The sequence below is a fragment of the Ovis canadensis genome, chromosome 2, assembly GCF_042477335.2.
Source record: "Ovis canadensis isolate MfBH-ARS-UI-01 breed Bighorn chromosome 2, ARS-UI_OviCan_v2, whole genome shotgun sequence".
In the NCBI taxonomy this organism is placed as follows: domain Eukaryota; kingdom Metazoa; phylum Chordata; class Mammalia; order Artiodactyla; family Bovidae; genus Ovis; species Ovis canadensis.
Window position 1 is genome coordinate 240306327 of NC_091246.1, and position 141478 is coordinate 240447804.

Here is a 141478-nt window from a genome sequence, read left to right on the forward strand (position 1 = left end):
TGCCTGCACAATAATCCCTCTGCTGGTGTAAGCACCTCTTAGCTGGAAGGGCTTCCGACTGTGCCAAGGAGGGACGGTGCCTTACCCGAAGTCACCTTGCCAGGCGCATCCTTTTGTCCCTTCCCCAAGGAACCCCTTCTGCAACAGCTTTCCTGACAGATAAGCACTCAGATCTTTCTCAGGCATTTTCATTTCTGGCAGATTTGCCCCTCCCGGTCCATCTCTGACTATCTGAAAATTGTCCCTGGGTTCACAGCAAATGGAATGGTCACTCTTGAAAGTGGAACGAAGGGCAGGAGGCTGAGTGTCCACTTGTGACTTCAGAAGCAATTCTGCCTGGATGTATTAAAACCTGCAGGTAGAACACTTGAGATTTGAGTCAAAATTAGAGTCAAGATTTAAAAAAGATGGTTCTTCCACTGGGACCTGCCTTACAGAAGCCTTCTGGCAGCCCAGCTCTGCCCCAGGGGGTTGCCCAAGCTGAAAGCTGCACGCAGTACTCATGGCCAGTGTGACTCTCCTTCTGGGGGACATGGGGACAGCAGACCTGACCCCACCAGTGGCCAGCGGTGTCTTCCTGGAGCCCCAGTTCCACTTCTGGGAACAGCTTCCATCCCAGAGTTGCTGGGAGGAGCCCATGAGACCCTGGGAGGGTCATGTACATGAAGGAGGCTGCTCTGCGGCATCCAGGGCTCTGCGGTGTACACTCATACAGCTTTAAAGCCCAGGGCCCCCAGCAAGAGAAAAGGTAACATCCCAGCTCGAGGCTTCTGCTGGCACGTGTGATTATTCCTATTTTATGGAATAGGAAACAAAGAGACCACATTCCCTGCCTGAGCCTGGGCACAGGGGTAGAGCCACATCCAAGAAGGGACTCAGCTGTTTCCTGAGCTCTTTCCAGAAGGCTGGGATGCTGTGGAGGACTGGAATGCTGTGGAGAAGTGAGAGCTTCTAGAGGGTTCAAAAGAATGCAGAGTCCCAGAAGCCAACCAACACCCGGAGGCTGAGGTTGCCAAATCCCGAGGGCATCCTGCTCTGGCTCTGTCTTTCTGGGAAGACAGGGTCAGCTCTCATTTCTGGTATCTTAGGCTCTTCCCGAGGCTGGGGATTGCCTCTTTGTTTCCATGGTAACAGCTCACAGAGGGGCCTCCCGAATCAGTGCAGGGGTACTGCACGGGTACACGCAGGTACGCATGTGCCCTGGGAACCCCTGGGATGGAGAGCCTGATGTACACGCACGCATACCCATGCACATCCTTGCATATGCACGCACGCCCAGTGCACGTATGTGCAGGCCCACACCCCCTGCCCATTAAGTTACACGTACAATGTGCCCGCTAGCCAAGAAGTGGGTTAGGACACCACCCTGCCAGACATGATGCCACCCTGATCCACTCAGGCTCAGGGAGGGACTTGGAGAAATGAAGGATTTCCACTTTGTAATGATATTTTGGGAAGATCCCTTGGATCAGGAAATGGCCACCCACTCCAGTAATCTTGCCTGGAGAATTCCATGGACAGCGGAGCCTGGCAGGCTACAGTCCACGGGGCTGCAAAGAGTCAGGCATGACTGAGCGACTTTCACTCACTTACACTGTTTACTATGCGCCCAGTACTGCGTTTTCCTTTTCACATGTAACATCTCCTATGCTCCCCACACCACCACTCTGAGAGATGCCTGGTAAGAAAACAGGCTCAGAGCAATAGAACAATTTGCCTGCGGTCACACAGTAGCCAGGATTTAGCCCAGGACTATGTGGCTCCTGCTCTCACCACCAGATCCCTTGGTGCCAGACCCAAGAGCACTCACACTGGGACCCACAAACACAGATGGGGTGCCTGGCAGGGGTGGGACCGGAGCTGAGGCCTCCCACCTGGGATGCCAGGCTTCCTGAATTTACAGCTCTAAATCCCCATTCCAGCCTCCAGCCATGGAGTGAAGGGAGGCCCAAAGGACTGCAAGGACTTGCCTTCTACTGATTTCTCCCAGTCAGCAGAAAAGGAACCCTGAACAGCCAGAGCAAGACCCACTGGGAATCTCCTGCTGGCAAAGCCACCTGGGTTCACTTGTCAGCTCCCTGCCCTTCCTGAGGAGGCAAGAATCCAGCGGCCAGCTGCCTGGTTCCCCAACCTCTTGGGCCTCTCAGGCAGAACTTGAGGAAACAAGGGGGCTTGAGGCCAGAGGCTAAGCCAGCTGGGTCATCCTGACAGGGAGCTGGGAGGTGGGCTGTCTTCCAGGAGGCAGCTTTCAGCCAAACGATGATGTGACCGTGAGAACGGACTGCTGGGGAGGGAGTGAGCTGCCCGTCACTGGAGGCATCCCAGGTTGATAGGCACCGGATGCTCCCTGGTTAGGAAATTCAGGGACAGCATCATTCTCATTGTCACTGTCGTCATAGCACCAATGACTGGATACCCTTTGTGTCAGTCACTTTAAGATACAATAAGACTGCCACCACTGTTAATAAAAATAGCAGCTCCTGTGTATTCAGCCCGTATGTGGTTGATCATCACTGAATCCTGTGAGGCAGGCACTATTATTAGGCCCATTTACAGAGGAGGAAACTGAGGTTCCTCAGAGAGGTACAACAGCAAGATTCAGGTTCTGCTTGGCTGGAGTCTGTGAGCTGGCCTCTTGGCACCCGGACAGAGGCGCAAAGCAGGAGGCAGGGCGGCCTTCCCAGCTGGGGCTCTGGGTCCCCAGAGCTATTCCTGTTCTGGGCCAACACTGGCTTCACTGAGGCCCTGGCTGGCACCCTCTGCTGGCCATGCCCTACTTCTGCAGAATCGCTTTTTTTTTTTCTTCCCAGGCTGAGGGAGACTCTGAGATGTGGGAGATGAGTGGCCCTTGAACCTAGATCCTCACTTTAGATGGTGATGCCTAAGGTCACCCAGCCAGTCAGGGGGCTGAGCTAAGGTTCGAGCCTAAGAGCTGTCTTATTCTTGGGCTCTCGTCCTCCCACCCCTCCCTAATGGGGAAGGAGGTTTCCTCCCGCAGCCTTTGCTTCCCACCCCCTGCCACATCTAGAACCCCTAAAATGGAGCCTCCAGCCCCACTAGTCCTCAGGGATCTCAGTGACTGTGGCTTGTAAGCTGAGAATCTGTCTCCGGAGGCAAATCTGGGATCCAGAATTTGAGGTAATTTGAGGCACAAAGATGATACTGACTAGCTGTGTGTCTCTGGGCAAGATTCTCAACCTCTCTGAGCACTGTCAGATGGGAGTTGGTTCCTTTGTGGACTCTGAAGAACTGAAGAAATCTTTTTAAAAGAGGAGGTCTCTTTTACCCAATTCGAGGGCCTTCACTCAGACTTCTCCAACTCCTCCCTTTCCCCCCTTGTCCCTCCTCCTCCCCCGTCTCCCCTCTTCTTTATCTCTTTCTCCTCTTCTCCCCGCCGCCCACTATCTCTTCCACCATTCTGTGGGGTGGATATTACCTTTCTTTTCAAGAGAAGGCATTTGAGACTCAGAGAGGCAGAGTAACTGGCCCAGCAACAGCCAGCCAGATGTTTCGGCTTAGAATCCAGACTTTGACAAGCTGCCCCCTGCCCGTTCCCTCTCCATCTCCTCCTCACTCATCAGATCTCATCCATCAGCTTCTCCTACAAGGAGTGTCCCCAAATCCTCCATCAGCTCCTCTCCTTGTCCCTCGCCAAGACCCATCCAAGACCCATCAGGATGGCTTGGCGACTGCAACAGCTTCCCTGCTCCCTCACAGGTCAGTGACTGACTGTATGATGGTGGACTTCAGGATCATTTCCTACGTGGGTGAGCTGGTCACACAACTTTAAAAGCAGTAAGTGGGGCTTATGAAGAACTCCCAGGAGTGGGTGATTGGTGGAAGCCCCGGGACCTACCTCTCCGGAGCCAAGAGCAAGACCCACAGCTGGACCAGCAATGGTAATTAAGGTAATGCTCCCGGGGGCCCCCAAGGAAGATGGTTTCAGACGCAAACAATGAACTTCTGCTCCGTCCCAGCGTGACCGTGAGGAACACAGTCTTGGTCCCGCCTTCTAGGATTTACAACCCAACCAGAGACAAGCTCTGCTATGCCTGCTGTCGACATGCCTCATGCCTTCTTCATGCAGGGACCCAGAGGGAAGCACCGCTCTCCCATTTTAAAGGACAGGCTCAGGTTAAATACCCCCTCAAAGCTACAGAGTTAGCCAGGGGCCCAGCCAGGATAAAGACTCAGAGCTCCAACATCAAAGCTTGCTGCTGTATCCACTAATGTGTGTGTGTGTGTGTGTGTGTGTGCACGCGCGCTTAGTCACTCAGTTATGTCTGACTCTTTACGAACTTTTGGACTGTTGTCTGCCAGGCTCCTCTATCCGTGGGATTTCCCAGGCAGTCATGCTGGAGTGGATTGCCATGCCCTCCTCCAGGGGCTCTTCCTGACTCAGGGATCAAACTTGCGTCTCCTGTGTCTCCTACATTGCAGGGGGATTCTGTACCCGCTGAGCCGTCGGGGAAGTCCAACCACTACATGGCCTCATCCAAATCTAAGGCAAAGTGCTACCAGACGATTTAAAAATCACCGTCCCACGGTGGTTTGGCCCTCACACTGTCTGTCAAGCAGAGACCTGAATGTTCAGCAGGGCGAGGACCCGTCTGTCACACGAGAAAGTAACACTTTAAAAATGTCAGTCAGATCACATCACACTTCTTTTAGAAGCTTTCCACTGCAGGCAGGATAAATCTAAGCTCTATTCCATACCCCTGGTCCCTGTGCTACTGGTTCTAGCCACCTTCATCTCTTCCTTCCTCCTCATGAAGCCCCAGTCTCACTGGCTTCTGTAAGTTTTCTGATGGTGCCAAACCTGTAATGTCTGTTGTGCCTGCCTGCTTTTTCCTTCTTAGTTCAGATGTCACAGTCTCAGACCACACTCTGTAACCTTCCCCCACCCACTTTTGCACCCTAAATCATGCGCCCCCATTTTTGCTACAGCTGTGTGAGTCTCTGAAGGCGTTTCACTTAGTCACTGGTATTGTTGTTCAGTCGCCAAGTCGTGTCCGACTCTTTGCGACCCCATGGACTGCAGCACGCCAGGCTTCCCTGTCCATCATCAACTCCTGGAGCTTGCTCACACTCATGACCATCGAGTTGGTGATGTCATTCAACCATCTCATCCTCTGTCATCCCCTTCTCCTCCTGCCCTCAATCTTTCCCAGCATCAGGGTCTTTTCCATTGAGTCAGTTCTTCACATCAGGTGGTCAAAGTATTAGAGCTTCAGCTTCAGTATCAGTCCTTCCAGTGAATATTCAGGGTTGATTTTCTTAAGGATTGACTGGTTTGATCTCCTTGCTGAGAGTCTAAGGGAATCTCAAGTCATTATCTCACTTGTTTATTGCCTGTCTCTCCCATTGGAACAAGAGGTTCATGGGGGCAGGGACATTGTCATCCCCTTCACAGCTGTGTCTTTAGGACCTAGCAAGGGACCTGGCACTTAATAGGTGCACAATATATGTTTGTTGAATGCAGAAAGCCCTCCCCAGCCCCGACTTCTCTTGCAAGCTCAGAGCAGTCTTTCACACCAATCCCATTTTCCCTGCTTCCTCTGTCACAGCCCAGAGCTTATAGCGACCCCTCCCTGCCACCCGACTCTGCCTCCGTATTTCCCCCCCACATAGACGCTCTGTCTCCCAGGCCTCAGGGCGGTGCTTCCTTTTTCCCCTCTGCCTCTTTCCCCTCATTTGACTAATTCCCACCTGACTGTCAGTACTAATTAAAACGCCCTCCCTGCTTTCCTTTTAAGTTTTGTTTGTTTTTGGCTTTGCTGTGAGGCTTGTGGGATCTTAGTTTCCCAACCGAGGATCGAACCCATATCTCTTGTGATGGAAGCACTGAATCCTAACCACTGGACCACCGGGGAATCCCATCCTTTTACGTTAATACTCTCTCCTGGCTCCTATATATCTATGGTTCCTCTTGGTCCAGAAGGCAGTCCGCTCTTTGTCTTTTAAGAGTGTCTGTCTCTTTAATGAGTTCCTCAAGAACTTGGACCAATCTGGTTCATTGTGATGTCTTTGGCACCCAGCCCCAGGCTGGCCTGGTACACAGACATTCAAGAAACATTAAGCTGGGTTGGCCTCGTCATTGCTGCGATGGGCACTTTGGGTGATTAGACAGGCCAGGCCATTGTCTCCCAGCTGTATGACCCGTGGCAAGCTACCTCCTCTCTTTAAGACTCAGTTTCTATATCCGTAGATGAGTATAACATTCCCAGTGTCTCAGGGTGGTGAGGACTCAGGAGAAGCTTCTAGAGTGTATGTAATGCACCGGCACATAGAAACTGTTGGGTCAGTGGTGGGCCCCTTTCCCGGTATGGTCTTGGGCCTTGGGCTTAGCAACTGCCTCTGTGAGCAACCAGCCTCCTCAAGCCCTCTGGGGAATGAAAATGTATATTCACTGGTGGGACCTGGGCCCAGGACCCTTGAGGAGCACCCAGAGCTGAAGGAAGGATATAGGCAGACCAGATCAAGCTCTGAACTGGAAGCCACATCACTGAATGTGAGCCATGGCTCCATAATTTACTGGCTGTGCAACCCAGAGTGAGTCCTCACACCTCTCTGAGCCTCAGTTTCCTGATCTGGAATAGCAGCTAATAACACTCATCAGTCTAAGACTCAAAATAACATGGACAGCCTTTCTGCCTCTGCAGCCACCATGGTGCCTGTGAAAAAGCTTGTGGTGAAGGTGGGCAAGAAAGAAAGAAGCAGGTCCTGAAGTTTCCTCTTGACTGTACCCATCCTGAGAAGATGGACTCATGGATGCTGCCAGTTTTGAGCAGTTTCTTCAAGAGACAAAGTGAGTGGAAAAGCTGGGAACCTTGGGGAAGTGGCAGTGACAATCGAAAGAAGCGAAAGCACGATTACTGCAACTTCCGTGGTGCCTTTTTCTAAAAGGTATTCGAAATATCTCACCAAAAAATATTTGAAGAAGAATAATCTGCGTGATTGGTTGCGTGGAGTTGCTAACAGCAAAGAAAGTTACTAATTGCACTACTTCCAGATTAATCAAGATGAAGAAGAGGAAGAGGAGGATGGAAACTCAGTTATCTTGGGGGGAGGGGCTTTCTTGGTGGCTCAGTGGTAAAGAATCCACCTTCCGATGCAGGGGGTATGAGTTCAACCCCTGGTCCCAGAAGGTCTCACATGCCTCGGAGCAACTACTGAAGCCCATGCACCGGGAGCCCGTGCTCCAAAAGCAGCTCATGCAACAATGAGAAGTCCACGCGGCAACTGGAGAGTCGCCCCCACGCACCACAACTAGAGAAAAGCCGGCGTGGCCACAAAGACCCAGCACAGCCGTAAATAGACACAATTTTAAAACCCTCCAAACTCAGTTATCTGGAATATTTTGCATAGGTTCTTGAATAAAACTCAGGAACCAAAATAAATAAATAACATGGACAAAAAGCCAAGTTCTTGGGTAAGTGCTTGATTACCCTCAAAGCAATCTCCTGTCCTTCTCCTAATTCTTCCTGTGATTTGGACGGTGTGTATTCATGAGGCACCTTAGACAGGGCTATAACCATTCTAGGTGGCAAAGAGGAGACTTCCCATCCTAAACACTTACCTGCAGCCTGGGTTAGGCACTGGGACACTGGAGAACTCTGGACACTCAGGAAGATCCAAGCGCTTATGACCTCACCAGGTGCACCAATGTGTAAGTGATGTCAGCTCCCCAGGAGGTTTCTGTAGAGTCCTCCTCCAAATGGAGATCTGTGCAGTTTTGGGGGACAGAGGTACACCCCTCTCCCCCTCCCACCCACATCCCCATTCATGCATTCATTCTTCCACTGTTGTATTTCCAGAATGTTGCACAGAGCCTGGGACATAAGTCTCAATAAATAAATATTAGAAGAACAAGTTTTTACGTGCAACACACCCTTATTGATTGTCTACTGCTCTTAGCCCTGTGCTAAGAGATCGTGTATAGATGGTGCACATAAAGGTACTGGCCCTGACAGCTCTCTCCCAAGATCACCCAGGGGGCCTCTAAATGCTCCCAGCTCTTCCCACCCCAGACCCAGCTTCCACTGGTTGCCATGCTTCAGGCATCAGGACTTTCCCCAGAACTGAAGTAATGCCCCAGCACCCCACGCATCATGGAACCCTCGAAGGCAGCATGCCCGCAGCCACAATTCTTCAAATCCTGTCTTTCGTGCCCGGTCCATCCTCCAGCCACGCTTCCCCGTCGTCTCAAACCCTCAAACACAGCCATCTCCCCACTCCCAATGCCCTACATCTACCTGGGGTTATACCCGACGAGGGCAGCAGGTGGCGCTGAGGCTCCCTTTTCCCCTTCGCTGGACTGGACTCCGGACCGAACAGGACCCTGTCCCTCCCTCCTCTTGTCCCCAGCAGGGACAGGTGTGGACTCTGTGACCTCTAACTGACCCCTCTCCTTCCTGCTGGCTCCTGCGATGAGGCCTGAGGAGACTCCAGTTGCTCCTGCAGGCCCCGGGTTGTCTTTTCCTGCCTGGTGGGTGAGGAGGGTCCCTAAGGGGCCAAGCTGCAGCTGGTGGGGCGGGGCTGGGCGGGGTTGGGCTGAAAGCAGCTGCCAGGGAGAAAGAAAGAGAAAGAAGAAAGGAGAGAGAGGGGAAAAAGAGAGAGAAGAGGGAAAGGAGAGGAAGGGCGAAGCGCTCTGGTTCCTGGCTCCTATCCCAAACAGGTGGAGATCTCAGCTGAGGCTCACCCCAGGATAAGGTACGTGGTTGAGGAAACAGAGGGGCGGGGGTGTCAGCCAGCCAAGCAGAGCAGGCCTGGGGGTACTGAGGGGGCTAGTGCTCAGCCAGAACCCTTGAGCTCCCTCCCATCTTAGCCCTTCCAAGGTGACCAAATAGAGACTTGGGGCCAGTACAGGGAGTTGTGGGGTGGGCATTAGGAGATGCGGGCTCTATTGCTGCTCTGACTTGCTCTGTGAATCTGCACCCAGCTCTTCTCCTCTCTGAACCTCAGGTTCAGAGAGACACAGGCAGGGGGGATCCTGAATGTGTTGTGGGATAACTTTGCAAGGTGTCCCCTTTGCAAAAAGAATTAGGTCTACCAGGGGCTTCAGAGACCAGAAGGCTTTTAAGACCCAAATGGATGCCCCCTCATGGTGGGATTTCAAACAATGGAGGAGGGGGCTTATTGAGAGAGAAGGGTGGTCCCTCCCTGTCAGGGGCCCTAAGGCCCTGGTCTGTTCGCTGCTCAACCTTGTTTCTCTGACTGGCACTCAGCGTGAAGAGTGACACAGGGTGGGGGTTGGGGGGCTTCCGCAGGAGTCTGGCGCTCCAGAAATGCTCTCGTTATTAGGGAGAGGGTGGTGGGTGCAGCGTGAGGGCGTTTCTCTGCCACTCCAAGATCAGAAGAGTGGATGAGACCAAGGATGTGTGGGCCGAGGCAGGGACAGTGGTAGGCATATGGATGTCCCCAGGGTGATGATGGAGGGGTACTCAAGTCCTTTCTGAACTGTGGCTGCACTTTATAGAGTCATTAGCTCCTTCACTAGATTCAACAGGGGCCTGAAGGGCAGGGGTAGGGGGGCTGCTGGAACAACTCCTCCCTCATCCCTGCTCTTGAGAAGAGATTGTTCCAGATTGTTCTCTCACTGGGAAGAAGCTGGCACAGGCAAGTTCTAGGATCTCAGGGATCCCAAGCAGGGAGACAGTCCAGTCAGGCACAGGATGGGGAGTCAGATGGGCCTGTGTTCCCATCCTGCCTCTGCTGTGGATCCTTGGGCAAGTCCAAGCTGCTGGCTCCTCCTGTGCAAAATGGGGATAGCAGAGCAGGCCCTGACGGGGTGGCAGGCCCCGCGTGCATCTGGCACCTCGGGGATGATCACTGTGGAGAGAAAAACGGAGGCGCAAGAAGGGGAAGGACTGGCCTGGGGTCTCAGGCCCTGGCCCTCACCCTCTCTCTTCCCAGCCCCAGGGTAAACACTGAGCATCCTAGCGCCTACTGAGCACACTATGGAGTCACCCCCATCCCTACTGGGATTGCTCTCCGCTGCTCTCTCCTGCCCCAGTCTGCAAAGCCTGCTTGTTCTGGGGCAGGGGCAGAGTGAGGGTGGGGACCCCCAGGCGAGGGGGCACAGAGGAGAGTCTCGGGGCACTCGCCCTTCCTTTCTCCCCCCTCCCCCGCCCCCGACAAAGGGCAGCGGTGGCGGCCGGGTCAGGGCACAAGCGCTGCGAGGCCAGGGCTCACTCAGCACGGCGGGGCGCCGAGAGCCCGGCTCGGGCACAGGCGAGAGGCTGGGAGCTCCAGCGGGCGCAGCCTGCAGGCCGGGTCGCGGGCCCTCGGGGTGGGGGCGGCTGGGGGGCGCCCTCCGGCCCTCACCCCGCCCCCGCGCCTCTCCCCGCAGCGGGGGCGCCCCGCCCCCCCGGGCGCCCGACGTGGACGCGGTCGCCGCCGCCGCCGCCGTGCGGTAGTCGCTGTCCGAGGAGCCGACATGCAGGCGGCGTGGGGCGGCGCGGGGCGGCCGGGCCGGGCGGGCCGCGGGCCGGAGCGCCAGCGCGAGCGGCCGCCGGGCGCCGGAGTCGCGTCCCCCTGCGCCGCCCCGGGCAGGCCGGCCGGAGCCGCCGCCATGCACCCCGGGCCGCCCCGCGCCCCGCTCCGCCTGTGGCTGGGCTGCGTCTGCCTCGCGCTGGTGCAGGCGGGTAAGGGGGCCCCGGGCGGGGGCACGGGTGGGCGTCCTCCGGTCCCTTACGGGCTCCCTGGGGACCCCGTCTCTGGCCCGCTCACTGATGCCCCTTTGCCACACCTCCAGCCCCTTTCCTGCCTACTTGACCCCCGACCCCACCCCCAGCTCTCAAACCCCCTCCCGCCCCCCCTGGCCCTGGGATCTAGGGTCTTGGGATCCCCAGCCCCCTCCTCTGTTGCCCTGACCCTAGGCCTTTCCTTCAGGAGCCCTGGCTCCTTTCTCTGGCCCAGGGAGCAGCTGAGGACACAGTCCCCGCACCTCAGGCCTCTCTCCCTGTCCCCAAAGCCTTGCAGGCCAACTCTGCAGGTCGGGGTGGCCTGGGTCCTGTGGGGGAGAGGATTGGCACCCGAGGGCACCGCATGGGGGTGTGTGTGGTGGACCCCGAGCCTGGAGGCCGGCTGCCCCCTGGGGCCTGGCCTCCCTGGCACTCTGCCTCTCCTGATGCCCTGTGCCAGTCCCTTCTGGCTGCTGCCGCCTTGCTAGTCTCCGTTCCTGGCCCCTCTCCCTGGCCCAGTGCTGTCTTCCTGCTTCTGTCCTGCGTCTGCCCCTCGTCCCCCCTTGCCTCTTCTCGGGTGCAGTGGCTGCTGCCCCTGTCTGTGTATCTCTGTCTCTCTTGGACTCCACATCTGGCTTTGTGTCCCCAGGCCCCAGGCCTATGAGGCGAGGGGGGCGGCTCTAGGCTTAGGTCTTCTTCCCCTTTCAGTGCCTGCCCCTGGGGGACACAGAAGCTTCAGTGACTCTGCTGCCCCTCTCTTGGGAGGTCCTTGCTTCTCTAACCCTCACCATCCCCCTCACTCTCGTCTCCTCTGATCCCCTTTGTTCTGTCCCCACTTCCAGAAGGCCCTACCCTGTTCCCTTGACTCTGCTGTAGGGGCCCTGCTCTCAGTGACCCCATCTTCCTCTGCTGCCTCCCCACCTGCCTCCTGGGGTTGGCAGGGTCTGGAGAAGGCCCTTCCCCAGGCTTCTCCTGCCTGGCCCTCCACAATCCTGGGGCTTCCTCTCTCAAGCCTCAGTCCCATCCCAGGACTCGCCCAGCTAGACTCTTCTCGACCTCTGGGTCTTTCTCCTTCCCTCAAGGTCACTCACTTGACAGTGCCATTTTGTAGCAAGAACCCTGGACTGGGAGGCCTTCTGACCACTTTCACCAGACTCACCTTCAGCTCCTGCAACCCCGGCCACCTATGTCTCCTCCGTGCCTGTCCTCCACCCCACTCCCTACCTCCCACTGACCCTCCATGAGCCCTGGCCCTGGCCCAGGCTCATCAATTTTAGTTGAACTCTAGTGGGGCCAGTTGTGGTCAGCACGGGCCCCTGCCCTGGATCCAAGGAGCCTGGGGCTTCTCAGGCTTGGCTCTTCAACCCCTAAGAAACTGAGACCACCCCTGGGAGCCAGTCCCACCGGAGGCCTGGATTTCTTCCTGTCACTGCATAGCCACCTCAGGTTCCCCTTTCATGCTTATGAGACAGTGGATCTGCGCCTCACAGCAGAGGTGCTCAGACTCAGGTGCCTCCCCACCCCCAGACAGCCCCTCGGCCCCAGTGAACGTCACCGTCAGGCACCTCAAGGCCAACTCTGCGGTGGTAAGCTGGGACGTCTTGGAGGACGAGGTTGTCATCGGATTTGCCATCTCTCAGCAGGTAACCCTCAAGGGTCCCTGGGAGGGAAGAACACATCCAGGTACAAGTGATGGGTGGGAGGGGAGGGAAGCAGAAAGACAGAGGAACAAGGAGCAAGAGAGACGGGCAGAAAGCTGCACAGGGGGCTGGGAAAGGAGGCCCCAGAAGGGAAACCTATGGTTGGAACCTGGGAATTAGGGGCAGGATTTTGATCATAAACAGACGTCAGTTTAGGACCTGGTTCCAGTCCATGGGGTCGCAAAGGTCGGACACGACTGAGCAACTAACACACCAGTTCTCTTGGGTTTCCCTCGTGGCTAAGTGGTAAACAATCCGCCTGCCAGTGCAGGCAACTCGGGTTGCATCCCTGGGTCGGGAGAACCCCTGGAGAAGGAAATGGCAACCCACTCCAGTATTCTTATCTGGGAAATCCCATGGACAGAGGAGCCTGGCGGGCTACAGTCCATGGGGTCACAAAGAGCCGGGCATGGTTTAGTGACTAAACAAAATGACCACCACCACCAGTTCTCTCAAGATATATGTCCTTGGGCAGCTTCTGAAACCTCTCTGAGCCTATCTTCTGCCTGGTAAAATGGAGAGGTGGATACCTACCTGCAGAGGTGATGGGATGCTTGAGTCAGATTGTGGCTGTGGGGGCTTTAGCCCGGTAGCCAGGGTGAGGCCTCATCACTGCTGGAGAGGTGGGCAGATGTGGCATGGGGGCCTGGGCACTGAAACCTGGGCCCCGGCTTTGGTCTTGGCAGAAGAAGGATGTGCGGATGCTGCGCTTCATCCAGGAGGTGAACACCACCACCCGCTCGTGCGCGCTCTGGGACCTGGAGGAGGACACGGAGTACATCGTGCACGTGCAGGCCATATCCATCCAGGGTCAGAGTCCAGCCAGCGAGCCCGTGCTCTTCAAGACACCACGCGAGGCTGAGAAGATGGCCTCGAAGAACAAAGGCAGGCCTGGGCCACCGTCAGCACGGGACGGGGTGTGGGGAGGGGTGGTCTGGGCTGGGGCGGAGCATGGCTGACAGACAGCACGAAACCCGCCCCCCATCCCTCCCCAGGGCCCTGCCACCTAGTCAGGCAGCCCCCTGAGAGAGGGAGGTCCTCTCTGGTCCCCCAAACAATGGGACACAAACTTGCAGCTTTAAGTCCAGTTACTGCCCCCTAAGGAGCCATCAGTATGTTCTCAAATCTCTTTGGGGGCACAAGTAGAAATAAACCCTGATGTTGGGAGAGCTTGAAGGCAGGAGGAGAGGGGACAACAGAGGATGAGGTGGTTGGATGGCATCACCGACTCAATGGCATGAGTTTGAGTAAACTCCGGGGAGTTGGTGATGGACAGGGAGGCCTGGCGTGCTGCAGTCCATGGGGTCACAAAGAGTCGGACACGACCGAGCAACTGAACTGAGAAATAGCACTTGATATTGGGGCTTGGCCCTAGACGGGTGGCTGTTGGAGGGGCAGGGAGCCCCAGACCTAGCGTCTCTCTCCATACAGATGAGGTGACCATGAAGGAGATGGGGAGGAGCCAACAGCTGCGGACGGGCGAGGTGCTGATCATCGTCGTGGTCCTGTTCATGTGGGCCGGTGAGTCGGCCTGAGCTCCGCTTCACTTCACCTGGTGGGGGGGGGGTGGGAAATGGGGAACCCTGACCAGATCCTTTTCTCATGAAAATGAAGGATGAGGGGCTTAGAGACAGTGAGAGAGGAGGATTTAGGAACCCAAGTTCTGCTCTGGTGGGCCAGATCTGATCCTTTCTGTAACTCACCCCTCACCAAAAAAAAAAAAAAAAAAAAAAGCAATTCAGTAGCTGCCTGGGTGGGGTTGGCCAAAAGGTTCATTTGGTTTTTTTCCATGACGTCGTATAAAAAACCCCAAACGAACATTTTGACCAACCCAATAGGATTCTGTGAGTGCTTGGCCTGCCCCCCCTCAAAGCAGCCATGGCTGCAGCAGACTCTGTCCAAGCAGCTCAGGGTTGGGCCACCCTCTTATCCCACTCATCTGTCTAGACACAGCTCTGAGACCGCCTGCATGAAGCCTCCCAATCCGTGCATTAGAATGTTTCTCCTACCTCCGTGCTCCCAGGGCACACTGTGTGCTCCTCTCTGAATGTAGCTCTTCCTAGCTAAGTTAGTTGGGATCCTCCCTCCCTCTTTTCCCACTTGTCTGTGAGCTCCCTGAGGATAGAGACTATGGTCTCTGTCCTCAACCCAACCAGAATTTACTGAACAGCCACTCCATTCCAGAGAGAAGTGCTACAGCTGGGATTAAGAAGATTCAGGTGCTTGTAAGGATCTCAGCCTGGGAGATGCCAGGCCCGTATTTAACTATAATTCGACGTGATGAGTGCTGTCAGAGCACCATGCATGGGAGCAGAAGACAGGGGCTTCATTCTGGGGCTTGGAGTAGAAATCAAGAAAAACCCAGAGAGGGGGTAAATGGGGATTGTGTTTTGAAGGATGAGTAGGAGTTCCCCAAGCAGCCAAAAAAGGAAGGGTGTTCTGGGCATAGTGTGTGTAAGAAACGAATTAGGCTCAGTCTGGCTCAGTGCAGCTGTGACCCTAGAGAGAAGGTAGAGAGTGAGGAGGGAAGGATGATGAGGCTGACAAGTGGACTGAAGTCTTTTTGAAGGAATTAAACACCATGTCAAAGTTATATTAACATCCATGGTTGAGAGGGTATCCATGGTTGTTGAGGCATATGGAAAAATATGTTCTATAGACGCAAAGGAAAGCGGACGCTTGGAAGAGAAAGGAAAAACAAAGGACTGTACAAAAGGGGAGCTTTGCTTATGTGGCATGCTATTAGACTTGGCATAGATAGTATTCACATAATTGAAACAATATAAAATAGTGAATTAACCCCAAATTGTGGTGTAATTCTGCTAGAATGATGGGGAAGGAAGTTGAGGGGCTTGTTGGGCTTTGTCTCACATGGAGGGGACATCAACAGATAATCTATAAAACAGATCAAAAAGTAGCTCTGTATTAAAGAGTTCCCTGGTGGCCTAATGGTTAGGATTCTGGGCTTTCACTGCTGTGACCTGGGTTCAGTCCCTGGTCAGGGAACTAAGATCCCGCAAGCCATGCAGCATAGCCAAAGAGAAAAAGCAAAAGCACTGTCAGTCAAGTACAGAGGTGAAAACGGGGAAGGCCTCTATGGGAGTTGGAGGTGGTTGCCTTAATATTACACTAATGGCCTTTCAAAAAAAAAAAAAAATTAGTTTAACAGTGTTAAACATTTAGGAGAGTGCAGGCCCTGGAGTGCACACCCCAGCTGCACCCTGTGATGGTGAGTGAGTTATCTGAGCTCTGCCTCAGTTCCTCCTTGGTAACCTGGGGAGGCTAATAACTGGTGCCCCCCGAGAGCTGTGAGGGTTCAGCGAGGTGGACTGTCAGGCCCTGGCACATGCTAGATGGATGTTCTCGTTGCTCTTTGCTCTAAAGGATAAGGAAGCCCTCTGAGGTCTAGAAAAGGGAAGGGAGGAGACAGGGTCAGAAGGGTGTTGTGGAAAGGCCGGTGAGGTGAAGGGGTTTCAGGGGTACAGACAGGTGGACATGGGAGCCAGAGGCAGCCTCCTGCATCAGAGCGGGTAAGAGGCCACCTGGAGCCTAGACCCGCAGGAGCTCAGCCAGGTCTAGCGGGAATGAAGCAGAGGGGTGGGGACCGGGCTCTGGGCTCTGACTCCTCCCTCTTGTCCCTGCAGGCGTCATCGCCCTCTTCTGCCGCCAGTATGACATCATCAAGGACAACGAACCTAACAACAACAAGGAAAAAACCAAGAGTGCGTCAGAAACCAGCACACCAGAGCACCAAGGCGGGGGGCTTCTCCGTAGCAAGGTGAGGGCGAGATCGGAACCCTGGGGCTGGCTCCCTGGTAGTCCCTGGGCTACCGAGGGGTCAGCTCGGGGCCTGGCGTGGCTGCCGTGGGACAGAGCCAAGCTTGGCCGCTGCCTGTGTGACACAGGGCATGCTGCAGATTGATTTTGGACCCTCTCCTTTTGCAGGGTGCCAGGGGCCAGGAGGGGTTTAACCAGAGTGCAGCAAATGGGTGGGGGGCAGAGTTCCTGGTTGACGTGGGATGACAAGAGTCGGGGTTCTGGGCTCCTTCCGCTCCTGCTCTGCTGTGTGACCTTGGGCAGGTGCTTCATGAACTCTTTGTACCTTCATTTCCTCTCCTGTAAAACAGATATGAAAACAAAACCTTTCAGTGCTTGCTCTGGGCAGCTCAGAAGGAAGACGTAGAGAATGGGAGAGAATCTCATGGTTCTGACGATGGTTGTCCAACAAACATCTGGTCCTCTCCACATTTCCTCCCCTCTCCGTCTCCTTACACCCTCTGGCTTCCTGTCCTCTCTCGGCTTCTATCTGGCGCTTTCCTGAAGCCTCTTATTAACCCCCATCTCCAGAAGCACCTCAGCAATGTCAGTGGCTGAGGCTGTGCTCAAGAGGCAGATCTGCAGGAGGCGAGAGGACCGGCCAGCGGGGCGGCTCTGCTGGGGCCCAGGACCCCGTCCTGGCCATTCAGCTCAGCGAGGCCGGAGGCTGGGCGTGAGAAGGCAGAGAGACCAGGCACCCAGGCGGGGCTCCTGCTGCCTTCCACCTGAGACAAGAGCCTGGCTTTTAGGCTGCAGCCCTGCTGCTCCCTTCCTGCTGGCGTCTTCTCCCTGTTTCCAAACCTTGCAAGAACTCTATTCAATTCAGCCCTGGCCGCTTCTCTCATTTCTTCCCTCCCAGTTTCCAAACAAGCCCTCAGTGAACATCATCGAAGTGTGACTGGCTGTCTGCAGGAAGAAGGATTTGATTTTTCTTCTCTGCTGGTCCCTGGGTCCGTGGGCTCAGGGAGAGAGGGGACTGCCGAGGCTGGAGACGGGGAGGCCCCGCTAGTTGCAGTCTCCCTCTGTACTCCCATCCTGGTCTTGTGACGAAGGCTAAACTACAGACCCCAACTCTGCAAAAAATAAAACAAGCCACCAAACTAAAAGGCCTGGCCCCATTCTGGAAAAGGCAAAGCTGCATGAGACACAGCCTTCTTTCTGCCTCTTCACCTCTCCTGGACTGGCCTCCTCTCTGAGAAAATGCACAAAGCTCCTGGGAGCTGACACGCACCTGGACTGACAGAAGCTGTGTCTTTCAGGGAAGCTGTGGGGCTGCCTGCCGGGCAGAGTCCTGGCTGCCATCAAGCCTTCGCTGGATCCAGCCATCAAGGACTTGTTTGTGGTGCGATGCACAACCTTGTGAGTGTGTAAGATGTTTTCTGTTCTGTCTCTTTTGGAAAACACAATTGAAGGGCTTTACTCCAGAGGGCAGAGGGATTCCCCAACTTGTGGCCTGTATCCTCTACCTTCTTTGACCCTTGTTTTTGACTGTAAGATCATCAGTCTGGGGTCTGAAGAAGACAGAATGGGAAAGAAACCTTTGAAGGTACGGGCTCCGTTTCTTTAGAAAAAAAATCTCTTGGAGTTGCAACAGTGCTGGCTTGCACAACTGAAAAGATACATCCACATGGAATACCCTGGGGGCTGCTCATCACCCCCTCTGGGTTGGACTCTGCTGGAAGGCAGGCCCAAGCCATTCACCATGGACAGTCAGCAGTCCCAGCCTCTGGGGTCTCCATATCTTGCCATCTCATCCAGGGTTCTGCGAAAGCTCCCCGGAGTCCTCATGTCCTTCCCTAGAGCCTGAGTGGTGTGAGGTGACGGGTCCCTCCCTCCACTGCCTCTTTCTGGTTTAAAACACAAATGGTGCTTGCTAAGGGAGGGCAGAGCCTTCCCTGGGACAGACAAGTTACGGCTGCGGAGTGCCTGCTTGGGAAGAGACGGACCTCTGCGTCTTCCATCGGTGACTGAGGATGAGCGTATGGGAGACCGCGCCTGACACAAGCCTGGCACACCATAGGCGCCCAGTGCATACCTGTTGAACTGAACGATAAGAGCGATGGCCCCCAAGCCAGAGAGCTGAAAGCCATTACCCCTGACCGCCCCTTCCTTCCGGTCTACAAGAGCTCTCATGGCTGGGGCAGCCGCCACTCTGCTTTGCCCGAGTGTGGAGCACAGGGAGGGAGGAGACACGGGGTAAAAGGCAGATGTCGGCAACACTAAGGGCTTCCTCATGGGAGGGCATGAGGCTCCACTCATTGTCTTGTGACTTCCATCCCTGCTGAATGGGGCTGCAAGGCCAAGGCTCCTTAGGGCAGAGGTCCTTACCTCTGATCCAGTTAGAGCAATAACCACTTTTTAAATGTAAAATAAAAAGACAAATGAAAAGGCACATCCTTGTCTTCTGGTAAATGCCCAAATGTTGCCCTCTTTTTCTGGCAGTTGGCAGCAAGTCAGGATGTGTGGAGGAGGGAGGCAGTTCTCTCTCCGTTTTGGCCTGCAGCTTCTTTAGGGACAAGCCTGCCAGCCAAGCTGGAGTTGGAAGGGAAATCTCGAACAGATGGGGGTGCACGTGTAGGAGGAGAAAATAGCTGCTCTATCCTATGACTGAGCCCCTCCTCCCCCCTCCACCCCAACCGAGGTTGGGCTGCCTCATCACATAGGTATGCAGGCTGGAGCTCAGTTTTTAAAACAAAGGGTTTTCCCCCCTGGATGGGGTTGGTGCTTTCCCTGGCCAAAGGAATGCACACAGCCCTGCTTCTCCCAGCATGAGGGGGAAGTCAGGAAGAACTGCAGGAGCTGCTGGCTGCTGCAGCTCAGAATTCACAGCATGCTGTTAAGGCTGTTAAAGGAACATCATTCTGATTCCACAGCAGGCTGGAAGGTAGAGTAATGATGCCATTAGCCAATGAGCAGACCAGTAAATGGGGGCACCTTGAACATTTCTGTCTAGAGCGGGGAGGAGCTTAGAAAACATCAGGTGAGTGGGACTTAGAGTAGGCTACTCTGGAAGGTTTTGAGAGCAGAGGGAAGCAGGTCTTGGGAGTCTGGGTAAGAAACTGGAAAATTGATTAGCACACAGAACTCCAAGCCAGACCTCAGAGAGGTACTTCCCAGGCCCCTGAGCCTGTCCAGCACCAGAGGATGGAGAATCTCCAGGTTGGCATCCGGTATAGACAGCTATCCGTGGCGTCCCGGGAGTGCCGCTTGCAGTCTTCACCTTGTCAGTGCCAGCACATCATCTTAGGGCTTGAGGGGAGTGGCTCAAACCACACTCCTTACTAAATTCCATTCCCTGTAATCATCTCCCTAAACTCCCAAGTTCCCCAACAATTGAGCTGGTCTCCAGTTAACTGGAGTTGCGCGGTGGACCCGACTGCTGTGACCTTTCTTTCTTCAGCTGTCCCCTTTCTTCAGCCCTCACTTGGCTCTACAGATTCCCCACAGCTTGGGAAGGGCCCAGGCAAGTTGCCTGAGACCGGGACCCCTGCCCTGCAAGACCAGAGGCCTGTGGGAGGACCGCTGGACTGAGTCCGAGACCTTCAGGCCAGTTACTTCTCTGAGGGGGTCCTGGTCTCCTCTGTCAGAAACAGAAGGGTAAGAACAGAGGATTCCCAGACCTCACCCCCGCTTGAGTCGGAGCCAAAGCGCTTCCCTCTGAGAACAGGGAGGGGACCCCAGGTCTGAGGAGAGGAAGGAGGACTGGTGAATTTCCATGGGGCAGGAGTCTTTCCTTTCTCCAGTCCAGTCCCCTCAACCCCAGCGTTTCAGTGTGGGCCTCCTCTGGAAAAGACCCTGATGCTGGGAAAGATTTAACGCAAAAGGAGAAGGGGGCAGCAAAGGATTAGATGGTTGGATAGCATCACCAACTCAAAGGACATGAATTTGAGCTAACTCTAGGGATAGTGGAGGACAGAGGAACCTGGCGTGCTGCAGTCTGTGGGGTTGCAAAAAGTCGGACGTGACTTAGCAACTGAGCAACAGCTCCACTCAAATCCACTTTAAAGATGTCTAGTTCAGTCCTTTACAGAAATATGTAGTATCTCACCTCTCCAGTCATGTGATGTTTCAGACTTTCTTATCCTCTTTAAATCTATTTGACAGATTTTGGATTTTGCTTTTAAAAAGTGGCCTCCAAGAACAAAATGCTTCTGTAAGCAGGACAACCCTTGCCCCCAAGCTCCATGGGTACAATATGCCCAAAACCTTGTTATTTGAAGATCTTTGTATACCAGTAATTCCTTAATGATTCAGCATTTCAGGACTAGATGGCTTTAAAGATTGTCCAAAAGATGACATTCCACTGCTTCCCAACAGGTGCTTGGAGGGTCAGATTTTCCATCTGTGGCATGTTCCAGTTGTCAAAGGGTGAGGACAGGTGGGGAGGATTGACAAGGCGGGAGCTTTTAGTTAAGGAATTCCACTGTTAGCCAGCTGATACTTCCTGTGACAAGTGGACATTTTTTTCCTGACAGGTGTTCTGGCCTACAAAGCAGGCATACCCTAGAATCAGCTTAGGAATAATTGCCTTCTCTTAGAAAAGCAGGACAGTACTAAGAAAAGCAGGGAACTCTGCTTTCTAGTTTTAGATGGTTGGGATTTTTTCTTCCTGTACAACCTCACAAGAGGCTCGTTAGAAAATGAGCTTTTAGACAAGGTCCACTTCTCCTCCTCCTCACTTCTCCACAACATAAAGCAAACTGAGGGTAAGGGACATCACCAGCTCGGAGAACCCCGCCTGGTCTCTGAAACCTTTGATGCCTACAGTAACACACTGTTAAAAAGGAAATAAGCGGTTACTGGACAAAGGAACACCTATGCCTGCAAGGACAAAATAGGTATGTGTATACAAGCGAGTCAAGAGACCCTTGGGTTCAGACAAGACTATCAAATAGCTGAGTATTTAGCAAATTAATATTGAGCCTTTTGCCTGCACTACAGAATACATATCAGACAAAACTTACATCATGGCAGGACAGAGACCCTGTCCAAACATGTTGCTCCTTATTTCCTCAGCACAAACTGAGACAGTGAAAGCACTGGTAAATGCAGGCGACAGGCTCTCACCGCCTTCCCTTTCATCCTTGCTCCTGAGGACAGTCTAAGAAGCTCAGGTTCACAAAAGGGACCTAAGCAAGAAATGCTGTATCTCCCACATCCACCCCACTTATCTGACCTTCGCTTCAGGTTCACAAAAGGGACCTAAGCAAGAAACGCTATGTCTCCCACATCTACTGACCTTCGCCTCAGGTTCACAAAAAGGATCTAAGCAAGAAACGCTGAGTCTCCCACATCTACCCACAGTTATCTGATCTTCACCTCAGGTTCTAGGAGCGATTTCTGGAGAGGCTGGGTTAAGAACAACTATCAGTTCTGGTTTCTCACATCCCTTTCAAAGGAAGACTGCCCCAGATAGCTCGGCTTCTTCCTCAGTCAGCGCTGGCACTGAGGGCAGAGAGCCACAGTGGGCAGCTGTCCAGCCACAGGAAGGGATCCACGGCAACGGCTGTGTGATGGGGCCGAGCCCTCCCCCCACTCGGCAAAAACAGCAGCACAGGGATATTTCAGGCTCTCTCTGTGTCAGGCTCCTGACGTGCACTATATGTAGCTGCAAATCCCAATCAATCTCAACATTTCTTAACTGCTGGAACGCCTTTCTCAACACTGTAATTTACCTTCAGAAGAACTGGGAGCACACACCCTCGCCTCCCCAATGCCACGTTCTACTAACTGCCACCCCCTCCCACACCCCACCAACCTACCTACATAGAGAAGGAAGGAAGCCTCCTCTAGAGGCCGCAACAGAAGGCCATAGTACATAAGCCACTGACAAGAACTTTTATTTCTTTTTAATGACATTAAACACAACTGCTACAAGAGGAAAAACATGATACACAGGAGGCACCAAACTTCAGTTTCATAATTGATCTGACAACAACCAAAGTAAATTGGGGTCGAATTAGATGCAAAACTACAGGTTATTTCAGGCTCCTTTAGTTACAAATAAACTATGTAAACAGCACAAGTCTACTCTGCATTGTTAAGACCCCTGTGGTGAGAATGTCAGCACAGATGAAGAAAGCTTGGTAGGCAGTTCAATGCACAGAGCCCTTACTCAAATAAAACAATATGGCAAGAATTCTACACAAAAATTAGACTTAAAAGGCCAATACCAAATATGAGATACATAGGGTTTAAATACAAATTTAAACTCCAGATTCTACCCACTACCATCTTTAAGGCGAACATGCCTGATAATGAGTTTTCTTTGGCTTTGTTTTTCTTCTTAAAGAATACCATGTTAACCGCTAGGGAACAGTTCTCTCCTCCCCCAGTCCAATAGATTTAATTAAGCTGCTAAAGCTTTGGAAAAACAGAATTATTTGAGCAAAGAGGAAATGTGATTGTCACATTTTCAAGATAACCCGTCACTCATTAGATTTGGCAAAGGCGATGCTCCCGTGACATGTCAGTCTTAAACCTTCCTGCACCAGGGAGGCAAGCGCATGCGACTCCAGACTTCTGCCCAAGCGAACGGCCATCCCTTCACTCCTTGGTGATCGGCGGGGAACGAGACAGCTAGATATTCCAGCAATACTTAGTTCTAACTATGCTATAGTTTCAGAGTCGGATGTTTGTCTGTCCCACTCCATCAAGCTAATTTACGCAAACTTGGAGAAGTGACTGACGCTGTAAATGCCAACTGAAGTAACAGATTTTGACTCTTGCCTTTGAACAGAACTTCTCCTTTGCATTTTGGCCCCCGATAACCAATTTTCCAAGGAAAAGAGGCTCCTTGACTGGATAGAAATGGTAAACACTCAGGGACATCCATCTCAATTTACTGGTAGCAATGACCAAGTTTCTCCCAAGTCAGTTTCTAAAGCAGAGTAGGATATTTATGTTAGGTTACTTGCAGACAAAGATGGGGCTGATGGAGCAACAAAACCTGACAGGCAGCGAGCCCAGTATCACAGGCTGTGCTACAGCAACTAGGTACAACCTTCATAGAGAGTGAACAAAAGCACAAACGCCAGACTGCAAAATCTCCCAAGAGATGTCTAGAGCTGTCTGTAAAGAGAATAACAAACTCCAAAGACATCCATTAAGGTAGCTGCACAAAGCTCATCAACTTGGCTTAGAGTACTAATCCTTAAGATCAGGTAATGCTTTGTGCACCAGCTTCATCAAAACTATTTTAAATCCACTTTAGTAGTTTTGTAAAACTGTACATCCTCTGACCAAGTGAGGAGGTGGTAACATCTGGATCAAAAGGCACCTCTTATTAACTAATAATGGAGACAAAGAACAGCTTCTCCAAAGTCTCTTCCATAGGATGGAGGCTCACTAACTAACTTGCCAACTCATACTCAAAGCTGGGTTCAGCAGATGAGACTGAAGACCAACTGACACCTCTCAACAGCACTGCCTTCTGGCCTGTCCTAGAGTCAAGACTCTGGGTGGGCAGCTCTTCAGTAAAGAATGCAATGAGGCTGCTCTTAAGAGGCATCTCTATGTCCAACAGGATACAGGAATATACGAGTAGAGCCCTAAGATCATTGGGGAAACAAGGAAGGAAGGAAAATCCTTGAAGAAAGACAGAGAAGGCAATCAGTCACAAGACCACAAATCAACAGAGGTTGTTAGTCACCAGTCTTCTGTTAAGTTAAGCTATGTAAGACTTAGAAACACTACTGTGTAAAATAAATTTAATGAAGAATGGGAAAAAAAAAGCCAAAAAAATAAAGGCAGCTAGTAGGTACAAAAAGAAAAGAAGATTTACATTTTTAATTTGTCCTTTCAACTACTTCAGATGTCCTGGATTACCAACGTTAAAATACTGACAAGTATTCAGAGATTCAAATAAAAAAGTAAGAAGGGTTGTTAAAAGTGACTTGTATCCATTTATAAGTCATCAGCAATAATTAAAACTGGTTTGCAGCCTGATAAAGAATCTCTTCCTTCAAGAGATTAAAGAATGATTTCTTTTGGGCACCAGAAGTAGACTTTACCTCTGCAGAGAGGTGGCTCTTTGCTTGAGCTGGGATGTTCTGACTTAATGCTGGCTTTCAGGAGGCAGCCATCTTTAATTTAAATTAAAAAATTAAAACTATGTCAACTCAACACTGCTTAAATGCATACACACACAAAAATGAAGGACCTTATACAAAAAATTTCAAGTCAGCAATATGCATTTCCAAAAGGTGACAAGTTCTTTAAATAAAAATATTGTGAAAAATAAAATTCTAAATCTACAAAGCATGGAACAGCAGAAGAAGAGATGCTGCTCTGGACAGGACCCTGGATAGGGCCCTTCACTGCTGATGGGAGGAGACAAATGGACCGTATGGGAAATCTGGTAGACGCTGGAACCGATGGTGGCTTCGCTTATTCCGGTCAACCCACTGGGTCAGACTGTATCTTTGCAGAGATTTCTGTCGGAACCGGGCGTAGTTTCTATCAGGAGAGGGGAAAATAAAAAGAGGACAGATGAGGGTTTCAGCTGGAATGGCTATTTATACACAAAAAAAGGCCAAGATAACTATTTAAAGAATATTGTTATTTTAGAAAATTGGACATTCATTTTATATTTTGATTCTCACAATTTTAGAAATTTTGTATTATTTTCCTGATATGAAAGTCATTCTGTAAGCATTTCCCTCCAATTTCCAAAGCCACCTAATTCCCATGTAAGTATTATGGTAATATGGTCCACATACATGAATGTTCTAAGAAAAACCAGTGTGTAGCGTATAGTAATGTTTAAGTGGGAAAAAACCATTTCCTTCCTCTGCAAACATTCAAGACAGGATTTATATTTCATTGCTTGCATCAGATCTGTACCTCCAACAGGACCTCACTGTCTGACAGAGCTCAAGGTTGCTCAGGACACAGCAGTTAAAATTAGAATAAAATTCCCAGAGAAGGTAAAGCATCACATGAGTATCACAGTGTAAGTTAAGAGACTGAACAGACTCGAAGACTGAGAGCCTCCTTTAGTCTTGTACTGGGCTGGGGATTGGAGCAGGACCCTCTGAGTTAATTTCATCCCATTCTCAACTCAGCTGTTCCTAATAAACACCTGGGAAGCTTTTTATTTTTTTCTTTTTCAAGATACAGATTCTTGGCCCCTCGCTCCACCTTTAGACTTAATAACTTAGAGTCCCTTGAGTCAAGCCCTAGACATCTGTATTTTTAGGTATCTCCATAGGTAATTATGTGGAAGAGCCAAAGTTGAAAGTAATTTTAGCAGCAGTTGGCATTTATCTAGCCCTATATGCAAATAAATACTTGCCGAATTCTTTAAACATGTCACCTCATTTAATCCTAATGACAATCCTACCAGCAAAGTTACTCTAATTTAAACTCCTTGTACAAGTTTAGGAAACTGAGCCTCAGATAAAATAACTTCCCCAAGGCCATATAGTAGAGTAAGGAGAAGAGCCTAGATTTGAATTCACATCTGACTGCAGAATTTAATAACTATTACACAACACTGCTGTTCAAGAACTGCTATCATTTTGGTTACTATAGAGGAAATGCTGAGTGTAAAGGCCCTGATGTGGGAGCACATCTGATATACTTGAAAAATAGCAGGGAAGCCAGTGTGACCAGAGCAGAGTTGAGCAAGGTGAACAGTAGAGGAGAGGACACTGATGAGCTCACCAAGCCAGGTTAGACCATGCATACAGGCACTTGCAGGGGAGCATGGAGACGGGAAGCCACTGGAAAATTCTGAGCAAAGAGAATCTGACTTATGCTTATGGCTGACAATCTCTTAGGCTGCTCCAGTTGAGAACAGTACACAGGCAAGGGCAGAAGTAGGAAGATCATTTAGGGGACTTGCAACAATCAAAGTGAAAATGACTGAGAAATGGTCAAGTTCTGGATAATATTATACATAAGAGCTTATAGGATCTGCTGATGCACTGACTATGGAGTAAGGACTTACAGGTGACTCCAAGGTTTCTGAGTAATTGGATCAAGTAACTGAACAGAATTATAAAACAACAATGCATCAAGAAATCAGAAGATTTCAAGACTAGAAAGGCCCTTTGAGGTCAATTAGTCCAATATCCTATTTTACTGTTGAGAGGACCAGAGAAATGAAGTAATTTGATCATAATCATGTAGCTAAAGTGCAAAGCTAGGATTAAAACCCGTTTCCCGAATTGTAGTCCAATTCTTTTTCCATTATTCTCTATCACTTCTTTTCTACCTCTGTAGTTAAACAATTATAGCCCCAAAGCCCTACCACAATTCTCCTGCAGCAAAATTCTACCCTTTTCTTGCTTCTTCTAAATACCCACTTACCGCCTGGTGAGGTCTGAAGGATGCTGCCATTTCTGGTTGTGCATGTGATGAACTTGATCCATCAAGGCACACAGCTCCCCCAAGGTACCTGTGACACAGAGAGATGAGTGGTTAGGAAGCAGCTCAGTGAACTACCATGTCAGCCTAAGTCAAAATATGTGCTTTCAGGAAAAGAAAAAATAGGCACTGGTTCTAAAACTATTTATGATTATCACAAGCACAAAAACAAGCCAGAAAGGAACCTTGCTCTTGGATGATATGAAGATGAAGCAGCAGCAATAATGACAGCCACCATTCATTCATTTGACATTTATTAGCTCCTATCATGTGTGAGAATCTTTACTGGGCCCTAGAATATGGAATAGACGAGACACTGGACCTACCCAATGATGTTTATACAGGAGACAGGCAATTCCAAAGCTGTGGCAAGTGTAGTGTCAGGAGGAATACGTGACGCTATATGAACACAAAGAGTGGAGAATGGGGGTTTGAAAAAGTCCCGTCCAGGGGAAGTAAATTATAAGCAGGGATCTAAAGGATGTATAGAGGTTAATGAGGTAAAGGGGTGGGAGGTAGGAGTAGCCAATAGAAATAGCTAATATAAAGGCCCAGAGACACAGACAGTGAAACATTCAAGAAACAAGAGAAGTTGAGAATAGAAGGTGGGTGGGGGCTTTCTGCTTAACAAGAAAAATCACTGGAGGCAATTTCTCAAATACCTAGGATCCAGGCAATGTCCTAGGCACTTTATATATTATCCTGCTAATTCTGAAAAAATACCTTGAATGGAGATAGATTTTATTAACATCATTTTAAAGATGGGAAACTGTGGCTCAGGGAGGTGAACCTCCCTTAAATGATTATTAAACTGGACTCAAAACTGGCTCCTGTTAGGTTCTATGCTTTTGTCACTTTGATAATACTTATTTTGCACTTAAGGGCTGAGACTTAGGCTGAAGCTCACAAAAGCAAAATTTATGGTTAGAGAATAAAATAATTCCCCTAGACCAGTGGCTCTCAAATTTTAACATGCATCAAAATCAGCTGCAAATATAACGCAGGTTGTTGGGCCTAGCTTCTGTAGGTTTGGAGTGTGACAGGAGAATTTGCTTTTCTAACAAAGGCCCAAGTGATGTGCTGTTGCTGGTCTGGATACCACACTTTGAGAACCACTGTCCTAGACAGTGGAGACCTTTCTTCCAGCTGGTTTACGTATTTCTCATTACCTTTCCTACTCTGCTCTCAGAAACCAAGAGCTGTCCAACTAGGCTACAGATCATCTTTTCAAGTTCTGATGAAAGATATTTACTCAACTTTTACAACCAATTTAATTTATTTGAAGCCTCAAAAAGCCCAATTCTGTAGAAAAAGTATATACTCTGGAGATACGCATACTTGAGTTAAAATTCCAATCCAGCCACTAACTAGCTCGGTGACCCTGGGCAAATCATTTCACTTACCTATGAAATGTGGAGAGTAGTAATGTTTTGCTTGAAACTGAATATTAGAGATATAGTACATAAAAGATCTAGCATACTTCCTGGCACACAGGCAGTGTGCAGTAAGTGGTAGCTATTATTATTACGTTACAGCCTCAGGACTGTTAGTTTGCAAAGACTCTTCCAAAGATAGTCAATCACCTATTTACATGGAAAAATGCCTATTATATGCATCAGTCTACATATAAACTATGACTTGTTTGATAATACTCAGTCTCATTCTCTAACCATAAAGAGATGATACTTTTCAGGAAAAATTTCAGATTCATTACATTAAAAATTTCTATGCAGTTTAAAAAAGCACAACCAAGGGGAAAAGGTAACTGACAAGATAAAAAGTATATCTGAAATGTATTTCCAAGGGTTTACTGTCCTTATTCTATAAAGATCAGTCTCCTCATGAAACAAACAAAAGAGATCAAGGATATGAGTAGGTAATTCACAAATGTAATACAGTAATCAAGGTTGTTGTTCAGTTGCTAAATCATGTCCAATGCTTTGTGACCCCGTGAACTGCAGCACACCAGGCTTCCCTGTCCTTCACTAACCCAGAGCTTGCTCAAACTCATCCATGAGTAGATGATGCCATCCAACCATCTCCTTCTCCTCATGCCCTCAGTCTCTCCCAACATCAGGGTCTCCCAACATAACAAAAAGATGTTCAATCTCATTAATATGGAAATAAAACATATTAATAAATAAAACATATTCTTGAGAAGGAAATACAAATCAGAAATGAGTTGCCCTTTAAGAGAGAGGTAGCTTTCGATTAGAAAATCCTTGGCCAATTTGATTTGTTAAGCTAAAATCAAAGTTCTCTATTCAAATTGCCTTTCCTTTATCATACTTTCACATCATTAGCAGCCCCCTTCTTCTACCCCCCACAAAAAGAACATTTCAATGTTCTTTGGCGAGGAAATCAGGTTTGTAAGAATTTCAAGATACCTTTTTTTCTGACAAAGCATCACCAAGCACTCGGCTAACTGCTTTGTATTGTTGCTGTTGTTCAGTTACTCAGTCATGTCCGACTCTTCGCAACCGCATGGACTACAGCATGCCAAGATTCCCTGTCCTTCATGATCTATCGTAGCTTGCTCAAACTCATGACCATCGAGTTGGTGATATCATCCAACCATCTTATCCTCTGTCATCCTCTTCTCCTTCCTTCAATCTTTCCCAGCATCAGGGCCTTTCCTAATGAGTCAGTTCTTCAAATCAGGTGGCCAAATTATTGGAGCTTCAGCATCAGTCCTTCCAATGAATATTCAGGACTGATTTCCTTTAGGATTGACTGCTTTCATCTCCTCACAGTCCAAAGGACTCTCAAGAGTCTTCTCCAACACCACGGTTCAAAAGCATCAATTCTTCAGCACTCAGCCTTCTTTATGGTGAAACTCTCACATCCATATGTGGAAAAACCACAGCTTTGACTATACAGACCTCCGTTGGCAAAGTAATGTCTATGCTTTTTAATATACTGTCTTGGTTTGTCATAGCTTTTCTTCCAAGGAGCAATCATCTTTTAATTTCATGGCTTTACATATATTCTATCATTTAATCCCAATACCTACATGAGGCAAATTACATAATCTCCATTTTGTTCATAAATAAACTGAAACTTAGAAAAGATACTCATCTGTGTGTGCATGCTAAGTCGCTTCATTTGTGCCTGACTCTTTGCAACACTATAGACTGTAGCCTGCCAGGCTCCTCTGTCCATGGGATTCTCCAGGCAAGAATACTGGAGTGTGTTGCCATTTCCTACTCCAGGAGATCTTCCCAACCCAGGGATTGAACCTACATCTCCTCCAGCTCCTGTGTTGCAGGTGGATTCTTTCCTGCTGAGCCAGTGGGGAAGCCTGATACTCAACTATCATCGAGTAAATGGGAAAGCCAGGATTCAAATCCATATGGAGCTATTAATCCAAAAATCTTATTTCAGCTCATAGCTTCAGTCTCTTCTTCCTACAAATTTAGAGATGCTAACAAGAATGGAAACACTTTACTTTTCTCTTCTCTTCATAGTTTTTAACAGATGGGCCCTCCTGGACCAACAATCAGGACCACGGTTTTATTTTAAGTTGTGGCTAAAAGGTGGTGAAGACTGTCCTTTGTTTTGTGGCTAAGAATGAAATTCATCTAAGAATGAAATTAGGAGGAAAAAACCTCAACATTTCAAACATGGGATGAACAGTTCACTGAAACCTTAATTTATAAATATGCAGCTGACTGATTTTGGGGAAAATCCAGTCTAGTAACTATCCTTAATAGGTTAAAAGTAAATCAATTGTTATAAGGGGAGGAATGATAATGTTGAATGCTTGCTATGCCAATGGCCCTTCTGACAGGTCTTACGTATCACCATACTTTATACCATGGGACCAAGAACAAAGACTCTCTCTGCTGGCTAATGATCTAAGAGCTGGCCTAGCACCAGCAGATCATTAAGTGAATCAATCAGATACTCTCCTTTGGAATGTGAACAAGAGCTTAAATAATAATAAGAGAGAGAACAGCACACACAGGCAGGGCTCTATGACAGGATGGACACTTGAGATAGCTAGTAAAGAGCAGCAGAAGCACTAGTTATGGAGACAGATTAGAAGGATCAGAATCAGTAACTCAGCAGGGAAAACCTATTATATAGGAAACAAAAGGCACCTGTTTTTGAAGGGGCCTGGCTCTATGGCTGATTCTTTTTTAGTATGAGACAGAGCTACATTGTTGAGCCTCTAATCTTCATCCTTTCCTATAAATCCTTAAATTCAGTTACTTAAAGGCAATCACAATGTCTCTATTTAATGTAATAAAAAAACACCTAGTACAGGGGAGGGAATGAAAAAGAAAGGAAAGAAAAAAAACTGTGTTACACGGTTATAGGCTACTGCTTTTCAGTTCATTTGCTCAGTCGTGTCTGACTCTTTGTGACCCCATGGCCTGCAATATGCCAGGCTTCCCTGTCCATCACCAACTCCCAGAGCTTGTTCAAATTCATGTCCATTGAGTTGGTGATACCATCCAACCATCTCATCCTCTGTCATCCCTTTCCCCTCCCGCCTTCAATTTTTCCCAGCATCAGGATCTTTTCCAATGAATCAGTTCTTCGCATCATGTGGCCAAAGTATTGCAGCTTCAGCTTCAGCATCCTTCTAATGAATATTCAGCATTGATTTCATTTAGGATTGACTGGTTGATCTTCTTGCTGTCCAACGGACTCTTTTACAAAGAGATTAATTAAATAGGAGTAGGGAATTCCCTGGCAGTCCAATGGTTAGGACTCTGAGCTCTCACTGCTGAGGGCCCTGGGTTCAATCCCTGGTAGGTTAAGTAAGATTCCACATCCCACAAGTCATGTGGTACAATCAAAACAGAAAAAAGAAAAAAAAAGATTAACCAGAAAGCAAGAATGCAAACGTGTCACCTCCAGGTCAACGGAACTATGATAACGGATTTCGCTTGCAGTCCAGTGGTTAAGACTCCATGCTCCCAATGCAGGAGACACTGGTTCAGTCCCTGCTCTCAGAACTAAGATCCCACATGCTGTGAAGTATGGTCAAAAAAACAGCAAACAAACAAAACAAACCCCTGTGATGATTTAGTACAAATCTTGACTGGTTTTACATGCACACAAGGCAAAAAACGAAAGAAATAGGAATTATATAATTCACTTCTGCAGTGTTGGATTATATAGGGGATACTGAATGATGTATGAACGTCCTCAACAGTACTGGCAAATACAGAAACAGAATTTACATAACCACTGCCGCTTATGGTTTCAGCAAAAATCAAAGCAGAGACTTCTAATCATAACGAATGGGCATATCTCTACTGCAAGCAACTAGAGACTAGGCAAAATGTATGAAACAACTGTTTTCAGACTGCTCAGAACTGTGATCTGTTCGGGAAGATCACAGATTCCTTTAGTCTTAAAGGAAATCAGTCCTGAATATTCATTGGAAGGACTGATGCTGAAGCGCCAATACTTTGGCCACCTGATGCGAAGAACTGACTCATTGGAAAAGACCTGGATGCTGGGAAAGATTGAAGGCAGGAGAAGGGGACGACAAAGGATGAGATGGTTGGATGGCATCACCGATTCGATGGACCTGAGTTTGAGCAAGCTCCAGGAGTTGGTGATGGACAGGGAAGCCTAGCGTGCTTCGGTCCATGGGGTTGCAAAGAGTGGGACACAAATGAGCGACTGAACTGAACTGAAAGGAAGGGAAACAACTGAGATGAGCCTTGAAATTTCCTATGAGTCTAGGAGCTTATAATTTTTCAAAATTAAAATACTGTTGTTTAAATGAAGGCCCAACAAACATAAAATAAGTAAACAAAAGCAAAGAGACTTCATCACCAGCAGATCTGCACCATGAGAAACTAAAAGGAGTTCACCAGGAAAAGAGAAAATGTGAGATGGAAACAAATCGAGAGCACTGGAAATGGAAATATGTGAGTAAATATAAAAATCCTTTTCTCATTTAAAAAACATTTTTAAAAGATAACTGTCTTGGGACTTTCCTGGAGGTCCAACGGTTAAGACTTCTCGCTTCCCCTGCAGAAGGTGTGGGTTTGATCCCTGGTTAGGGAACAAAGATTCTGTATGTCATGCAGCATGGCCAAGAAATTAAAAAAAAAGATAGTAAAAGCAATAATATATTAAAGAGTTTATAATATATGTATATATGAAATCAATAGCAAAGAAAGTGGAGATTTGGAAGGGTACTATTATTAGGGCCTTACAGTATATGTTAAAGTGTTAGTCATTCAGTCTTGTCCAGCTCTTTGAGACCCATTGACTGTAGGCTGCCAGGCTCCTCTGTTCATGGAATTCTCCAGGCAAGAATACTCTAGTAAGTTGCCATTTCCTTCTCCAGGGGATTTTCCCGACCCAGGGATGGAACTCAGGTCTCCTGCATGGCAGGCAGATTCTTAACCATCTGAGCCACTAGGGAAGCTTAACAGTATAAGTGGTAAACTATTTGTATGTAGAGTGATTAAAGATCTGTACTGTAATCTACAGAGCAACAGTTCTCAAATTATGTCCCATGGTCCGCAGGAGTTCTCAGTACTCTTCAAAGCCTTCACAAGATCAAAACTATTTTCGTAACAGCACTAAGATGCAATTTGCTTTTACTACTTGTTACTTGCCAGTGTACTGGGGAGTTTTCAAGAGGCTACATGACCTGATACGGAACCCAGAACCACATATGAGAATCTGGTAGTTTTCTATTAAGCCAGACTTAAAATTCTTTTTATTTATTTAACGAATTTATTTGGCTGTACCAGGTCTTAGTTGTGGCATATGGGATCTTAGTTCCCTGACCAGGGACTAAACCCAGGCCCTCTGCATTGGGAGCATGGAGTCTTCTTAGTCACTGGACCACCAGGAAAGTCCCAAAATTTTGGCATTGTTTTGAAAATTACAGTTATTTCTAATAAAAACACTATGTTAATTTGTTACCTTAAAATATATGAATAAATATTGTTATATGGTTGCGTAAAGATAGATATAATGCACACACACACACACTTTGGGACCCTCAATTTTTAAGAGTATGAATAATCTGTAAAACTGCAAATGAGTCCTAAGACCAAAACCTTTGAAAACTGCTATCCTAGAACCACCACTGAAAATAAAGAGGTATAGGTAGTAAGTCAAGCATGGAGATAAGAGAAAATACTTAAAAATACTCAAAAAAAGCAGGAAAAGATGAAAGAAGAAACAACTGATAGACAAACAGAAAACAAGTGATAAATTTTAGATTTAAATCCAACCATGCTGATAATTATTAAATATAACTGAAATAACACCTGAATTAAAAGACAGATTGTGAGACTAGGGGAAAAAAGCAAGACCCAACTATAGGTTGTCTATAAGACATACATTTTAAACACAAAGATATAGCTAGGTTAAAAGTAAAAGGATGAAAAAAACATACCATGCAAACACTAGTCAAAAGAAAGCTCAAATGGCAATATTAATATTACACAAATAAGCTCCAAAACAAAAAATATTACTAAGAGTATAGACAGTTCATAATGATAAAGGAGTCAATTTATCACAAGGACATAATATTCCTAAACATATTATGCATCAAGTTGCAGAGTTTCAAAATACATGAGGCAAAAATGACAGAACTGAAAAGAGGAATAAAAACATCTTCAACTAGGGTTAGAGATATGAACACTTCTTTTTAAATAAAAAAAATCTGTAAGGATATAGAATTGAACACCACTATCAACCACCAAAACCTCATTGAAATTTATAGAACACTTTACCAAAATCAGAATATACATTTTCAAGTACACATGGAACATTCACCAAGATAGACCATATGCTGGCCTATAAAGTAAGCCACAGTTTATTTAAAAGGACTGAAATCACACCAAGTATATTCTCTATCTGTAAGATAATTAAACTAGAAATAATAGGAAGACAGCTGAAAATTCCTAAATATTTGGAAATAAAGCAACACACTTCAAGAAATCACAAGGGAAATTATAAACTGCCTTGAATGAAATGAACACACATCAAATTTGTGAGATGCACCTAAGTAGCACTTAAGAGGGAAATCTGAGACTTTAAATGCTTACAGGAGTTAGAAAGGTCTCAAATCAGTGCTCTAAGTTTCCACAATAAAAGCTACAGAACAAGAGCAAATTAAACCCAAAGTAAATGGAAAAGAAATAATAAAGTGAAGAAAAGAAAACAGCCAAAAATAATATAGAAATATGAAACTAAAGACTTACTTTTTGGGAAAAAATAAAATTAATAAAGCTTTAACTAGATTTAAGAAAAAAAAATGACAAATTACCAATATTAGAAATGAAACAGTGAACATCACTACAGATCCTACAGTAAAACAATGATAAGGAAATATTAAGAATAATTTTATGCCAATAAAGTAATCAATTTAGATAAAATGGACAAATTCCTTGTAAGAGACAAATTACTAAAATGGACTCAAGATGATAAACAAATTCTGAAAAGCCCTGTATCTACTATTAATACATCTGTAGTTAGAAACACTGCCAAAAGAAAAACTCCAGGCTTTATGAGTAAATTCTACCAAACATGAAAAGGAAGAAACAATACCAATTTGCAACAAACTGAGAAGAGAACAATTCCCAGCTAATTTTATGAAGCCAGCATCATCATGATACTTGAACCAGAAGAGGACAATACATTCAAGAAAAATTAAAGACCAATATTCCTCATGAACAAGACAAAAAAACCCACAAAAACACCTAGAAAGAATAGCATATTGACTAAAGATAATTCATCAAGACCTAGTGAGATTATCCCAGGAATGCAAGTTGGTCTAACAGACAAAAAAAGGTCAATAAATGTAATACACCACATTACAGAAAAAAAGAAGAAACACCATGACTCAAATAAAAATTCATTCAACAAAGTTCACTTATTCATGATAAAAATTTGCACCAAACTACTAATAAAAAGGGAACCCCCTTACCTGATAAAGAGCATCTATGATAAAGCTGTATCTATGTATCATACCTAATGTACTAGAGGTCCTAAAGGTCCTAATAATGTTCTAATGTATGATAAATGTGCTATCAAGCAAGAAATAAAAAGCTTACAGATCAGAAAGGAAGGAGTAAACTGTCCTTATTTGCAGATAAGGTCATGTTAGCATAGTCTAAGGAGTCTATTAAAAAGTTACCAGAAGTTACCAGAAAAATTTAGCATGGTTGTAGGATGTTAAGTTCAACATAAAAAATCAATTATAAAAAAACCAACACAACCATCTCATCCTCTGTCATCCCCTTCTCCCAGAAAAGCCAAATAAAGTAAATAAATACTAATATATATATATATATATATATAATCTGTATATGCTAGCAATGACCAGCTAGAAATTAAAATTTTATTGCTTACAATATCATAAAAAGCATAAATGCTTATGAATTAATTTAACAAAGTATGTACAAGACCTGCAGAAAAAACTGCTAAGAAATTAAACACAGAAATAAATGGAGATATATCCTCATCCATGATCCTCATCATGAATTGCAAGCCTCAAAATCATTATAATATTAACTTTCGCCAAACTGCTCTACAGATGCAACATAATTCCAATGAAATACCCAAACGGTATTTTTTTTTTAACAAATTGATATGCTAAAACTGATTTTTTTAAATTATGGAAATCCAAAGGACAAAACAATTTTAAGCCTTACTGTAAAGTTATAGTAATACTGACATAAGAAAAGACTCATGTACGAATGGAACAGAACAGACAATTCAGAAATAAACCCATGGAAAATATAATCTTTTTAATATTAGAACTAGATACTCGTATTTAAAAACAAAACAATCACAACAAAAAGCCTAAGACTTTGCCTTACAAAAGCATTAAAATAGTATAATCACTTTGGAAAACAGTTTGGAAGTTTCTTATAGAGTTAAAAAAAGACAGATATTAAATGACTCTAATTCCACTAATTATTTACCTTAGAGAAATGAACACGTTAACACAAAAATCCCATATATGTATGTTCATAGATGCTTTATTCATAATAACAAAAAACTAGAAACAGAAATGTCTACCAACAAATGACTAAACTGTTGTTTATTTATACAAGGAAAAATTCAGTGAAAAAGCAGAAAACTATTGATATAGACAACAATATGGAGTCATCTGTTGTTGCTTTAAAAAAACTAATTCAAGTAAAAAACCAAACATAAAAGCACATATTGCATGATTCCATTTATATGAAATCCTAGAAAAGACAAATCCAATCTACAGTGACCAAAAACAAATCAGTGCTTTCCCAAAGCTGGAGCTGGGATAGGGACAGACTGACTGGGATGGAGCACAAGGGAAATTTTTAGGGTGATGGGAATGTTTTATCAATTGTGATTGCTATGATGATCTCATAAGTACATAAACTGTCAAAACTCACCAAAGTGTACACTTAAAATGGGTGCATTTTATTGCATTAAAACATACTACAATGAAGTTGATTTAAAAAAAGAAAAAGGTAAGGTTTATTTCCAGATAAACATACCAGGTTGGCTTGAGTTTATCTCCTCTTGCCCCTAACATCTTTCACTAAACTAGAAATGAAAGGTCTGAAATCAATGATCTTAGCAACCATCTAAAGAAAACTAGAAAAAGAAAAGCAAACAAAACTCAAAGTAATCAGAAAAAAGGAAGCAATAAATATCTATCAGAATTAGTAAAACAAAAAAATAGAAAAAAATCAATAAAAGGCTGTTTTTAAAAAAGAAAAAAAAAGAGAATAATACTGTTTATAAAGTTTTAAACCAGACTGATTAGAAGACAGAAAACACAAATGATCAATATTAAAAATGGGGAAGATATCACTAGATAATATATAAAAGGCTTATAAGGGAATATTATTAACTGTGAGCCAATGAATTTAACAACTTAAATGAAATAAATTCCTTGAAAGTTACCCAAGTTCACCCCAAAAGGGATACCAGTTTTTCTATACAAATTCTTCCAGAGAATTCTCAATTCATTCTGTTACGCCAACATTACTCTGCTACTAAGACCACACAAAGAGATTACAAGGAAAGTGAAGACCACATCCCTTGTGAAGATAAACTCATAACAAAATTCATGACAAAATTTTAGCAAATCAACCCAATGCTATTATTAGAAAGATAATACTTTAAGACCAAGTACAGAATGCATAAGACCAGGAATGCATGATTGGTTTAATAATGGAAAATCAAAGAATATAATTCTCTAACACTGTATGATTATCTCAATAGATGCAGAGAAAGTATTTAATAAAACCCAATGCCCATTTCTAATAAGAGCTCTCAACAGATCTTAAATATGAGGGAACATTCTCAAGTTGATAAAGGGTATTCAAAAAGAAACATAAAGCTAACGTAATAGTTAATGGTGAAATACTAAACGTTTTCCTCTTAAGAGCAGCAGCAAATTACTTGTATTACTTGTATTCAGCACTGTACTGGAGGTTCTAGCCAGCATAATAAGTCCAAGAAAAATAAATAAAACGGCATCCAAATTGGAAATGAACAAGTAAAAATGTATTTATTTGCTAATGACATGATTGCATATGTAGAAGCTGATAGAATCTACAAAATAGGTACCAAAACTAATAAATCAATTTAGCAAGGTTGTAGAATATAAGATCAATGTACAAAAATCAATTGAATTTCCATATACTAGCAATGAATAAATCTTGGTAAAGATGGTAGCAACTGGAATTCACACAGTGGGTATATGAAGTGGTACAACTGCTCTGGAAAATAGTTTGGTAGGTTCTCAACAAGTTAAACATATCTACCATATGACCCTGTCATTGACAGCATATCCATACAAAGATCTGTACATGAAAGTTCATAACAGCTTTATTAAACAGCCAAAAACTGGAAACAATCCAAATGCCCATCAACAGATGAATGGATGGGTACACAAACTGTGGTAGAGCTATTCAGAGAATACTACTCAGCAATAAAAAGGAGTAAACTACCAAGAATATGATGAATTTCAAAATAATTACATTTTAAGAAAGAAGCCATGCTCAAAGAAGTGCATAAAATGACAGCAAACCAGTGATGGCCTGGGGAGTGGAGGGAACAAGAAAAGACAGAAAGGGAAGAATTACAAAGGGGCACAAAGAAATTTTGGGGTATTACAGTAGTTTTATTTTGGTTGCAGTTAAGTTTCAGGGTGTTTACATATGTCAAAATTTAATGAATTGTATTTAAATTTGTACAGTTTATTGTATTTCATCCATTATAACTCAAAAGAGAATGGAGATAAATAAGAAATTAATTCATAAAATAAGAATATTCTAAGGAAAAAGGCTCAAACAGGAAAGAATTCTTGGAAATCACAAATGTGAATGTAAAAATAAAGAAGTCAATACAAGAAGAGAAAATATCCCAGAAAATATTAATGGAAAAAGAGACACGTAGAAAAAGGAAAGAAAAGATAAGAGACACAGAAGATCAGTTCCTGGAAGTTCAATATCTAACTATTAGAAATTTCTTAGAGGACAGATTATACAGAGAAGAAACAATCAGAAAGATGAAAAATAGCTACAGGGACTTCCCTGGTGGTCCAGTGGACTAAGACTCCATGCTCCCAATTCAGGAGGCCTGGGGTTCGATCCTGGTCAGGGAACCAGATCCCACATGCTACAACTAAGAATTCCCATGCCCCAACTAAAGAATCCTACATGCTGCAACTACAAAGGTCCCACAAGCCACAACAAAGATCTTGCATGTCACAACTAAGACCTGACATAGCCAAATAAATAAATAAATACTTAAAAAAAAATAAAATGTTCAAAAAAAAAAAACTGCACCAAGATATCTCAATAATGAGTATAAATTATCAGATACAGTGGATAGAAGAGACTCTAAAAATTTTCAGAGAGAAAAAACAGGTCACATACAAAGAAAAAAAAATTAAACTGAGGGACTTCCCTGGTGGTCCAGTGGTTGGAAATGCAGGGGATGAGGGTTCGATCCCTGGTTCAGGAACTAAGATCCCACATGCCCAGGGTACTGAGCCCCCAAGCTCTAGAGCCTGCAGGCCACAACTAGAGAGAAGCCCACGGCCACAACGAAAGATCCTGCAAGGTAAAACTAAGACCTAGTGTAGACAAAAACAAATAAATGAATATTTTTTAAAAATTAAACAGAAACCAGATTTCTTAACAGCAACACTGGATGTATGCCTTCAAATTTCTAAGCAAAAATGACTTTTCAATTTAGAATTCTCTATCAAACTATCAATCAAATATGAGGACAAAGACATTTTCAGATATGAAGGAGCCCCACAAATTTATTTCCTATATGCCCTTACTTAGAAATTCTCAAAAAAGAAAAAAGAAATTCTCAGAAGATGTGCTTCACTAAGACAAAGATCAAGAAAGAGAAAGAAATGGAATTTAGAAAATAGGATTTAACCCAAAAAGGCAGTAAAGGAAAATACTAAGATGACAGCTCTGCAGCAGGCCTAGAGAACAAGCAGTACAGATCAGAGCAGAAGAACAGAAGGCTCAAGGAAGAAAGTCTCCAGAAAATAATTAAAAAGGAATGGATAATTATTGGGCATATCTGAGCATTTGCAGGGGAAGAAGTGAGTAAGTGTGAATGACAGTCGCTCAGTTGTGTCTAACTCTTTGCGACCCCATGCACTGTAGTCTTCCAGGCTCCTCTGTCCATGGAATTCTCCAGACAAGAGTACTGGAGTAGATTGCCATTTCCTTCTCTAAGGGGAGGAAGGGGGAATACTAATAAGAATATCAGTTGCACTTGTAAAAAAACTAAAGATAAATTCATTTGTAATTTTTAAATAGGTAATTAACAACTCCAGAAAAATAAATAAATTCAAGAAAGAAAAATGAAACCATAGTACTATACCACTTGGCTTTGCAGTATACAGTATTTACTTAGTTGTAATACAAATAATGAATACTGATTTAGGAATCATTAGGAAAGCTACCACCAGAAAACAGAAAATAGCAAGCATTGGTTGTTGTTCAGTCACTAAGTCATGTCCTACTCTTATGTTACTTTTTTAAAATCACAATTAAAAAAAAAGACTTACGGGGTCATGTCAGAAGACGTAGGAGCCCACTTAAAGGATTTCTCATTAGTCAAAACCGGAACAAATTAAGCAACAAAAAGGGTCATGACTATAACTGATTAGAAGATATTGATTTTTTTAAAAAACCATAATAGTGATATCAAAAAAACATTAAATTCTTCATACAAGAATTAACAACTAGTAATTCTAGAAAAAATGATATATTTAGAAAGCAAACATTTCCTACACAACTCTGTGTAGTAGTTAGTTCAGACAGAGATCACCAATGAATGTTCAAACCATTAGATGAACAACAGTTGTGCAAGGATTTTCAAATGGTACCAAAGCATCACCCCCAAGATAATTTACTAATTATAAAGGGGGAAATGTACCTTCAAATGGAAAGATGTAGCAGTGAACATTTAACAAAGTGATCAAACTTAGCATCTCTATTAGTGGACCAATCTGTCATTAGATGGTGCCTCCTTACTTGATACAGGATGTATACACAATGGTATCTATGAATTATTCCAGCTTATCTTAAATGCTTAATCTGAATCTAATCCCTCCTCTAGGCCCAACTTCCAGTTTACAGGAAATACAGCGGATAGAGGAACAAGTTAAACACCACCACAAGGAAACAATCAGACACAATTCAGAAGGAGGGACAATCTACAAAACAAGTGACCTAGATCATGAGAGACTACGGAGACCATAACCAAACACATGATCCTTGATTAGATCCTGCTTGAACACTTTATAAGACATTTTTGGGAAAACTGGATGGAATACAGATTAGATATTAGATAATTTTAAGGAATTATGATTAAATATAAATTACCAAAAAACATGTGAAAATGTTTAACCTCACTAATTATTAAAACAAAATGTTAAAATTTACTTATTAAATTGGTGGCAAAAATTAATACTAGTTTTTGGGGCAGGACAATTTGGTAACATTTAACAAAAGTTTTAAAAATGTTTATATACTTTACCCAGCAATTCCACTTCTAGGCATTCATCCTATAGAAATAAGAGTTGTACATAAACATTTATGAACCAGAATGTTCACTGCAGCATTACTAATGAAAATGGACATAACCTAATTTATCAAGATGGAATAATAAATTAGATGGTTCTTTTAATCATTAAAAACCCTTTGAGATATTTAATATGGAAAGGTCCTTAAATACATTAAGTAAACGGAAGAGAGTAGTTATTTTTTGTGATCCTAGAGGGCAGAACGAGGAACTACCACTGGAAATTATAAGGAAGCACAAGTTGGTCAATGTAAGGACTAAGTTTCTAACAATTAAAATTTTCTGAAAAGAATCTGAAAAAGAATGAATATATGCACATATATAACTAAATCACTTTGCTATACACCTGAAACTAACACAACATTGTATATCACATTAAATAAAAAAGAATTTTCCAAGCAATAAACAGCCTGCTTCATGAGGTGACAAGTTCTACACTATTAGATGCTAAGCAAAGGCTTAATAATCTTTTGGCAAAGATATATGGCATAGATTTACATGGTAGGAGATTAAGGAGATCTTAATGGTACTTTCCAACTCTAAGAATTTATAATCCAATATAAAGTTATCTGTTAGTAGGGATGACAGAAAGGAAGTGGTAGGTATTTCTTTGTAAATGCTATTAACAACCCACGTGGCACTAAACTAAAAAGAGATATATTATATTATAATAATGGAGTTGAAGGATGATTTAATTATTATATTCTGTATCAGTAATATACAAATTACTGACAAACTGAAAAAGATGATTTAACCTAATGCAGAGGGTTCAAATTGAACTGATAAGAACTAATTCTGAATCTGCCCCCTATTATTTCTCTGTGTCTAATAAGGAGGCTGCAGAGTTAAACTCTTCCAAGGTAAGCAGCACTAAACATTTCAAAAAGGACAGGAGGTGCTCTGCTCCTTCTCTTTGCTTCCGGCTGCTCAGAAATTCATATATAAAGAAACGAGAGAAAGAATATGCCCATATCCCCCCTGCAATATGATATATAAAATCTTTAAATTTTTGAGATGTCGAAAGTGACACAGAATTTAGTATCACACTGGGTTTCTAGAAGGCAGAAGAAAACACTGGAGGCCTATGAAGGTTTTAGAGTAGCTGGTAATATTGGCAATTCTTAGATGTCAAAAAAGAAATTCCCTAAAAGATGCACTTAAGAAAAAAACAAACCTTTTATTATGGAAAATTTCAAATATACACAAAAGTAGAGAACAGCATATAATAAGCACCCTCACCTTCAATCACTCAGTCACTGAGCTTCATTTATCAACATTTTTGTAAAGCTGTTTTCTCTAATTTTTCAGATTGAGTTTTTTATATTGTTTTGTTTTTAAATTTATAAACAAGTACCTGACATTACATTATTTTACCTATAAAAACTTCAGTATGAAAAGACACAATTTCTTGCTAATAATACTATTCAATAAACTTGCTATGGCAATGAACTGTTCTATGTATTATAATACTTACACATATAATTTTCATGTCAATTAAGCTTCACTGTTATCTTCATCTTATAAATGAGAAACCTGAGTTTTTACTGGCTCAAGGTCACAAAGTCAGTAAGCAGCGGTGCTAGGGTATGAACCCAGATGTTAACTCTAGACCAGACTTTGTTCTCCCAACCATTAAAGCAACTGACGTTTCTCTTAGTTATTCTAGTTGTTCCTTATGGGATATAGATTGTTGCCAGGAGCCAGCACGGGAGATCCCACTCATGACAAGGTCATGTGGAAGAGACCTGATGAGCAAGGCAGACCAGGACTCAAGGGACCCCCTGGACCTGCTCGAGCATCTACCCCAAAGCCAGAATCTGTCTGTCTTACTATTTTGTGCCTTTCACCAACTCTTCTGACATTAACAGGGGGCTATCCCCAACCACCTTTCTCTGGGAAAAAATCAACTTAGCGCTCTAGTTGATAAGTCTCTTGGGCATGAAAGGAATATTTCAATTCAAACCCCCTCTGTTGGCATTCTAGCTTGCTTGGCAGGTTTATCCAGGCTCTTGCAGCTACACTTGTGACTGTTCACAGCCTCCCAACTGTGAGAGGCACGGGAAGCCTAAAACATTCTAAAAATACAGAGCCTTTCGAAGAGTTAAAAACTATTAGAGTAGTGCTGGTGTAGGATTTCATTGTTGAGCCAATGCTTGCTGCCAAGTTCCCATATCCCTTATCCATTGTGCACCTGGGAATGCATTAGTTAACATAGTTGGAATGTAAGAAAAACAAGCAGTAGCCTTGGAATTAACCACATCAGACCTTTGAGCTAAGTGGTTCCTTCTTTGTTGTAACTCACTGCACCTTTGCTCCGTGAAAATGTAACTCTGTTTAATACTTTCTGAGGCTGACACAGATTAAAAATAAAAGAAAAAACATTTCAAGGGAAAATAAGTTTTCTGGTTGAGCAGCCTTTATCAAAAGAGGGTCATAAAATGTCCACAGGCCTCCAAGACCAGAAGATAATGTACACAACATTGTTTATGGGAAAGGTATGCAAAAAAAATCCCGATTTCGATAAAGACAAAACAGATGTAATGTTTGGGCTGACTCTGCATGACTGCATCTTTCATTTCCCTCTATGTACAAGTCAAGGTATAAAAGTTCCTTTTGAAAATACAGTTATAGGCCTCACTCACCGAAGCTTGGTCACCCCGTGCCATTCTTTCTTTCTCTCTCTCCCTTTATTTTTCAGGCTGATCCCTTGGAGTGCAGAGACTCTCTGAGTTCACTTTCCTGCCCAGGGTTCTAAGACCCTCTCGAGAAGGTGCTCTGCACGTAAGCGCCTGTGGCCTACTCGAACAGAGTAAGTCCCGTGCTGGGGTTTTATTGGCTTTCTGCGTAAACCAAAGAATATCAACCTCTTTCTCTCCTCTATTTTCTTATCTGCAACATTATTTCTTTATCTCTCTCTAAATCTCTCTCGCTGATGCGGTCTCCCCTGAGGGTACCCCTGGATCCTGCTGGGGCTAGACTCCAGCAGATTGTTGTGATAAAATGGAAGAGGGATTGTTGAATGAGGAAGAGATTGGAAAAGATACAGTAATATGAGCAGCTACTCACTGCTCTTCCCATGAAATTTTCTTTTTAAATGCCCCAAATGAGAAAGGAAAATGTGACTGGATATGATCATTGTCAACTACCTAAGATATAAAAGAAAGTAAGTCACCTTAGAGAGGGGAGCAACGATCAAGTCTCTTCCACAGAGGTTGAATATAGATGAACTACTTTTAATCTGCCCCTTTAATGACAGCAGGGGTGGGGGTGATGGGGGTGGGGGTGGGGATGTCTCTAGTTTCACACATCCTTTTAGTTCAAGCAAAGGGATCTCACAAGTAGAGGGCCAAGCAATCAGTACACATGTATTTAATTGCTTAATGAAATCTGAGGAAAAACATAAAAGAACCTGGAGTAAAAATTCTTCTGGCTGGTATCTCAGAGTTCTCAACCTTTAGCTCATAGCCTTATAAAACAAAAAAGAAAAAACTACCAAGTAATTCAAGATTTGTCAAAGAAAGGAGAGTTCTCCTTGGATCTTTGGCCAAAAATCCTTCTAAAATCCTCCCTACTGATTTACAATAGATCTTAGAGTAACTGAACTAAATTATCTTCTGTGTGGAGGCTGCTTAGGACATCCTTCTCTCCCAAACACAAACTCCTTCACTGTTCCTACTCCACTTCATTCATAGTTATATTAGAACACTAACCAATATTGCAGGATAATTATGTTTTCTTTCTCTGGACTATCAATTTCCAGAGTCCAAGACCCACCTTACTTTTTACATTTTCAATCCCTTACCTTCAAACTGAGCACTACTGAAAGTACCTGAGAAAACTGTGCTGAATGAATAGAGAAAGAAACTAAGATGACAGAATATGAACTGATCTTTCTGAGAAGCATTTCTTTCATCAGTATTTTCTAACCTCCATAACTGCAGTATAATTTACAAGCTTCCCTTTAGGAGTCTTCCCAACAAGTAATAGTTTAGGATGAACAAAAACATGAACCATAGTTTCCTGAGGTCTAGAGAAAGAACCTAGCCATTTTGGTTTGCAACAGCTTTTAACCAACTAGGAAAAACTCAGACTGAAGATTCTGAATGGTAGTCAACCCTTCCAAGAGCTTTTATTCAGATGCCAAGATGCAAGATGGTATCCAAAATACCTACTTTTTACTTTTAAAGGCTGAAGGCAACAGGGATAAAAATTTTAAAAAAACAAAAAAACAATGATTACTAAGCAGTGCCTGGTTGTCATTTCTACTATTTTTCAGACCAAAAAAATCCGAAGCAAAAAAAATCCCAGACAAAAAATGTCTGGTTATAGACCTCAACCATGGGGGAGACTCTTTTCATGTACTGGTATGAGTCGTCTTGGATGCCTCTCTAATACTAGTTAGCCAAACAAGTTTGAGGATTATCTGGTTAGGCAATCCCTTAAAGTGAAAACCTTTAAGGAAATTACCTTTCTCACCAACTTACAAAAATTCAGGACCATCTCCCAGTTTAAGCTATATCACACTGGAATAAAAAAGTCTCATATTTTTTATAGGCTGTTCTTTGGTTACCATGTTACCTTGGTTTGAATCCACTGGGTCTTCTATATGAGCAATGACATTCCTGAGATAACTTTGCTTCTGCTTTTCTAGGTCTGACGGTGAAAATGTTGGAACATTAGTCCTTTAACAAAGCAAACCAGAAGGAAAAACAATCGGTTAGAACCGTGAGTATAGTGCTTTGTACAGAGAAGTCATATACTGTTGATGGATTGTGTGCGCTTAGTTGCTTGGTTGCGTCCGACTCTTTGCAACGCCATGGACTGTAGCCCAGGCTCCTTTGTCCATGGGGATTCTTGAGGCAAGAATACTGGAGTGGGTTGCCATGCCCGCCTCCAAGGGATCTTCCCAAACCAGGGATCAAACCCAGGCCTCTGCATTGCATGTTAATTCTTTACCATCTGAGCCACCAAGGAAGCGATGGATTAGAACAACTAACTCTCAAAACACTAAGATGCAATGAGAAAAGACAGTGTTACTCACATAATGCAAAGCTGCAATCAAATACAGAGCTGAGGAAAAAAGATACAACCTCCTGTTAACAAAGTATAGCAAAGTGAAGACTACCTACTCCACAGAGAGAGAAAGCATTTTGAGAAATTCAAGGTTAGTAAGGAAATAACTAACTTCATAGAGCCACACAAAAATTGAGTAAGATAAAGACCAAAAAGAATTAGCTAGATCTGGCAATCTTTGCTCATGCTGATTACACTGTACTGAGTGTCTGTGGATAAGATCGTGAATTTATTACTGCCCCAAGTAGCCTGACTTATGTACCTCGGTATAATTTTCATTGTATGCAATTCACAAAGCTCCTTGAAGTAACCCAAACAAAACAAAGAGAAAAAAACAGAAAACTGGGATTAGGAGGTTATAGTCAAAGGACTTTAGCCTTATTGTACTACTGAAAAAATTTAATATCTGTAATCAAATTTTTAAAAAATCTCACTGTAAGGAAGCACATATGACACAACCTAAAAAAACAGCTTTGCTAATTGCAAAGGCCCATGTAGAGATACTGCCATCTCCTGGCAACAAGAGAATAGACTGAAAAGGTAACCCAAATCTGCAACCTTTGTAAAACTTTTTCACCAAGGACAGATATATGCAAGTTGAGAGAAATGTTTAAATGACTTTCTACATAGAAATATCTTAACATTTTTGTTAAAATTATTCTAACTTCCTATGCCTGTGACCAGGCTTCCCTACACATAGGAAAAGAAATCTTACATTTAAACAGTGCTTTCACTAGTGTTTCTTCTTCTTAAAAATAACCCTATGAGGCAGCAGAGAAGGCATCATTAGCCTCATTTTATTGACAAAGAAACTGAGGTCATTTGACTTGCCCAAGATCACACAGTTATTGGTAGTCCCAGAACTTCAAGTATGCTTACTCGTGGCACAGGGCTCTTTTCCCACACTAAGGAGAAACTCAGGAGAGGAAGAAAGCAATTGAATAGAACCAAGAGAAACCAGACTATTTCACTATATCCTTACCTCGTTTTGGCTTGCAGAACAGGAATGACTTTGCCTAGTCTTTTTTCATGGACCTTTAGCTTCCCAGAATCCTTGTCAAGACCATCCTGCTTTTTTCAGAGCAGAAGGAATGAAGAAGGAAAGATGGCCTTAGTTATAAGAAAATAACTGAAAATATTACTTATGGAAATATTCTTGAACTAAAGGTTATACAAGCATACTTGTGAACTTTACTGTACTAGGTAGTAACACAGGTGCTTTAAATGAGATAATGATAGTAATCCCAACAAAAAAAGTAAAATAGTAAAATCATCATCTTATTCAATAAATGGTTAATTTTATATGTTACTATGAATATACTAATTAATTTTCAATATATTATAAAGTACTACTTACTCCAATTTATAGATAAGAAATTGTGAGGAAACAGAGAAGCTAAATAATTTGCCCAGGGACACAGTGCTAGTTAGGCTTCAAACCCCAATTTATCTGAATACAAAGCTCTGTTATATAGTTTCATTCCTCTTTTCACCTTGAAAAACATACTTACCTTGCTTGATGAACTGGAAACTGGTAACTTCATTTCAAAACTTGATTTATATGATCCATTTCTCTGGGATGACCCTGTATTAGGAGTCTCTGAATGGTCCAAGATCTGAGAGAATACAGGCGTAGGTTTCTTACTGTCGGACATATTTTTATCAGAGACAGTATGTTGAAAATTATTGTTTGAAGAAGGGAGTGGGGGCCCATCATAGGCAGAGTTATTGGGGCTGATCCCTTCAGATTCTGTGCAAAGTGTGCTCTCATTTGGGCTAAGATCATCTTCTCTCATCTCTTCCCCAAGGGAGGAGGGTTTTTCAGTAATTCTGGATGTAACTTTGGACACATAAGTCTTGTCCTTATCAAGTACATCACAAACTGTTGGATCAAATGGTGCAACTGTAACTTTTATAAGATTCTTTTCTAGTGCAAAGCGTCTGTTCAATGGTTTCGTAGGAGTTGGTCCATGACCAACTGATATAGTTAGTTGAGGTAGTTTGAATGTGTCAGGGGTCTCAGCTTCTGGTCCCATGTTGTGCGGTGAATCTTTCTCTTGGGGAATGTCAAGTGGAATTTGACTCCCTTTCTCTCCCTTCTCAACATTCCTGCTGTCATCACTAGGCAACCCTCCTCCCCAAGGAAAGTGCTCATTTGATAGGTCATCATCCTTCAAGAGTTCCTGAATCTGTTCCTCTGTGAAACTGAAATGGCCATCATCTTCTCCATCAGATAGCTCCAGCAAGGAGTCATCCAATTCATCCTCATCCAAGGAACTCCAAGAAAAAGGAGCATTGTCTTTAGGCAAGAGAGAGGTACCAGAAGACTGTTCAGAGGGCACTAGTGAGCACATCATATCTGGAGAAATAAGAGGCAGTTTCACTGAGAACAGGAAATATCCTTTTATCAACTCCAATCTGCTTTAGAGAGTTATGGTGTCTTAGTATTTCAAATTCTTTGCACTATGATTTGTAACACGAGAAAGTTTTAAGATATTTAACTTTACCAGAATCATGGAAATAGGTATCAAAACAATGAGGTTTTTTTTTTTTTTCTATCAAAGTGGCAAAAATTAAAATGACACAATAATCTATTTTGGTGAGAATGTGAGAAACAAGGATTCTCACATACTATCAGTGAGAGTGTAAGTCAGTACAATATTTTGTGGAGAGTAATTTGGCCACAGCATCTGACTCAGCAATTTCACTTCTGGAAATTTACCTTGCAGAGATACCTGTACAAAGGCACACAGATACAGTTACAAAGGTGTTCAAAGCAACATTATTCAGAACATCCAAATATTGGAAACAACTAGATGTCCATCACCAGAACTGTTCACTAAAATCATGGTGCACTCATCTTATGGAATACTTTACAATTATTTAAAACCAATGAAGTGGATCTGTATGTACTATCACTGGAATAATATCTAAAACATACAACAAAACAAATACACATATATAAAATGTTTGAATTTTCACAGTGTATACTTTTTAGAAAATATACACATATTACTTTTGAAATTTAAAAAGAAACAACTTGATGCATACAAGAAGAAAAAAAATTGTCTTTCATACTGTGTGGAGCTGTTGGTGTGATCCCTGCCTTTGCCACGAGACCAAATGGAAAAAGGGTTCAGCTCCTGCTAGCTGTTCCTTTCGGGAGACTTGTCAAAATGATTGACTCCCACCTTCCTGCAGGCACAAAGAAAATTAGAGGATCTTCTCATCACTTTCAACTCTGCTAATTACAAAGTCAACTGCATTATGCTTTAAGGCACTCCATCTATTAATTTCGATCTTGATATTTTTTAAAATACCACAAAGTTGGATTCTGAGTCAAGAACATCAAAGAAAAATCTTTAGAGGAAAAATTATGCAACTTAAGGAACTAGTTTTCTTCCTCCCAACAATTTATACTTTCTTAAGAATATCATTTGTTCTAGTAGGGTGAACATGGTCTTGAGAGTCTAAAGACCTAGGCTACAGTCCTGGTTCTGTCACTAACTAGTTGTGACAATTTGGGCAAACCATTTAACCAGGGACTTGTTTCAACTTGTTTCCTCATTTAAAAAATATGGAAGGGATACAGAACTGATGTCTAAGATTTCACCAAGATCCAAAAGTTGTAGTCATGACCATACATACAAAAACCTCATTTTCAATACATACATAAACACAAAGAACAGGTCTAGAAAAACACAACACAAAATTGATGATTAATAACCTGCAGGGGCATCGAGAGAGGGACAAGGGGAGACTTCACTATTTTACTTAATATTTATATATACTTGTGTAATTAAAAATTAGGTCTTAAGTAGCTAACGATGGACCTGATTTCTCATTATTTTCTAGATGGCAAAAGTGATAGAAAATTTGGAAAATCCTTATAGCTTTTTAACTGTAAATCCTTCCCCACCCCACTTCCCTCTCTAAATTTTAGTTCAGGTTCATGCATTCTTTCAGAAAACATTTTCTGAACTACTATCAACACACATGACTGAGCTAGATAGTATGTCTCTATATGATTTCTTAGAAATAAAGATATGGATTCCACCCTCAAGGAATGTATAATCTTCCAATAGAGACAACAGTCAAGTTACGCATCAATGTGAGAAAACACAAAATGGTATGGGCAATAAAGCACTACAGAACCACCTGAAGTAATGTATGTTAACTAAACTCACTGTTGCAATCATCTTGCATTATAGGCATATGTCAAGCCATGTTGTAAACCTTAAAACCAATACAATGTTAGTCACTCAGTCGTGTCCGACTCTTTGCAACCCCATGGATTGTAGCCCACCAGGCTCCTCTGTCCATGGGATTCTCCAGGCAAGAATACTGGGGTGGGTTGCCATCTCCTTCTCCAGGGGATCTTCCCAACCCAGGGATCGAACCTGGGTCTCCTGCATTACAGTCAGATTATTTACCGACTGATCCACCAGGGAAGCCCCAAACTAATACAGTGTTATATGGGAATTATATCTCAATAAAACAGGGAAAATTAAAAAAAAAAAAAGCCTTGCTCATCTTAGAAATGAGATAAATGGGACAAAAAGGGAAAAACTGTTAAGCACCTATACTATAAACTACACTCTGTGAGACACATTTTACAACTCTAACTCATGTAACTGTATAACACAGGTCTTATCAAAGAAACTAAACTGTTATAGTCAAATAGTCAAACTTAAGAATTGCTATAACTTTTTATCTTATTTTACCAATTTTTTAGCAATCATGGAAGAGTTCTAGGCACCAGGCTTCCCAGGTGGCGCTAGGGGTAAAGAATCTGCCTGCCTATGCAGGAGATGCAAGAGAGAGATGCTGGTTGGAGGTCCCTGAGTCAGGAAAATCCCTTGGAGTAGGAAATGGCAACCCACTCCAGTATTCTTGACTGGCAAATCTCATGAAAAGAGGAGCCTGGTGGGCTACAGGCCATGGGGCCACAAACAGTTGGACACAACTGAGTGACTGAACACAAACTCTAAGCACTGAAGCAGGTGTCTCTACGAAGGAAAAAGTAATTTCTCTGCCCCGTGACTGGGTTATAGAGTAAAGTTATTTCTTTAGGCAGCAACAGAAAAAAGGTTTACTTTAGAAAAATGTTTCCTTTACTTAATAAAGTTTGTGCTTGTCAAGCCCAAGTATGACAGACACTGGGGTTAAGTAGCCATTTTCTGAGAAGTTCTGAGTCACCACCACCACTCTCCTACTCCTTCCAAAAGTCTAGTCATGGGAATTCCCAGGTAGTCCAGTTAGGTTAAGGATTCTGCGCTTCCACTGCAGGGAGCATGGGATCCTACATATTGTGCGATACAGCCAAAAAAAACACAAAAAACAAAGGGTCTAGTCCAAGCACTTGCTTAACCAAATGAAGAAGTCAATACATTTTCACTCTTGGGAAACTAAAGTTCAGAGGCATTTAATGTACCAAGCATACAGAGCTGATATGCTAGAACAAGGATCCAAACCCAAGTCTAATTTCAAAGGCAATGTTTTTTCTTGCCTTTTCTACTATCCTTGTGATAGACTTGCCCAGAGCCAGTCAGCAAACAGCAATCTTCTACATTCGGTACACTCTCTAATGTACTATGAAGGATGCAGACATCAAAGAGGGCTTTTGGTCCCTTGGCAAAAATAATTTAAGCCACTGTATTATGCACAGGCTCCGCTTGATTTCCCAAGTGGAATAGAAGAATGTAGAAATGACCTGTGAATGTGGTCAAACCTCAATGGAAAAAAAAAAAATCATTACTTGCTAACTTTACTATGCACACACAGGACCAACAGTCCCCATAGCCACTGAAAGCATCAATTCCTTTGCCACATGACATCCAGAGGCACAGAGCCAGCTCTTCTGAGCTTTCCTCACAGGATGCTCCAATTGGTCTAACTTTGCTCTAAATTTGCATGTTCTTAGCATGCAAAACAATACCATAAACATATATTTAACTTGCACAAATCATTCTCTTTACAATTTTATTACCTCATTAAATTTTTTTATAATAATTGAAAATATATGCAAAAACAACGTAATAATGAATACCCACATACCCATCGCCCAGCCCCAACGACTATTAACCCATTGCTAATCCTGCCCCATCCACTTTCCCCTCTACCAGATTATTTTGAAGCAAATCCCAGGCATCACATGATTTCATCTGTAAATAACAAAAATTCCTTATCATAAAATATCCAGTTCATATTTCCAGCTATTTTTAAAATGTCATATTAAAAAAAAAAAACCAGTATCCAAGTAAGGTCCATACATTAAAGCTGGCTGATAAATCTTGTATTTTAATCTACAGATTCCCATCTTTTTTTTTCTTGCAGTTTGCTAAAGAAACAATAAACTGTGTATGGATACAAACATGGATATATTATAAAATCATAAAAGCATGCCATTTCAAGAGAGTGATTACCTCTGGTGGTAAGGAGGGAAGAGGAATGGTAAAGGGCCATGAGTAGCTTCAATTTTTTTTGTAATGTTTTATTTCTTTAAAAATCACTAACAGGAAAAGACCTAAAACAATAAAGCTGAGTGGGGGTTTAATAGTATTCATTATTATGTCATATGGTGTAACTGTAACTTTTATATGCTTGAAATACTTAATAATAAAACCATTTCAAAATTAAGAAGCCAGTGGGGAAACAATGATTACATTTTCAAGTTTCAAATGTCCCCTCAAGTAAAATAGGGACCATCATAGTACCTATCTCATAAGGTCGTTCTAAGAATTATAAATGAGATTATGACTACAAAAGCACTTAGCATACTACAGGCACAATGTAAAAGATAATAAAGTGAAGTTCCACAAAGACAGCCTTAGTATTTGCCTGTCTGCCATTCTACCATCACCTGTCTTTCCTGGCACTTGCTTTGTCATAATCTTAAATATGAAGATCCTGGGACTTCCTCAGCAATCCAGTGGTTAAGTCTCCATGCTGCCAAAGCAGGGGGCTCGGGGTTCAAACCCAGGTTAGGAAACTTAAGATCCCACATGCTACCACCAAAAAAAAATGTTTTAATAAAATATGAAAATCGTATTTTTAAAAGAAAAATATATTTCCCATCTTCCATTTATCTCTTAATTCTCTGTGACCCTATTCTGTCCTTCCATGTCTCTCTCATCTGTCCACCCCCTTCTTCACACTTCAGCTTACCACCCCCTCGCTCTGTTCTTTAACCTGGTTGCAACCTCAGAAACCAGCTCCCTTTCTATTTTTATCGTACCTAAGAAAACCCATTGCCTTAAAACACAAAGCCTTATTCAGCCCACTAAAACTGCAACACCAAACACAACCTCATACCCCTCTTTCAAGGTTCTAAAACCAATACCATTACCAAGCTGGATCTGACAGCTTGGCCAAGGGCAAGGATTATTTCCAAAAGACCCATTGATCTTTGATTTCCAACCTTTCCTATGTGCAATACGTGTAAGACATACAGCATTAAAGACACTCGGTAGCCTTTATCACTCCATGAAACGGGCATAAAGTTTAAGCCAAATTAAACTGAACTGCAATTATCTGTAAGAATTCTTCAACTCCCTTTGAGGTAACTGTAGACACTGCAGGAAAGAAAAACAACTCGGGCTGCAAATCTCTGCTTTAGGTAACGGCTCACTTAGATAAGGGTGCCAGGACTTTCCTCCCACAGAAACCAAATACTACTCAGCCGAGGCAACAGGTTTCTTTTTAAAAAGAAAATGTTTTTTAAATGATTTAGACAGGATGCTAAAGCTTGAAGCCTCTAACAAACCCATCAAACTGGAAATCAGGTTGGGGCAGCAGATGGGCAATTCAATCACTTCCTCTCCCGGGCCCACCCGGCGGTGCCAGGTGCCCGCTCTCCTGCCCTGGAAGGAAGTGGTGGCACCTCCGATCCTTGAGTGCTTGATCGCAGTTCGCCCAATGTAGGATAGGGCTTGGCCGCCCCCAGCTCTCCCTCAGAAGCTCTATAGCCGCCGTACTGCACTGCCCTGCGGGCAGGGCCTTCGCACTTCCCTCCTCCCGAAAGACCAAGAGTTCCCGCCTCTCCGCGGAAGGCGGGAGCAGCTCCGGGCTTGCTCCCCATTCTTCCCCCAGCAGAGCGGCGCGGTACGCCCTCACCCTGCGGATGGCTGCCCGTCCCACACCTCCGCTCTCCCCTGGGGCGAGCCAGCCTCTCACCGCTGCCTACCAGCCTGCAAGGCGCGGCCGGAAAGACAGCGATTTTTTGCCTAGCAACACCCTCCCCGCCTTCGGGCAGGGGGCAGAGGCAACCCCCACCGCCACCTCCAGTCCCCACCCCCACCGGGAACAGAAAACGGACGTCGTTCGCCCCTCTCGGGTAACCAGACGGCACCCTATGCCTGGGCAGGGTGAGGGGCATCTATCGCCCGCCGACGTGAATGGGGGGAGGGGGCACAGACACTACCCCCTCCCGCCGCCATCACCTCAGAAACGAAAACGAGCCCTTCTCCCAGCAGGGTGAGGGCCTCAACCCCTCAACGGGGCGGACGGCGTGCGCGGCCCTCTTGAGAAGCAACAGGCGCCCCCCTCCCCGTCCCAGCCGAGGCTCGCCGACCTCCGCTCCTCCCTCAGCTGTTCACCTCCGGAAGCCGGGCCAAAGCCTAGGCGAACGACTGCGCCTCACTCCGCCCCCTGCGCCATCTTATCGCCCCCTCCCCGACCTCCCCCACCCCGAGGCTGCCGGACCAGCGCCAGGGGGAGGGCAAACAGGCAATGATTGGCAGGAAACCGCCCCGCCTCTCAGAGGGTTGCGCCCGGCGCAGGCGCCGAAACCCCGCCCCCACACCGCCTACCCCCACCTACGGGCTCCACCCCTTTTCGTCTCATCGACCCGCTCGACACTTGGCTGTTCCTGGCTGCTGGTAGGAGGAGAAGGGTGCAGGCGGATCAAGCCGAGCGACGAGTTCAGCTGATGCAACCTAACCTGGACCCGCGTGACAGTTTCCGGCACGCGGCGGCGGCGGCGGCAGCGACCGAGAAAGGGGCCCGGGTGCCGGGCTAACCGCTGGAGACAGCAGCGACAGAACCATGGGGGATTCTCTGAGCCCTGAAGAGAAGCTAAACCTTATCACCCGGAACCTGCAGGTCGGGCCTCGGGATTGAAAGTGAGCGGTTGGGAACTGGGGGCTGGAGGTCCAAGTGATCCTTAGCACCTCTTACGGGGTCATAAGTGTATGGGACCCGGGATTCCGCGCCGAGGCAGCTCTGAGAGAGATTGCAGTCCTTGCTGCCGGTCGGTCAGTCAATCCATTACTACAGAAATCACAGTAATCTCACCTCCTGTGTGCCATTACTTGTGTTGAGCCAGGCTTTGAATCCACCCCACCCATCCTATTATGTGCCGGTCGCGGTGCTAAGGTGCTGTGGGGTACGTCAGGATCCTACCCTTCCAGAGCATGTCTGGAGGAAATCAGACGTTTGCAAGGACCCAGGATCCTGACATTTAATTAAGTCGAAACTAGTACTGAAAGGTGCTTTACGCGGAGATCTTTATTGAAAGGAAGTTAGGAGGAAGGCTGCGGAGAGTGTTCAGGGAAGGCTGAGAAATAACCTCTAAACTGCCCTTAGGGATACGGATCACCTCTTCACTTCAGCTACGTTTTGCTGGTTCCAGAAACTGCAGTAGTAAAAGTTAACCAGGATAATGGGAGTTAAAAATGCATCAGGTAGAGGGAACCCAGGTCAAGAGCCAGAGGGGAGAAAGAACTCTGTGGTTCTGAGAGAAGGCTAAATTGGCTGGAGTAGAGGAAGCAAACTGCAGATCAAGCACTTAGAAAATATTTACATTGCTCATTCTCTCAACTCTCTCAGGCCTCTGTTGTCACATCATCTGTGGCCTTTATTTAAATAACAAACCCCTGCCACCAAAACTGCCTCATCCCTTACTCAGCCTCTTATTTTTTCTCCATAGACCTGATCATGATCTGACATATGGTACATCTTACTAGTTTATTTAGGAGGAGCAGGCAAGGACCAGGTCATGAGGGTGTTGTTGGCAATGTTTGACAGTGAGGTTTATTCTGAAGGAAGTAGCTTGCCTTTCTCTTTTTATAAGATACAATTCATGTACCATAAAATCCACCCTTTTAAAGTGTGTGGGTCAGTGGGTTTTGATGTAGTCACATGGTGTTCAGTTACCATCATTATTTAATTCCAGAGCATTTTCTTCATCAAAAATAGCCTGTTCTCATTACTAATCACTGTTCATTCTTCACTTCTCCCCAGACCTAGGGAACCACTAATCTCCTTTCTGTCTTTAATTTGCCTATTCTAGGCATTTCATATAAATGGAATCACAATGTGTGGACTTTTATGTCTAACTTCTTTCACTAAGCTTAATGTTTTCATGTTTCATCCATGTTGTTACACTTACCGGAACTCTGTTCCTTATTACAGCTGAATAATATCCCATTATATGTTGGATTCTTGGATCGGAAAGATCCCCTGGAGAAAGGAATGGCAACCTACTCCAGTATTCTTGCCTGAAGAATTCCATGGACAGAGGTGCCTGGCAAGCTACAGTCCATGGGGTCACAAAGAGTTGGACACAATTGAGCGACTAATACTACTTTTATATGAATATACTACATTTTATTTCTCTGTTTGTCAGCTAATGGACCTTTGAATTATTTTCACTCATAACTTGATCTTTTCTTTTGTCCACACCACACAGCATATGGGATTTTTTCCAACCAGATATTTGAACCCGCGTCCCTTGCAGTGGAAGCACGGAGTCTTAACCACTGAACCAGAGAAGTCCCATTCTCATAACTTCATCTTAACCAGAGATTCTTGCATGCTTCGCCTTAGCCAGATTCGTTGTTTCCCAGCCTCTCTCCATAAGGAGAAGTTAGGGAGAAATAACACACAAAGCTAGTAGCATTGATTTACTCAGGTTTTAAAGATTAAGTGATATGACCTTTCCTTGAGTAGTAAAAACTCCAAGTGTCCACATAGTCAGGGGCTTGAAGGATGCAGGATCAGCCTCCAGCTATCTTGGAACATACGATTTTAACAAGTCCTGCTAACAGAAATTCAAACCAGCAAAACAATTTTTGTCTTTCATGGCTTCCAATAGTTTTCCCAAACCATCACCTGAAGAAACACTAAAATCTCTTGTCACAGTATACTAGCCTATTGGGCTTCCCTTGTGGCTCAGCAGGTGAAGAATCTGCCTGCAGTGTGGGAGACCTGGGTTCAATCCCTGGGTTGGGAATATCCCCTGGAGAAGGGAAAGGCTAACCACTCCAGTATTCTGGCCTGGAGAATACAGTCCATGGAGTCGCAAAGAGTCGGACACGACTGAGCAACTTTCACTAGCCTATTAGGATTTTTCTAATATTGTCTTAGGGCAAAGGAAATTATTAAATAAACTATTTAAATGGCTAATGAGTTAATCGAATTTTGTTCTGAAGACCTCTCTGGCTTCCTTTTGCAGTGTGGATTAAAGAAAATGGGTAGATTTGGGAGACCTGTTAAGCTATTACAGTTATCTTGGTGTGATCTAATGATGGCCAAGACTTTGTTGGTTGTGTAAAGGTGGAAAGAAGTAGGAGGACTTAAGAGCTGTTTCAGAGTAACTTTTGCAACTCAGTACCGTTTACTGCACCAGGGGTGAAACTGTAAATGAAAAAGATGCCTGGGAAGTGAAGGAGAAAGGTGAAAGCATGAGTTTAATTTTGAACACGTGATTGAATTAACTGGGTTGATAACAAGTACATGTTCTATATAGGTGTGAGCAGGAGATTTGGTAGTTACTAGGGAGACCTGGGAGGAGGCAATGGCAACCCACTCCAGTACTCTTGCCTGGAGAATCCCAGGAACGGGGGAGCCTGGTGGGCTGCCGTCTGTGGGGTCGCACAGAGTCGGACATGACTGAAGTGACTTAGCAGCAGCAGGGAGACCTGAGTTGGGACGATTCCCCTGGAGGAGGGCATGGCAATCCACTCCAGTATTCTTGCCTGGAGAATCCCAATGAACAGAGGAGCTTGGTGGGCTACAGTCCATGGGGTCACAAAGAGTCGGACACTGAGCGACTAAGCACAGCACACAGCACAGCTCATAGGTAGTAATTGAAGCAGCTGAAGAGGATCAGTTACGGAGAATGTGAAGTAGAAAGAGATAGGCCCCGAGGATTGCTAATATTTAAATAATTAGGAAGACAAATAGCTGCAAAGAAATCTGAAGGACAGAAGCCAGAGAAGTAGGAGGAAAACTAAGAGTGAAATAGAGGAAACCCAAAGAGATTTCCATGAAGTGAGGACTAAAAAGTATTCATTCAATTCAGCAACTTGGAGGCCATCTATGATCTTAGCAAGAGCATTTTCAGTTGTGTGATGCTGTGTGGAATTCAGACTGGAATGGGAGGTAAGGAATGGAAAGCAGAAGAGACACCTTTCAAGAAACTGGCTGTGAAAGGAAGGAGCATGAGCTGAAGGTAATTGGAGGGAAGATAGGGTTAGGGACAGTCTCCATTTCCCTAAAGTCACTGTCATTACACCAGAGTGGTACTAGTAAGAGCACCAGCTTCCTTTGGTTCTCACTCAACACTGAGAGCCTGGCTAGACCTCCCTGCTGGCTCTGAGTCTGGACTCTCAGTGAAATATACCTTTGTTTTCCTTGTCACAGGATAAAGGATGAGCAGGTGGTGGTGGTCAGTTACTCAGTTGTGTCTGACTCTTTGGGACCCCATAGACTGCAGCATGCCAGGCTTCCCTGTCTTCACTATCTCCCAGAGTTTGCTCAAAGTTGTGTCCTTTGAGTCAGTGATGCCATCCAGCTATCTCCTCTTCTGTCGCCCTCTTCTCCTCCTGCCCTCAGTCTTTCCCAGCATCAGGGTCTTTTCCAGGAATTGGCTCTTCGAATCAGGTGGCAAAGGATTGGAGTTTCGGTATCAGTCCTTCCAATGAATACTCAGGATTGATTTCCTTTAGGATTGACTGGATCTCATTGCTGTATAAGGGACTCTGAAGAGTCTTTAGCACCACAGTTTGAAAGCCTCAATTCTTCGGTACTCAGCCTTCCTTACGGTCTGACTCTCATGTTTGTATATGACTGCTGGAAAAGCCATAGCTTTGACTATGTCAGCGAAGTGATGTCTCTGCTTTTTAATACGCAGTCTAGGTTTGTCATAGCTTTTCTTCCAAGGAACATCTTTTAATTTCATGGCTGCAGTCACTGCAGTGATTTTGGAGCCCAATCAAACAAAGTCTGTCACTTTTTCCATTTTTTCCCCATCTATTCGCCATGAAGTAGTGGGACCAGACGACTGAAGCGACTTAGCCCCAGCAGCAGCAGTGGGCCTGGATGCCATGATCTTCGTTTTTTGAATGTTGAGTTTTAAGCCAGCGTTTTCGCTCTTCTTTCACCTTCATCAAGAGGTTCTTTAGTTCCTCTTTGCCTTCTGCTGTTAGGGGGTTATAATCTGCAAACCTGAGGTTATTGGTTGAGTGAGGTGGGACACTGCCATTAAAGCAGCCCTTCTGCTTCCACTACAGGAGGTTCTCGGGGAAGAGAAGCTGAAGGAGATACTGAAGGAACGGGAACTTAAAGTTTACTGGGGGACAGCAACTACAGGCAAGCCACATGTGGCTTACTTTGTGCCCATGTCTAAGATCGCAGACTTCCTGAAAGCAGGATGTGAGGTAAGAACTAATATTATAAACCGAGCAGTTGCCCTTGAGCAATGGCCAAAAGAAAGACTTACTTGCTTGTTTGGAGGTACTTGAACAAATTCACATTTTGGTGACCCCTTTATCTTTTCTGTCCAGGTAACAATTCTGTTTGCGGACCTGCACGCATACCTGGATAACATGAAGGCTCCGTGGGAACTTCTAGAACTTCGAACCAGCTATTATGAGAATGTGATCAAGGCAATGCTGGAGAGCATTGGGGTGCCCTTGGAGAAGCTCAGGTTCATCAAAGGCACTGATTACCAGCTCAGCAAGTAAGTGCTCCACCCTCCTCATGGGTCTGGTGCTTCTAGCTAGTTACAGGCCTGGGGAGTCAGGGCACTCTAAATTTGGATTCGAAGATATTGGGCTCTCCTTGTTAAGAACTATTAAAAATTGTATATACTTTGTCCTTTTAATTCATCTATCAAAAATCTACTGGCTAGTAAATGCCTAGGTACCATACTATTTGCTGGGAATATAAAAGTCACCACAACAAAGTCCTTGGCCTAGGAGACCTCACAGCATATGGAAAAGTGGCAGCCTCCCTTTCTCCTTCCAGATTCAGCAAATAGTAATAAAAGAAATGTAAAGAAAATATCATATTTGTAACATCAGCATTCATATAATTTTTTGCTCTAATTTTTAAAAAATTGTTTATTAGGCTTTGCCAGGTCTTAGTTGCAGCATGCAGGATCTTTAGTTGTGGCATGCCGGATTCAGTTCCCCGATCAGGAATTGAACCCAGGTCCCTCTATTGGGATTACGGAGTCTCAGCCACTGAACCACCAGGAAACTCCCTGTGCCCTAATTTTTTAGCTTCCAGTTTCCTAAGTAATCCTCCCTGCCCACTGCCTCTTTCAAATAAGCCATGTATCTCTATAAAGGTCACTTTTACATTTAAACCCTTAGACCAACTTTTTAAAAGGTAAGCATTGTTCTATCCTATTTCATAGATAAGGAAATGGATTCAGATTTGACTTTACCAAGTTCATGCAAGCTAGTAAGTGTAAGGGCCATGATGTGAACTCAGATCTATTGCTTAAGAGTTTTAAATAAAGCGTATACCTCAGAGATATTGCAGGTTTGGTTCTAGACCACCTCAATAAAGGGAATGTCACAGTAAAGTGAGTCGCATGAATATTTTGATTTCCTAGTGCATATAAAAATAAGTGAAAATATGTGTTGGACTTCCCTGGTGGTCCAGCGGTTAATACTCCCTGCTTCCACTACAGGGGGCTTGGGTTTGATCCCTGGTCAGGGAAGTTCTGAATGCTGCAACTAAGTGTGGACAAAAATAATAAGTAAGTAAAAGTTGTGTTAAGTGTGCAATAGCATTATGTCTAAAAAAGCAGTGTGTGTGCCTTAATTTAAAAATACTGTGTTGTTAAAAAATGCTAACCATCATCTGAGCCCTTGGTGAGTCATAATCTTTTTGCTGGTAGAGGGTCTCTCCTCAGTGTTGATGACTGGCAACCGATCAGGGTGGTGGTTGCCAAAGGTTGGGATGACTGCGGCAATTTCTTAAGACAGCAGTGGAGTTTGTCACATCAATTAACTCTTTCACAAACAATTTCTCTGTGATTTGTGATGCCTTGTGATAGCATTTTACCCACAGTAGAACTTCTTTCAAAGTCGGAATTAGTCCTCTCGAACCCTGCCACTGCTTTATCAACTAAGTTGATATAATATTCTAAATCTTTGGTTGTCTTTTCAACAGTCTCCATTGCATCTCCACCAGGAATAGTTTCTATCTCAAGAATCCACTTTCTCTGCTCATCCATAAAAAGCAACTCCTCGTCCATTTAAGTTTTATCATGAGATTGCAGCAGTTTGGGCACTTCTAATTCTAGTTCTCTTGCTCTTTCCATTATATCTACAGTTACTTCCTTTACTAAAGTTTTGAACCCTTCACTTCCACCTGTGAAAATTGGAAGCAATTTCTTCCAAATCCTTGTAATGTTGATATTTTGCCCACTTCCCATGAATGACAAATTTTGTTGCATTTCTAAAATTATGAGACTTTAATGTTGAAATTACTGTTTGAGCCACAGACTGCAGAATGGATATTGTGTTAGCAGGCATGAAAATAACGTCAATCTCATGGTACACCTCAGTCAGAGCTCTTGGATGACCAGATGTATTGTCAATAAGCAGTAATGTTTTGAAAAGAATCTTTTTCTGAGTTGTTGTTGTTCATTTGTGTCCCACTCTTTGTGACCCCACGGAGCATGTGACCCCATGCAGCATGCCAGGCTTCCCTCTCCTTCACCATCTCCCAGAGCTTGCTCAAACTCATGTCCATTGAATCGGTGATACCATCCTACCATCCAGCTATCTCGTCTTCTGTCGTCCCCTGCTCCTCCTGCGTCAGTCTGTCCTAGTTCTTCACATCAGGTGGCCAAAGAATGGAGCTTCAGCTTCAGCATCAGTCCTTCCAGTGAGTATTCAGGACTGATTTCCTTTAGGCTTGACTGGTTTGATCTCCTTGCAGTCCAAGGGACTCTCAAGAGTCTTCTCCAACACCACAGTTCAAAAGCCTCAATTCTTCAGAGCCCAGCCTTCTTTATGGTCCAGCTCTCACATCCATACATGACTATTGGAAAAACCATGGCTTTGACCATACAGACCTTTGTCTACAAAATAACGTCCATGCTTTTTAATATGCTGCCTAGGTTCGCCATAGCTTTTCTTCCAAGGAGCAAGCGTCTTTCAATTTCATGGCTGCAGTCACCATCTGCAGTGATTTTGGAGCCCAAGAAGATAAAGTCCGTCATTATCTCCCCATTTGCCATGAAATGGTGGGACCGGATGCCATGACCTTGGTTTTTTGAATGTTGAGTTTTAAGCCAGCTTTTTTACTCTCCTCTTTCACCTTCATCAAGAAGGTCTTCAGTTCGTCTTCACTTTCTGCCATAAGGATGGTGTGGGCTTAAAATATTCAGTAAACCATGTTGTAAACAGATGTGCTTTCATCCAGGTTTTGTTGTTCCATTTATAGAGCACAGACAAATAGATTTAACATAATTCTTAAGGGCCTTGGATTTTTGAAATGATGAATGAGCACTAGCTTCAACGTAAAGTTGCTAGCTGTATCCCCCCTGACAAGACAGTCAGCTTGTCCTTGAAGCTTTGCAGTCTGGCACTGACTTTTCTCTAGCTATAAAAGTCCTAGATGGCATGTTCTTCCAATATCAGGTGTTTTGTCTACGCTGAAAACCTGTTGTTTGATGGAGGCACCTTCATTAATTTTCTTATCTAGGTCTTCTAGGTGACTTGCTGCAGCTTCTGTATCAGCACCTGCTTCTTCACCTTGCACTTTAATGTTATGGCTTCTTTTCTCTTAAACCTCATGAAGTTTGAAGTTAGCAAAACCCCTATTGCTGTTACTATCGCAAAAATATTATAGTTTGATGAAGGCTCAGATGATGGTTAGCATTTTTTAGCAGGTATTTACTAAGGCATGTACATTTTATTTTTCAGGTATGTAGAGTTTTTAGGCATAATGCTATTGCACACTTAATAGAATGCTGCTGCTGCTAAGTCGCTTCCGTCGTGTCCGACTCTGTGCGACCCCATAGACGGCAGCCCACCAGGCTCCCCCGTCTCTGGGATTCTCCAGGCAAGAACACTGGAGTGGGTTGCCATTGTCTTCTCCAGTGCATGAAAATGAAAAGTGAAAGTGAAGTCGCTTAGTCGTGTCCGACTCTTAGTGACCCCATGGACTGCAGCCTACTAGGCTCCTCCGTCAGCATAGTATAAATATAACTTGAATATGCACTCAGTTCAGTTCAGTTCAGTTGCTCAGTCGTGTCCGACTCTTTGTGACCCCAGGAATCACAGCACGCCAGGCCTCCCTGTCCATCACCAACTCCCAGAGTTCACTCAAATTCAGTCCATCGGGTTGGTGATGCCATCCAGCCATCTCTTCCTCTGTCTTCCCCTTTACCTCCTGCCCCCAATCCCTCCCAGCATCAGAGTCTTTTCCAATGAGTCAACTCTTCACATGAGGTGGCCAAAGCATTGGAGTTTCAGCTTTAGCATCATTCCTTCCAAAGAACACCCAGGGCTGATCTCCTTTAGAATGGACTGGTTGGATCTCCTTGCAGTCCAAGGGACTCTCAAGAGTCTTCTCCAACACCACAGTTCAAAAGCATCAATTCTTCAATGCTCAGCTTTCTTCACAGTCCAACTCTCGCATCCATACATGACCACTGGAAAAACCATAGCCTTGACTAGACGGACCTTTGTTGGCCAAGTAATGTCTCTGCTTTTCAATATGCACTAGGGAACCAAAACTTTATATAACTGACTTGTGGTCATCTGGAACTGAACCCACAGTATCCCCAAGATATGCCTATAACATGAAAGATCACGTATGACAATAATGAAGAAGTTTGAAATATAGCAAGAGTTAACCAAAATGCGACACAGACATGAAAGGAACAAACACTGTTGGAAAAATGGCACCAATAGACTTGCTTCATGCACAGAACGGTTGCCACAGAGGAAACCCTTCAATTTTTAACAAATACCGTATCTGAGGCACGATAAAGTGAAGTACAGTAAAATGAGGTCTGCCTGTACTAGAAAATTCACCTAGAATGCAGCTCAGAGATAAACAAAAAAGCTTTAAGCATGCTTAAGTTATAGATAAGAATTTTTGTTTCCAGCAATCTGACAGACTAGGTACTCTGATCAACCTTCCTGCTGAAAAGTGTTTTTTTTAATGCTAGATAAGATATTTCTTAAGGCTTCTAATTGCTCAAATATGGGCTTCCCTCGTGGCTCAGACAATTAAAAAATCTGCCTGCAAGGCAGGAGACCCGGATTCAATCCCTGGGTTGGGAAGATTCCCCTGGAAAAGGGAATGGCTACCCAGGATTCTTTTTTTTAATCACAGTTTAATCTGGTAACAAGAGACGTGCATGCGTGTGTGTGTGCAAAGTCACTTCAGTCGTGTTCGACTGTTTTCAACCCCATGGACTGTAGCCAGGCTCCTACCTCCATGGGATTCTCCAGGCAAGAATATTGCAGCAGGTTGCCATTTCCTTCTCCAGGGGATCTTCCCAACCCAGGGATCGAACCTGGGTCTCCTGCTTTAGCAGGCAGGTTCTTTACCACTAGCGCCACCTGGGAAGCCCCAACTCTGGTATTCAGTCAGTCCATGGTGTCTCAGAGAGACACAGCTGAGCAACAAACACACGTGTTCAACTCAGTCGAGAATACTCAGTGGTCAGGAGTACTCAGTGGCCGGGAACCAAGTGAAAGTAGGAGTACAAAGAGGTTTATATTCAGTTAATCTAAGATGTATTTTAAATGCTGCTGATTAATCTAATGTACCTTAATTTTTAATAGTCATCTAGGTTTCAGAGGTGCTAAATGTTTAAATAAATGTCTTAAAATCTATAAAAGATGATAAGAGGAACACTGAAGATTACACGTACCTTGAGGAAACTCCTTGAATTGTATGTACTTGAATTGTAGTTTTCGTGGCCTCACAGACCACAGTGGGAAAAAAGGGAAAGGTAAAACTAGAGCCAAGAGGCACAATATTTAAACGAAAAACCAAGTCAGAGGGAAGGAAGTCGTTGATGAAACCATGTAAGGACAATTAAAAGACATGAATTTCCAGACTGAAAGGGCTCATTGAGTGCCTGATACAATGAATAAAAATAAACCTACACTGAAGGGCCGTATTTTGAAATTTTAAAGCACTGGGAACAAAAAAATATATGCAGATTTCCAAAGAGACAAAAGTCACATACAAAATAACAGCAATCATAATGGTTCTGCACTTCTCCAAAGGAACACTGAAAACTAAAAGGGGATGAAACAGAGCCATTAAAATTCTGAAGGAAAGGAATTTCCATCCTAAAAATCTGTACCTACACAAACCATCATTCAAGTGTAAGGGCAAAATATCTGAAAATATTTATTGAAAAAAATTATTTTCAAGTTTTTGTTTGCCATTTGTATTTCCTTTTCTGTCCGTCAAGTGTCTATGCAAGTGTCCTGGCCCATTTTTTTTTCTCTTTTTTTTATAAAGTTCCTTGTGTTTTCTAGATGCCAAGTCCTTTGTCATTTATATAGCATGGAGATAGGATAAACAACTGGAACAGAATAAACATAAACAACTGAAAGAGTGTTCAGAAATAGATCCTCACAAATATGGAAACTTGATATGTGACAGAGCTGGAAGTACAGGTCAGCAGAGCAAGAATAAACTTTTTAAGAAAAAAATGATGCAGAGATTTTTAGCTATCCATATTGGGGGAGAAAATGATCCCTTCATTCCAAGTGGGTTAAAGATTTAGCTGTTAAGGCCAAATTATAAAACATTTAAAAGACTACATAGAGTAAGACTGTCCTCTGATTGTGGGTTAGGGAGAATTAAACAAGACATACCAAAAACACAAATCACAGGAAAAGATTGATGGATTCACCTTTCCTACAATCAAAACCTCCACTACATCAAAAGTAAGATAAAAAGACAAGCCACCTACTAGGAGAAGATATTTATAACATATATAAGTGGCAAAGGAGTATTATATGTCAAAAACTGCAAAACCAGTTGTCAAAAATTGGGCTTCGCTTGTACTCCAGTGGTTAAGTGTCTAGCTGCCAATGCAGAGGACATGAGCTTGATCCCTGGTCCAGGAAGATTCCACACGCCTCGGGGCGTCTAAGCCTATGCACCATGACTACTGAGCCTGCACACTCTAGGGCCCTTGAGCCACGAGTACTGAAACCCAAGCACCCTAGAACCCGCAAGTTGCAACAAGAAAAACCACTGCAATGAGCAGCCTGCGCTCCACTAGGGAAAGCCCACAAGCGGCAACAAAGACCCAGTGCAACCAGAAATAAGTAATTTTTTAATATAAATAAATAATATTTTAATGGCAAAATTTATTAAGTAATAAAATGGATTAAAAGCCACTTTGGAAAATAGTTTGACATTATCTTGAACTGAAGTTCAAGATGCAAATCCCTTGTCACACGGAAATTCTACTCCTAAGCATATATAAAGGAACTTGCACATACGTACCAGGATACATATGTAAGAATATTTATAGCACATTGTTTAGAGATACAAACATACTATAAAACAGGACAGAAATACAAAAGTTCAGGCTAATGGTTACTCTGGAGAAGGAAGAAGGATTGTGGAGGAGTGCACAGGAGCCTGAGAAGTAATTAAGCCTTTTTTTTTTTTTTTTCGGCTATACATGTGGGATCTAAGTTCCTCAACCAGGGATAGAACCTGGTTGTGGAGTCTTAACCTGGAAGTGTGGAGTCTTAACCACTGGACCACCAAGGAATTCCCTAGGTCCCTTTTCTTAAACTGAGTGATGGGCAGTCTAGTCATAATATTGTTCATTATTCCTTACATGTATTTAAGTTTAAAGAAAAAAAAAAGACATGACGATAGACTGAGAAATTCTGGCGTTTATTTAGTAGGCATCCAGAAGAAGAAAGTAGAGGGGTATGGCGGAGAAGCCCTGTTTTAGGACTTAAGCAAAGAGAAAGATTAAAGATTAATTTAAATCCATTTTTAAAAAGGAAAAATATAAAAATTAAGTCGTATTTTCAGGAGAGGATGGACTGCTTACATTTAGAAACTAGCAGGCAGAGATGGTCGGATGGCATCACCGACGCGATGGACTTGAGTTTGAGCAAGCTCCGGGAGTTGTTGAAGGACAGGGAAGCCTGGCGTGCTGCAGTCCACGGGGTCGCAGAGAGTCAGACACGACTGAGCGACTGAACTGAACTGATTCTTTCTGAATGTCTTAAGATCAGGAGAGTGAATTAGCAACACACTTTTAGGGTTGCATTGAGACCTGGGCCCCGTCTTCGAGCTGTCTCCTCTTGTCTCCTCTCAGAGAGTACACGCTGGATGTCTACCGCCTCTCTTCCGTGGTCACACAGCACGATGCCAAGAAAGCTGGAGCCGAGGTGGTGAAGCAAGTGGAGCACCCTCTGCTGAGTGGCCTGCTGTACCCGGGGCTGCAGGTATGGGAGGGATGGAGTCACCTATGACTTTTCTGCTCTGATCCCAACTACTAGTCATAAACCTCTCTCTCAGCCCCAGTTAGACCAGTGTCCTGGCTGTTCCTTCACCTTGCCGGAGGCCTTCCTTCCCCCCACAGCCCCTCCCCCAGACTTCTGGACCACTCTTTTTCCCCTACCTCTCTGTCCTTTAAAACGCTTGTCATCTCACATAGCTTCTTTACAGTAATCACGATCCCTTAATTGAAGAACATTAATTTCAGAGTGATGAGTGAAAAGAAATTTTAGGCATGATCTTGTTTCCCATTAAGCAAAACAAACACATCATATTTCATGTGTGTGCATTTTTGTATGAGCATGGAGAAAACATGGAAAAATTCAAACCAAGCTATTGATACTGGTTATTAGCTCAGGAAGGTAGGATGAAAATGTCGATAGACTTTTCTTTTCCCTTATATATTTCTCTAACGTTTGATATAAGAAAATCAAGTCATACAAACTACTGTATATAAAATAAACGAGGTCCTACTCTAGCCCAGGGAACTATATTCAATATCTAGTAATAAACTATAATGGAAAAGAATCTGAGAAAGAATATATGTATATATACGTAAAACAGAATCACTTTGCTATATGTCAGAAACTAATATACATTGTAAACCAACTAAACTTTAATGAAATACATTAAAATTTTAAAAATAAATAATTTTTTTTAGACTTGAAAGAAAATCAAGTCTTCTCTTGTTCAGGAACTCTTTGATCTGTACTGTCCGTTACGGTGGCCTCTTGTCATAGTCATATGTGGCTACTGAAGTAATTAAAATTCTAGTTTTCCAGCTCTACTGGCTATATTTTAGGTTGCTCACAAGCCACATGTGGCTAGAGGCTAACCTGTTGGACAGCACAGGTGTGGAACATATTCACCCTCACCAAAAGTTCTGTTAGACAGTGCTGTTTTGCGTCCTGTTTGCTTACCTTTCTCTTCCTCTCCTTCCTCTTCCCCCCACATCCAATCGGACACTAAATTTTATTAATCCTACTTCTTAAAAATCTCCTGAATTCATTCTTGCTCTACATCCCCACCAACTTGAAAGTGAAAGTCAGTCCGTCGTGTCTGACTCTTTGCGACTCTGTGGACTATACAGCCCATGGAATTCTCCAGGGCAGAATACTGAAGTAGATAGCCTTTCCCTTCTCCAGGGGATCTTCCCAACCCAGGGATCAAACCCAGGTCTCCTGTGTTGCAGGCGGATTCTTTATCAGCTGAGCCACAAGGGAAGCCCCCTCGCCAACTTTGTTCATTGTTATTTCTTACCTGGACTCTCACGGCAGCTTTCTAGCTGTTCTTTGTCTCCAGCCCTCAGGCCACAGCTCTACACTCTGCCGTCTCACTGGTGTGATTTTCTGTAGTGCATGAATTGTGCTTCTTCTCTCCTTAAAATCATTCAGTGGCCAGGATGATGCTAGATAGCCTCACATGACATTCAGTGTCCTGACCAACTTCTCTAACCTCATCACTCACCACTTCCCACATGCCTTGGAGTTTATGCTTTTTCAGACTGACTTAGTCATAGTTTCCCTAAATATTTCACACCCCTGTGCCTTTCACATTCTGTTTCCTCTCCTTGGTGAAAAACATCTATATGTTCTTCAGAAACAATCTCAGCCCACAGTCTGATTCTAGGAAGCCTTCACCACCACTAGGCTGAACAGATAGAGATAAACATTTCTTAGTGTTAACATGTTCCTTAAATGAACATGTAAGTTAGCCCTTGGCATGCTGTATTGAAATGACCTGTTTATGTGTCTTTCCCCCCAGCTAGTTAATTGATTTCATGAAGGCAGAATATGGGTCTCGTTCTGACTCACATCCACAGGGTTGGCACTAGGCCTGGCATGTAATAAATGATAGTAACTGTTTATTTACTAATTCAGTCTTAGCCCTTTTTTCTGCGTTCTCACAGCACTTGCTTCTTAATGCCAGTTATTTGACACTTGTTGCAGGCTGCCTCATTAATTGGGTACCTTTGATGTGAGTATCAGTTCAGTTCAGTTGCTCAGTCGTGTCCGACTCTTTGCGACCCCATGAATCACAGCACTCCAGGCCTCCCTGTCCATCACCAACTCCCAGAGTACACTCAAACTCAGGTCCATCGAGTCGGTGATGCCATCCAGCCATCTCATCCTCTGTTGTCCCCTTTTCCTCCTGCCCCCAATCCCTCCCAGCATCAGAGTCTTTTCCAGTGAGTCAGTTCTTCACATGAGGTGGCCAAAGTACTGGAGTTTCAGCTTTAGCATCATTCCTTCCAAAGAACACCCACGGCTGATCTCCTTTAGAATGGACTGGTTGGCTCTCCTTGCAGTCCGAGGGACTCTCAAGAGTCTTCTCCAACACCATAGTTCAAAAGCATCAATTCTTCGGCGCTCAGCTTTCTTCACATTCCAGCTCTCACATCCATACGTGACCACTGTAAAAACCATAGCCTTGACTAGACGGACCTTTGTTGGCAAAGTAATGTCTCTGATTTTCAATATGCTGTCTAGGTTGGCCATAACTTTCCTTCCAAAGAGTAAGCGTCTTTTATATAGTTTTGTCTTTTTCCTTTCCTTCCCTTCCCTATAGGATCGTGAGCTTCCTGAGAGCAGAGACTCTTATTTTTTTACCCTATAGTATCCACATGGAGTCGGAGTTCACAGCAGGCACTCAGCAAATGTGTGTCCAGCTCTTGAAGCCAGCAGGAAGACTGAGGGCTGTTTATTTGCTTCCTGGTTTACTTTCTGAAAATTCTAATGGTTTTCAAAAGTTTCTGATTTCTTAGACCCATGTAGAAGAAATACAGTAGGAGTTCATGCTCGTGTGTTTCTTCCCACAGGCCTTGGATGAAGAATATTTGAAAGTGGATGCCCAGTTTGGAGGCGTTGATCAGAGAAAGATTTTCACCTTTGCGGAGAAGGTTAGCGTCCTCTTTCTTGTCTTTTTTCTTTTGAGTCGCAGAGGTATACATTAGAGTTTCTTTCTGTGTTTCTCTTTATTTTGTTTTATGTTTTTATCTGGGTCGGGTCTCAGCTGTAGCTTGTGGGATCTTCGTTGCAGTGTGCAGGCTCCAGAGCACGCGGGCTCTCTGGTTGTGGCATGTGGGCTCAGTGGTTGCATCTCACAGGCTTATTTGCCCTGCAGCATGTGGGATCTTGGTTTCCCAATTAGGGATCAAACCCACCTGCCGCATTGGAAGGCAAATTCTTAACCTCTGGAACACCAGAGAAGTGCACATTAGAGTTTCTTGGATGTGCCAGTCCCCACAATCATATGGTATGGTAGGTATTATTCTCCTTATTTTGCAGATAAGAAAACTGAGCACAGAGAATAAAAAAGCTGTCCAGTATCACACAGTTAGTGACTGAGCAGGAACTAGCATTCAGGTCTGTCTGACTAAAAAGCCTATACTCTTGCTGCCGCCAAGAAGCTGCCCTCAGGCCTGTTGGATTTTCTTCTTCTTTTATTCACCACACACCCCCCCATTTTTTTTTTTTTTTTTTTTTTTGCTTCTTGCCTAATAGCTCGTTTCCAGGGAAAGGCACCACCAGATAGAACTATTGTTCTTTCCCAGAGCATTTGGTCCATATTTCGCTGAATCTTACATAAACCACTCCTCTCTGCAATGAGGTTTAACAGGGTTTAGAAGAGGAAATCAGCACAAACCCCTAATAGTTCTTTTCTGGGAAATAACTTGAATAAGTTGAAAAGGGCTTTTGAGAAGTGGTTGGTATTTTTGAAAGCTTCTCAAAACCTCATGTTGGCAAGGGAGTACAGAAAATACTGCCAGTGAAAATGTAAATTCCTGATGGGTGATTTGATGCCTCTGAAATGTTTCTACACTTTGTCCTAATAATAATTACACAAATGGGTCCTCAGGAAATAATTTTTAAAGTGCAACTTGGTTGGAGTAGGGAGAGGGGGGCAATGTATAGCTTGGGAGTTCCCTGGTGATTAGGATTTGGCACTTCCACTGCTGGGGCCCAGGTTTAATCCCTGGTTGGGGAACTGAGATCGTGCAAGCCACGCCGAGTGGCCAGAATTCTAAAATTTTTTAATTAAAAAGATAAAAGTGCAACTTGAGTTCTGTATGGAAGTATTTATCATGTTATCAATTTAAAGCCCACTCCAGTATTCTTGCCTGGACAATTCCATGTACAGAGGAGCTTGGTGGGCTATAGTCCATGAGGTTGGAAAGAGTCGGACACTACTGAGCGCTCTCACCACAATTTAGAGCACAACTTAGAAATAAATTAGTATTCAGTGGCAAGGGATTAGTTAAATACATTAAGATAAATCCTCCAGTGGGATATAACGTAACATTTTTTAAAATAATTTATTTATTTGACTGCACTGGGTCTTAGCTACAGCATGTGGGGTCTAGTTCCCTGACTAGGGAGTGAACCTGATCCTGAATTGGGAGTGTACTATCTCAGCCGCTGGACCACCAAGGAAGTCCCTATATAACATTTTTTAATGGTTTTTAGATATATTTAATAAATGGGGAAATGTTTACAGTGTAAGGTTTTGACTATTATTGAGGTATTTTCTATTCCATTTTATCTCTTAAATTTTTTTTAAGAAGAAAAAGGGGTTTTAATTGTAGCAAAATACAAAACAAAGCAGTGTTATAGTAACTAGTATATGTAAGTATGCAAGGCACTTAGCATAGAAACAACAAGAAGTCTTATCCTTGTAAAGAAATTATATATATGTATATATAGAGAGAGAGACAGAGACAGAGAGAGTCCCCTGGAGGAGGGCATGGAAGCCCACTCCAGTCTTCTTGCCTGGAGAATCCCATAGACAGATGAGCCTGGCGGGCTACAGGCCATGGAGTCACAAAGAGTTGGAAACAACTGAAGCAACTTAGCAGCAGCAGCAGCAGCAGCGGCATGCATATATATACACACACACACAAAATAAATTAGCATATTGTTAGAAGTCAGCCATGTAAAAAATAGATGTGTGTGTGTGTGTGTATACAAATATATATTTTCTCTAAGAATATTTTTTTTTCTCCTTGACTTTATTTTTTCTTAATATATATGTATTTTTAATATATATTTTATGAAGTATAGTTGGCTTACTTTTTAATTGAACCTTTTATTATTCTAATAGAGATACAGCTGATGGCCTGTTTTTGTATGACTTAGAAGCTTTAAGAATGGTTTTTGTATTTTTTCTTAGGGTTGTAAAAAAAAATGAGAAAAGATATGCAATAGAGACTATATATCACCCAGCAAGCCTAAAATATTTACTATCTGACCTTTTACAGAAAAGTTTTGCCCAGCCCTGTCCTAGAGATTGCATGTCTTTGTAATTCATAATAGTTAGATGTTTTTACCACTTCCCAACAATGCAAGAACCTACAACAGTTTTACTTTATTTAATGCCCTCCTGCCCTTTGTGCTGTTGTCATATATTTTAGTTTTACGTATATTTTAAATCCCAAAGACCTGTTTATAATGGTTTTCTAAGCAGTCAATTTTCATGTATATTTACCACCGCTTACCCTTCCTGATGGGCTTCCCTGGTGGCTTAGCCAGGTAAAGAACCCACCTGCCAATGCAGGAGACGCTGGCTTGATCCCTGGGTCAGGAAGATCCCCTGGAGAAGGAAATGCCAACCCTCTTCAGTATTCTTGCCTGGGAAGTCCCATGAACAGAGGCGCATGATGGGCTACAGTCCTTGGGGTCTTGAAAGTCAGACATGACTTAGCGACCAAACAACCACCACCACCCTTTCTGATACTGTTGATTCCTTCTTTCAGTTTTGTGCTTCCATCCAAGATCAGTTTCCTTCAGCCTGAAGCTTCCTTTGTGTTTTGTGTCTGCAATGCAGGTGTCAGTAAGGAGTTCTTAACAGCTTTCTTTTTATCTGAGAACATCTTTTTTTTTTTTTTTAATGTCTTTTTTTGTTGTTTGGTAGGTTTTTAAAGAATATTTATTTATTTGGCTATATTGGGTCTTGTGGGCTTCCCTGGTGGCTCAGCAGTAAAGAATCTGCCTGTAATACAGAAGATGCAGGTTCAGTCCCTGGGTCAGGAAGTTTCCCTGGAGGAGGGCATGGCAGCCCACTTCAGTACTCTTGCCTGGAGAATCCCATGGACTGAGGGCAGAGCCTGGCAAGCTACAGTCCATAGGGTTGGAAAGAGTTGAACATGACTGCAGTGACTAAGCATGCACACACGCACACTGGGTCTCAGTTTAAACATGTGGATCTTTGCTGTGGTAGGTGGGCTCAGTAGTTATGCCCCGGGGCATGCGGGACATTGGTTTTCCATCCAGAGATCTAACTCTGAACTTGTATCCCCTTTTTTGTTCCTCTGTGTTTTAGTTGAATATTACCTGTTGACTTTTCTTCATGTTCATTAATCCTGTCTTTTGTTGAATCCATCCACTATTGTACTGTGCCATTTTAGAACTTCCATTTGTTTGTGTTTTTTTTAATAGATGCCAGTTCTTTTTTATATTTCTCCATCTTTTATCCATTTCATTCATCTTTTCCTTTATTTCTTTTAATACACCAATTACAGTTATTCTGACATCCTGATCTGCTTGTTCTAGTATCTGCATTGTTTCTGTGTCTGTTTATTGCCTGTTTCCTCTTGTCTGTCAGTCACTTTTTTTCTGCTTCCCGTTTCTTGTACTTTTTTATTGTATCAGGGACACCGTAAATATGCTGTGGCTGCTCTCAGTGCTGTGTTTTCTGTAGGCTATTAAATTACTGACTCATCACTTTGATCCTGTCAAGGGTGGATTTTAGGCTTTGTAGAATAGGTCTACCTTACTCCTGTGAGGTAAACCTTATCTTAGGATGTGGCCTTTCTGGGGTCTCAAACTGAAATGAAACCTCAGGGTTTTCACAAAGCCCTCTGTGCTTTGATTGAACCTAAACTTCAACTTCTGTCTCCCCAGCACTGTGCAGCCCCTAAAATTTGCTCAAGTCTCCAACCTCCCAGAGCCTGTTCTCTGCTGGGCTTCCCTATGTCTCTCTGAATTCTGGCACAGTTGTGATTCAGTTAAGGAAGCAATGGAGGGGCTTCCCTGGTGGTGCAGTGGTTAAGAATCTGTCTTGTAACACAAGGGACACTGGTTTGATCCCTGGTCTGGGAAGGTCCCATATGCCGTGGAGCAACTAAGTCTGTGAGCCACAACCCCTGAGCCCATGCACTGCAACTGCTGAAGCCCGTGAACCCGGAGCTTGTGCTCCACCGCAAGAGAAGCCACCGCAGTGAGAACCCCTTGCATCGCAACAAAAAGGAGCCCCCACTTGTTGCAACTAGAGAAGGCCTGCCTGCAGCAACAAAGACCCACTACAGTCAAAAATAAATAAATTTTTTTAAAAGAAAGCATTGGAGCACTTTGGGATTTTTGGAGGGCCTCTTCACTCTGGAACCCTTTCCAAATCCTTAGCCTCCTTACATCCTCTGTCTCCTCTGCTTAGTCAAGACTGCTTCTCTCTGCTTGGTCTCTTTTTCTCAGCACTCAGTTTGAAAACAAAAATGCCCTCAAAGAGAAAGCCAGGGTGGGTATGGGGTCACCTTGCTTCCCTACTCGCCCGATTTGTAACCCTACACTGGTTGCTATCTAATAGAGTTGTCTATGGTGGGTAGAGTAAGTCCAATAGGTTCATGATGTAATACTAATAGACATTAGGGGAAAAAAGCTTTGTTCATATTATGATAACCATTCAAAAGTTATATATTCAGTAGAAAAAAAGATTGGAAAGCATATATCAAACTGTTAAGTGACAGGCCAGGTTAGATGAGATTGGAGCACTGGGGAGGAATTTATACTAACATCTGCTTTTGTGTGTTTCTCTCTAACTCCTTAGTACCTCCCTGCACTTGGTTACTCAAAACGAATCCATCTGATGAATCCTATGGTTCCAGGATTAACTGGCAGCAAAATGAGCTCTTCAGAAGAGGTAGGTTACGAGCTCTGACTTGAGTTGAGAAATCTTTAGCAAAAGATGAAGAAATTGAGGACTAGAAGGAAAAGTAACATGGCTAACTAAAATGCACAAATATTTAAACTATAAGAAATCTTAAGTTATCCAGTTAATTCCAGTGGTTCTTGAGTATTGAAGCAGTCCTGATGGGATCCAATTATAATTTTAAGTTTTACTGCTACTAATAAGAAGTACAAGGAAAAGTAGTTTCTTCAGCCATGCAATTATGACAAAGTTCAGCCTTACTAATGAGAAGGCTACAGTTGCATTTCACCAAGTAACATATTTTTAATTTATTTAGTTTTTAACTTATTTTAGAGTATAATTGATTCACAGTGTTGTGTTTCAGGTATATAGCAAAGTGATTTAGTTATATATATATATCCATTCTTTTTCAGATTTTTTTTCCCACGTAACTTATTACAGAAGGAAGAGTTGCCTGTGCTATGCAGTAGGTCCTTGTTGACACCAGTTAGCACTTTGATTCTTACGGTGGTATTTAATATGATGATTTTGATAAATATGGTGTCTTAACATTTAAAAGTCCTGCTTGGGGAAGGTACACTTTTGTTCTGATCACTAAGGGCACAGAGTAGAAGAATTGGTAGAACCCAAAGATGTGGAAGTTTGGCTTCTGGGTTCACAAACATGGCTGATCTTTAGAATCACCTAGGGAAATTTTATAAAAGAGAGAGAGTATGTGTAGAGTAAGGCCCTGTCCTTAGAGATTCTTTTTTTTTTTTAATTTATTTGGCAGTGCCAGGGCTTAGTTTCAGCACACGGGATCTTTGATCTTTGTTACAGCTTGCGAACTCTCAGTTGCAGCATGCGGAATCTAGTTCCCTGACCAGGGATTGAATCCAGCACCCCCTGTGTTGGGCGCACTGATAAAGTGGTTCTGGGGAACAACTCAGGAATCTTATTTTCTTTGACAGCCTCCTAGTTGATTCAAATTGAAGTCATTTTTGGACATTCATCTAGTTCTTTAAGTCTGATTTCTAGATTATCCTATTTGGTCACGTTTACCATGTCTTCATCCTAGAAATAGCACCAGCATCAGTTCCAAAACGTGACTGCATCAGAACCACATGGAGAGCTTTTAAAAATGCAAATGCCTGGGTGGACCCCAAGAAATTTTGATTTATTAGCTTTGGGTGGGGCCCAGTAGTTTATGTTATTTTAAGCACCCCAGGTGATTCACATCCAGTCCTGTGTTGACTGAGCTTGGTAACCACTGGACACAAATGAGCATGCGCTCACTCACTCCGAAATAAGAAACAAAGCCTGTTGCCCTATAAAAGACAAAGGCTCTAAATAATACCTGGTGTTGGTGATTGCTGGGAAACGTCTCCTCACACATGGAGGATGGCAGTGTCACTTGGTGTATGCCTGTCGGAAAACAGTTTGGGGCCCAGCAGTGTTTGGTAGCTTAAGGAAGTAATCCTAGAGAAGGCAAGAGGACCTCTGCAAAGAGGTTCGTTGTAGCATTGTATATAATTTGTAAAGATGAGAACAAATCTGACAGTTTAGAAACTGCTAAATAAATTATATTATCACTAAAAATTAGAAATATAATACAACATAAAATCTACAAGTGAAGACTAGGTAGCCAATCAGAAGTACTTGTGGTACAGTCCCAAGTACATTTATTCTCTAGATATAAATTTGCAATGATTCCGTATGCTACAAACAAGGCCTGGGAAGAACAGAGAAAAATTAAAATGTTTTTATGTAGTATAGTGAGTGGTCCTTGACTCCAATTAATTCTGCTATTATTAAAGTCATTTAATGTTTACATCTTTGTCCAAAAAATTAAAATACAGATGAGTTGAGCATATTCTCATTTTCAACCACAAGAGGTCCTCCTCTCCTCCCTGGCTTCTAGGAGTCCAAGATTGATCTGCTTGATCGGAAAGAGGATGTAAAGAAAAAACTGAAGAAGGCCTTCTGTGAGCCAGGGAATGTGGAGAACAACGGCGTTCTGGCCTTCATCAGACATGTCCTCTTTCCCCTCAAGTCTGGTAAGATACTCCCTGTTTTCTTCTCAGAGTTTAGGCTGGGTCATCCCTGTGGCTTCTCACAGTCTTCCTCCAGAGATTGGCTTCTCTGATTCTCTGCTCTGATTTCTCATACGTTAATGTGTGATTGAAGTGGGGATATCATTGAGATGTCTGGGTGTTTGTGACCAGAGTACCTTCTAAGTGGGGTGTCAGGGTGGGCATGAGTGGTAGAAATGAAGGTGGCAGGCATGGAGAGTAGAGAAATACAAAAGATATGTAAGACACAGTTGTTTCCCCTGAGCTTGGATGCTAGCTGGGTGTACAACACTGCCACTGATCCAATTTAAAAAACAATAAAATACTGTACGATTAAGTTTAAAATACATTGCAGAAACTACAAATACACGTTTGGGCCAGGGATGCTGACTCGCCATTGTCTGTGAGTTTGTTGGCATGGATCCTTTTTCTTACAGAGTTTGTGATCCTTCGAGATGAAAAATGGGGTGGAAACAAAACTTACACAGCTTACTTGGACCTGGAAAAGGACTTTGCTGATGAGGTAATACCAGAGGAGGATAATCCCCACTGAACTCATTCTGACAAACCTCTCCATGTGGTCTCACCAAGTTTCTCTGCCATAGGGCTCTGTCATGATGATCTCAAGGCTGTATACTTTGTTAATGGCTCAGATGAGGATTCACATGGTTTGTGGAGTAGATTAGCAAATGGCAGAAAGCTAGTATGTTGGTGTCTTAATCACTCTCCAAAGGACTTAACCTGGAATGAAGGACCAAACCCAACAAGATGAAGTATTTCAGGTACCAAATCAAGGTTCAGAAAAGAGACACAACTATAAAAGAACAGAAGAGAGACTACTATTCATTTCGACAGTTTGACAAAAGACCTACTAAGTGCCCTTGTGTTTGGCACCATGCTAGGGGCTGACATTACGAAGAGGATTAAATCTTCGTGAAGCTCCTATAGTCCATAGGAGAGGATGACATGTAAATAAATGTCATTCACTGCATATTGTACCATGTATACATGGTCCAGAAATAGAACGGGAGGAAGTGACTAACTGGCTGTCTGGGAAAGCTTTGTGGAGGGAATAACGTTCACACACTGTTCACTCATTAGGGGTTCTTCAGGAAACCCATGAGGGAATTCATTGTGTGAGACATGGTAAGAGGAAGCAGCGTGGTATCTAGGGACTCACAAGTGGTTTAGAATCTGACTGGAGTCTGCAAGGCGAGGGGCCACTGTGGGAGAGGAAGACAGGGCCAGATGATAAAGGAAAGGAGTAATGACCATATAGTGGATGAGATGGGGGTCTTACCTGACTCTGAACGTGGGCTGAATCAACAGTATGATAGGGCTGTCAGAAATGTTCATGAGGTCTTAGCCTCATCGTCAGAAATGTAGAGTCCAGACTGGGGAGTTGATCATTCAGTTCTCCGATGTTCTGAGTACCTTTGGTAAGATACCTGTGCTTATCTGCACTAACTTGTGTTGGACTTTTTGTGAGGTTTTTTGTCAAATAAACCTCACAAAAATAAATTTGGTAATGTTCATTTGACAATCTGGAGTGTATTGATGGGGAGAGGAAGGATGCCATGATAGGGAACAGGTTGCAAACCAGGTCATAAAGCACAAGCTGAAAGAACTGGGCATGTTGAACTGGGATGCAAGTATGTGTTCACCTATCCTCAAAGCCAAGGACTCTCCTGAGTTAGGGGTGAGGTTTCTTCCTGTGGCAACAGAGGGCTGAACCAGGACTGCAGATGCAGACTGCAGGGAGGCTTGCTTAAGCTTGAAGAACTTTGTAATGACCTCAGTTGTGTGGTGATGGACAGGGCTGTCTTGCCTGACCTTTCATTCCCCATCACTGGAGTGTTCAGGCAGAGGCCAGAGGACCACTGGAGGCAATGTCATATGAGAGTTTGAGCATCCAATGGAAGAAAAGACTTAGTGACCTCTGAGTTCTGAGGTTCCTTCAGGCCCATTTTTTGGATATTTGGCAACTGTTGCTCTGAAACCCTCTGTCTGCAGCCTGAGGCAGGCCACGGAACCCACACTCAACTCTTCAACCTCATGAGCAGTCCTTTGTGGGAATGATAAGAAGGCTTCCCTGGTGGCTCAGATGGTAAAGAATCTGCCTACAAAGCAGGAGACCCAGGTTCAATCCCTGGGTCAGGAAGATCCCCTGGAGAAGGGAATGGCTACACATTGCAGTATTCTTGCCTGGAGAGCCCCATGGACAGAGGAGCCTGACGGGCTGCAGTCCACGGGGTCACAGAGTCAGACATGACTGAGTGATCAACACTTTCACTTTATTTCACGAAGAAGGACTAGAAGAAATGTTTCTGAAGAAAGAGCCTGACAACACAGCCAACAGCACTGCCTGTGATGGTAGACTCGTTCTCATCTGCACCGACACGGTTGCCACTGGCCACATGTGACCAGGACAACAGAGGAACTGAAGTCTAACTTAGATTTAAATATCTACATCCGGCTTGCAGCCACCATACTGGACAGTGCAGGTCTAAAGCCTATCTTTTGTTAAAAAGGAAGGACTTCCCTGGTGGTCCAGTGGTTAGGACTTGGCTCTAGAACCAGGTTCAACCCCTCGTCAGGGAACTAGATCCCACATGCTACATGGTGTGGCCGACGACAACAAAAACACCATTCCCAAGAAAATGAAGGAGTAGCATCGCAAACAAAACATAGGTGGTGTTTCATTACATGTGTTCATACCTAAGGGACATCTGTCAGAATACCTGAGAAGATCCTTTCGGGCCAGATGTAGGATGTAAAGGTTCTAGTCCTGGGACACGAGAAGAAAAAATGGAATTACTGAGCTCCCACCATGTACTAGCACTACGCATCATTTTCACCCATGTTAAGTAATTTAATCCTCATTCCGACGCTGGAAGATACAAATATTGTTATTTTCATTTATTTTTTTTAAGTGAAGAATCCAAAGCTCAGAGAGGTTAGGGTGGTTTGAGGTCACCCAGCTAGCTGGGACTCACCTCAGGTGATCTAACTCCAGAGCCTCTGTTCTTCCTTCTTGCTCACTCATCTCCCCCTCAGGCTGTCTGTAGCCCCTGGGTTCCCGTGTGAATGTTTCCGTGCATATAAATAATACCTGCTTTATGCCACTACTCAGAGCGTAAATGGAGGAATTTGAGTCATCCCAGGTGGCGCTAGTGGTAAAGAACCCACCTGCCACTGCAGGAGACTCAAGAGACTTGAGTTCAGTCCCTGGGTCAGGAAGATCCCCTGGAGAAGGGGACAAAAATCCACTGCAGTATTCTTACCTAGAGAATCCCATGGACAGAGGAGCCTGGCGGGCTACAGTCCATGGGGTTGCGAAGAATCGGACATAACTGAGCAACTTAGCACACACAGTGAAATTTGACTAATCAGAAACATTTAGCCTCTACGAACTCTCAAGTTAGTATGGAATTCAGTGTCAGAAGACCTAGGTCTCTGACAAACTAGATAACCTTTTGAACCTGTGTCCCCTTCTCTGCTCTGCCAGCTTCACAAGGTTGTTCTAAGGTTCGAATAAGACTGCTGGGAAAACGCCGTGCATTCTATCCGCACATTTTTCTTAGTAGATCCAGGTGTCCTGTGCCCCTCTCACCCGGCCTTGCATTCTTGCAGGTTGTACACCCTGGAGACCTAAAGAATTCTGTTGAAGTTGCCCTGAACAAGTTGCTGGATCCCATCCGGGAGAAGTTCAATACCCCTGCTCTGAAGAAACTGTCCAGCGCTGCCTACCCAGATCCCTCAAAGCAGAGTAAGGCCAGCTGGGGAGGGGCCCGGGAAGGGGGGTGTGTGGGGGCTGCTGACATGAGAGAGCATGAGCAACATGTAGAGAGCCTGTCAGTGCCTCAGAAGAGCGTTTGTCCCAAGAAGCCAGGAGGGTCTGAAATGCAGGAATGTCATGCCCCATTGACTGCTGGAATGGAAAACTCCAGTCATCTTGAATTTGGTTTGGTCGGTACCATGAAGCAATTTTGCTCTTGTTTTAGTCGCTAAGACATGACTGACTCTTTTGCGACACCATGGACTGTAGCCCCACCAGACTCCTCTGTCCATGGGATTTCCCAGGCAAGAATCCTGGAGGGGGATGCTGTTTCCTCCTCCAGGGGATCATCCGACTCAGGGATCGAACCCACGTCGCCTGCATTGGCAGTGGGTTCACCGCTGAGCCACCTGAAGCGGATACCCTGCTGGCAGTGCTGCTGTGAGGCACACGCTCCGGTCCTTTCATGAAATCCACGTCTTCAGTTAGGGAGACAGGTTGCGTTAGACCCTGAGGCTGACGTAGCTGCTCAGGCAGGGCCTGCACAGCTCCTTAGAGAAGCCGATCTCTAGATTCGCCCGGTTCCCGCTACGTTTTCCTGACTGGCTGTTAGTCAACCAGCCATGTAGCCACGAAGCTGAGATGTTAACATTGATCGTCTTTGTGGGGGCCTCCCAGAAAAGGCTCAGTACTTATATATGGAACGTGTGAATGGCGGCAAAGCTACACCAACCCCACCTCTCCCCTCCAGCCCAATACCTGAGGTGGGGAGAGGTGAAATCTGGTACTTCTCAGCAGCGGCTGCCTCTGTTCCAATTCAGTGGGTGGATTCTGGGGATTCTGCACTAAGTCCTGTTTGTGTCCTCGTTTGAGGGCATCAGCAGCTGACCTGTCGTGGGAAGGAGGAGAGCTCTGAGCCTTGGGTTCTTCTCATCCTCAGAGCCAGCTGTCAAAGGCCCTGCCAAGAATTCAGAACCAGAGGAGGTCATCCCATCCCGGCTGGATATCCGTGTGGGGAAAGTCATTAGTGTGGACAAGGTACTCATTTTCCACCACATCCTGGAGAGGCAGACAGGGGTCAGGTTTGTCTGCTTCCATCTGGAGGAAACCTGGCCTGGGAGGAAAAGCAACAACCCTTAGGTCATACTGCAAGTCAGCACCTAAGCATCTAGTTTGAGGCATCAGGCTTTTCCCCTGGCCATCTCTGAACCTTATGCAACCAAACACAGCCAGGAACTCAGAGTACAGAGCGGATGTTAGTCAGAAGGAACTTGTTTATCACATCCAGTCTGATGGACTCACCTGTTATCTCCCAGCTTGTCTGGACTAGTTGCAGGCCTTATCATTGATCAGCCACTTTGTCCTTCCCTGTCCCCACCCCAGAAAATGGTGAAGGGAGAAAGAAGGACTTCCTCTTTCTCAGAGGCAGAAAGCTTTGTAGCCAATGTCCTAGGACCAGTGGTCTGGGTATTTTTTTTCTCCCAGTATATATTTGCTTTTCGCCATTTAGACCAACCACCAAAACTACCTTGAAAGAGCTGCTAATGCTCTTGTTTCAGATGGTGAAGCCAGTAGCCATCCCCCATCTTCCAGTCCCCCCCAGGATTGGGTTTGGTCCAGCACACATTTGGCCATAAGGATGGTCACCCAGGCACTCCAGGCCATTTTAATCTCTGTTAGAGACTCCTTTCACCTCTAATGCACATAATTAGCCTCATGTTACTCAAATCTGCCTCTTTGGGGCCCTTTCTCATGTCTGCTATCTGAGACCTGGAGAGTTAGCTCTAGAGGGTTCCTCTTGGGGCCCCTGTAGGGAATGGATGCCCTTTTCTAGAGCCAGAGGACTCACCAGGCCCCATGATCTGTTCCACTGGGATACTCTCCAAGACTTGGCATCTCTTGTGGCAGCACCCAGATGCAGACAGCCTGTATGTGGAGAAGATTGATGTGGGGGAAGCTGAGCCACGGACTGTGGTGAGCGGCCTGGTGCAGTTTGTGCCCAAGGAGGAACTGCAGGACAGGCTGGTGGTGGTGCTGTGCAATCTGAAACCCCAAAAGATGAGAGGAGTTGAGTCCCAAGGCATGCTCCTGTGCGCTTCTTTGTGAGTGAGAACCAGGGGTTAGAGGGCCTTGGGAGGCCAGGAAGAGGGGGGTGGCCCACATGCTGCCCTTCCACATACCAGGTGGAGGCCCTGAGAATACGCCCCAAAAGATGATGCATGGAGGAATTACTTATTGTACAAGAACCGTGGATGAAGCACTTTACCTGAAGTTAACTGTATTAAAATAGAAATTGAAGATTCAGAGCTTTGTGCATGCTCTAATCTCTCTACCATTAATGGGTGAAGCCAGGATTCAAACCCAGTTCATTGACTATTATGTCATATCCCTTAAAAGCCCAAATTTTGGAATCTCTCCTGACACAGGATTTCAGTTGAGCCCTGGTTGACCCAGTGCTGGTAATGTCCAGAGATGTGGTCCAGCAGTGAGGAGCTCCTGGGGCTCTGGCATTGAGGGTACCCTAAATCCTATTAGAGCCCCTGAGGTAAAGGCCCCAATGCTTTGGCCTCCACAGTGGCTGGAGGCCATCCATGGCCTCACTGTCTCATTGTCCTGTGTGTCCTTCCAGAGAAGGGGTAAACCGCAAGGTTGAGCCTCTAGACCCTCCTGCAGGCTCTGCTCCTGGTGAGCGAGTGTTTGTGAAGGGCTATGAGAAGGGCCAACCAGACGAAGAGCTGAAGCCCAAGAAGAAAGTCTTTGAGAAATTGCAGGTAACAAGCTGCACTTTTTCCCTCTTTCTGGGGCTGCCCGGACTGTCTGCAAATTGCTGTTACTGATTCCACACCTGCCCTTTCCCCAGCTGGGCCTTCCTGCATCTAAGCCCCTCTCTTCCTTCATTCCAGCCCTCTGAAATGAGGTGCCTGAGAGCCCACGGGCCTTCACAGGCACTGAGCACTGACAGGCTGTTAGAGGCAGCGTATGAGGCACTGCAGATGTTTCCTCGTTAGATCTTCATCTGTGATGGGAGATGATCCCCAGTTTATCTGGCACGGCCACACAGGGTCGCCAGAAGTGAAAGAGCCAGGATCAGAGCCCTCCTGGAGTCCTTCCTGCCCAGCCTGGTGTGAGAGCACTGATTCTCAGAACACTGACTTGTATCACCTGCCCAGAATTCATTCATTCATTCAGCACCTGTTGAGTCCCTAACATGTACGTCTGGCACTGTTCTAGGTGCTGGGGCTACATCACTGCATAAAGCAGCAGAGATTCACTCTCCTTGCGCAGCTAAGTCACTGCATATGTGGCTTTATCTAGTTAATACTTCATTTCCTCAACAGACAAGTGTTTCTGGAGGGCTTTTAGAGTGGTTTCTACCTCTCCGTGCTCCTGCAAGTGACACCTGGCTTTATCCACTCCCTCCTTTCCTAGTTTCCCAGGCTGCTTTTTTGAATCAGCTTATTTTTTTCTGGCTATAAGTTTTCATTGTAGAAATGTCTAAAATGTAGGGGGAACAAAACTAACATCTATAATTCTGCTACCTACTGGTTCTGAAAAATGTCCTTAGTGATTGGTTTCCTTCTGGGCTTCTTGTATGTGTAGTGATGTGTTTATATTGGTAGTTTGAGTCATACTATATGTTTATTCTTTTTTTTTTAACTTTATGCTTCAAAAATTTACCCATCTTTTAAATACTGAGGAGTGAGAATCATATATATATAGTTTAATATCATAATGATCATTTCCAAAACCTTATTTGGACATTGAGGTTGTTCTCAGATTTTCACTTAGAATGCTACAGTAGATGCATTATATCAGTTCTTTGTACTTATTCATGATTATTTTCTTAAACTAAATTCCTAAAGTGAACTTACCTTAGGCAAATGATAGGAGATGAAAGTTGTCACAAACTGCTCTCTTAGAGAAGTTGAGTCACCTTACATTACTAGTAGTATAAGAGTCTGTTTTCTTGCAGTCCTGCCACCATCACTATAATCACTTTTTTTTGTTATTTTTCTTGCCCAGGCTGACTTTAAAATTTCTGACGAGTGCATTGCACAGTGGAAGCAAACCAACTTCATGACCAAGCTAGGGTCCGTCTCCTGTAAATCGCTGAAAGGGGGGAACATCAGCTAGCCAACCTGGCGTCTTCCTCCCTTTTCTCATCATCCTTAGGCATCTGCTCTCTCCTTAATTTGCTCCGTCCGTCACCTGCTTATCCATCTCCCAGGACACTGAAGCAGGACATTCAGGACTCTTTCAGGCACAGACTGGGTGAGGGGCAGCTCAGCCTCCCTAGGATCCAGGAGCACCCTGTCTGGCTGCAGGGAGAGGCTGACCTGGGGAGTGAAGGGGAGTCCAGCCCTACCTTCTTCCCTTGGCAGCTGACCTGACAAATCTGGCTTCAGTGTAACGTAACTCAGAAAAAGTCAATGCCATAACCCTTCCAATTGGAAGAATATTGGTTTCCAGTTTTCCTAGAGCTGTCACGGCAGCCATGTCTCTGGCTGGGATCTGGTGCCTGAACCAGGCTAATTACAGCCTCTCCCCAACAGGAAACTGTGGGATTTGAAAAGGGGAGGGAAGGGAAAACAGAGAACCTAGTGGTCTACCAAGTGGCTGGCAGCTTTCCCCCAGCATGCCAACTCTGAGGCTTGGCGCTGGGGGGTAGGACCTGCCCCAGGGCTCCTGGAATGTCCTTTGATCATGGTAGGTGGGGATACTCCCTCAACCAGCTGTGTGGTGTTGGATGGCACAGACTGGTTTTTTCTCCGGGGAGGGTGGGGTACTTCTCCATAAGCCATCTCAGAACCACTAAATGTCGCTGTCATAAATTCAAATAAAATATTTGAACAAGGGTGCCTGGATGGGACCTGTCTGTGAGCTGGGCCAGCTCGGCAGAGAACACAGTATAGCAGCTTCTGGGCTCCTCACCCTGCCTAGGGCTGCATGTATCTTGGACTTTTGAACCTGTAATGGGGGCATGGATGGACTGGGCTGGACCGCAGATACCTTGACTTTCCCTATAGCTGTGTTGAGCAGAAAAGGCTCACTTTGGGGTCCAGAACATTTTCCTTTCTAAATGTAGGGTGCAGACCACCACCCTGACCCTCCCCATTAAGAAGCACCAGCCACAACCAAGTTTTAATCATTTAATTAACACCTTCGAATGAAATCCACACAGTTTTTCCATGTGTCTCACTCCGGCTTCAGGGCAGAAGGAACAGATTGTATAGACATATCAAAGACTCAAAAATTTAAAGAAATATATATATATATACTTCTCTCTCTAACATTTTTATGGAAATTAAAAATCAGAGGCTTTTGGTCTCCATGTGCACTAGGTCAAGTTCATTTACCCCAGAGGACAAAGAAGGATTGCCTCTTGGGAGATCCTCCCTTCTCCTTTCAACTCTGTCCCACCCAGTGGGGAAACAAGCTCAGAGGACTAACTGAAGATAAGGAGTAACAAAGAGGGGAGGGAGAGAGAAGGTGGGCTCCCTCCCACTTCCAGCAGCTCTCTGGCCGCTGCCTAGGCTTGATGTCATGGAAGCTCTGGCCTGGTCCTAGTCCCTCATTCCCAGGAGGTTGATCAGGAGCTCTGAGCAGAGCTGGTTTACCGACTTGTCTTCCCCATCTTACTGGGCAGGCACAACACAGCAGGCAGGCAAGAGCACTGGTTTATAGCTGCAGAGAAGATGGTAGAGAGGGCCAGAGGAACCTGGGCTCTCCAACTACATCCCCTGTGTTCCCAGCTCTTGTTCTGGGAGAGGGTCAACCTGTCTCCTGGGTGGAGGAGAAGCAGCTAAAAAGGTTCCTTGTCCAGCTCAAGCCTGAGTCACTGTTGAAAGAAGATCAATACAGAAGGGGCAACCCTGGTGACAGCCACACTGCAGGAGGAAGCAGTAGGGTCACCCCCCTGGAACCTCAGAGGAAACGAGCTTACCAGCATAGGTGGCGCTGGTTGAACATGGAAAGATCAGTAAGATTCCTGGAGAGATCAGTAGCAGAGACTGACATCTATAAGGGGGAACCACCCAGCCCACCCCTAGGAGTAGCAAGTGCCCCCGCTTTGACTAGGGAAAAGTCTGGAACAGAATGCACCCTTGGCTTCCCATCCTGTCACTCAGTGTCAGCACCCTCCCCCAGTGGAACCACCTGCACTAACAGGCAGCTGCAGAAAGGACATGCACAGAGCAGAGAAAAGGTAGGTCAGGATGAAATCCACAGGGCAAGGTCCTAGCCCACTGCCCGAAAAAGCTCTTCCCTGCCAGCCCCAGCCCCACCCTTTGATCCACGTCCTCAGTACTTCCTAAGCTGAAAGGGACCCAACTCTGCCACGGCCTGTGGGCTCCTGCCTCTGAAGAGTCATGCTCACCCACCCCAACCTGATCAAGTGAAATGGGGCCAAGTGACCCATGACATGACTCCCTGCTCTGTTCTCGGAGGGCAGAGTGAGCCTGTGAACCTCCCCTCTGGTGGTCTCTACCACCCATTTGGACCTTGACAGGCTCCCAACTTCCTGTCCCCTGCATGAAGCACCTGGCGGAACTAGAAGGCAGGAAGCTGGTTGGTGGTAAGTTGAGGCACAGGGGGGCTAACCCCCGCTGCACCTTTTGTGCTTTGGAATGCCACAGCCCCAATCCTGCCTCCAGCCTGGAGAAGCCTGTGGGAATACGACTTGCCTACCTCCAAGAACTAAGAAAAGGAGCAAACTGGATCAGAGGGTGGGGACAGGTTAGTTCCAGCCATGGGCTGGCTGCTGGGGACTGATGCTGCTGCCATGTAAACAGGCCCTTGGAATGTGGCTTCATGGGCCCTGGGGGATGGACATGCAGCCACTTTTCAAAAGTGCTTTGATTCTGGACTACAGCATGTGCATGATTTGGATATGAAAAAGAAAAAGTGAGGTGCTGTGGTCCCCCATCTCTGTGGCCTTGAGGCCAGCAGGGGGCGCAGACATCCACTCCCACCAGCTACCTCCTCCAAGATGAGGCTAAGGCCAAGACTGAAGCAGCAGCTGCCAGAGGTGAGTCCATTCAGGAAAAGGCATGAGAGCTGGGTGACTTGGAGGACAGGATCCACACAGGCTTGCATAAATACCAAAGGCCGTGGAGGTTAAGGCTGCAGGCATTCCCCCCATTAGGTTAAGTGTCTGCCGTATCCTCTCATCCTCGGAGCCGCTCAGGTCCCTGAGAATGTATTCCTGGGATGGGTCAGCAGTGCCAGCAAGGTGTCTGGTGGTCAGACCAGCTCTTTCTATGGGTCTGCAGAGGGCAAAGAAAGGACACTCAGCCAAGGGACCCTGAGTTTGGTTCTGGCCACTAAGAGCCCAGGGCACATCCTCACCCCCTTGCTTTACTGACCACGCCAACAGCACGGGGCTCGACACTCTATAAAGTATCACTCCTCACACTTCACAGTGAGGAACTCGAGGCCAGGATGGGTGGATAAAATGAAAGAGCTGGAATTCAAACTCAGTAGGTCTGACTCCAGAGACCCTCATACCAAACTCCTTCAATGGAGCTCATCGGAGGTGACAGGTCACCCTCCCCAGACACCCTGAGACCAGAAAAACCTTCAAGATCAAGAGCAAGTCCCTAAGGGCAGAACTTCGATACCTATGTCCCATGACCAGTGCTGGATTCCACACCCCACCCCTCCCAGCCCACTGTACCTGTAGTGGGTGGGCCCAGCTTCTGCTCCTCAGGGCCCACCAGCTGCAGGACACTTCCATTCTCTGCCACCTCCTCCTTAGTCCTGTCCTCGGCATGGGGGAGCCCGTTGGTGGGAGGCGCAGTAAGGGGCTCAGCCCGAGGAAAGCTGGGGGAGGTGGGAAGGGGAACGCCCCCAGAAGGCTTGCGAGCCACGGGCGGGGGAGCCTTAGGTGGCTTCTTTGGGGCCTGGGGTGGCCGTTGCTCTGAGATGCTCCTTAGTTCAGCTACCAGGTTCCGCTGGAGGTCAGCCTGGGTCTCCGGGGACACAGGCCGCTCCAGCTGCAGCTTCTTAGTGCCCTTGGAGAAGATGAAGCTGGCCGTAGAGGCAGGGGATCGTGGCTCTGCCTCAGGTGGTCCATTGGGCTGGGCACCCACAGGGTCCGTGCTGACAGCCAGGTTAGAGGCCTTGAGCCGAACAGCCGCATGGAGCCCCAAGGATGCTGCAGATGCAGGGCTAGCCCTCCCTGAAAGGGCCCTTCGGAGTGGCTTCTGGGGGGGCGATGGCCCCGATGCTGGATTTGGAGCCACCGTGGGAGGGCCCACAGAGCGCAGCCGAACCGTCTGCAGGAGTGAGGGTGTGACCAGGGGTGGGCTGGCATCCTCCCGGGGAAGGCCCCCACCCTTGCTGCAGCCCACCGGCTCCTTCCGAGGGGCCTTGGCCAGGAGCCCTGCGACAGAGCCGGCAGCAGGTGGGGCTGGCGGGGCTGGAGGAGGGTCTGGGGTACCAGAGGGCTGGTTCTGGAAGGAAACAGCAGATAAGGAGGCCTCTGGGAGGGGTGAAGGCCCTGCGGGCTCAGGGCTAGCCACAGAGAAAAAGGCTTCCTCGGGTGGTGGGAAGTCGGCCATGGACAGGTCCTGCTCCTCTGGGGTAGGAGGTGGGGGAGGGGGCCAGTTGGGATCTTCGAAGGGCTCCTCAGCGGTCTCCAGGGCAAACAAGGCCCCCTCAACCACCTCTGGCTTCTTAGTGGGGGGTGGGGGTGGGTGATACGATGGTGGTGGGGACGGAGGGGGTGACTGGTCTTTGGAGGCAGCACATGCCTGAGGTGGGGTCAGGGATGTCTGGGGAGTGGGTGGGGACTCAGAACTGGCAGCAGTGGTAGAGACCGGCCCCGGGACTACAGCAGGAGCAAGGGCAGCTTGGTTTGGACTCTTGGGCTTAGAGGGAGGTGGGGAGAAGGGGGCAGCCACCTTGGGGTGAGGAGGTATGACAAACCTGTCGCCCAGGGCAGTCGACATGTGAGGACCAGAGCGGTCTGAGGGTGCTGGATCAGAGGAAGAGGAACACAGAGACGTGAGCGAGGAGGAGACCGAGGCCCCAGGAGATCGAAGGGAAGTGACGCGTTCTGGTTTGGGGGGCTGGGCCTTGCCGGGGGAAGCAGGAGCCCCTGCTAGACCCTTCGGGGGGAGGGTAGGGGTACCACTTTGGCTCGAGTATCCACTGGAGGGGGAGAGTGTCCGTTCCGGGGAGCGTGGGGGACGCCGGGAGCCACCTGGAGACAAGCCAGACACCCAGCCGCCTGCCGAGCTGGGTGGACAGGGCGGGGCCGCCATCCCTTCAGACCCTCCAGTGGTGGGCGGCCGGGGCGGCTGCAGCTGCTGCTTCCGCTCGGGCTTGGGAGGCAGCCCCAAGGGCCCATCAGGGACTGCCGAGCTGCGCTGATGGAGCGAGTGGGTCCGGCGGGGAGGCGGCGGGGGCCGCTTCAGCTTACGTAGCGACACGCTCCTGCCAGACAACTGGCTCCCGCTCCGAATGCTGACAGTGTCCGAGGCTTCGGCGGTGCTGCCCCCGCTGGGAGAGCCCCGCCCGCTGCCCCCCTGCGGAGGGGGCGCCACGCTACTGTTGGCCACGGAGCCCTCTGGCCGGCCCTCAGAGCCACCCTTAGAGGAGAGGGTGGAGCCATCAGACACGATGGTCTCGGAGGACTGAGAATGGCTCCAGGTATCGCTGGAGGAGGAAGGGTGGCGGCTGCGGGGTCGCGGGCTGGAGACCGAGGAGAAACGGCCCAGAGAGCGGACAGAGGCCGGGCTGGCTGAGAGCAGGCTGCAGCGGCTCAGGGTGCGCAAGCTGCAGCGGCCCAGGGCCACCACGTCCACCGTGGGCGGCAGCACGGCGTGTGGGATCAGCTTCGACAAGTAGGTGGCCTGGGGCGAGATGGACATGGCCGGGCTCAGGGGTTCTGGAGGCCCGGCCCCTCCCGTCAGTCCGGGCACTGCGAGGGACATGGGCCGGGTTAGCGGCGGGGGCCGCGCCCCCGTGGACCGGCCGAAGAGCATGTCATCGCGGTAGATGCGGTCGATGTGGCGCTGCAGCATGGCCTCGGCCCCGGCCCCGGCTTCAGCCTCTGCCTCCAGCGCCTGCAGGGACACCCTGGCCCCCGGCCCTGCGGCCGGGCCTGCCGGACGGCCATCCACTGTGGGAATGCGTATAGCGTCCCGTGGACCCGGAGGCCGAGGCGTACCTGGTGGCTCACGTTCATTCCGCAGGCCTGGAAGGACCAAGGAGGACGTGGGAGTCAGTGGAGACGTGGGCGGGAGTCAGCGGAGGGGTGGGCCAGGGCTCCCAACCACAGCCTCCTCAATGGGGTGCTCACCGAGTTCCTTTTGCACGTGCTGCGGTAGTCCTAGCACCGTGCTCCGCCGCTCCCGCCGCCGGCGCCCCGACTTTCCAGATGGTTTGGGAAACGAGTCGTGGGGCCGGAAGGTGGAGCCTGGGGACCAGTCCAGGGGAGAGAAACTGTTAGAGCAGGCCTTGGGGCACATTCCGGCAAGCACGACTTTTACAGACTATTTACAAGAGCTCTGTGAAAAAAGATTTCCACCGTCAAGTAGGCATGGGCAAAACTGGGTTAAAGCTAGATGCTCTTCTGCAAGGTTCTACTAGGTCAATAAGGATAATTTCCATTTAGTGAACACTTATTATGTGTTCTAAACACTTGGCGTTTGTTCCCATAAGGTAAGCATTCTTGTCCTCTTTTTTATAGAACATCAAACAGAAACACAGAGAGGTAAAGGGTTGGCCCAAGATCATATAGCTGTATCAACATAAGGCTCAAACCCAGGTTTCTCAACTCTGAACTACCCTGCTTTTCAGTTAACATTCATCACGACTCTCCAAGAGGACATAGGGTACTATGTTTCCTGAATTCACTGAGTCACAGTGTCTTGGGAAACACTAGATTAGGAGGAAAAGGGAAAACTGCAGGTGCTGGGTGCCCACCACTCCCCCTCCCTTGCCCAAGAATCCCTGGCTGGTGAGCAGACACCTTTGCGCTGGATCATCTCAGAGCGGATGGAGAGCGCGTCCTCTGCCGTGGAGCTCTCAGCCGTGTAGGACGTGGTCTGGCTGCAGAAGGAGATGCTATCATCATCTGGCCCAGTGCGGGAAGACTGTTGGGAGAAGAAGGATCAGCCCATAGGCGTGAGTGGGGCTGACGCTTGCCTCTGCAGGCTCCCCCTTTTGAACTTCTGACTCAGATTCACCCCTCCTAACCTTGTCCCAGTGTCACCTAGCACTGAGCAGGCATCCACCAGAGCTACCCTGGACCAGCCCTCAGCAGGCAACTAGTCTAGTTTTCACAATACAGAAAGGAAACAGATCCAGAAAGGTTCAAAGACATACTTGGCAGAGGTCAAGTCAAGCAGGAAGGGAGGAAGAGAGTCAGGACTGAGCTGGGGGCAGGGCGCACCTGTAAGCTCTGGGTGTCTCCATGGTCCCAGGCACCCTTGTTCAGTTTCTGTTTTTCTGAAAGACATCAGAGAGGCATGCTGAGCCAGGCCCCTGAGTGAGCTGAAAGCATCGCTAGACGCGGAGGGAGGCAGTTACCTTGGTGCTGGAGGGAACGGAGCCCTTCCTGGGCCTGCGTGTGTAACTCTTCCAGGTGGGGCGGTCGCCCACTGGGGAAGAAGACATTGTCCTGGTGGTCATCCACTACAGACCCTGGCCCCTGGCCGGGCCCTACACTCAGTCGTTTGTCGCTCTCAGCCTTGGCAGAGCCTGGTGGGATGAAGGAGGAAGGAAAGTGAGGCCCAAAGGCATCTGGGTCCTGCGAATGTACAGACACTGCAGCAAGGACACCCACAGTCCCCAGGGTGCACAGGGCACCTGCCCAGTACAGACTTCTCCTAGTCTGTACTCACAACCCACAGTCCCCGGGTATATACTCCATACACACAGCCCCCAAGAATTGGGTTGGCTGAAAAGTTCATTCTGGTTTTTCCATTAACATCTTATAGAAAACTCCCCAAATGAACTTTTTGGCCAACACAATATATACTCAAGCTGTATCCAACTGTACATATATCTGAGTACCCACAAGACACAAAGGGCCCCATATAGGGGCATATATGCCTATTATATATGCACACAACACCCACAGGCTTCATTTAGTGTGTACACAAACAAATAGCATCCAAGTATAACCACATCTGTGTGCCCACACCACAGCACACCCAGCCCCCAGGTATACACACGACTCCCACAGTCCCCATTCTGAATCTACGCAAACAGTACCCATATATACCCACAACTGTCACTCAGAGCCCCATGTAAGACACTCCAGTGTACACACAGGCCAGAGCAAATACATTTCTCTTGTCTCCAGATTCCGAACTCGACTTTGCAGAAAGACAAACCACCTTTTTTGTACACCTCCTTGGCCCAGGTCCAAGAAAAAGACACACGGGACACTAGGAAGGGGTGGGCTCTAACACCGGTCATAACTGGATTCCCAGAAGTCCTGGGGTGTGGGCTAAACCAAGGATATGGCCTCCTGGGTCCCCCACTCACCCATGCAGCTGTCCCTTAGTGGAAGGATAGGCAGGGGAGGGGAGAAGATGGATCCCAGCCCCTCCACCCACTCCTAGATGAAGCAACTCCAGCCTCTCTTGGGGACCAGTCCCAGGTATCCCCGTCTCCTCAAGGCCCAGGCCCTGATGCCAACGAGCCATGGATCCATTACAAAGGATCTTGTTACAGGCCTTGCCCATGGAGGAGCTGGTCACCTAATCCTGGGAATAGGGGGCTGTGTCAGCAGTGTGCAGCCCCAGCTCCCCTTTAAATGGAACCCACAACATAAGCAAAAGCTTGGTATGTGTCACATGACCTTGGCAGCACCTTGTGGAGCAACAGGAACAAAACAAGCCCTTTAAAGGGCCACGCCCCAAGATCAGGGTCTTCAGTTCAGACACCTGACCTGTCCCTTCCTCCCTCCTCAGCCCAGCCCTCAACAGCTGAGCTCCTGCCCAAGGAATCCTCAGGAAACCCACAAGGTCAGAGCGGGGGGCGTCATCAGAGATCCTCTCCCTAATCTCCTGAGTTACAAGTCCATAAGCAGGCCCCAAGAGGAAAGGTCTCGCCTAAGGTCACCCAGCAAACTGCAGTCAGAGCCAAGACTAAACTACAGGTTCCCAGAGGGGCCTCCTGAATCATACCCACATTTGGGGGCCCTTTGGCACCCCCCAAAAGTCTAATAAGCTCTGGCCCCTATATCTTAATCCAGGCCTGAAAGCCCATATCCTAGAAGAAAGTGGGGAGAGGCCCCTCCCCTCAAAACAAACCCCCAGGCCTTCAAACAGGATTTCCCTGACCTGCTCCCCAACTTCCAGGGTTACTACTTTCCTCTCTACTCTGCTCCCCACCTGCCATCCTCACACACACCTGAGCCCACCTGGGAGGGGGTGCCCTACCTCTTGGAACTGAAGTACTGGGATGTACCCAGTAAAGTATGAGCACCCCTGGAGGAAGGCAATCCTGCCGGAGGGCTACAGGCTTCAAGGTCAGAGACACCTAGAGCCGCCCTCGGAACAAGCAGAGAGCAGACAAAGGCAGCGGAAGAGCAGTGGACAAAGGCATCGCGGCCGACAGGGCAGTCTGGCCTCATTACCAGCCCCCAGCCCCCATCCCATGACCTTCCCCGGCCTCGATCCCCCATCCTACAGAAGGGTCTGGCAAATGGGGGTGTCGGGGATCCCTCATCTAAGCCCCCCAGCCACACCCACTCACCCTTCTTCTTAAAGAGCCCGAGGAGCGCCGGGAGGTGGCGGCCCAGGAACACCACCATGACTGCAGGTGCCACTGGGGCCGTCCCCTACGCTGACCTCTCCAGAACGCCCAGCTACGCCTTCTTCGCCAGAACCCAGCGCTGAGGGGACCAGTCTGCCAGAGCCCAGCTGCAGAGCGCCGGCTCCAGCCAGAGGAGGGGGAGGGGCTGCTCCCCAGGTCCTCCTCCCACCTTCGCCACTGATCCCGCCCACCACCGACACCGCCCCCGAGTGCGGGGCTGGCACAGGAACCCTCCCAGGCTCCGACAGGGAAACTGAGGCCCAGAGTCTCTGAATACCCCGCTCTTGTAGAGGGGATGACTAGGAGGGTCAAAGATAATCAACTCCAGGGGCCGCCCAATGCCCTCCCCCCTGCCCCACTTCCCAAGTCTTTCTAAACAGTCAGGAGCCAGAGCTAAGGCAAGGGTCCCAACTGCCAGATGGGAGGGGGAAGAGCCACTAGACTAGACTTGGCATGATGCCCAGCCCCAAGTCCTGGCTGGTGAGGGTGCTTCCCTGGGAAAGGATCTCAGAGCAGGCAGTGGCCAAGCAGAGGCTCAGGACTGCCTGTAGGGATAGCAAAGCCACTGGCAGAGGTTCTGGAGGAGTGGGAGCCAGCCCAGGACACATGCTGGGAAGCCAGGGAGACACCCATCATGGTAGCAGGTGCTAACAGCCCCTCATGTGTGTGTTCAGCCCCAGGTTTTCCAAAGGACTCTTTCCACTTGGGTGACATGACATCAGCAACCCCAGAAGGAAGCATTGTGAACTCTGCAAGGCCACATGAAAGAGGCAGGCCTTCCACACAGACTTCTTGCCCCTCCTGCCCAGCATCCTTCCCACTGGCCTCACTCTGTTGACTCAGTGACTCTGCTGGATCACCGGCAAGGAGAACAGAATTAGCCAAGAAACAGCTCATAGATGAGGGCAATAAGAGTGGGGGCAGGAAGGCACTTGCAGGGAACTCGGGTCCAGGTTCAAATCCAGCCCCATCACATACAAGTAATAACCCCTTATGGAAACAAGGCCAATAACTACTCTTTGTAAGACATTCGTTTAATCAGCAAATATTTATTAAACTAGTACTAGGGGTTATAGCTAATGGAGAATTTTTACCTTGTTCACCAGTATATCCCTAGTGTCTGGCACATACAATGAGTTCAATAAATATTTGATGAATACATGAATGAGGTGAACTAACAGAATAATTTCAGATAGTGAAGGCTGAGGAGCTGTGACAGGAAGTGCGTAACTTGAGGGGGCATCAAAGGAAAGCCATTGGAAGCAAGACCTAAAGAATGAGAAGGAGCCGGCCAGGCCAAGTGCTGGGCACAGAAACTTCTAGAAAGAGGCAACAGCAAGCCTACAGCCTTGAGGCAGGAGTGGTGGGGTGGGTTTCCCAGAACAGAGCAGAGGCCAGTGTGGCTGAAATACAGTGAGCAAGGGAGAGAAAGCAGGTGAGAAGGGGCAGCAGCCAGGTCAGGGAGGGCCCCGTTGGCGCTGGCAGTCTGGATTTTATTCAAAGAACCCCAAGAGGTCAGTACTGAAGGTTAAGCTGAGTATTAACAGTGTTAAAAGGGATTGCCCCTGGCAACTCCAGAAACAGTAGCTAGCTGAGGGACTTCCCTGGAGGTCCAGTGGTTAAGACTCTGTGCTTCCACTGCAAGGGGCAGAGGTTCAATTCCTGCTTAGGGAACTAAGATCCTGAATGCCATGCCAGGCGGTTCAGCCAAAAAAAAAAGAGTAGCTGAGACTGTGGAAGAGAAAATCTGTGAACCATAAAGTGCGGTCTCCCAAACTCACCTGAGGATACCCCTCTCTCACAGCACCTTTCTCTCTCTGAGTCCCTAGAGATCTACGAATCCACAGTGGCTCCCATGCCACAAGACCCTTCTGCTGGTCCTTCACTTGCTGCGCCCCTTCCTAAGGACCACTCACCCAGACAGCTGAGCCTTCACTCTCCAGAGAACGAAATTCTGTGGGGCTACGTAGTATATATCCACAGATCACTGCAATCTAAACAACACTTTTAAGAACTAGGCTTTTTTTCCCCTTTGGCGGCACTGCATAGCTTGCAGGATCTTCATTCCCTGACCAGGAGTTGAACTTGGGCCCCAGCAGTGAAAGCCCAGAATCCTAACCACTGGACCACCAGGGAATTCCCAAGAAGCAGGCACGTTTATCTCCATTTTACAGATGAGGATAATGGACACCAGAGAAGGGAAGCATTATAATAAAGCTGGTAAATGACAGGGCAGCATTGGCACTCAAGACCACTTGAATCCAAAAGCCATGTTCTGCCTGCTGTGCCAGCTACAAACCTGATCTTCCCTCTGAAGCGAAGGTCACCCCCACAGATGGGAGGTTTCTTGGCCACTTCGTCCACTCTTCCCTCCCTCTTAGGCCAGACCCATCCACCCCTCTTATAAGTCCTACTCAAACAGAAAAGAGCAGTCGAGTGACACTTGTAGGGTGATTAATTCATGCCAGGCTCCATGCCAGACGCTGGCAGAAGGCAGTCTCTGCCCTCTCAGATCTGACAACAGTCCTTTGAGGTAGGTGCTCAAATGTACTCTCCTGGTAACTGACCTGTGAGGCTCAGAGAGCCAGGAGACTGCCCAAGCTCTGGCTGGCCCCCAGACTGGAGCCTTCAACCCTGCAGGACCAAGTCAGGCTCAGCATTCCCCAACCAGGGAAACTAAGGGCTGAGCTCTGCTAAGCCAGGGGCGGAGGGGAGCATCAAGGTCCCAGGCCTGCAGCCTGCGGTCAGGGCCACAGCTGCAAATTCCCCAGTCTGATCCAAGGCTCTCACACTTGATAACATCTGGTTCCCCCAGCAACACCCTGCCCCCAACCAACTGTGGCTTGGCCAGGGCCGAAGCCACTCTGAGCCACTTCAGGCACAGGTCAACACACCTGTAGCTCCTCTGGGGAGAGGCTCAGCAAGCTGAGTCTTAGGTGGAGAGCATGCACCTCGCCAAGAAACTGAGGCCCAGAGGACGGAAGGACCTTGGCAAAGGCCACACTTGGAGTCCATGTTCCAGGACCTCCTGCCCTGGCAGAGTTCAGAGGTGCAGCCGGGCTGAGGCGCACCATGCTGCCTCCGCCTACCTGCCCGGGGGAGGAGGCTTCCTGGATCTGAGAAGACACCTTGATCCCAGGCACGCCTCCCAAGATGCAGGGCACACCAGGAAACACACCTGCAGATACTGTCCACCAGCAGAGGTGTGCAGCTCGCACCTCCAAAATGTCCCACTGGGGCCACCCTCACAGGCGGGCCCCTCACAAACACATCCACAAAGCACACCCATGCCTCCTTAAGCCACGTGAGCACCACTGTACAGATTCATGCAGGGCCCTGCTAGGTGGCTGCTTGTACACGAAGACAGGTACATGTATCCGTGGCTCTGGGGCCCTCCTGAGCCTGGGAACAAGGAGGAATGGGGCAGGGAGCCCCCGCCCCTCCAAGGCCACGTGCACCTGTGCGCAAGCGTACACACTGTCTTGGCAACATGCTCCACGGGGTGAGGCCTCAACCTGCCCCGTTCCAGAGCAAGGGGCGGGGGCTGTGGCGCACCCACAACCAGGCCGGCCTGACTCAGGGGAGAGGAATGAAGGGGGAGGGCACAGCTGCCCAGGTGGCCTTGCTCTGGAGCCAAGACCCAGGATCCAGGGTGTTTGGAGGCCCCTGCATCTCAGCCCCTCCACAGCTGTACTGGTGGGCCACCCAAGGCCCAGAGGGGACCACAGCCTTCCTATAGGAGCAGCATCCAAAGCACGGGTAGATTTTATTCTCTTAGAGGCGAGGCAAGACAAAGGGAAGTAAATGTAACTCTCAGGTGGAGGCGCTTTACAGTTCTCGACACACTTTCTCTTCTACTGTCTCGAAGAACTTGAAGAACAAGAAACTTGAAAGGAAGGTATGAGCTCCCCTCTTACAAATGAGTGCAAGGAGGCCTGTGGGAAAGTGACTTGCGGGAAAGTGACTTGCTCAAGGTCACCCAACCAGGAAGTGGCTGAGCCCAGAACCCGGGTCTCACTCCAAATGCCTTAGTGACCCTAAGTCTCAGGAAGTTAAGAGGTCGGAGAGGGGGAAGGGGGCAGTAGCCTCAGTCATGGGCCAAAGTAGGAGAACTCTGTACCCCACTTCTACACAATGGGAATCCCCCTTCCTTTTCTCAGTGCGAAGCTCCGCCCCAGCCTGGGCAGAGCTGACAGGCTGGTTCTAAGGTAAATATTGGGGGCAGGGAGTGCCAGGGACAGGGAGAGGAGGATCCCATCCCACAGGCGCCTGGGGGAACAGACAGTAACACAGGGAGGAATTAGCTACCATAATATTAGTAAATGTCATAATGAGTTTCCGGGTCAGCATCTGTTGCTGACAATGACATAATAATCTCTTTCGGCCAGGGTGCGATTCTGACTTTCCCAAATCCTTTCCTTTGTTCCTTCAAGGCATGATTATCCTCATTTTATAGATGCCAGAGAGGCAGTCACCATGAAGCCAGGAGAGAGAAAGGCCGGGAGTCAGAAAGTCTGGATTCCAGGCCTTGAACAGAATCAGCCTCTCAGGGTATCTGCAAGGTGGGACTAATCCCCACTCATAGAGTGCCTGGGAAAGTTAAAGCCACACAACCAAGTGTAAAGGCAAAGTGTTATCATCAGAGGGAGCCTCTGCCTCTCCGTGTGTGTGTGTGTGTGTGTGTGTAGCGGTGTGTGTGTGTGTGTGTATGTGTGTGTGTAGGGGTGTGTGTGTGTGTAGGGGTGTGTGTGTGTGTGTGTAGGGGTGTGTGTGTGTGTGTGTGTGTGCGCGCGCACAGTCGCTCAGTCATGTCCGACTCTTTGCAACCCCAAAGACTGCAGCCTGCCAGGCTCCTCTGTCCGTGGAATTCTCCAAGCAAGAATACTGGAGTGGATAGCCATGTCCTTCTCCAGGGAATCTTCCCGACCCAAGGATCGAACCCACGTCTCCTAGGTCTCCTGCACTGCAGGTGGATTCTTTACCTACTGAGCCACCCAAGAAGCCCCGTGGGGCCTTTTTACTTACAACAGTAAATAAGCTAGCACTGAGTGAGTGATGACTGAGACACACATGGTCTCACTAAATGCCCCTCATCATACAAAAGCACTCCCCTAGGGTTAGTGACCTGTCCAAGGTCACACAGCTAATAACGGCAGAGTCAGGATGTGAGGCCAGCTCAGACTGGCCGCTGCTCTTCCCATGCCACCAGAGGCCTCCTCTCCCATCCACTTGCGGAGCACTCTTCAAACCTCAAGTGGCATTAAGAACCATTTTTAAGATAAACTCTGATAAGGGACACTTAACATCAGCTTCCTATCAGCTCCTCAGCGACCTAGCCCCATCTGGTAGCCCTAACCCCCCTGTTTGGGAAGAAAGGGAGTTCGGATCCCACACCAGATATCCCACTGCCCTGGGAGTCAGAGGTCCTAGGCCTGAGCTCTCATTGCTCCTCCACTGCAGTCTGATCCTGAACCAGGCACTGCCTTCTTCTGGGCCTCAGTCTCTATGAGGTGGGAGGGCTGGGGAGACAAGTTCTAAAGAGCCCTTGGCATGTATGACTCTGCCCCAAGAAAGAGGGTAGTGGTCCCTCATTTTGGGTCAGGGCCTGGGGCAGCGAGGGGGTTCAGCTTATCTCAGATCCCTCAGACCAGAGAGGGTTGGCCCAGCCCTTTATCTGGAAGCCCAGGGCTCCAACAAGCAAGCCCAGACTTACAGTTGATCACAAGTTGTCCCACCCTAGTCAAATAAGAGAGATGTAGAGGGAAGGGGGCAGGGGAGGTAACAGGAGCACCCCTTCTCCCAGCTGTGGCCCTGGGGCTCCAGGTCCAGAGGCAGGGGGAGTCTGACTCCACCAATGACTTGGTCCTGTCCCTCAGTTTCTTCATCTGCAAAGTGGGAAAAATAAACCCTACCAGGAGGGGGGCCGTGTGTATAAACCTGACAGCATAATGCATGTGGGGACAGGAAGCGGGCAGGGTGCTGGGGGTACTGCTCGAGCTCCCAGTTCACATCCTCCACCAGTGCCCCAAACTTCCCAGGACTAACTGCCCAGCTGGCCTGGGGCTGGGAGAATTGAGTTGGATTCCTGAGAACCAAGGTCACACAATCCTAGCGGGTTCCAATGTCTTTCCAGCAATGAGGAGGCCTCTCCCCATCCATCCTCATCCTTCTCTATGGTTCAAGGACATTTGCAACACAGGGCTGACCCTTCCTTAAAACTCAGTTTCCCTTCCCACTGCCCACCAGCTCCCTCGCCGAGCCCTTGGAGGGTTCAATGCTTAGTCCTCAACCCCTGCCCTTCCTCCATAGTGTTTCCTCCACCTTTGCTCCCCACAGAGTCCCAGTCTCCCAGGGCCTCAGGCTTTCTTCATCAGAGGACCTGCAGGCCCCTCCATCCTAGGAGGAAATCCATCTATACCTAAAATAATTAAGAGTGCAGTCTTTGGAATCTGACAGGTTTGGGTGTGAATCCCCATTCAGCAACCTCCTTGCTGAGTAGCCTTGGACAAGTGACTTAACTTCTCTGAGCTCCAGCTTTCTCATCTGTAAAATAGGGAGAACAATAGCTTCTGGCTTGTAAAACAGCTGGAGGACACATGAATTAACTGATGTAAAGGGTTTAGCATAAGGTTTATCTCTGCATAGGACTTCCCTGGTGGCTCAGACAGTAAAGCTTCTGCCTACAATGCCGGGGACCCAGGTTTGATCCCTGGGTCAGGAAGATCCCCTGGAGAAGGAAATGGCAACCCACTCCAGTATTCTTGCCTGGAAAATCCCATGGATGGAGGAACCTGGTAGGCTACAGTCCATGGGGTCCCAAAGAGTTGGACATGACTAAGCGACTTCACTTTTTTCTTTTTTATCTCTGCCACCATCCCCCAGTCATGCAGCCTCAGGCACAGAGCCTTCACAGCCCTCTCTGGCCCATACAGCTCAACATCTGATTAATCCCGGGTCCCATCACTTCTGCCATCTCCTCCCAGTGTCTCTGCAGTGGCCACTCCTTTTCCACTCCCACAGTCCTCACCCTGCCCCAGCCCTCCCTTCACCACCTCTCCCCTGGATTACTGCAACAGCCTCCAGACTGTTCTATGAGTCTCTACTCTCACCACCCCACCCAGCACCCTGTCCTGCGGCACCTGCCATCCTCCTAACACACCACTTTCATAGGCTCCTCCCTTGCTCAAACACCTTCACTGGCTCCCTGCGTCCTGTAGACTGCAGCCCTCTCTGTTTGCCTGGCATTCTTTCCCCCATCCTTTCACAGACCAATCCAAGGAGTAAGTACTCAAGCCTCAATCCCATACCTAGGCCTGCGTCAGCAGAGGCCGAGGCCAGGGAAGCCTCAGAATCCTCAGCAGAAGTAAAATTAAAGATTAAAGTTTACGTTCACTTTTTCCCCTCCCAGGCACAAGGAAGAAGCCTCAACTATGTTTCTTTCCAACCTCCATACTCAATGTCAAAGCCTTTGTTCATGACCATACCCACAGCTGGAATGCATCCTTGGCCAGGTTCTCTCATCTAATCAACAGTTAACAGTAGAGTTAACTTTTTTCTTTTTTTTTTTTTTTGCCATTTCATATGGGCATGTGGGATCTTAGTTCCCTGACCAGGAGTTGAACCTAAGCCCCTGCAGTGGAATCGCAGAGTCTTAACCACTGGGCTGCCAGAGAAGTCCCAACAGTTAACTTCTTTAATACCAGCTCCCCAGTTTTCTAAAACAGACCCCAACCCAAAAGCCTTTTAATATAGCCTAGAATATTCCCTAGCCCCTACACTTACTTTTGTGTTGCTTTGACATCGCTTTCTGGGTTTTTAGGAACACCTTCAAAGCCTGGTTGACCCTTGAGTTGTAGCAGGAACTGAAAGAACACAAGGGCTGCTAGAAGCCCCAGGCATCTTCCTCAAGGGCAGAAGGCAGAAGACTGCAAACACAGCCCTCTTAAATTCTCTCTCCCACCACAAATGGTCACAAGTCTGGACCCACAGTTGGTTCTCAGGAAACCATCAGATTAGAGTGGCCATCTGAGGGCAGATGAAGATCCCCAGTCCCAGCCCCACCCACTCGGAGCAGATTCCGAGAGGAGAGACAGGTGGGCACAGGCCAGATTTCAGGATTACTGGGACAGGGAGCCTGGAAAGTTCAGGAGTCTCTCATCAACCCAGCTTCTGAGGAACCTCAGAGATTTAACCCCAGAATTTAACTAACCTTCTTCCTAATAACCATGATTATTCTTCAGACCACTGCAGGCAGTGAGCTTGGATAAGTCCACCTTCTCTAGACCTCAGTACCTTTCACCATGAAATAACCAGCCAGAAACTGCAAGGATCCCAAGAAGTCACCTAAGCTACGCCGCCCTAATTTGACAGACAGGCCTCCTCTAGGAGCCAGGGACGTCCAAAAAAGTGAAAGCAATTTGCTCAAGGTCTTTGAGCCCATACCAGAGACACTTGGAGAACCCAGACCCCCCTAATTCCCAGGCTGGGGCCTTTCTGTCGCCCCCTGCCTGGAGGGATGAGATCATCAGGCTCAATTCAGAACCTCTAGGAATGTGGAACCTGGGAAGACATGAGTGTATTCCCCCACCACAACAGGGAGGCCTCTCTAAGCCATCTTCTCTAGGAGTCTCTCATTCCCAAAGACCAGCAGACACAGACTCTGTTGGAGACCCCTTATCTTGTGGGGTAGGGAGTGGCTCACTGTCCTGCCCCTACCCCATGTCTGGATTCACCAGGTGAGGGAACTAGGCACTTTCGACAGCCCCTCCTCCACAACACCCCTTGGGACGCGGGGATACCCTGAATCGCCACACCCGCTGGGGGAAACCAGGAATTCCGGCTCCCAGCCCTAGAGCTGGAGGCCTTCCCAATTCTGCCCCCTCCCCCCGACTTGGAGGATGGAATGTGACACGCGGAGGGATCCCGCAGCACGCCGGGAAGGGCTGCGTTCCAGCTCGGTGGCTGCACTGAAAGGGGGAGATGCGGCAGCGACCACGGGGACCGCGGGTGGGAGGGGATGGGGGACAGATAAAGGCAGCGGCGGTGCGGATGGGGGTGGGGAGGGAACCCAGAGAACCAGTCCGACTCCCGATCACGCCAGATGGAGGCGGCCCGAGTCTCCAGCTCCTGGTTTCCTGCTTCTCCCCTTCACCTTTGTCTCCCCCTCCCTCCTGCAAACTTTCAGCCTGTGGGGGCTAAAGCCTGGGGACCAAATGTGCGTGTGTGAATGTGTCTGTTTGTGTATAAGTGCCTTAGGGTCTGGATGGTTGTGCAGTTTTGAACCTGTGTGTACATATGTGTGCCGAAGACGTTGGGCAACTCTACCTCCATGAATGATTGTGCCTGAATCTGTGCGTGTGGTGGTGTTTGTGTGGCTGTATAAGCCATATACATAGGTAGGTGTCCCACTCAGGATCTGTGGGTCCCACGATGGTGTGGGTGTGAACCTGTATGTGATTTTGTGTCTGCATGTCCGTACGTCTCAGTGGGTGTTGTGTATGTGACCGTGTAGATTGTGAACATGTACGTGTGCCCGCCCGCGGGTATTCGTGCGTACATGTGTCTAGTCTGCATGTGAGGGGTGGGGTCTGTGCGGGGGATTCCCGGCCCCCCCAAACTCACACCCGACAAGCCCCGGGAGAGGGCAGCAGCGGCGGCGGCAACTGCGGCAGGCAGACCCTCCTCCCCGCCTGCCCCGCCCCCACCCCCAGCCCCTACCTGCCGGCCGCTTCGCCGACCGCCCGAACCGCCAGAAGCTGCGGGCCCGGGGGCCGCTGGGGGCCTTCCTCTTGTGGTGTGAGTTGCCCATGGTGGGCGCGGGAGCCGGCGCGGGAACCCTAGCGCAGCCCAACCAGCCCGGCCGCCGGGCCCGCAGCCACAGGAGGGAGGCAGAGAGAAGCGCGGGCGGCCACCGCAGGCGCCCCCAGCCCCGGCTCGGCCACGCCCCCAGGCTCTGCGGCCAATGACCGGGGAGGGGCGGGGCCTGGCGCAGCTCCGTCAGGCTCCACCTCTCCGAAGACCTGGGAGACCTGCTGAGCCGCCCCGCCCAGTTGCTCTGGGAATGGCCGGGCCTGTCCAGGTGGGGCCGGCGGGTCGCTCGCTCTCCCAAGCCAGGGACTGCCTCTGAGGATTGCAGTGGAACCAAGAGAACAAGGGGCCCGGGCTCCAGATAGGCGGGGTTCGGAACCTTGCCGCTGCTAGGGACAATCAACCACTACCCCGTGAGTGTCACGTGTCTGCGTATCTCTTGTCTCTGCTTGTTCGTGCAAATATATTTATCTGACTATATTTCTGTAGTAACTGTGTTCAAAATAATAACAGAACACTTTTATATAGCACTTACTATGTGCCAGGCACTGTGATAACTGCTTTCATGCATTACTTCATTTCATCCACAAAACAATTCTGTTAAGGTAGGTATACTTTTTATCATCTCCATTTTACAGATGGGAAAACTGAGGTTCCATGAAGTTAACTGATGAGTCCAAAGTCAAACAGCATTAAGCTACAGAGCCTGTACTCAAACCCAGACTGAGACCAGGATCCACTGCTTCAAGCTACCTACCCCTCCACTTTATCTGTGCCTCTGCATGACCTTGAAGGACATATACTTGGATATTTGTATTTGTATGCTTGAATGTGGCTGTGTAGCTGTGTATCTGTAACTCTGAACATGTGGGTTCCTCTTTGTGTAGTCATCTGAGTGTAACCGCATGCCTGTATCCATATAATTGAGTCTGTTTACATTTGTTTGGATTTGTGCTTTTGCATATTTCCCTGTGTAATTCTGACTCTCAAGCTGGTGGAATATCACTGATTCTTGTGTACCTGAGTGTGTAACAGTCTGCTTCTGTGCATGTAAGTGAAAAGGTTTGTCTCTAAGACTTTAAAATTTGCATGTGCTTTTGTGGATCAGTATGATTGTGCAACTGTCTATTTGATACACCCATATCTGGGCTTCCCAGATGGTGCTAGAGGTAAAGAACCGTCTTGCCAATTCAGGAGACATAAGAGATGCAGGTTTGACCCCTGGCTCGGGAAGATCCCCTGGAGAAGGGCATGGCAATCCACTGCAGTATTCTTGCCTGGAGAATCCCATGGACAGAGGAGCCTGGTGTACAGTCCATAGGGTCACAAAGAGGTGGACATGACTGAAGCGACTTAGCATGCACACACGTACCCATATCTACATGGCGGGGGGTATGTAAGTAATGGAGCACATGGGTAAACATACATGAAACAATACATGTCTGTGTATCTGTCGGCCTCTCACACCTCCCCTTATACAAGTCTGTTTTTCAAAGTCCAGGCCGAGCTTTACCTCTTCTGAAAGCCTTCCAGGTTGCCTAAGGCATTCACTTCTCATGTTCTCACAAGTACCCTGTGTCCAAAGACCTGCCCAGGGCCCTGCATACTGAGCGGTGACTCTCCTTTATGATCACTCTACCATCTCTCCAACCAGGGGTGGCCTGGTATAAAGAGAGCATCCCCTGGGCTGGGAGTCCACAGTCCTCAGTTCTCATCCTTTTATGGCTCCTCTTTCTGCCACCTGGGCAAGCCCCTCTACTACACCACATTGCCTCTTATGCCCAGTGGCTCTAAGACACCCTGTTCCTGCCCTGCAAGATGGGAGAATTAAAGCTGATCCACACCCTCCCTGAGGCCCCTCTCTTGCTAAGAGACTGAGGTTGACAACAGTGCAATCCCTGGGGGCTGGTATTTTATTCATCCACCCAGAAGATACTTACTGCGAACACACTGTATACTATGCTGTGTGCATCAGACTCCTTGCTTTGCACAGAGAAAAGGGTCCCAGTGTCAGAGCTAGATGAGACCTCAGAGATCTGCTGGCCCAGTTCCCTAATTCACAGGTGGGGAACCTGAAGCCCTTGAAGGGGAAAGGTGGTATGGGAGAGGGCAGAGAGAAAACACAAGGGTAAAATCCAAACCCCGTGGCATGAATGGAGTGAGGACAGGCACACAGAGAGTTTAGAAGGTGCCATGGCCTTCACAGACCCTGCAGGAGCTAGTCCCGCCCACCAGTTCAGCCTCATCTCTGACCACACCCCTCTCATTCTCAGGGCCCCAGGACACAGAACTGCTTGTGGCTCCCCACTGCACACCTCCAGGCCTCACACATGCTCCTTCCTCTTCCACCTCTGCCTGTCTCCAGGGCCCTGCTAGCCAGTGTCCTTCTCCATGTCTTCTTGCCCCCTTCCTTGTGCAGCCCAGTTCTCGGGGCTCCCCTCTACTGACACAGTACTGATCACACCCATACCAGCACTTGTTTCAAGGCAACAGTTTCCTTTGGCATCTGCCTGTCCAACCAGAAAACAAGTTTCTCAAGGACAGTGATCCTCTCACTCCTCTTAGTAGCCCCAGGCTCAGATCGTGTCTGGTGTGCCCCACGTGCTAAACAGAAACTGGCGGAGGTGATGGTGATGGCACCTTAAGTGCTGGTGGAGGTGAAGAGGCACAGGCGGAAAAGGCTAAGGCATTTTCCCAGTCTTATATCCTTCCACTGCAAAGGCTGTGCTTTGCTCCTGGGCACAGGGAAGAAGAGTACTACCAATGAGCCAGGTGCCTGGGAGAGCCTAGGGTATGACTGGTGGGAAGAAGTAGGTGATATGGAAGACAAATGGACCAGAACTCCTGGAACCACAAGACAGAGCTTGAGTGTCTCTTGACCCTCGCCTGGCTAGGGACTTGGAAGGGAGGGTGTCTGTAGGCAGGCAGAAGATCCAACTTAGAAGAGGCCCCACCAGCAGCCTCCTGGGAAGCATGCACTTTGCCAGAAGATTCAGGGTTTGAGCCCTTGGCAGGCTGAGCTGTCTCTGTCTGTCTCTTCATGCCAGCACAGAGCACCCTGCTGAGTGACCCTGCTTGATTAATGAAGGCCCCCAGGACAGTGGATGAAGCCCAGAGTCCTGGGGAGTGTAGTAATGGGGGGAGGTGGACAAGGAAGCTGCTTCCACCCACTTCCTTCCCCAAGTCAGCCACGGGGCTGGAGGTAGGGTCTTCGGATGGGGCAGAGGGGTGTACCTGCTTTCCCCACTCCAGCACATTCACTGCAGCCTCAACAATACACAATGCCTCCTCTCATTAGTTCTCTTCAGCATGTGACAGACCAGGAGCAGCTGAGACAGCTTTGAAGGTTTGGGGAAAGGGGAATTTCCAAGGGGCAGGTGGGTGGAGGGAGGCTCCCCCTCTGCCCTCTGCAGACAACAGATTAAGAGATTTTTCTGGCCACAGGCTGTAGCCGCCCCAGAGCAGCAGATCTCGCTGGCAGCCCTGCTTCAGGGGCAGAAAGTGGTGGTGGGGGCCCCCCAGCCTGAGGGGGATTTCCAGGAGAACCTGGGCCCTGTGCCACGGGGGTGGGCAGGGGAGGTGGGGTGCGGATTTGGGGCCTCCGTGAGGAGGGAGGAGAGGCAGTTGAAACAGCCCCTGAAGGTGTCAGAGCTAAGGGGAGGGGATGAATGAGGCCTTCTTGGCTTCGCTTCCTGCTCCTCTCATCCCACCCCGGTAGAGGCCCCTCTCTGCGACGGGATTTTCCATCTGAAGTCAAAACAAAGGAGTGGGGAAGCTGAGGTCAGCCTGGCAGGTGTGGGCTCCTGTTCTGCCTCCAACACTGACTGGCGGTATGACCTTCAGCAAGCCACTTCCTCCTCTGGGCCTCAGATGCCCATCTGTAGGTGCCATAAGGGCTCCCCATGACATCTCAGGCCATCAGCTCTGAGCACCTCAGATCTGGAGATGCCCATGCTCTGGGGGCCCGTATCAGACCACCCACTTATCACCTGAAGCCACTTTTTAGGGCCAGGCCCTGTGCTGGGCAGGGCAGAGGGAAAAGACAAGTCAGCCCAGCTGCCCTCAGGGTGTTCAGAACAGTGATGTCTGGTGATGCCTGTGCTCATGGAACCGGACAGCCAGCTGGCCCCAACCCCTTGCAGGAGCCTTGCCTGATTCCAGCTCTGCAAATGCCTCAACCCCAGCTTCCCCTCACCCTTCCATTATAGTTCATGTTACCTGGGGAAGCCGTCTTTGATTCCCCCCTAGGATCTCTCTGTCCCTTCCTTAGTTACACTTCTTGACCCTTCATTACTTGCTCAGTCTACCAACCCCCTCAAATCGAGAAGTTCATGAGGACTGGGACCTTGTCTTTCTTTCCCCCAGGACAGAGTCTAGCCCACAGTAGGTACTTAGTATTAAAAACTTAAGAAGTATTTGTGAAATAAATTAGCGAGCACCGTCTCCCATCTGGACCCAAGGTAAACAATGCTCCTCCCTTCAGAGGGGTCTGGAAGAGGCAGAATCAGACTCCTCTGGGGAAGCCACTCCCCCACAGACACATCCCAGCCCATATGACATTAGTCCAGGCCCCAGGCTGAGGACGCTGAGATGCCCCTCCCCAAAAAGAAGGTGCCAGAAAAGCATATCCTGTCCAATTCCAAATCACTTGAGCACCCTGCTGTAGAGTCTGGGGCAGTGATTTCCCCAGGAGTATCACAGAGCAGATGACACTGGACCAGGTCTTGAGGATGAATAGGAGTTCTGGATGGAAAAGGGGAGGGAACACATCCTCAGTGAGGATCAGTGCATGCAATGGCACCAAACGTGGAACTGCATGAAATGTGTTTATCGACAGGCAAACAGATATCACGCAGACCTCAGAGAGGCAAATGACCACTAACTGAAGTGGCTTTGGGTCCTCAGTTTGCTTTAGAGCCACACAGGCCCCTTCCTCAGCAGGAAGACTCGGCACCATTCACCCTGCATTCTCCTCACCCACATTCCTATGACATCCAGGCCACTGGGTCCTGATGTCACATCCACCCGACTGACCAGAGGTAGGCTCTCCTTCCCTTAACACAGCTCCCACCCTCAGCCTCCCTTCCAGCTTGTTCCTCCAGCCCATTCTCAAACCCACAGAATTTTAGCATGAGAAAGGGCCACTAACAGTGGAAGCCATTAAACCCCATCTTTATTAAGAGAGTGTCTTTGCCAAGAGTGGGGCAGGACTTGGCAAAGCAGAACTCACACTCAGGAATCTCTCTATAACCCCATGCCAAGGATGGTTTGCCATGAATGAGGGCCAAAGTTCATGGGGTCAAATCGGCTGAACCTGGCAGTTCAGTTCAGTTCAGTGGCTCAGTAGTGTCTGACTCTTTCCGACCCCATGAATCGCAGCACGCCAGGCCTCCCTGTCCATCACCATCTCCCGGAGTTCACTCAGATTCACGTCCATCGAGTCCGTGATGCCATCCAGCCATCTCATCCTCTGTCGTCCCCTTCTCCTCCTGCCCCCAATCCCTCCCAGCATCAGAGTCTTTTCCAATGAGTCAAATCTTCGCATGAGGTGGCCAAAGTACTGGAGTTTCAGTTTTAGCATCATTCCTTCCAAAGAACACCCACGGCTGATCTCCTTTAGGATGGACTGGTTGCATCTCCTTGCAGTCCAAGGGACTCTCAAAAGTCTTCTCCAATACCACAGTTCAAAAGCATCAATTCTTCGGCGCTCAGCCTTCTTCACAGTCCAACTCTCACATCCATACATGACCACTGGAAAAACCATAGCTTTGACTAGACGGACCTTTGTTGGCAAAGTAATGTCTCTGGCAGGGTACCTCCTAAATTCTCACTATCAGTACCCCCGCCCCTAGCCACTGCCCCCTGCCTGAGAGAAACCTTCAGGAGGGCTGGCATACATCTTTCCCCAAAGGTGGTCCCAAGCTCTACAGTTACTCCCCACCAGAGTCAGAAACACTTCCAACCATATTATCTCGTGTGCGCAGTGAGGCCTCGGGAGGCCACCTGTCATTGCCACGCTGTGTTCATCACTTCCATGCAAGTGACAACCATGCCTGTCTTGTCCCAAGTATTTGCCTTACCCTGACTTTTCACTTTTCACTTTTATGCATTGGAGAAGGAAATGGCAACCCACTCCAGTGTTCTTGCCTGGAGAATCCCAGGGACAGGGGAGCCTGGTGGGCTGCCGTCTATGGGGTTGCACAGAGTCGGACACAACCAGCGACTTAGCAGCAGCAGCAGACCAGTGTCTGACACTATATGGTAAGGAATATGTCTCTTTCACCCTGGAGGAGGAAATGGTAACCCACTCCAGTATTCTTGCCTGGAGAGTCCCATAGACAGAAAGACAAGCAGGCTACAGTCCATAGGGTTGTACAAAGAATTGGACATGACTGAGTGACTGAGCACGTCTTTTTCAAATGAATGAAGCTGAATGACCTTGACCAACTTACTTTTACCCTCTGAGCCTATTTTCTCACCTATAAACTACTTCCCAGGTTGTTGAGGACAACAGGGAAAACATTCATGAAAATGCTTGGCCAGGGTCTGGCACATAGCAGCCTTCATGTTCCCCTTCAAATTAGCCAACACCCTGCCTTCCTTCCACACCCTGCTCACCTCCTCCAGGAAGCCTCCCCCGATTATCTCCCGGGCTCCAGTCCTGGCCTCTGTCCCAGAAACACTTCCTCCCCACATACTTGTCTAGAGTCCAGGTGATATTTCTGAAAAATATGGATTCCTGCTTGTTTTGTTTTTTTATGTTTTCTGTGCCTGCATCCTCCATTGAAGGAAGGTAAGACTCCACCTTCTGTGTAAGCAATGAATTGTTTTCCAAATACGAATAAGAATAAACTCAGCCAATACTCAAGTCCTCAGCATCACAACAGCAACTTCCTGCCATCTGCACCACGCTCCACGGTTCACAAGGCACTTACATGTCTGTTATCTGATTTGATCTTTGAAACACCCCTGTAAAGCCAGGATTTGTCATCTCTATTTTACAGATAAGGAAACTGAGGCTTGGAGGGGTTACTAACCTGATGGTGTTACATGGCCCAAGACAGCAGCAGATCACGGCTCAGGCCAGAGTTGTCCTATCAACCTCAGAAATCATTCCTTCCAGACTGGGTCCTTACAACTCAGGTGAATAAACTCACACAGTAACAGCGACCCCTTACATTTCTATGGTGACTTCCCTTGCATGTAATTTTCACATCCTCTTTTGTGAGAATCTTGGAAAGCCCACAGACCTATCAAGGATATGGGTCTACCTGGACGGATACCCCAATGAGAGGGTCCCCTCTGTTCCAAAGAGAGTAATGGTAATGAGACCACAGAGAAGCTGCCTGCCTGGTGTCACCAAGCTTGCTAACTGCTGGGCCAGAATGTGAACTCTCATCAATTTGCTTGCCTCTGATACTCTTCCTACTCTACCAAGTTCCCTCACTTTTCTCTGGGCCTCTTCCCATCTGTAGAATGGGTTGGATGAGATCTTTAAACCTTACCCCCTGGTCTCTTTGGGTAAATTAAGAAAGCAGGACCAGTTCTGGAATCAGAACTTGAGTTAAAATCCCAGGTGGGTAAATCAATCACTCACGGTTCCTGAGACTCAGTTTTTTCATCTGCAAATGGGTATAAATGAGATTACGGATACGGGGCTTCTGGCACATTCAGAATAATAAATAAATGTCAGACTTCCTCTTTTTCCTTTTTAAGTGTGTGACAGGGCAGTGAGGGGAGCAGGGAAGGTACAGGCTCAGAAACTATACCAAGCTCAGTTTTCCCATTTATAGTAGGGGACTCAGATCAGGGAAGCCAAGACCTGCATCTATCTTTGGGTCTTTGGTTCAGCACCTGGGAGTGGGGAGAGAATGACCTCCATAGCAAAGGCCCCTGACCTCCTAGGAATTTTGTGTGTGTGCCCCTCTCCCCAAATCTTCATTCTAAACATTTTCCCCAGAAAGAGTTAAGCCTTCTTTGGGCTTCCCCTTCCTGACCAGCGGTGCCAGTGGAGATTAGAGAGATCGGATTTATTTCTCTTAATAAACAGAAAAGAAGTTTGGCCAGGCAGGTGACAAAGAAACAGTTGGAATAATAGGAGGTTGGAGCAAAAGGGAACAGGACTTCCTCCAGACATACCTGGGGCCACCCCCAGACCTGGGGAAACAACAGCCAGGGGCAGGGAGGTTTGGCCCAGGCACGTGGGCCCAAATCAGGCCGACCTGCTGCCCAGAAAGCCCAGTGCTACCCAATACCAAACATAAGGCCAGGGGAGGTCTGCCACTGACCCAGTGACCTCTAAACAGGCTGTCAGAGCAGGGACCTACAGAGTCAGTTTTCCTGTCTCCCCCTTCACCACCACCACCCCACCCCCGCCCCAGGCTGGTCTCCCAGGAGAGAAGGGTCCACTGTCCTGGGCCACACCATTAGCCTTCATTCTCTAACCCTGACACTGGGACCACAACCCATCTTGTCCAGTTCTGCCCCAGGTCTCTGTGAATGAGATCGGGATGACTCCAGGCTGAATCCTGGTGGAACAGCCCTGGGGCACGTTTCATGCTTCGTGGGAGCTGCCCTTGGAAACATCCCCCTTGCAAACCTTCCCTCAGGGCCTGGCCCAGTGACCTCAGCCCCAGCACCCAACCTCCATTTGTGGCTGGGTTGCAGGGATGCAGGGCCCATTTCCAAAAGGAAGATCAGGCCGGATGCAATCACACAAGAGGCTTTTCACCCTCTTCCTGACCCCAGGAAGTGTTCTTTCTAATTCTCCTCCAGAGGAGGTGGTTAAAGGACACTGGGAGGGTAAACACGGTGGAATGGGATGGGCCTACACACACCGCCATTTCCTCACCTCTGGCACTAGCATTGCCAGCAGGAAAGGTAGACTTCCTAGGATGGCAGCCCCAAGGGAGCCCCACCCTCTGGCAGAGATTTATGCCCTCCCCCTCAATCAGGAGACACAAACAGAGGGGAAGATGAGGGGAGAACCAAGTAAGTGGCCAAAAGGAAAGTGACCCGGTAGGCATGGGCCAGGTCAGCCACGCCTGCCCTCAGGCTGCCCAACCACCAGGCCAGAGGAAGCCTACAGGCAGAGAATTAGCTGTAGTATTTCAGGTACCCACCGCTGTCACAGGTACAGCCTCTCCATTAACTTGGGCCTCAGTTTCCCCCCTCTGCAAGCACACTTCCAACACAGGAACAACGTTGGGCTGGGGGAAGGAGTGGTGGGAGGGGCTGTTGGCTCAAATTCTGGAGCTCACCACCCCAGGAGGTGGATGTTTGCGGCTTGGCCCAGGTGAGTGGTAAAGGGTAGTTAGGTAGGAAAAGCTGATACTGCTAATAACATAAAGCATGTCACTGCTCCGTGCTGGGTCCAGTGTGGGGCTGGCAACCCAGATCCACCTCCACAGCTGACACACCTTCTGAGTGCAGTTGACTTTCCAGACCCAGAGGAACCCCCACCAGACATGCAAGGCCACTTGCCTCTCCCATTGGCCCCAAGCCAGAGTCAAGTCTCTGACCCCCTGACTCAGCAGCAGAGGGCAGAACCTGGGTGAGCCTGGGGGAGGGGGGGGACTGCCTCATCATCCCAAGAGCCGGGCGGCCAGCACTTCCTGTCTAAGCCGGGGGACCCCTGCCCCAGTCGGGGGTCCCCCTGCCCCTAGAGCGGGCCTGGGTTGAGTCTGGGACATCTGGGGGCGGGGTGGCTCAGAGTCGGGGTGCTCGGACCAAGTCCCGGCTCTTCGCTCCCCCAGCACCAACGCCTAGGAAGTCAGCACTCTCCCGACACGCTGCGGACCCCCAACGGAGCCATTCGGGCCGCACCCCGGGCGCCGCCCCGCGACTCCCCAGGTGCCCGGCCGCCTTACCTCGGCCCTTACCCTTGGCCTTCCTGGCCTTGTCGTCCGCCTTCTTGGCCCGGGGGGCGGCCGGCTCGGCGCCCTCGGCCCCCGCCGCCTTCTTCTTGCGCCGCTTGCCCCGCAGCCAGCTGAAGGCGCGGCGGAGGCCGGACGCGCCCGAGCGAGACTTCTTCCTGCGCGGGGGTCCGCCGGGGCCCCCCGGCTCGTCGGCCGCAGGTGCGGCGGGGGACGCGCGGGCCGCCATAGCGCGGCGGGCGGACCTGGCGGCGGGGGTCAGGCCCCCTGAGGCGGGGCGCCCATGGGCCGGGGGCGGGCGGGCGGGCAGGCGGCCGCCGCGCCGAGACGCGCCCGGAGAAAAGTTTGGGCGGCGGAGGCAGAGCGGGCGAGGAGCGAGCGGGTGGCGGGAGCGGCGCGGGAGGGGCCGCGGGACGGCGGGCGGGGCGCGGAGGCCGGCCGGGAGGGACGGGGCCGGGAGGGAGCGGCCACGGGGCGGGGGCGGCGCTGCCTGCGGCCCCTCCCGCCTCCTCCGGCCCGCCGGCCGGGGTCCCGGAGCTCAGGGGCTAGCGGAGGGAGAGGTCCGGTCCCGGGGGAGGGTGGTCCCCCGCGCCCCCGAGCCGCGGCGGCTGGCCCGGACGGAGAGGGCGGGGTCGCGGGGTGGGTGTGGGAGGGGCGGTACCGAGGTTCCGTCCCGGCGGGGCCATTGAAGACAGCAAGGTTCGGGCAGAGAACTACTGGAGCTAGGGTGGGGGTGCTCAGAGAAAGCCGGGAGAAAAATGCTGGGGTTGGATCCCAGGAGAACTTGGTGTCCTGAGTTCGGTCCAGAAAAAGATGGGGGGATTCTGGAATCCTCCTTCTGGAGTAAGGGGGTTCTGAGAATCCTTTCCAGGATCTGGGTGGTATTGGAGGTTTTGCTCTAGAGACAGACTTCAGACCCACCTGAGACCTGAGCTTTCTTCTCCAGTCTGGCAACTCGGAGTCTCCCTTCCCTTCTTTCCCCTTCCTCACTACACCTTCCCCCAGCCCCCATCAATCCTCATTGTGGAGCTGGGACCCATGCTTCCTGGGCTCCTGCTTCACCTTGGGTGGCGGGTGACAGGATGAGGAGAGCCGTGCCTCAGTTTACCCTTGGACCAGGTTGTGAGTCCCCAGAGCACTAGTGTCTGGGTCTGGATTTTGCACTGAGTTGCTCAGCACTGATCAGAACTGATCTTGGACTTGAACTCACAGCTTTGTAAGATGCTTTGAGATCCTCCGCAGGTGACAGGTGTGACTGAGGAAGCCGGCAGAAAAAGAAAGCCTTTAAGAATCACAAAAATGCTCTGCTTCGTTTCCTCCAGGCCTCTGGCTCTTTATTGTAGCTGAGGGAGCCCTTCTGTATGATCTGATCCTACAAGAGGCTCTGAGGGAGGCAGGTCAGGGAGTGATACCCCCATAGTACAGAAGAGAAACTGAGGCCAGAAGAAGACAGGGATTGCCCAGGAGCACGGAGGGGGTCATCAGCAGAGGAATTAAGATCGACAATGTAAGTCTTGTCTCTGCCTGGTCCCCAGGAGCTAGAAATTGCCCTAGGGACCAGCTGGGAGATCCTGGACTCCCTTTTGACTCAGAAGGGCATCATGATCACCCACCCACCCCCACCCCCACCCCCACCCCCACCCCCCGGTTAAAATTTGTCTTCATCATCCAGCCTGACCTTGGCAAAACAGCCTTCTCCTTGTCCTTACTCAGCCTAGTCAGCCCTGGTGTAGCGTCAACAACACTCGCTATGATATTGTAGAAGGATTAGAGTGAGCAGCATGACCTTTTGAACTTGCCTTAGCTCCCTGGGTAGGGGCTCAGCTGTGGCAAACCTGGGCCATCACTGACAACCCGTCCCCCCCCGCCCCCCACACACACATACACGTGGTGGCCCTGGGGCAGATCACTGTACTTACTGGGCCCGTTTCCCATCTAACCATCGTCACTCCTTTGGTTTCAGCCCACAATCCCAGAGCACCCATTCCGGATCAGTGTGCATCACTGGGCCACGCACAGGGATCACACTGGGCTTGTCCTCATGGTGCTCTCTGCCCCGTTCAGCACTAGGTGCGTATCAGAAGAAAAGTGATACCGGCAGGGCTGATGCTTTAAGAGCAATGCACAGAACTTCAGCCTGTTAGATAATATGGATGGACTGGTAGGGAGGAGAGAGAAGGCAAACATACTCTGGCTTTTGGAAGGGGTGATCAGGAGAGGACTAGTTGGGCAGCCCTTGCCCCCTACCCACTCTTTCAGCACCTCCTTTTTTCCTGGTGGCCAGACTGGTTACACAGTTTTAGAGCCCAGCGCAAAATGAAAATGCAGGGCCTCTGTTCAACATTTATTACAGATTTCAAGAAAGTAACAGCAAAACATGATCAAGCATGGGGCCTTTCAGAGAGCAGGGCCAAGTGGACTATGCCCATGAAGTTGATCCTGCCAGTGGCTCATATAATTCCTCAGTGAAGCCTTCGCCTCGAACCACAATCCCCAGGAGTCAACTCACAGATTAGGTCCCCTGATTTGGAGGTGAGGAGAGAAAAGGGAGTAGGGAGAGGTCAGGGCTATATTCCCCTCACTGCTTCTAACTCCAACACCCAGACGCTCTCACCTCCCGTCTCCAGCCATCCTTAAACTGGCAGCCCAGCTTTCCTGTTTGTCCCCTGGCCTGATAGGCCTGATTCTGAGACCCTCGGGGCTAGCTGGAACCGGCTAGCCTGCAACACTGCTCTCTGGATTCGCGATTACTCAGCTCAGCTACATTTCTTTGCTGTCCCTCTGGGCAGCTAAGGAAACTGACTTCCCAGCAGCCCCTGTCGGCAGGGCCCAAAGTCCATCCTGGAGCCAGGCCGTCACCTGACCAGGAAGGAAGCTGCCAGCCTGTCCCCAGGGAGGAACGAGCCATAACCAAGCTTAGGGCTGCAGCCCCTGAGGTCATCCAGCTTTTCTCCCTCTGTTATTGTTTGTTATTGTTGTTGCTCTCTGACTGTGCCCCATGGCTTGCAGGATCTTAGCTCCCCTACCAGGGATCCAACCCAGACCCTCAACAATAAAAGTTCAGTGTCCTAATCACTGTGCCGACAGGGAATTCTCTGTTCCTTCTGTTTTTGGAAAACTCAGGACCACCCCAGGTGGCCCTCACACCAATCCAACATTCCCTGATCCTCCGACCCTCGGGAGACCTGCCTTTCATAGGATCCAGCTTTCATAGGATTCATCAGTCCTCCGCTAGGTCTGACCCATGGACTTTATTCAGACTGGGCAGCCAGGCCAAGGTGTGGCTGAGCCACCCTCATTTTACAGGGAACACCAGGAAGGGTCTGTAAATCAAGCAGCCGCTGGTGGGAGCACCTGTGGCTTCCCTCCGTTCTTAGACCAATTGGAGGGTGGAGCAGTTCCGCAAAGTTGATGATTTTGAGAGATGAACAGTCCTATTCCATGGATAAGAAAGCCTAAAGAGAGGTGGAGTGACTTGCCAAAAGAGACACAGCTCCCTCTGGGCAGCGGTGAAATTTAAAACTGCTTTATGTTCCTGTGTGTGTGTGTTTTCTAATTGGTCACTAGCTTTGTGCTCCTGCCTCACTGCTGCTGCTTTCAAAGGTTGGGAAAGGAAAGTATTTATTCTGGGGCCACAGCTGGGCCTCTAGGAACTTCCAGAAATGTTCTGCTTAACTTCAGATGCACCTGTAGTGCATCTTTTCTGGGGAAAGGGTCCATGGCTTTAGCAGACTCTCTAACCTTTGATCCTTTTCAGTGGGAGAAGATAGAAAGAGGCTCCTTGTGTCTGATGCCCTCCACCTCTTCCCTCCCTAACCTAGGAGCTGGGGGACCCTGCAGGTCTCATCCCCGCCATAGGCACTCCTGTGCCCCTGTCCTGTGGCTCCTGGCGTCTGTGGCAGCATGTCAACGTTTCCAACAACCTCCCTGCTGAGTTCTTCTTTGATCCTCCCAGCATCTCTTAGAATCAGGCCCAAAGCCTAATTCCACCCATTTTCCCTGCTGGGTTGAGAGATCCAAGGTGCTAGTGGCGTGTGTGGAAGGAAATGGAGTCTTGTGGGTTCCCTCCCAGCTCCAAGTTGCTGCCAGCTCCTGGGAGGTTAGGGAAGGGAAGGGAAGAGAGAGAGGAGGGGGAGCCTGAGAGAAAGAAGAGGTTGACTACGTAGCCACTGCCCAGTCTCCACTGTGGAATGAACTCTGATTCCTCACATTCTTTCAGCCACTATCTCCTAAGCACCAGCTCTGTGCTCCAGGCCTCCAGATTGACCTGTTATTATTATTCTATGATCAGATCGTCACTCTGAGCTGTCCACAGTATGGACAAGTGGGTTTCAATCTTTTTCTTTTAGCAGTTTTTATTTTTCCTCTGAAACAAAAGGCCCCAGAATTTTACCTAACAAATAAAAGTCAGTGCTTTTACATATGAATTTATTTTTGTCAATCAAAATGTATAACCTTTACTTACCACAAAATAAATCAGCGGGAACAATGCCGACATTTTGATGGACTAAAAATTTGAAACCCTGAATTACAGGTGATGGTTATGGTTTTAACTGAGAGCCAGCATTCAATTTATTTCTGCGGCAGTTTCTTTTAGTCAGTAATTAGAAATTACTGCACTTCATAGACATGCAGAGGCAAATGCTAAGAGTTTTAACATCTTGGTAGAAGTGTCAGTAGAAGCTTTATTCTGAGGTCTGCACAGAAATAAGTTATGCAGGACTTCCCTGGAAATCCAGTGGTTAAGATCCCATGCTTCCACTGCAGAGGGCATAGGTTCGATCCCTGGTTGGGGAAGTTCTGCATGCTGCAGAGAAAAAGAAAAAGAAAAAAGTTGTGTATGATGTGAAGAAAAAAAATGTTCTTTATGATGCGGCCAAAAAAAAAAAAAAAGTCATTCAACCAGCCTAGCCTAATGGCTTGTTTTTGGTTTGTTTGCTTTGGTTTTCTGCCTATGGTGATTTTATTATTGCTACAATGGCTTGTTAAAAGTTAGGGACTTCCTGGGCTTCCCTGATAGCTCAGTGGTAAAGAATCTGCTTGCCAGTGCAGGAGATATGGGTTCAGTCCCTAATCTGGGAAGATTCCCACGTGCTGAGAAGCAACCAGGCCCGTGAGCCACAACTACTGAGCCTGTTGTCTAGAGCTCAGGAGCCACACTACGGAAGCCCATGTGCCCCAAAGCCTGTGCTGTACAATAGGAGAAGTCAGGGCAGTGAGAAGCTCATGCACTGCGACTAGGGAGTAGCCCCTCTCTCCACAGCTAGAGAAAAAAACCCGAGCAGCAGTGAAGACCCAGCACAGCCAAAAATAAGGACATAAAGATTGAAGGCAGGAGGAGAAGGGAACAACAGAGGACAAGATGGTTGGATGGCATCACCAACTCAATGGACATGAGTCTGAGCAAGCTCCAGGAGATGGTGAAGGACAGGGAAGCCTGGCGTGCTGCAGTCCATGGGGTTGCAAAGGGTCGGACACGACTGAGTGAACAACAAAAACATTAAAAGTTACATGTCACTTAAAAAAAAATAGGAACTTCCCTGGCACTCCACTGATTAAGACTCCGTGCTTCCACTGCAGGGGCATGAGTTCAATCCCAGGTCCAGGAACTAAAATCCCACATGCCACACGGTATGGGCAAAAAGTTTTAAAAAAGGACAAGTTAGCCTAGTTTGTTTCTCATCTCTATCCTGCTACTAACTTACCTGTTTCTCCTCTCAGTCCTGCCACTAACTTGCTGGATGTCTTTGGATAAGACATTTGCCCTCTCTGGGCACCAGTTTCCCCATCGGAACATCTGATTTCACCTAGAAAAGGAGTGTGTGTAGAGGTACTGGAGTGGGTTGGGGCGTGTGGGGTGATGCATGGAGCATATACGGAAGCTTCATTACTCATCCTCACCACTCATGCCCATCCAGCGCTGAGCCTAAAGAAGGGGCCACAAACCACTGAACTGCCCAAGTTCAAAGGCAGAGGCGAGTTGCCATGGAGACATGCTTTGTTTCCTAACTGTCTGATTGCATCTGACAAGCAGAAAGCCAGCCAGATGGACACTGACCTAGGCGGAGAGAACCAGGATTTCCTGACCCCAAGATCCACAGGGCTCACTGCTCTCCGAGGAGAGCCGTCAGTTCTCAGTTCTCACCCCCAAATCAGGGGCATGACCAGCCTGGCCTGCCAGCTGATAAGACTTCCTATAGGGAGCTGCTGGGTGGGGCCTCCAGGTGTTTGCAGACACCCACTCCACCAGTCCTAGGCAGGGAGGCTGGCCCTGTGCCCAAGGGCAGGGCTAGGAGGGAAGTGCCCACGTTCAGGGCCTACAGAAGCTGGGGGAGGGGTCAAGATGTGTGGGCAGAGCTCCCTGCCCATGATCAGAAGGAAACATCTGGGTGTGGATTCTCAGCAACACCCTCCACCCCCCAGCATCTACACAGAAAGAAAGTGAAGTCGCTCAGTCGTGTCCGAGTCTGCGATCCATGGACTGGAGCCTGCCAAACTCTTCCATCCATGGGATTTTCCAGGCAAGAATACTGGAGTGAGTTGCAATTTCCTTTTTCAGGGGATCCTCCTGACCCAGGGATCGAACCTGGGTCTCCTGCACTGCAGGCAGAGTCTTCACCATCTGAGCCACCGGGGAAGCCCGCCATGCACACAGGGGCCTACACAAACACACCAAGACACAAAGATAGGATGACAGACCCACATGCACACCAGTTCACACTGGCATGCCCAAACACACGGATACACCAAAACACAAGCCCAGATCCACACGGACAATTCTGGGTACCCATAAACACCCAGGTACACTAAGATAGCCTGATGTCTAAACACATGTAAACACACACAGATACAGAAATGGACCAAATTACACAGACACGCTGACACACACACACACATAGATATACAAATGCTCACACTCCCAGATGCACACTCATACAGACATCCACTGTAAGAAAACAACACACACAGATTACCCACTGGCCCATAAATCAGAGAGAGGTATACAGAAGCCCTTGTTACATAAATATAAACAAACAGTTACAAGGAGCAACATCGATACACAAAACCCAACACAGATTCAGGCAAGAGGAAGAGAAAGGAACTAATACTTGGTGAGGGTCCATTCTGCACAGGCAGCATGAAAGGAGTTATATCTGTAGGATCTTTTTAAAATCCTTCCGACAATCTGTGAAGTTGGCAGTGTTATCCCTGCTTTTTACAGATGCGAAATGTAGGATATATGTGCTTATAAAAGGCCCAAACAATGCAGAAATAAATAGGGTAAAATGTGAAAATGCCTCTTCACACACATTCCCCACCCACTCCACACCACTGTTCATGTTAGTGGGCAGTATGTGTATATCTTTCTATGCATTTACATATAAGCATTTAAGAATACTACAAATTTAGGGGGCTTCCCAGGTGGTCTAGTGCTAATGCAGGGGGCATGGCTTCACTCTCTGGTTGGGGAACTAGGATCCCACCTGCCTGTGGTCAAAACAAAAAAGAGAGAGACAGAGAGACAGAGAGAGAGATCATAAACTGGAAAGTCTAAAAAGTAATAAAAATACAAGTTTGAACGTTTTCCAGGAAACCAACTCAGAGTGGCTAAGAAATGTGACCAAGGTCATAGAGCCAGTTAGCAGAATCAGGGTTTGGATTTAGCTCTGGCTCACTCCAAAATACTGTTTCTGCTGCCTCAGCCCACAGACAACCACAGAGACACAGATTCACAAAGGGGAGGCCCAGGGCAGGGGGAGGGGTGGCACCTCGGGGCTGGCCCAACAGGCTTTCTGTCTGATTGCTCTGGGTCCCTTGGGTGGTTCCTCTGGCTAAAGGCGTTGTCCCTGTAAATTCCTGTTAAGGGGCAGATATAGTCCTGGGACGGGAACCTTTGAATCATTGACCCCGGGTGAGAACCAGGCAGCTTCCCCGTCTCCTAACCTCCCAGTCTCTTATCCACATGCCCCAAAGGGACCTTTTCTAAGGCTATATCTGGACCTTGTCCCTCCTGCTGCTTAAATCCCTTCCTGTTGACTCCAGCATAAGTCCCAGCCTCTTGGACGCATACAGTCCTTCGCTCTCTGGCCTCACCTGCCTCTCCCCATTTTCCCTTCTGGTAAAGCACTTGTCCTTCAGGAGCAGCTCAAATGGTCCTTTTGTTGAGTCTTCCCTGACTCTTCTGTGCAGAATGCCCTCTGTTTCACCCCCTACCCTGCCCCACAGTGTGCTCACAGACAGCCACCGTGACTTACAATCATCACCATCAAGGCGTCTCCACTGATGGACTGACCAGCTTCCAGGGCCTGCCCTATGTGTATTATATAACTGTTGTTGTTTAGTTGCTAAGTCATGTCCGATTCTTTTGCGACCCCATGGACTGTAGCCCACCAGGCTCCTCAGTCCATGGGATTCTCCAGGCAAGAATACCAGAGTGGGTTACCATTTCCTTCTCCAGGGGATATTCCCGACCCAGGGATTGAACCCATGTCTCCTGCATTGCAGGTAGATTCTTTACTGCCAAGGCACCAGGGAAGCCCCAGTTATATAACTGCCTCCCTTAATCTTTACAACAGCCCTAAAGAGACAAAAAGTCTTGTCCCCATTTTGCAGATGGTTAAATGGAGACACAGATAATTTAAGTCCCTTCTTTAAGGTCTGATTTTCTCAAAAGTCAGTCCCTGGCCATATCACGTACCACCACGTTATTGCAAACATGTTTCCCTTGCCCTCCCAGCTAGACTAGAAGCCTGGAGGAGAAGGACTCGGCTCCTTCATCTCTGAATCTCTGGTGCCGGCGTTGGACAGAGGCGAGGGGCTCAGTGAATGAGCGCCCCATCCACCCGCCCCCTCGAGTGACAGAATAAGAGAGGATAGGAGAGGAGACATTTGGGGGACTAGGTACCCTGGGAGTGTCCCTGCTGGATGGGATTCCCCCAGGAAGTCACTGAAAGCAAGAGTTCCCTCGGATCAGGATGTGGGTGCCTCTAGAGCCTGGGGATATCTGTGTAGACCCTACTGGGGGAGTGGGTGTCCTCTGGCTCCTCCACGTGTCCCTCCCATCAGGAAGCTCTCAGCCTATCTGTTATTAAATATTTACTCTTTCCCACTCTGCTCGGCTTGGTGCCAGGCGCTGGAGGAGGGGACGGACCAGACAGCAGGAGACAGGGCCATAATGCAGTTAGTGACCACCTACTGCGTGCCGTGGAATCCTCTCAACAGCCCTGCAGTTGGATCCTCAGCCCTGTTTTTGCAGCCAGGGAAATGAGGCTCAGAGAGGGGAAGAAACTGGTTCCAAGCCACACAGCCAGTGAGCCGAGATCCAGAGTCAGGTGTGTGTTCCTCTATTCCCCTGCATCTTATCGCCCACCCCAGAGCCAGGGAGGATGTGGGCTGACTCAGAGGAGACTCAAGGAGGCCATTTTTGAGGTGGGGCTGTGGCTGGAATACAGCCTGCCCGGCAGATATTTGACAACAGCAGCTTGCATTTATCCGGCACTTTCCCTTCCATTAGCTCATCCAGCCCTCCCTAACATCCCCTCGGGTATCTCCATTTGACAGATGAGGGATGGAGGCTCCATGAGGTCAAGTGACTTTCCCAAGGTTGTATAGCGACTGCAGGGCAAAGCAGGAGTAAATTCTCAGACCCTAATCCTTCTCCTGCATTTCCCTGCTGCCTTCACTTCTGCCTCCTCCCAGCAGTCCTCCCTGTTGCCCCAGGAGAGCTCCCTAAACCCAACCATGGGGAATTCCCTGACCTTCTAGTGGTTAGGCCTCAGCTCTTCCACTGCTGAGCGCCTGGGTTCAATCCCTGGTCAGGAAACTAAGATCCCACAAGCCGCCTGACACAGCCAAAAGTAAAATTAATTAATTAATTAATGCAGTTAAATGTTTAAAGTAAATAAATAAACCCAACCATGAGCCTCCACCTCTGAGAGCCCGGCTGGTTTCTGCTCTCTCATACCTCACATGGCTTTGCCTCTGCCTGCGGTTAGTGCCTCAGCTCTCCCTGATTCATTCACCTTGCAAGCTCCTACTGAGCCTACAAGTGCCAACTCAAATGCCCCTTCTCTCGAAAGATTTCCTAGACTGGCTTTCTCCATACCAACCTCTAATAGAACAATTATCTTATTATATTAAATTGCTTGTCTCCATCCTCAGACTCTGAGCTCCTTAAGGGCAAAGACAATGATTTTTCAAGTCTGTCTTCCCTGCACAGAGCTTTGCATTCTCAGTAAGAACTTGTTGAATTAATGGATGACATTCTGAAGGTTGGGCCCAGTGGAAGATGATGAGGCCTTAAAAGAAAAGGCACGGGGGTGGGAGTGTGGGGGGAACTTCCCTGGTGGTCCAGTGGTTAGGACTTTGCCTTCCAATGCAGACGGTATGGGTTCAATCCCTGGTCAGGGAGCTAAGATCTCACATGGGACCAAAAAAACCAAAGCATTAAATAAAAAAAAAAGTTGAAGCTATAAGGATGTCAAGAAGAGAAGCTAATATTTGGGGTGGGGAGAAGGGCTAGGATTTTTCTTTTGGACATTTTGAGTCTGAAGTGTCACTAGGACATCCAGCTGTATGTGCCTAACAGGTAGGAGCTGGGAGTGGGGTGGGGAGGAAAACTTACCAGGAAGAAAAGATACTAACAGCAACTGCCAGGAACTGACTACTGACTATATGTCAGACCCAGTGCTGAAGGCTTTACGTGCATTATCCCATGCTTTATGTATATTATCCCGTATAGCTCAGACGGTAAATAATCTGCCTGCAATGCAAGAGACTCAGGTTCATCCCTGCGTCAGGAAGATCCTCTGGAGAAGGGAATGGCAATCCACTCCAGTATTCTTTCCTGGAGAATCCCATGGACAGAGGAGCCTGGTGGGCTACAGTCCAGGGGGTTGCAAAGAGTCAAGACACAATGGCGTGACTAACACTACTACTACTATCCCATTTGATCCCCAGGAGATAGGTAATCTCAACCCATTTGATGGAGGAGGAAGTTAAGGCTCAGAGAAGTAATTTATCCAAAGTTACATGGTTAGTAAAAGGCAGAAGCAGGATTTGAAACCAAGTCCATTCGATGCCAAAGTCCAGACACTTAATCACTCCTCCATATGGTAGACTATGGAAGTTTATAGAACACATGCCTTTAAAGGGCACGGTCGGAAGTTGAGATCAGAGAGGGAATCATTCAAGAGATAGAAGGAAAACCAGCAGGGTAGTATCTGAGGCCAAGAAAAGAACTCCAAGGAGGGCCAGGTCGGCAGTGCTTACCTTCCCTGAGAGATCAGGGTGGGGTGAGGGATTTAGCAACTAAGTTAAGGCAACCTTCCAGAGAGCTGCTTCCACGTGCTGCTTCAGGGAGTCCGTAATAGGACCTGCTGAGTGGGAGGTGAGAAAGTGGAGGCGGTTGGCTAGAAAGAGAAGGAGAGAGCAGGGAAGGAAGAGAGCACCCTGTGGGTATGTGGGCCTAGGAGGGCGGGGCAAACAGGTTTGGGCTGGCCCAGAAATACTGGGGAAGGGATGCTCGGCTGGTGGGAGGAGGAGGGGGTGAGCATTTGAGCATTTTAGGTTGAGTCAGCGTCAGCGACTAGACTCAAGGACACCCTCACTCTCTTTCTTGACAACCCCTCCTCCTCCAAGCCATCTCCATCTTGCAGGCCAGGCTACATTAGCCTCATTCATCCTCCCCTCTCCCTCCCCCACCACTCCCCTGAGGTTGTTCAGGACCAGCCACCCCCACGTCCAGTCTGCTGTCTCACCGCCTGGCCCAGCCTGGTGAGGCAGGCGGGGAGGAGTGTCCAGGCAGGAAAGGGCTGAGTCACTCAGCCACGCATCTGGTCTCAGATCTCATCTATATACCCGATGAAAGGGGCAGGAAGGAAGAGGGCTCCGCCCCCCACAAGCTCTCCTGGCCTGTCCTCACTTTGCCAGGTTGGGAGAGGAGCCCCCTTGTCACGTTAGCAACCACCATTTGCTGGGCTGCTTCACCCCCTCCAGCTGGGGTCCTTTGCTGCTCTGCTCACCTTGAAAAAGTAGAGTCTGGCCTGCAAAGTAGGGTCTGTCACCTTCATTTCACCAGTGAGGAAATTCAGAGAGACACAGGGGCTTGGGCAAGGTCACACAAATTGGAAGGCTGGCCCACTGGTGTCCTCATTCAGTATTCCAGGGAACACAGAATTGGGTGGTGTTTGGAGACAGTGGACCAAGGTGTTAGGGGCTCACACATGCCAGTGGGTGATGCCTGCAGAAGCTGGGTGGCGGGTGGCGGGAGGCACTGGGCTCATGCTCCTGCCAAAATGGCCTCTTCCCCAGTCCCAGGGGAGGGCAGACCCTCCTTGCTCCACTCCTTGCTCCACCCTTGCTGTTGTTGGCTCAGCTCAGAGCCACCCCCTACCTCATTCCTCAGCATCTCCCATCCTCTCTGCACTTTGCCACGCTGAGAGGAACAGCAGGGACCTAGGCAGGCCATGTCCTGCCTCCCTGCACTCTGCCAGGGCGCAGTGTTCCCATTGTCTTGAGCAGCGAGAGGTGTCTAGGTCCTGGCAAGGGGTGGGGGATCATGCCAGGCCTCTCCTGTCTCCACGGGCTGCTCAGCAGCTTTCTCTGGGGCCCAGGCTGTTTGTCCACATAACATCCAGAGTGCCATTGGTAAGTCACCAAGGAGCGAGCAAATCAGCATTCTCCCATAGACCTGGACCATCCGTGATATTAACTTTTGATTGATTCAATTGCATTTAATGTGGTTAGAGTCACAGCTGTGCCACTTGCTGTATGACCTTGGGCAAATGTCTAGACTTCTCTTTCTTCCTCTTTAAAACAGGAATAGCAATGGTAACAACTCCCTACCAGAGTGGTTGTCAGAGTTGATTTAGATAATGCTTAGAGCAGGTAACAGTTAGTGTTTAAAGGGGGGAAAAAATACACTTAGTATTATTAGGGGATATCTGATTACAGACAGAATTCAGGCTCAAAGAGAATCTGAGAAATGCAGAAAAGCCCTATGTTGTAAATCAAACTCACCTGTAATTCCACCCAGACACACCTTCTTGTGATGATTTTCTTACCCAGAGTGGAGTTGCCCTCTCACACCCTCCAAGAGAATGACCCCTGTGCTTCCAGGCTCTGCAGGTAGTGTTGGGGGTGGATATGGTCTGCATTTTCTGCATCCTCTCTGGGCCTCAGCTTCCCTGTCTGGAAAGGAAAGGATTGAAGTAATCAGGGAAGATAAATAGATTTAATTTCCTATACAAACTGCTGCCTCAAATGGCTCTGGGTTCAGAGTGCCGTGATCAATTAATTATGTCTGCCGTGGATACAGTGGCTGCAGAATGGAGCAGCGGTGTATATACATACCCTGCGTAGCCACTGTGAAGAGTCTAAGAAATCCCTAAGAACCCTTTTAGTTTTTAATACTCTAGAAACCTTTCCCCCTTTTCATTCTATTAATACTCCCAGTTTTAGATCCTGGCTTCCTCTGGGAAATGGGGAGGGAATCCTTGCTGCTTCTCCCACTTCACACCTGTCTTCAGCAAGCTTCTGGGGTCTGGTACCCAAAATAGCTCCTACTTAACATTCTCCAAGTTGTACCTTCTCTGCAGAGGCCAACTTAAGGCTTTCACCAAGTCAGGCTCCAAATGGGGGAACTGGAGAGGGAGGAGGATTTGGTGTCTCCCTCTCTAAAAAGGAAACCCGCAACTGCAAGTCTGCTAGCAGCCATTCCTCACCAGCCCAAGCTCGGATATTTGAATATTAAATAACTCCATGCAAATGAATACAAATGAGCACCTCTTCTCTCCTTGCCCCTGCAATTCTTTGGGCACTAGGGCTTTCGGTCCAACCTGAGTGGATGGGTCTACGGTCCAGATAGCCCTCCTGGCAGGGGAGAAAGGACAGGGCCTAAAGGACTCCACTGAAAGATTTACCAGCTTCTGTTCTGGCGTGAGGGCTCTGTGAGGGGGATCTGAGCTCAGTAAGGGGACGGAGATCAAAGAGAGCTGGGGACTCTCAGGGGACAGGGGTGACCTCAATCAAGGGGAAGGCCCTCTGTAAAAGAGAAAGGACTCAGTGGTGAGGGGGCTGCTGAGGAGGGGAGAATAAATCTCAAGAATCTGAGGCATGGTCCCACTGCCCATCCCTTCTCCCTCTCCCAGTCCTGGAGGCCTGCCAAGGCCTATAACCTGAGGGGTAAGTGAGGGAGTCCCTGAGATCCCTGGCTAGGGCCATCCCAGGGTTCCAAATTGCCTTTCTGAACCCCAGAGGTAGGAGGAAACTCCCAGGAAATGAGAAAACCTGGAGAGACTCTCAAGTCCTCAGTGACCCCAGGCCAAACCACCCTCTCACTGGCTTCCAGGGCCTTGCTCTCAGCCCTGACTCCTGAGCCCCTAAGACCTCACAGTTTGCTGCTGAGGACTGTTTGGTGTTGCCTGCCTGGGCCCCCACGCCCCCACACTGGGCCCCACCCCCATCACTGAGCCCCCATTCCCTTCACTGAGCCCCCACCCCCCTTCTCTGAGCCCATCCTCTCACTGATTCCATATCTCCCTAATGGAACCTTCCACCCTGAGACCAATGTTGCATCCCCAGTCTGGTACACCCATTTCAGCATGTCCTTGTCTTTGTCATGGCCCAGGGCACAGACCATGAGACAGAGGAGCCAGAGGCAAAGGGATCAATAATAGCCTGGAAGGAGAGCCCAGCTAAGGGCCTTCTTGGTCGGGTTCCATGATGGCGCTGGGCCCGCTCTGCCAGTGGGACGGATGTTGGGATGACGCTGCAGGCAGAGAGGCAGCCCCCACCGCCCCACCCCCAGCTTGCCAAGATTCAAGCCAGGGGCTGGAACACGAGAGCAGGCATCGGTCCCACCCCGCTCCCCTGAGCAAGGCTGCACTGTGCACATCCTTCCATCCCCTCCACCCTCCCCTCAGGCCGGCCCAGGGTTGGGCAGGGCCACACATGAGGGCCGGAAACAGGACACCAGGCAGCCAGGGAGCAAGGGAAGAAGGCTGTGAGCTGCGGGGTCAGGGGCACAGAGGCAGACCTGCAAGCAGAGAGGCTGTGGCTCACACTCCCCAGGCTGGAGTGGTGGGGTGGCCACGGGGTGTTCCAGGCATCTCCAGGACACAGAGAAGCCCACCCACAGGAGGGAGGCCCAAGTCATGGAGGTGGGCACCGACGGTGACCGTTAGTGCCCTGGACAGGGGCACAAGGGTCACAAGCCCCACGGCACAGCCACACCTTTGCACAGAGCCCCAAGGCTCCTTGGCTGACTTCACTTACTTCGGCCTCAGAACAGCCACCACAGCTCAGCCCTGCCAGCCCTGTGTGGGGCACTGTCCCCAACTTCACTGAAGCAGCTGAAATCAGGGTCTGGATTCAAGGGAGTTGTATATGCTCTAGATGCCTGGCTTACCCACAGTCCTGGGCGTTAGGAAGTTTTACTATGAAGAAAGCTAGCGGAGGTGATGGCATTCCAGCTGAGCTATTTCAAATCCTAAAAGATGATGCTGTGAAAGTGCTGCACTCAATATGTCAACAAATTTGGAAAACTAAGCAGTGGCCACAGGACTGGAAAAGGTCAGTTTTCATTTCAATCCCAAAGAAAGGCAATGCCAAAGAATGTTCAAACTACCGTACAGTTGCACTCATTTCACATCCTAGCAACATAATGCTCAAAATCTTTCAAGCTAGGCTTCAGCAGGACATAAACGGAGAACTTCTAGTACAAGCTGGGTTAAGAAAAGGCAGAGGAACCAGAGATCAAATTGGCAACATCCACTGGAAAAAGAAAAAGAATAAGCATAAGAAAAAGCAAAAGCAAAAAACAAACAAACAAAAAAAACGCTTCTGCTTCACTGACTAGGCTAAAACCTTTGACAATTCTTAAAGCAATGAGAATGCCAGACCACTTTACACATCTCCTGAGAAACCTGTATGCAAGCCAAAAAGCAACAGTCAGAAGCAGACATTGAACAATGGACTGGTTCCAAACTGGAAAAGGAGTACATCAAGACTGTATATTGTCACCCTGCTTATTTAACTTCTATGCAGAGTACATCATGAGAAATGCCAGGTTGGATGAATCACAAGCTGGACTCAAAAGTGCCAGGAGAAACAACAACCTCAGATATGCAGATGATACCACTCTTATGACAGAAAGCCAAGGGGAAGTAAAGAGCCTCTTGATGAAGGTGAAAGAGGAAAGTGAAAAAGCTGGTGTAAAACCCAATGTTCAAAAAATGGCACCTGGTCCCATCACTTCGTGGCAAATAGATGGAGGGAAAATGGAAACAGTGAGAGATTTTTTTCTTGGGCTACAAAATCACATGGACAGTGACCACAGCCATGAAATTAAAAGACACTTGCTTCTTGAAAGAAAAACTATGACAAACCTAGACAGCATATTAAAAGGCAGAGACATCACTTTGCCAACAAATGTCTGTATAGTCAAAGCTATGGTTTTTCCAGTAGTCATACAGATGTGAGAGCTGGACCATAAAGAAGGTTGAGCACCAAAGAATGATGCTTTTGAACTGTGGTGCCGGAGAAGACTCTTGAGAGTCCCTTGGACTACAAGGAGATACAACCAGTCATTCCTAAAGGAAATCAACCCTGAATATTTATTGGAAGGATTGATGCTGAAGCTGATGCTCTAATATTTTGGCCACTTGATGTGAAGAGCCGACTCACTGGAAAAGATCCTGATGCTGGGAAAGATTGACGGCAGGAAGAGAAGCGGGCAACAGAGGATGAGATGGTTGGATGGCATCACTGACTCAATGGGCATGACTTGGAGCAAACTCCAGGAGACCGTGAAGGACGGGGAGCCTGGCATGCTGCAGTTCATGGGGTCATAAAGAGTCAGACACAACTTAGTGACTGAACAACAACAACATAATTTGAACCAAGTTGCCCAATTGCCCTGCCACTCACTGGACCAGAGGTGGGTCTGGATCTCACTCAGCTGGCCATAAATTGCCTTCCAGGAGTCAGATTCACTGAACAAAGCAGATCATCTCTTGGAGAATAAAGGAGCGGCCCAGAAAGAAGCATGGACAGGGTCACGAGGTCATAGGAGCCAAGCTGAGCAAGGAGTCTAGGCATGCAGGACGTGCAGGAAGGACAGAAGTGAAGGCCCAGGAGGGCTGAGGCTGTGTGACGCTAAAGGTCAGACTTGGGAGCCTGCAGCTGTGACCAACGCAAGACTCCAGGTCAGGGGAGCTGTTTGCTTCCTGAACACCTCTGGTGACCTGTGAGGCCTGGAGATGAGGGCCACCTCCCTGTCTTCCTTAAGCCCCATCTCCTGAAGCCCAGGGGCTTTCCTGGTGGCTCAGATGGTAAAGATCCACCTGCAGTTCAAGAGACTGGGTTCGATCCTTGGGTGGGGAAGACTCCCCTGGAGGAGGGCATGGCAACCACTCCAGTATTCTTGCCTGGAGAATTCCCATGGACAGAGGAGCCTGGCAGGCTACAGTCCATGGGGTTGCAAAGACTGAGTCGCTCTTAGACTGAGCAACTAAGCACAGCACCTGAAGCCCAGGGTGTGTTTCCGTGGTCCTCATCTGAAGGAGACAAAGGGATACCGCTTCTCCTCTCCTGCCTCTCTGGCTCTTCCCAGCCCATCCAGAGGGGGCCGCAAAGGGTAGAAAGAGCCCTGGACCTGAAGTCCAAGATGAGACTCGAGTCCTGTTTTGCCAGGCATCTGGCTCTCAGCATCTCAGTCTCTCCTTAGAAACACGGGGAGTAAGGCCTGCCCTGGGGGCTTTTGGGAGAGTGAAATGAGACTGCAGTGAAGAGCTTGTTCCAGCCTCTCCCTGGGGGTCCACCGTCCTTGCTCCTTCTGGCTCTTGGTCCTGTTTCATTTTTCCCATCCCTGTACCAGAAAGGCATCCAGGACTTCCATCAATATGAGACCCTCACTCCAATCAGACTCCCTTAGGCTGGGAGGCGGCTCCAGACACTTCCCCCAGAGTCTAGGGTTCTGATCTAATAAAGGAGGCCTCCAGGGGACATAGGTCAGACAAACAGTGGAATGGTGGAATTTCAAAGCTTGTGACCACATAGCACAGGGAACTCTGCTCAATATTCTGTAATAACCTAAAAGGGAAAAGAATTTGAAAAAAAAAAAAAGATACATGTATATGTATAACTGAATCATTTTTCTGTACACTTGAAACTAACACAAAATTGTTAATCAACTATACTTTAATATAGAATATGTAAAGCAATTATCCTTCAATAAAAAAATAAATTTAAAAATATATAGAGAGAATAAAACTTAAAACAAACAAAAAACTTGTGACCAGCTAGCACAGAGGTTGCTCCATGTGGCCTCCTTAGTCACATTTTCCCTTAACCCAGTGCCTCAGTCCAGGGGTGGGGGCCCCAAGAAAGGAAGCCAGACTTCGGTTAGAACATCAAGTCCTGCCAGGCCCTGGGGGACACGTGAGTCTGTATCACCTCCGTTCTGGGTATGACGCCCCATGGGAACTGCCTTGAGCCACCTTTCCTCATTTCTATTCATATCTCATCACCTTTATGCCTTTTTCTCTGGGACCAGTGGCCAGTTAGCCCCAGACTAACCTCCCACCCCTCAACCTAGCCCCTATTAAGCATGAGCTCCGGAGATCAAGAGACCAGGGTTCAAATCCCGCCTCAGCTACTCCCCGACTGTGACCTGGGCAAGCTGTCTCACCTCTGAGCAAGACTGGAGTGAATGAAATGACAACACAGGAATAGCCAGCCCTTCCTCCTTCCCTGAGCCCCGGCCTGGGACCACTGATGGGGAGGAGGCCAGGAGTCTTATCCTGAGCTGTAGAAGTCCTGGGATCAAATGTACGTGCCTACCATGGGACCTGCTCTGGTCACTGCGGTACTTTGAGCCCACGTCCTCATTTGTCAAGTGGAGGTACAACCGCTGAGCTAATGTTAGGGCTCCTCTGATCACAGAAGGCTACCTGGAGGAAGTGACAGAGACTCCTTTGTGGGGGGAAGAAGGCAAACTGAACAGAGGGGACTGCCCTTCAAGACAGGAGGCTGGTGGGGGAGGGGGCAAGGATGGCAAGGAGGTGAGTCACCAGGAAGGGAGGGGGACACAGAGGCTAGGCTTTTTGAAGGGTCAGGGGTCAGTGGGTAGAGGTGGCTCAATGTGGACTCACAAAGGTTCAAAGCTGATCTGAGAAGACTCTGCTAGCAACACAGTTACACGTGCCCTTGTCCACGTGGTCCCACCAACACATACTGGAAACACACACAGACACATTCACACACTCCTGTATGCTCAGGACATTCACGGAGTCACTCCCAGACACAAGGACACACTCAGAGACATTCACAAACTCATCCACGCATGTTTTTACCTTCAAGCGTATCCACACCTTCAGACACCTTCCTACAAGCACCTGTCGACAACATCCACACATACAAGGGCACACACAAAGGCACACACTTGTACACTCAAGTGCATTCACAGAGACACAAAAAGGAACGCACTCAGGCCCAGGGATACTCTGGCACACTGAGAGGTATCCGTGCACGGGGGCACACCAAGACACCCTCAGTGGCACACATTCTAGCACACTTGAGTACATTCACAGTCAAAGCCACACATGTGTATATACACTCCTGTAGGACTCTGGAACGTTCACAGATGTTCAGCCAGGTATCCACGGTCAGGCACACACACACAGTCTCCCCAGCCCGCCGGTGCAGCCACCACCACCCCCTCCAGCCAAGCAGGCTGAACTCTCTCTCCACCCACTTCCCACCGTCCTCTGGGGCCTCGGGGGCCTCCCTCCGGAGCTGGGGGAGGGGATGGGGCGGGGTTTGCCCTGCTGATGTGGCAACTCCGCTCACCTGCGGCTGGCCGGCCGCACCCTCTCCGTGGAGAAAGGCTTAAAGGAGCAGGAATCCCCCGGTGCTATAAACCGCCTCCCCCCAACCCAGGTCTCTGCCCTTGTTTCTCTGATGCAAAAAGCGAGGCCTAGCGAGGGGCCAGACAATGAATGGGACTTGCAACCCAGACTCCAGTGCCAAGAGCCCGCTGGCTAGGGGACGCTGGTGCTGGGAATAGAAAGACTGGGTTCCAGGCCCAGCCCACCTCCGCCTGTCCTGGCCAGCTGCCTGCGGAACCTGCTTCTCCTCACTGTTCCCCATCACCCTACCAGGCACTCCCGTTCCCTGGCAGTCCTGCCTCCTAGCCAGCTGCACAGGCCCGAGCCAGAAACACACACACAGTCACTGCACCCTGTGGACCCGACCTTCCCAGCATCCCTCCAAGCTGGGCTGGAAGGAGACAGCCTGTGCCGTGGGAAGCCCAGCTCTGCTGCTTCCCAGCTCTGTGACTTAAGGCAGGCCACTGCTCTCCTCTGAGCCTCAGTTTCCTCATGCAGAAATGGGGTAATGGTGACACCTGCCTCCCGGGATTGGACTGGTGAGCGAATTAAACAATAAAGGTGGAGGCTTCAGGGTCACGCTCAGGGACTCAGGACAGGCTTGGTGAACGAAGGGAAGACGCATGAAGGACTTGCTGGATACACAGAGCTGGGCCACGTCTCCCCTGCTGAAGCCTCTCTGGTCTCGTCACCTCTTGGGGGATCCTACAGGACCAGCTACTCCCAGATTTCCTGTTAGTTTTGCTGCTGCTTCCAAAGCCCCTGATCACTACCATGGTGAGAGCAGGGTCCATCTGGTGGGCAGGTGACAGGTGGGGAGAGGGGTCAAGGGGACACAGCCATGCCCATGGGAGCCACCAGTCTGATGGGGAAGATCCAGCTCAGCTCTGCTCCTGTTTAATCAGACCCAGTCTGTCCTGAGGCCAAGACTAACTAGTGCGGGAGATATGGCCCTGCCCCAAGGGTTCCAAGTCTGATGTAGGAAACAGCCTAATCCAAGAGCACTCCGGCGGAAGACACTCCCTGGCCCAGGCCCCCAAACCCCTTGGGGAGACATACACTTCCCCTGGGAGTCCCAGTCTAATGGGGACAATTCACCCTCTCTAGGGGTTCCCAGGCTGGGAAAGGAGACACAACTGTTCTCAAGGACCCTAAGTCACAATAGGAGAGAGAGCATGCATACCTAGGACACAGAGGTACCCCAGACACTGAGAAGCAGAAGTGAGCACAGATGAGGCGGCTTTGTGCATGTGCCTCCTGCATATGACCGTGACTCTGTGTGTGCGTGTGACTCCGTATGTGACTGTTGCCTCTGATTCTGAGATTAGGCATGTGCCTCTGAGTTGAGGCTGTTGACAAAGGCTGTTGAGGCTGTGCTTCCATTCAGTGAGTGGACCCAGTTGTGTCTAATCACTCATTCAACGGCCATGCATTCACTGAACATTCACTTTGTCCCAGTTGCTGGGCCCCACCCAGGGATGCTATGCAGCCTTCAAGAGGTGCAGAAAAAGTGGTGGGTGAAGCATTGAAAAAGCAATCCCCTGTGCTGCCATCTGTTTAGAGGCACAGGGGGCTGCAGTCGCATAGGGAAGGTGGACTTCCTGGAAGAGGCAATATTTAAGCTGTGCCCTAACAGGGTTTACAGCTGAGGGAAAGGCTGTGCTAATTAGAGGGAAGAGGACTTTCCTGGCAGTCCAGTGGTTAAAAATCTGTGCTTCCACTGCAGGGGGCACGGGTTCAATCCCTGATCCGGAAACTAAGATCTCACATGCCCTGTGGTACTGAAAACAACCACAACAAAAACCCACCAAAAAAAAAAAAAAAGGTGTGCAAAGGCCATGTAGACCTGGGAAGAGAGCCAGAAAAGGTTTTTCTGGAGGAAGTGACTAGGTGAGATTTTGGAAGAAGTAGGTAGACAAGGAGAAGGCATAGCTTCAGTTTAGGGGGTGAGGGGTGTGATACAGACTAGCCAGAGGAAGTCGGCTGGCCTGAGCCTGTCAGTCGCTCCAGACCCTTTGTGACCCTTTGGATTTTAGCCCACCAGGCCACTCTGTCCATGGGGTTTTTCAGGCAAGAATAGTGGAGTGGGTTGCATGCCCTCCTCCAGCGGATCTGATCTTCATGACCCAGGGATCGAACCTCTGTCTCTTGCATTGCAGGTGGATTCTTTACCCCCTGAGGTAACAGGGAAGCCCGTACTGTACCTAGGGGTGGAAAGGCAGTATCCAGAGGAACCTGACGGTCTGAAGGGGAACCCGCACCTCCAGAGAGAGCTGGAGAGCGGTGGGTTTAGGGAGTGAGCTCCTCGACTAGCCTCTGGGCTCTCCTAGGAGAGACCCAGCCCAGGGAGCCTGGGGAAGGCCTCCCAAGTATCCTTAGCAGTAAAGGGAATTGAATAATAGCTCCCTCACAGGGCAGAGGGGAGAACTATCAATACAGTAAATGCACTTACTCAAGTCGCTCTCCTCTGAGCTCTACAAGAGCGCATTTATTCCTTTCAGTTCAGTTCAGTTCAGTCGCTCAGTAGTGTCCGACTCTTTGCGACCCCATGAATCGCAGCACGCCAGGCCTCCCTGTTCATCACCATCTCCCGGAGTTCACTCAGACTCACGTCCATCGAGTCCGTGATGCCGTCCAGCCATCTCATCCTCGGTCGTCCCCTTCTCCTCCTGCCCCCAATCCCTCCCAGCATGAGTCTTTTCCAATGAGTCAACCCTTCGCATGAGGTGGCCAAAGTACTGGAGTTTCAGCTTTAGCATTCCTCTCAAGAACTGTATTATTTGGTTCCCATTTTAATGCTGATGAAGCAGGCTCAGAGAGGCTCAAGGCTACAGAGCACCCGGAACCCGAAAGTGAGCGGTCTGGATTAGACTCAGCCTGGCTCCTTCCCTTAAGTCCCACCGCCTCTCAGCACGCGAATGCGCCTTTTAAATCGGTAACAGCTGGTTACTGCTGGATCCCGTGCTGTTACTATTATTATGGTTTATTATTATCACTGTAATACCCGAAGAACCTACTTGATTCATCATCGCGGGCTCCACCCTCTCCGCCTCCCGCGCTCCTTCGGTCCCTGAAAACTCTAGGCCCAGGCGACCCCGCGCGGCCACGGTGGGAACAACAATCCCTGGGGCGAGGGGCCCTGGAGGGGGTGTCGGTGTGATGGCACCCCCTGGAGGCAGTGCTCGGTATTGCGCCAGAGTCCGACGGAAGAGTGCGGCGTCCTTGGCACCCTTCGCAGTGTGCGGACCGACAGTGGTCCTGGAGGGCTGGAAAGGAGGAAAGAAAGGCAATAACACTTTTTAAGCGACTCTGGTGCACTGGGCAAGGTGCTGGGCATTTTCTCATTTAACCCCTCAGTCAGTTCAGTCACTCACTCGAGTCTGATTCTTTGCGACCGCATGGACTGGAGCCTGCCAGGCCTCCCTGTCCATCACCAACTCCCAGAGTTTACTCAAACTCATATCCATTGAGTCGGTGATGCCATCCAACCATCTCATCCTCTGTTGTCCCCTTCTCCTCCTGCCTTCAATCTTTCCCAGCATCAGTCTTTTCCATTGAGTCTTTTTCATTGGTCTTTTCCAATGAGTCAGTTCTTCACATCAGTTGGCCAAAGTATTGGAGTTTCAGCTTCAGCATCAGTCCTTTCAACGAACACCCAGGAATGATCTCCTTTAGGATGGACTGGTTCGATCTCCTTACAGTCCAAGGGACTCTCAAGAGTCTTCTCCAACTCCGCAGTTCAAAAGCATCAGTTCTTTGGCGCTCAGCTTTCTTTATAGTCCGACTCTCACATCCATACATGGCTACTGGAAAAACCATAGCTTTGACTAGACCTTTGTTGGCAAAGTAATGTCTCTGCTTTTTAATATGCTATCTAGGTCTGTCATAACTTTTCTTCCAAGGAGTCAGCGTCTTTTAATTTAATGGCTGCAGCCACCATCGGCAGTGATTTTGGAGCCCCCCAAAATGAAGTCTCTCACGGTTTCCCCATCTATTTGCCATTAAGTGATGGGACCAGATGCCATGATCTTCTTTTTCTGAATGTTGAGTTTTAAGCGAACTTTTTCACTCTCCTCTTTCACTTTCATCAAGAGGCTCTTCAGTTCTTCTTTGCTTTCTGCCATAAGGGTGGTGTCATCTGCATGTCTGAGGTTATTGATATTTCTCTCGGCAGTCTTGATTCCAGCTTCATCCAGCCCAACATGGATGTACTCTGCATAGAAGTTAAATAAGCAGGGTGACAATATACAGCCTTGACTTACTCCTTTCCCTATTTGGAACCAGTCTGTTGTTCCATGTCCAGTTCTAACTGTTGCTTCCTGACCTGCATACAGATTTCTCAGGAGGCAGGTCAGGTGGTCTGGTATTCTCGTCTTTTGAAGAATTGTCTACAGTTTGTTGTGATCCACACACTCAAAGGCTTTGGTGTAGTCAATTAAGCAGAAGTAGATGTTTTTCTGGAACTCTCTTGCTTTTTCCATGATCCAACAGATGTTGGCAATTTGATCTCTGGTTCCTCTGCCTTTTCTAAAACCAGCCTGTACATCTGGGAGTTCTCAGTTCATATACTGTTGAAGCCTGGCTTGGAGAATTTTGAGCATTACTTTACTAGCATGTGAGATGAGTGCAATTGTGCGGTAGTTTGAGCATTCTTTGGCATTGCCTTTCTTTGGCATTGGAATGAAAACTGACCTTTTCCAGTCCTGTGGCCACTGCTGCGTTTTCCAAATTTGCTGGCATATTGAGTGCAGCACATTCACAGCATCATCTTTTAGGATTTGAAATAGCTCAACTGGAATTCCATCTCCTCCACTAGCTTTTTTCGTAGTGCTGCTTCCTAAGGCCCACTTGACTTTGCATTCCAGGATGTCTGGTTCTAGGTGAGTGATCACACCATCGTGGATTGTGAAGATCTTTTTTGTATAGCTCTGTATATTCTTGCTACCTCTTTTTCATATCTTCTGCTTCTGTTAGGTCCATACCATTTCTGTCCTTTATTGTGCCCATTTTTGCATGAAATGTCCTTTGATGCCTCTAATTTTCTTGAAGAGATCTCTAGTCTTTCCCATTCTATTGTTTTCCTCTATTTCTTTGTACTGATCACTGGGGAAGGCTTTCTCTCTCCTTGCTATTCTTTGGAACTTTGCATTCAAATGGGTATATCTTTCCTTTTCTCCTTTGCCTTTCACTTCTCTTCTTTTCACAGCTATTTGTAAGGCCTCTTCAGACAGCCATTTTACTTTTTTGTATTTCTTTTTCTTGGGGATGGTTTTGATTCCTGTCTCCTATACAACGTCATGAACCTTGAACCTTCGTCCATAGTTCTTCAGACACTCTAACAGATCTAATCCTTTTAATCTCTTTGTCCCTTTCACTGTATAATCGTAAGGGATTTGATACCTTACCTGCATGGCCTAGTGGTTTTCCCTACTTTCTTCAATTTAAATCTGAATTTGGCAATAAGGAGTTCATGATCTGAGCCACAGTCAGCTCTCAGTCTTGTTTTTGCTGACTATATAGAGATTCTCCATCTTTGGATGCAAAGAATATAATCAATCTGATTTTGGTGTTGACCATCTGGTGATATCCATGTGTAGAGTCTTCTCTTGTGTTGTTGGAAGAGGGTGTTTTCTATGACCAGTGTGTTCTCTTGGCAAAACTCCATCAAGCTTTGGCCTGCTTCATTCTGTACTCCAAGGCCAAATTTGCTGGTTACTCCAGGCAAATTTTCCCCTACTCAATCTCATTTCTCAGGAGTGGAACTGGAAGCTGAGGTTCTGGGAAGGTAGGTAACTTGCCAGCAATGAATTGGAATTGAACCCAAATCTGCCCAAGTGTGTAGCCACACCAGCAGCCTGTATAGGGTAAGTCCGGGCAGAAAAAAAGCCGTCTGACCTTTAGTATAAGCCCCTGGAAATCAGGTATAATGATAG

At 47.6% G+C, this 141478-nt stretch overlaps 4 protein-coding genes, 1 long non-coding RNA gene and 1 pseudogene across 49 annotated transcripts; 4 read left to right on the forward strand and 2 right to left on the reverse strand.

Moving 5' to 3' along the window:
• Positions 1–6667: 6667 nt before the first annotated feature.
• LOC138432477 (large ribosomal subunit protein eL22 pseudogene) lies at positions 6668–10418 on the forward strand (annotated as a pseudogene).
• FNDC5 (fibronectin type III domain containing 5) lies at positions 8344–18593 on the forward strand. 5 transcript variants are annotated; one of them, XM_069574758.1, is made up of 7 exons: positions 8344–8488; positions 10352–10646; positions 12213–12328; positions 13072–13270; positions 13817–13906; positions 16030–16163; positions 17461–18593. In XM_069574758.1, the coding sequence occupies exons 2-7, from the start codon at positions 10439–10441 to the stop codon at positions 17674–17676; spliced, it is 963 nt and encodes a 320-aa protein (XP_069430859.1). In that variant the 5' UTR covers positions 8344–8488; positions 10352–10438; the 3' UTR covers positions 17677–18593. The 5 variants fall into 5 exon arrangements, with proteins under 5 accessions (XP_069430859.1, XP_069430861.1, XP_069430858.1 ...); XM_069574760.1 differs by having other exon boundaries at positions 8406–8488; positions 17061–18593; XM_069574757.1 differs by having other exon boundaries at positions 8432–8712.
• Positions 18594–22025: 3432 nt separating this feature from the next.
• On the reverse strand, positions 22026–55497 carry S100PBP (S100P binding protein). 38 transcript variants are annotated; one of them, XM_069578676.1, is made up of 8 exons: positions 52819–52860; positions 52206–52427; positions 49775–49891; positions 48208–48312; positions 47679–47764; positions 46202–46305; positions 26516–26603; positions 22026–24658 (listed from the first exon to the last, which is right to left on the reverse strand). In XM_069578676.1, the coding sequence occupies exons 4-8, from the start codon at positions 48238–48240 to the stop codon at positions 24517–24519; spliced, it is 453 nt and encodes a 150-aa protein (XP_069434777.1). In that variant the 5' UTR covers positions 48241–48312; positions 49775–49891; positions 52206–52427; positions 52819–52860; the 3' UTR covers positions 22026–24516. The 38 variants fall into 38 exon arrangements, with proteins under 38 accessions (XP_069434777.1, XP_069434772.1, XP_069434759.1 ...); XM_069578671.1 differs by lacking the exons at positions 52206–52427; positions 52819–52860 and adding an exon at positions 55269–55497; XM_069578658.1 differs by lacking the exons at positions 52206–52427; positions 52819–52860 and adding an exon at positions 55294–55435 and having other exon boundaries at positions 48208–49055.
• YARS1 (tyrosyl-tRNA synthetase 1) lies at positions 54750–87055 on the forward strand. Its single transcript, XM_069578638.1, has 14 exons — positions 54750–55031; positions 55168–55798; positions 60211–60357; positions 60484–60659; positions 68268–68397; positions 71268–71348; positions 76268–76360; positions 78270–78405; positions 78858–78943; positions 82054–82189; positions 83139–83236; positions 84107–84300; positions 84828–84969; positions 86222–87055. The coding sequence occupies exons 2-14, from the start codon at positions 55742–55744 to the stop codon at positions 86330–86332; spliced, it is 1587 nt and encodes a 528-aa protein (XP_069434739.1). The 5' UTR covers positions 54750–55031; positions 55168–55741; the 3' UTR covers positions 86333–87055.
• A 279-nt stretch (positions 87056–87334) lies between these two features.
• Positions 87335–116172, reverse strand: NHSL3 (NHS like 3). 4 transcript variants are annotated; one of them, XM_069578636.1, is made up of 7 exons: positions 115651–116172; positions 93737–93907; positions 93600–93655; positions 93177–93300; positions 92505–92621; positions 89874–92399; positions 87335–89463 (listed from the first exon to the last, which is right to left on the reverse strand). In XM_069578636.1, exons 1-7 carry the CDS (start codon positions 115883–115885, stop codon positions 89456–89458), a joined length of 3237 nt encoding a protein of 1078 aa, XP_069434737.1. In that variant the 5' UTR covers positions 115886–116172; the 3' UTR covers positions 87335–89455. The 4 variants fall into 4 exon arrangements, with proteins under 4 accessions (XP_069434737.1, XP_069434734.1, XP_069434738.1 ...); XM_069578633.1 differs by having other exon boundaries at positions 115663–115971; XM_069578637.1 differs by lacking the exon at positions 115651–116172 and adding an exon at positions 105692–105903.
• On the forward strand, positions 106026–106865 carry LOC138434279 (uncharacterized). The gene is made up of 2 exons (XR_011254707.1): positions 106026–106194; positions 106420–106865. It is a non-coding gene; the product is annotated as an uncharacterized lncRNA (long non-coding RNA).
• Positions 116173–141478: the final 25306 nt, after the last annotated feature.

Coding starts and splice junctions, on each gene's coding strand:
- NHSL3 (XM_069578636.1), bottom strand. CDS start 115,885: ATGGCGGCCCGCGCGTCCCCCGCCGCACCTGCGGCCGACGAGCCGGGG. Junction 93,908..115,650: donor GGCCAAGGGTAAGGGCCGAG/GTAAGGCGGCCG, acceptor TCATCCCACCAG/GCTCTGCCAAGGCTGAGAGC. Junction 93,656..93,736: donor CCGTTCCCTCCAGCACCAAG/GTAACTGCCTCC, acceptor GATGTCTTTCAG/AAAAACAGAAACTGAACAAG.
- S100PBP (XM_069578639.1), bottom strand. CDS start 49,386: ATGCTGTGGCCAAATTACTCTCCACAAAATATTGTACTGACTTACACT. Junction 46,306..47,678: donor GTTCTGCAAGCCAAAACGAG/GTAAGGATATAG, acceptor GCTTTGTTAAAG/GACTAATGTTCCAACATTTT. Junction 24,659..26,515: donor CCTTCAGACCTCACCAGGCG/GTAAGTGGGTAT, acceptor CTCTCCTGATAG/AAACTACGCCCGGTTCCGAC.
- FNDC5 (XM_069574758.1), top strand. CDS start 10,439: ATGCAGGCGGCGTGGGGCGGCGCGGGGCGGCCGGGCCGGGCGGGCCGC. Junction 10,647..12,212: donor CCTCGCGCTGGTGCAGGCGG/GTAAGGGGGCCC, acceptor CCCCACCCCCAG/ACAGCCCCTCGGCCCCAGTG. Junction 13,907..16,029: donor GGTCCTGTTCATGTGGGCCG/GTGAGTCGGCCT, acceptor TTGTCCCTGCAG/GCGTCATCGCCCTCTTCTGC.
- YARS1 (XM_069578638.1), top strand. CDS start 55,742: ATGGGGGATTCTCTGAGCCCTGAAGAGAAGCTAAACCTTATCACCCGG. Junction 78,944..82,053: donor AAAAGGACTTTGCTGATGAG/GTAATACCAGAG, acceptor GCATTCTTGCAG/GTTGTACACCCTGGAGACCT. Junction 83,237..84,106: donor AAGTCATTAGTGTGGACAAG/GTACTCATTTTC, acceptor CTCTTGTGGCAG/CACCCAGATGCAGACAGCCT.